Raw genomic sequence first — 130792 nt, 5'->3', positions numbered from 1 at the left:
AATTGAAAAAAATATTTTTGTCTAATTAAATATGTTATATAAATTTAAATGTCTCAATAGCTATTAAACACCAATCGATTATGTTTAATAAATCGTACCTAACCTAAGCAATCGTTTATGTTTAATAAATCTATGCATTTAAATTCCACCATAGCTATTGAATATATATCTCAGGTAGCCAATGGTTTATGTTTAATAAATTTATGTTTTCATTGGTATCACAGCTTTTTGGGAGTGGTAATAAGCAGCTGTTTAAATAATAAAAGACAAGATGAGTTAGTGCAATTATCAAAACATGGTAATGCCAGCATCAGTACTCAAAATAAATTAAATAAAATAAAATAAACTCTACAGAAAAAAAGGCACTGATGAAAACCCACAAAAGGAAAATGAAAAATTCAAGGATCAAAATTATTTTCTTGCATATTCTTAATTATTCAACCTATATGTGTGGATTGGAGGATTTGTTTGAGAAGTAATAAGCCCCTCGATATCATTTTATCTGCTAAAGATTCTAAACGTAAAAACATGAACTAGATGATAATCCTCCTCAACAAATTCCTAAGATGTGATCTGATTTTTTTTCATCGGGTTAGGCATTTTTTTGAATGATTTTCGACGGGGAAGTGATATTTACGCCCCTTTTCATCACCAGGGACACCTGGTGCCAGTATACCAATGACTAAAGGGGGGCTAATGTACTTGATGTCAGAAGAATCTAGTGGCCTTGATTGCCACGTACACTGGCGCTGGGTGTCCCTGGTGATGAAAAGGGGCGTAAATATCACTTCCCTTTTTGACCGGATTTGGGTGAAACTCAAAGCATGACGTTACGTTTTCAAAATAAAAAAGAAAAGTGCAAAATTCCCAATCTAAAAGCGAGAAACAACAAAGCATTATATTGAAATGTACTTATGAATGGAATTTTAGACGAATTTTCAAAAATTACAGTACCTTCAGAGTGGATCTAACAACCCCCCCCCCCCCCCCCCCCCCCCACATGGAAAATCTTGAACAAAACTAGATTATTAATCAGCATTGTAGGGTGGGGGGTAGAGAGGTTCTAGTTGTACCCATGGTTCTCTAGCTATTTTTTTTTACATTAATAAGAACATTACTAACAATAATGAATAATTCCACTGAATTCTGTAGAGGCTTGTGATGGTGGAATTTTCCAAATAAAATATAGAAAAGGAAAAAGTTCTCTGATAGAGAAGAAAGTTGCATTATAATAAAAGAAAAGGGCTGCCAGGTTTATCATTAGAAAGCTGCATTATAATAAAAGAAGAGAGCTGCCAGGCTTATCATTTGAAAGCACCAACTACCACTCTCATGACATGTAGCGGCCATGGTTTTAAATTTCAGAATTCAGTCAAACACCAAAACCGAAATTGCCAATACCGGAAATGGGGATTTCGGCTGAAAATTTGAGAAATTCAACCCAATTTTTTTTTTAACAGAAAAGAGTTCCTAAGCTCGAGCTCAAAAACACATGTGGGCCCACATTTGTGGGGTGATCCAAAGCATTCATTTGAAAGGCTCTATCATAGATAAGGTGTCCACAAAAAATCAGCTCATTTGGTTCATCCTAACCCCTCCAAAAGTGGAGGGAAAAACTGTTCATTTTTGTACACACCCCATCTATGGAAGGCCCTTCCAAATGAATGCTTTTGATCAACCCAAAACTTTGGGCCCACATGAGTTTTTGACTCTCGAGCTATTTGAGCTTGAGCTCAGGAACTCTTTTCTCTTTTTTTTAATTATAAAGCATTTTCCCTGAAATTTCAACTGAAATTAGGTATTTAATAAAATATCATTTTTTAAGGGAAGTGATATATCAGCCCTTTGGATTACTTGGGACACCCAACAGCAGTGTATCAATGACTGCTTGTGGGTGTACCTGCATAGGGTCTTATGTACCTCACATTAAAAGGATTTGATGGGGGCCTGATTGCCACGCACACTGCTTGTGGGTGTACCTAGTAATCAAAAGGGGCAGATATATCACTTCCCTTTTTTACTTCTGTACCCAATTTCGGCCGAAATTTTGGTTCTGGTGCGGGCCTAAACGCATAATTTAAAAGCATGGTGGCTGCTTTATATTTCAAACCACCAACTTCCACCTCATCACACGTAGCTCTTCACTAACCCCTGTATTTAAACCCCTCCATCCTTCCCAAACAAACACTACTCTCTCTCTCTCTCTGCTTTTTCCAGTTATTTCTTCTATGTCTGAAGATTCATTAAAAAACCCAACTCATTTCAATCATGTTGGGTGCATCTGGTTGTTGCTTGTGTTGGTGAGGAGGTAGGCTTAAGCTAATCCCTCATGCCTTCAAGCAAGTCTCGTTTCCTTATTCTTAGGACTGTGGTAAACAAGATACAGGATAAAATATGCAGTTCAGCTGATATAGCGGAGGAGAAAAAATAGGCGATCTGAAGCTAGGGTTTCGACTTCATCTTCCCGTGGATCAAGCTAGGGTTTCAACTTCCCTTCTGCTTAATCTTCCCCTGGATCAAGGCCGATTTGCTGTCGGATTCACCCTGCCAGACCCCACCGGGTGGGCTTAGTCCGGATTGCCCCGGAAGATAGAAGCCTTCGTTTGATTTTTGAATCAAGATACCAATGGTCAAACTCAGGTTATTGGATAGGAAAATGAGCATACAGAGACCATTCGTGAAGGTGCAGTGAACACTCCTCTTGCCCCCATCATATTTGCAGAGACCATTCGTGAAGGGCACGGTTCTAGGCAGTTTAAAGTTGCAGAAATACTCTTGCAATTACGCCTCCTTGATGTTTGATGAAATGCCTCAAAGAGACTTGCCAACTATTGTTTGCAGGGACATTCCAGCAGTGATGCCCACCAGGTGTTTGAAGAAACGTCTATGCGAACCATATTGCGAAGGGGCATAGCGTAAACCCATATAATCTCTTCCATTTTCGGTCTTTATATAGCCCATTCATCATCACCAATCTCAGCCGATTGCACCACGGATTGCCGACAGTCATTCAGGAATCACTCAATACAAGTTACTCTCGGAGAGATACTATAAGTAGGAGCCGTGAGGGCTATACCCGCCTTCTAGTGCCACCGCACCATTAGTATTTCAACACCTGGACACCTTGTGTGTAAAACAGACATAGTTCGTATGCTGGGCGATAGTCACAGCATACAAGTAACTATGCACCCGGCCAGGTGGACCTCACGACATTAAATCTGGTCGCCATCTACAGAAGGATTCTCGTACAAGGATAATTTTGCAGGGAGAGGGATCTTCTTCTCATCTGTATCCTCTACCTCTTCTTCTTCAGCTCCTTCAGATTCGGTGTCTTCCTCCATCTCAGTCTCCGCGTGGGTTTCCGATCCAGAATCCGGTGGATTCTCACGGCTCGGTGGTCGGCACATTTTGCAGAGTGGAGGAGGATTCCGTGACAATTATGACCTCCGTCGGGGTGAGAGGTGTTGGGGGAGATCGCCCTAGATGGGCCAGTGGGGCGAATTTGATCCCTCTTGGGGTCCGGCGGATCAACCCCGAAGCAGGCCTTTTGGGCGATTCTGTAGGAGGTTGGAAGAAGTTTGGCTCTGAGCCGGCAGTTGGGCAGAGAAATTGGCCTCACCGATCTGAAGAGGAGGAGTGGCTACCCGTCCGAAGCAAGAAGGGAAGACGAATGGAGAGTGCCTTCCACAAAAGAAAGAATAGAGAACTGGGAGATTGGAAATGTTGCAGATGTGCTTTCAGGAATTTTCGAAGGAGGGTTAGATGTTGGAAGTGTCATAAAGTCTGGTCCAGTTCGGACTTCAATTTCCCAGGGCACCAAGAACAGTCAGCGAATCCGATGGCGAGGAGGCGGCTTGTTCCTAAACCAACAGCGCCTCAAGCAGAGAATGTTAGAATGGAGCCGTTGCTTCCTGCAACTTCGGAAGGTGTAGTTTTCAACCTTGAAGTAGTCCCCCTTAAGTCTATTAGTAATGCAGACTTAGGCTTATGGGGGAAGATGAAGGAAGGGTGGGATGGTGATCTGGATGCGCTGGAAGACTGGCTCTCTCGCAATAGCAGGACTGAGGCTGTGGTGTATAAAATTGCTCCTTTAGAAATCCAAATTTCCATCCCAGCGGGCGCTAATCGATCTCACTTAATCAGAGATTGGTGCTCTCCATCCCATTCTCCTCTGGAAGATCTACAGAAGTGGGATACAAAATTTCCTAAGGCGGGGAAGCCTTCCTGGTGGAAAATAGAAGGAGTTCCGCCTGAAGCATGGTGCGCCGATAATTTTCAGCGTATAGGGAGGAAAATAGGCCAGGTGGTGGAGGTAGATTTGTCGTGTTATGCGGGTTTCGGATATGAAGTGGGTAGGATGCTGATCATGTCTGAAGGACGCCCCGGAAGTGAACTATCTCTCCAAAGCTCTATCGATGGCACAATTCGTTGGATTCTAGCCTCCCGGGAAAGAGTTGACGACGACCCGAACTCTGCAAAAATCTCCTCTCCTTCTCCGGCTGGGCAGATGGTTTCCGAAGAAGAGTTGGGTCTTCCTTTAAATACTCCTACTGAAGGGGTAAGTGAAGCTGAAGTAGTTCACCATCCCATAACTGCAATCCATGATGTCTTCAATGCCATCAATGAAGCCTCAGCATTGCTGTCGGTGCCGGAGATAAATGCTGGGGTCGTCGGGTTGGTGGAGTCGGAGATTCCTTCACATTCAGCCTATTGTGCGCAGAAAGCGGCACCGGTTAGCAGCATCTCACCTGGCAAAAATGTTGAATTTCAAAAAGGGGGTCCCCCACATGCATACAGGTGGTCCAGTGTAGCTGGTCCTATTCAAGACTCATCAGCAACAGCTACTCCTTACTCTAAGGTCAACAGCTTTGAAGATATTATCTCAGCCTTATCCCCTCCGCACCACAGCGACTCTTCTCGAGTAGATGTAATCTACGTGCCCGATTCGGGTCCAATGGAATTTTCTGAAAGAGAAGTTGCTTCAGAGGACCTTTGGGCTTCTCCACTGGTGTGCCCTGGGAACCAGGAGGAGAGCCTCCTCCACGACTCAAGCACAATGGGCGCTACTCGCACGTATTCTGAGACTGAGGAGGAGCTCGGTGACAACCGGGTGTGGGGGTATAGTCTGCAACGTCACAAGAGTAGGTGTATCCTTATCTCTCGTGATGACCGTTTCTTCATTCAGTGCCAGGTGGGGCAAAGGAAGGTGATCATTGATTATAGTGGTTTGGGAGGTATGAAGCATTTATTCTCTGGTGAAGTTAGGGAGTGGTCTTTTCGCTCGCTCGTCAGGGTATCGCTTGGAAGTTTCTCCCATCTTTGTCCACTGAGATGGTGTAGCAAGGCGGATTTTCAGCCCCTGCCTTGTGACTCAGAACTCTCTTATGTCCCTCCACGGAATGACTCGGGCTTGGTTTCTTCCCAACAGGTGCTTGAATTGATGGTGGATCATACCATGCACATTAGTTCTCATCTGGGTCTAATATTTCCGGGTCCCGTTGAGGAATATAGGTCTAGCATAAAGGCGGCAGAACTACGGGAGGTCGCTGGTGTGTCATCTCCAGTCTCCATATCCGAAGTAAACCTGAAACGCACGGAGCGCGAATTGGTGAGACTTCAATCGGATATCAATTATGATTCTGGATCGCATAGCAAAGGTCCCACATCCCAGAAAAAAGGAAGAAAGTATGGTATCAGGGCGGGGAGGAATTCATTGGAATACAGTTGTTAATGAAGATTTTATCCTGGAATATAAACGGCTTGGGCTCTCGGGAGAAAAGAATTCAAATCAAAGCATTAGTTAAACATCGGCGCCCTGAGGTTGTTTGTCTTCAGGAAACAAAGATGGAGCAAATCCGTAACATAGATATGAGAAGCATGGGGTTCAATACTGACTGGAATTTTGCTTTCTTAGCATCCAAAGGAGCTTCAGGGGGCATCTTGGTGGCTTGGGATTCAGTCTTGTGGGACAGCACGGATGTTTGGCGTGGAGTTTTCTCTCTCTCCGTTGCTTTCCGAAAATGCAATGATAATTCAGTCTGGTTCTTCTCAGGCGTCTATGGTCCTTTGTCATCCTTTGAGAAGTGTCTTTTTTGGGAAGAATTAAATCAGACGCGACGCCTATGTTCCGCTCCTTGGTGTATCGGGGGGGGATTTCAATGAAGTTCTAGGATCAAGAGATCGACTTGGGGGTCAGCGAGTCACTGCGGGCATGAGATCTTTCGCCGATTTCATCGCAATCAACGAGCTCGCAAATTTACCTTTGGGTGGCTCCTCTTTCACCTGGGCCAGAGGTTCGAACCGGAGTCGGCTTGACCGATTTCTTCTCTCGGGTGACTGGTTGGCAATTCTTTCTGAAGTCTATCAGCAGGCTTTACCCCATTCAGTTTCCGACCATTGCCCTCTCCTTTTGTCTCCTAAAATGGAGTTCTGGGGCACGCCCCCCTTCAGATTTGAATTAGCTTGGCTGGAAAATCCCCAAATGGAGGCTCTCTTAGTCCGATGGTGGTCTGAAAGCGTCTTTGAAGGTCCAGGGGACGTAGTTATAGGCAAAAAATTACGCTTCATTAAGGGGAAATTAAAAGAGTGGGATAAGGAGCAGAAAGAAGTGGACCAAGGCAGGAAGAGGATTCTTGAGGACAGATTGATGGAGATAAATACATTGGCAGAGAGTGGTTTGGCCTCGGCGGAGGATTATGAGCAACAAGGAAGATTAATTCAAGAGCATAAAGAGTTGTTGATGCTTAAAGAAATCTCTTGGCGCCAAAGATCTCGAGTCAAGTGGTTGTTGGAGGGAGATAAAAACACAGCTTGCTTCCATGCCATGGCTAGTGCTCGCAGAAGAAGGAACAGAATTGAATCCTTAGAAGTGGAGGGGGAGATTGTATCTGACAAGGAGCGAATTATTGAAGAAATTATTGAATTCTACAGATCTTTATACTCAGCTGATGGGATGTTACGCCCAATTCCTCAAGACATTTGTTTTGCTAGCTTAAGCCTGGAAGCCTCAGCCGGATTGGAAATCCCTTTCTCTGAGGTGGAAATCCGATCAGCACTATTTTCTCTGGCAAAAGATAAAGCCCCTGGACCCGATGGTTTTTGTTTGGCTTTCTTTCAAACTTGATGGGAAACAGTAAAATCGGACATTCTTCGATTCTTCATAGAATTTTTTGAGGGAGCCATCCTTGACAAAGGGACAGGTGCAACTTTTCTCGTCCTCATTCCAAAAATTGAAGGAGCAACAAAAAGCTCGGATTTTCGCCCGATTAGCTTGGTGGGCAGCCTTTACAAAGTCCTCGCAAAGGTTCTGGCGGATCGTATCAAAGTGGTTCTTCCTTCAATTATATCGGTCTGTCAAAGTGCCTTTATAAGCAACCGGCAAATCCTTGATTGTTCTTTAACAGCCAATGAAGCCATTGACTATTATTGGAGGAAGGGGGAAGGTGGCATTCTATGCAAGCTTGACATGGAGAAGGCATATGACCGAGTGGATTGGGCAGCATTAGATTTTCTCATGGGTCGTATGGGCTTTGGGGGTAGGTGGAGAGGGTGGATCCGGAACTGCTTATCGTCCGCCTGGTTTTCTGTCCTCATCAACGGATCAGCAAAAGGATTCTTCAAATCTTCTAGAGGATTGCGGCAGGGCGATCCTCTCTCTCCTTTTCTTTTCCTGATTGTGGCCGAATCACTGTGCAGACTGCTGAAAAAAGGAAGTGAGTTGGGGCTATATCAAGGGTTCCTTATTGGCAAGAGTAAGGTGGAAGTATCGCTTCTTCAGTTTGCGGATGACACTCTTCTGTTCTGTTCTCCGGTCATTTCCCAGATTCTTAACCTTAAAGCTATGCTTCGTTGTTATGAGATGGTTTCGGGTCAAAGATCTAATTTCGCAAAATCTCGGTTGTTCGCGATCAACGTTTCTGAGAGCGATGCATCCTTTTTCGCCGGAATTATGGGGTGTGGTTTAGATGTCTTTCCAGCAACCTATCTGGGTCTTCCTCTTGGTGTGGGTCGACCGAAACACAACCTATGGGCTCCTATTATTCAAAGGATTGAGCGACGTTTGGCCACCTGGAAGCGCCGGTTGGTTTCCAAAGGAGGTAGATTGGTGCTTATAAAGGCCGTTCTATCCAATATGCCGATATATTTTCTATCTCTTTTTCAATGTCCCGCCTCGGTTGCTAAACGCATCGAACAAATTCAGAGACGCTTCCTGTGGGGCGGATCAGGGTCTTCCAAGGGGGTCTCCCTGATTAAATGGAGTATGGTCTGCTTGCCTACTAAAAATGGAGGTTTGGGTATCAGGAGGGTTCAGAGTTTTAACCAGGCCCTTATGGGCAAGTGGCTGTGGAGATTTGGCGAAGAACAATCCTCTTTGTGGGTCCGGGTCATTGGAAGTAAGTATGGTTCAGATCATGGGCATTGGGACTCGGTTGATAATTTTAAACTCAAAGGTCTCACGGCTTGGAGGGACATCTTGAAGTTGAAGTCGTTATTTGCTCCTGGCGTCCGATTCAGAGTATATAGGGGGGATCGGATTCGGTTCTGGCAGGATCCTTGGTGTTCGGACAATCCTCTTCAAGTGATGTTTCCTGACTTATTCATCGTTTCATCTCAGAAAGAGGCCTGGGTATCGGAATGTTTTGTAAGGGAACATGGGAAGGTGGCTTGGTATCCTAAGTTTCGCAGAGACTTCTTTGTTAGGGAGTTAAACTCTTACAGCGCCCTCCTCTCCTTATTGGATTCTTGCTTCATCAAGTCTTCGGGCGTAGATCGTCGGATTTGGATTTGGAATCCTTCGGGGATATTTTCAGTCAAATCTTTTTATAACCATCTGATCCCTTCTTCAGTGGAGCATGTGTCCTCCTCGGTTTGGAGACAATCTTGCCCTCCGAGAGTTGCTTTCTTTGGGTGGTCGGTTAGCTGGGGCCGCATTCAAACTATGGATTTTTTGAGGAAACGAGGAATGTGGTTGGTAGATCACTGTCCTCTATGTTTATCCGCTGGGGAATCCATTGACCACCTTTTCATACACTGTAAGGTTGCTCGCCATATTTGGGGTCTTATTTTTTCTCGTTTTGGAATCAGTTGGGTCCCCTCCAACTCTATGGCTGAATTCATTCAGAGTTGGGCCTGGACTCCTTGGAAAACGAAAGGCAGAACGCTGTGGAAGATGTGTCTCCTGGCCTCATGGTGGTTCTTGTGGAAAGAGATGAATGCTCGTATCTTTGAAGGGAAGGCTAGATCTCCCTATTGGATTTATATTCAGTTGATAGCTGCGGTCATATCCTGGGCTCGAAGCCTTCCTCTGTTTCGTTTTGTTTCAGCTTTCGACCTCTGGGAAAGATGGTCAATCATATGCTTGGAATCGGCTACCAAAGTGAAAATCCTCCCCTCCTGGATTCCTCCTCCTCCGGGGTCCCTGAAACTTAACTTTGACGGATCGTCTATCGGCAATCCAGGAATGGCAGGAGTAGGGGGGTTATGTAGAAACCACAAAGGGGAAGTCCTCTGGGCCTACTCGGGGCCTATCGGAGTGGCAGACTCAAACGAGGCAGAGGTCCGAGCCGTTCATAGCGGGCTTCTCTCGATGCCTCGTCTAGAGTGCGACAAAATTATCGTCGAAGGGGATTCCTTAAATGTTATTCGCTGGCTTTCGGGTAACGCTTCTCCCCCTTGGCGATTTTTGCCTCTCTTAGAGGAAATAGAGGACAGAGCTAAGGGCTCCTCAATAGTTTTTCGCCATGTCAGGAAATCAGTCAATGCGGAAGCAGACACCCTTGCCAAGAAAGGAGTCTTTTGGGCCGCGTTTGAGTGCTTTGACTATCTACCTCGTTGAATTATTGTACTGCTATCTTTGTATTATCTTTGTTCCTTCAGGACCACCTCGGTTCTGTTTTTACATATATATATATATATATATATATATATATATATATATATATATATATATATATATATATATATATATATATATTCTGTTGCTCTTTTCAAAAAAAAATGTTGGGTGCATCTGATCACGAAGCCCTTCCTCGGCCTGCTTAAAAGAACACGGGGTGCCTTTTATAATTTTAGAGAATAATGGGGATTATTGCATTGCTTCTCTATTATGGCAAAACCGATGGAATGAAAGTCCACCGCTTTTTTCTAAGATTATAAAAGGCAACCCCCTGTTCTTCATGGCTTCTCACCTCTATACACCATCGCCATCATTTGGTACTCTAGAGGATTCACGGTCCGATAAGCTTCCAGGTATAGGATGAAGTGCTGAAAAATAAAAATACGTGAGATTTTGAAATGAATGCAAAAATTTTATTTTATAAACAGGATCCCATTTTAGAAGTGTTTTCTTGTTGCCTTTATTTTCCTACTACAGGACCACTCCAACCCAACACTTGTTGCAAGATTCGCATACCCCAAGCTTTTCTTGTAACCAAACACCATTTCTCTTTGTTTTTATCATTTGTTCACACGTCTTCTTACTCACCCGATCGATCTCACCACTTGCACCAAAGTCTGTCGGCATATACTTCTTGGCACACGTTGGCATGAATTCATGCTCAGTGTTACCGGGGTCGTTTCCCTCTATTGACCCGCAATTTGGATCGCACAACCCGAAACATGGTTCCTTTGTGATCTGGGTAGCAACTCCAAACATGGTTCATTTGCGATCTGGATCACTAAAAATAACGATCCGTAAGAATGAAAGAGAGATGCGCGCCAACATACGCTGAGAGAGACATCAACAATGGCTTTTCAATCTAACTATTCAGTTCACAATTTACACGCAGATATCATGCTTCATCTATTGTCTTATGCTCTTGAAATTTTGCTATTTCCCTTGTTGTTCAAGCTCAGCGAACTTTTTGGTTGATTATAATTTCGTATTCGTTCCTTAATTCACTTCATTTGACAATTTAACTAGTTTCCAATCCCATTATGCCTGTTATTTTGGTTTTTTTAGAATTGATTTTAAGTCCAAATCTCACACACATACACACCAACTAAGCCTACCCTCATCGTACCAGGTACCTTGCTACCATCGTAGTCTATACGCGTTCTCATATCGTGTACCAGAACGAACCGCGTTCCATGTAACATTTGTCATGCTCGATGAATTTAATGCCTCTCACACAATGGTACTTATCCCTTTATCTACCACATCCACATATGAATATAATTGGGCGCAAGTGGTTTTTCATACAAAACAATTATGATGGTTCCATCCAATAGATAAAGGCTTTTCGGTTGCTAACCATCGATTTTTGGGGCATAACTTTGATGAAACTTTTAGCCCCATAGTTCAGTCCCCTACAATTCGAATAATACAATTGTGGCCTCTTCGCCAACTTGACATGGGTAATGCCTTCTTACATGGAACCTTTGATACATATGTATACAAAACAACCTGCTGGTTTCATTGACCTCGCCAAGCCCAACTTTGTATTCAGTCCATAAATATCTTTACAGACTAAAGCAGGCCTATGGGCTTGGTATAGTTGCTTCAAAGATGTGTTTCTTGAGCTTATAAGTTAGGTTAACAGTGCCTACAACATATAATCTCTCTTCTATTTGCACTCCCCAACTGGATTAGATCTTTTTATTGGTATATGACGTTAACATAATTATTATGGGTGGTTTCCGTGGGTAACCCTCAAACTCATTATATCACTCTCCTTTCCATTTGATCTAAAGGATCTTGTTTCTCTTAATTCCTTTTTTCGAAATGGAAGTTATCTCACTCACCAAAAATTCGCTCTTGATCTCTTAGATTGCATTTCTATGACTGGTGCGAAATCAGTTGGAACTCCAGCCGCTAGTGGGTCCAAATTATCCAAACCTAATGGGTCCAACATATAATCAGATGTAATCCAAACATTGTATTGGAAGGTTTTCCAAAGGGTTTTTTTTCCTCATACTCGGTAAGCAGAAGAGAGGGTTGCTCTGGGTTGCATAGAAGGCTTAAGACAAAGGTTTTATCGGACCGGTGTGATGTAACATTGAACTATTTTGGTTCTAAATAATGGATTGTGCATTGCCTTGTCCATGAAGTAGCCCATTATGGTTAACCACGTAATTCTTGTTTTCTTGTGGCTGTTTGTATTCCTTCCCTTTGGTCGTTATGTTTTGTTGGTATATAGATCTTGTTTGTGTAAGATTTTGAAAAGTGAGCCTTTGTAGCTGCTCTCTCATGCAACACCGGGTCCTGGAAATTCTTCCTACGATGGTTCCTAGTGTTGTACTCATCTCATGTCCGCCTTGTTCTTAGGATTTGCATTTTCTATCCCACCCTTTCAAAAAAAAGACCAAATCCTTGGGTCAGAGGCCGATAAATGAAAGAAGAGTTTGATACAGGAGAAAGGAGGGGTGTACATATCAAAACAACATCGACACAGAAAGGAAGACCAGATGAAATAAGCTTTTTCAGATAATAAAATGATTGCATCGGCGGTCACATAACAACGCTCATTTTAGCGAAACCCTGTAAAAGATGGTAATTTAAACAATGCTACTGATATTCGCACTACATATTTTGATAATGGCACGAACTCACCTTGTCTTTTTATTTAATTAGCTCTCAAATGCTTTGGGAATGGGAAATCATAGTTAAATAAAAAAAGACAACGTCAGTTCACACCATTATAAAAAAAAATGCCGTGCAAATATCAGTTGTCTTCAAAGAAACCCAAATTCCCTTCATTTCCTTTCAGTCTTCAGCAACAGAAATACAAAAAGAAAACCTATCACTCTCATTGTTCTTCTCCTCCACACGTGTGGGAGATGACATAGGCGTGTAAAGTGGAGGAGAAGAACAAGGACTCACAAACGAAATCTCCTTCTCAATATCATTAAAACTCTCATTTTGAGATTTCTCCTCTTCAGATTCCAAATCTTCTATCCCCTCTTCGATCGTGAACAAAACCCTAGATGGCCCACCCAAACCCTCCCATTTCATCCGATCTCCCACCACACACTGGCCGGAGTCCGGGAATATGACCGGAGCTCCGGTGGGATCGACTTGGGACTGGGTCTTCCAGCAGAAGAAGTAGAGTGGCTCCTTAGATGGGTTATTGTACGGTTCGCCGGAAATTTCCTCGGTTTCGGTGTTTTCTCGCAGGAATTTTCTCCGGAGAAGGTAGCAGAGTCCGGCGATGAGAGCGACGGTGAAGATGGAGAAAACAAAAGTGAGTCCGATTACGAGTTTGCTGAAACCGGTCATGGCTTTCAAAATTCAAAATTCTCTTCTCAAAACATACAGAGAAAGAAGAAACAGAGAGAGAGAGAGAGAGAGAGAGAGAGAGAGAGAGAGAGAGAGAGAGAGATAACAAGAAGAGTAATTCCTCTTTTTTTGTTGTATTAGTATGGTTGTTGTATTAGTCTTCCACAGTTCAGGTTACAAGAGTGCGAATTTATAAGCTCCGTTTAAGTAAGTAAACTGAACTGATTTTTGGGAAAAATACCCTTAGACCCGCTGTGGCTTATGACACATTCAACTTAACTCCAAAAGTTAAAAAAGTTACAAGTAGATCCTGTGGTATCAAAACGCCACAAGTACACCCCCTCTGTCAAAGATAATCTGACGGAAAGACTAAAACTAACCATGGTTAATATTTTGATGACAGAAATACCCTCATTTGCAGAGGGATTACGGTTACGCCATTTCTCACCGCCTTCGACGCCACCACAGCCGTCGCGTCTCAGGCAACCGCCGTCACCTGCACTACATACACTCGAACCTCACCCCATGGCTACATCAAACCAACATTTCAAGAAAAAAAACTTTGATAAAAAAAATAAAAATAAAGCCCTAAAACATTAGGGTTTTTATTCAAATCATTATAATGATGTGAATGAAGACAAATAAAACTCCTAAATGGAAGGTTTATGTTGATAAATCAGCAAGGATTTGAATAAACCCCAATTTTTAGTTGTCAAGTATGAAAACCCTAATTTTCAGTTAGGAAAGACGAGGGCATTTTGGTATTTTCTCCCACGCCGTCCCCTCCGTCCAATTAAAAAAATCCAATGAAACCACATGAGGTCTACTTGTCACTTTTAAAACTTTTGGGGTTAAGTTGAATGTGTAGAAACCTATGTTCATTTTTCCCTTGATTTTTTTTTCCAACGGTAGTTTTGGTAATAAGTAGAGCACATGAAAGGTACGATTGCACCAACACCGATAGCTTCAATAAATGCATACCACATTGTGTACTTACGATAAGGGCCCACTGAAGAGACTATTTGAAAAGTGAATGTTATGAGGTGGGCCAAAAGAGTAGGCCTCCTCACTAGGGGTGGCAATGGTTCAGTTTCGGTTCGGTTCGACCCCCAAACCGAACCGAACCGAAATTTGAATCGGTTTAGTTTTACCAAACAAAAACCGAACCAAAACTGAATTTTCGGTTCGGTTCCGCCAATTTTGCCACCCCTTACTCATATTAATTGGAAATATTCGGTTTCGGTTCGGTTTGATCCCCAAACCGAACCAAACCGAAATTTGAATCGGTTTGGTTTAGGCTCGGTTCCGGTTCGGTTCGGCCAATTTTGCCACCCCTACTCCTCACACGTCCAAGGCAAATGCTTGCAACAAATAAGATGCCTTGATCCATTTCATCATGTCTTGGCACATACGAGGCAACCGTAAAACAGTAGAGGAAAGAGACACAATAAAACTTTTACAGGAAGGATATAAAAATCTAAGGAGACAAAGTTAGCAATGGGATACCGAGTCCAAGACCTTTTATCTTTCCCAACAGCAATAGGAACACTTACAGAAATATGGTCAACTGCCGGATCATCAGACACAGATGTAGATTGATTGACAGAGTGAGTAAAATCTTTACTTTTCCTCTTGTATAAACTTGTAGTGGCTGCTTATGAACAATACTATGTTTTGAGTAGTCATCTGAAGTAGCAATAGTCTCAGATATAGGAACTATGGTAGGTAACAGAGGTGGTGAAAAAATAGAATCAAGTTAGAAAGTTAGAAAGTTGAGTTTTGGTTGGAGTTAAAGTCTAAGTTCAATTTAGGAATAGAAATCTTATATATGGATGTATGTATGACTTGGGAGGGGAATTTTTAATTTTGAATGTTGAAATATAATTTTCTTTTAAAAAAAAAGAAAAAGAAAGTAGTTTGAGTTTATTTTGCTGCTCGAACAGGTATCCTTCTGCACTTATGCTTCTTTCTTCATTTTTTCTACGCTATTTTTCTGAAAATATAAAGCTATGAGCTCTGGGCACAGCAGATTGTAACCAATTACAATTTGTAGGGAGTAGTGCTGTGATTTTTTGTTAAGTGTTGTTATAATTGCCTTGGATGGTGAATTACTCTCTCAGCAATGAGTTTTATCCTATAAAATTCAATGTATGGACACAAGTTCTCCTAAACACTTGTTCTGACAAGAATCAAAGTCATACTTATCTCAAGGAAAGTACCATACACTTGAAGAGGCATTTCTAAAATTACACTGAAAAAACCTCACAAATCATGTACGTGCAGTGGAAGTACCATGTAAAAAGCTTGTTAAGCATTGACTAACAGCTTGAACTGAAACCTGTGACATAAAAAGTTCTTTTTTCCCCGATAATTGCTGGTCCTTGTTTTTCTTGCTGGTCTTTGTCGATAACAAGAAAATTATATACAGAGGTAGAACGAAGAGCAAACTAAAGGAGACAGAATCTCGTACACATTCTTCTTGGATATTACACATTAAACGCACATTATGGAAATTAAAGAAACCTTATACAGAGATGATTACTATTAACAATCTTGAACAGGGCTATCACCCAACCAAAAGACATCACCCTTGGGGATCCCACAAACTGCTCAAACATTTGCTTCCACATCACCCTATGAATTGCATATATGATATATGTCTAAGCTATTCCCTTCGTAAATATATATACAAGGAAAGCTCAAAAAAATATGTTGGATCAATCAGTGATGTGGTTAATTCTTGCATTTTAATAGTCGGTTCCTATTATACCGTTTCAGATTTCAAAATTCCACAATTTATTAAATAGAGGAGCTGAATTTAGAAGTTTGTACATATTCAAAAGAATGTACTGATGAATGATCATCTCTCAGGTCTTCAGTGAATCCAAAATTGTGGAATACACCATACAAGAAAATGCATTCGCACCAGGGAAAGGAGAGGTCAGAATGCTCTTTTCAAGTCTCTGAGAAATTATTTCACTATCTATATATGATTGTTGTGGCTGTACAAATACAAGTCTGTTGACATCCATTTTAGTCCAGATACTAATTGACAACAAGCAACATTACAAGTTTTTGGGAAAAGACATGGATATCACATCACTTATCCGACTACGCATTGGGGAAGGAAAGGTGATTCGCCATGAAGATTGGTATATATTACTGTTCTTGTATGCAATATAGTTCAATTTCATCACCTTCAAAAACTTATATGTGATAAATTAGTTTGGTATATATTACTATTCTGGTTTGCATTATAGTTCAACATCACCTTCAAAAACTTACACGTGATAAATTAGTTTGTTGACATGAAGACACTAATATCCAACAGTTAGTTTTTTGCTTCACAGACTTTAAGTTGGGCCTCCCTTTATTTGCTTCTCTTTTACTCTCCTCTAAGGTTTGGTAATGTTTGGCCACGGTGTTTTCAATTGTAATTCATCTTGGTGATTCTTCAGATCTGATATAGTATTACTTTTAAGCCCCTTAATTTAATAATCAGAAGGTGGACCATTACTTAGGCCCTGTTTGTTAAGATTATGGCCACCAATTGTGAGTGCAAAACCAATTATTGGACTCAAATTTAAACTTTATTTTGAGTCAATAATCGGTTTGGCATTCACATCGGTTGTCATAATCTTAAACGAATAGGGCCTGTTCGTTTGAGATTATGACAACCGATGGTGAACCCCCAAACGGAATATTGGGCTCAAAATTAATGTAATTTGAGTCAAATAATCAGTTTGGGGGCTCACCATCGGTTGTCATAATCTCAAATGAACAAAGCCTTAAAAGACATTAGTGTGGGTCGTGGATGGTCCTGGATTAGAGAGCTTGAGAAGATGTAGAGAGATATCAGTCTATCTGCTATGCTTCATGTAAAGGCTAAATACATGGACTGACTAACACTTATGCTACGTTTGGCTCGGAGAGTAGTGGAATAGGAAGTCAAAGGGAGGAGACAAGCATTTTGATTTTCCTAGAATTACCTCGGAAAATTGTGTAATAGTGTTTGGTTGCACGGCAAATACTCGGAGAGTAGGAGAAAAAGTAGGGGGTGTCATTACCAATATAGGGAGAGAGGAGAGAGAGAGAGATAGAGAGAGAACGTCATTCCCTAGAAAATTCAACCATAATTCTTTGCTTTTGGAAGAAGGGGACAAGAAAGAGAGAAGCAATTATTACTTGAGGGAAATCCAAGGGAATCAATGGGAGTCCAATGCATTTTGGCAACTTAAAGTGGAATGGCATGCCAATTCCAAACCAAATTCCGACGGCTGCCGAGCTTTTGTGCAACCAAACGAAGCATTAAGTTTAGAAACTTGAAAGTGAACTTGGTTTCAATGAGGGATTGACTCCAAGTTGACTCGAAATATGGTACTGTACTCTACCAATATGTGTGGGGAAGGGGAAGTATTTTAGTCATTTTTTTCTATTTCATTTAAAGTTGATTTTTAGAAAAGGAGGCTCATTGTATCTTGCAATTTTAAAAGGGGAAAAGAGCTTCAAGTCATGGGGAGAGTTGGAGGTCTTATTTTCGTAGGTGTTTTAGGGAAACCTCTAGAAGTTTAGGGTTTTGTTTGAAAGTTCTCTCTCTTGGATTAAGTTAGGAACTTTCTAGAGTTTCTTTTTAGTCCTATATGTGTAGGCGTCCTTGGTATTATGAAGTAAAAGAAGCTTTGCTTTGAAACTTTGTGGAGGATTTCACTTCAATGAGTTTTTGGTGTGATGCTCTAATTCAAAGTAAGATGTGATGCCATTGGATCCAAGGTATGATGCCCTGGAACATCTATCTTTATATTTTTCTTCTATCTTGAGGTAATATCTACATCTTTCTCTACTTATTGTCAGGAACTGGAAATCTCATATGAAATTGTATTTCTAAAAGTCATCAGTTCCTGTGATATATTGATTTAGACTCAAAACATGATAAGTAATCAAGTGATCTAATCAGATCATGGATCCCATGGCTGAATTGATTAATTAATTTAATTTTAACCATCACATATTCTGAACTTTGATTTAGTTGATTTTGAAATTTAAAGTTCCTGTGGATGTTAGTATTTTACAGTTATCATTACCATCTGATTTATATCATAGGGTGATCTCAACATCCAACGGTCAGATTCGATTTATTTCAACTTTATTTGATAAGATCAACTCTAATAAAAGATTTCTAGAAATGTAGAATGGTTTGATTTGAGCTGTTTTTTTAAAAAGTAGCATAAACTCAAATTTGACCATATTTTGAACATAAACCCTAATTTGACCATATCAATTTTTGGCTGTTCTCTATTAGTTCTACATCATTTTATTGGTATCAGAGCAACAAGAACTAGTATTGGATACCATTCCAAAAAAAAAAAACTAGTATTGGATATATTATTCATCAAGAACTGAACTTCCTTACCTATCGGTTCTGCGTCCCTTGATCAAGTTTATCTGACTTTGTGGGTTCTTCCAAGTACTGGATTTATTATTTCACTACTAGACCAAACAGAAGGCTATTTCATGTGACATCAGACTATCTGGGTTCCATTTTCTTTTTGGAATCTGACGGTATACTGAAACTCTGTCCCAATATCATGATCATTTGTTTGAATGACTTACTGGAAGTGCCAAAGTGGGTGCGAGTAAAGTGTTGTTTGTTATTTACTTTCAAGGTATTGATATTTGTAGTACAAGCATGGACCCCTCCTATATTATCCCATATGCATTGATCTGCAAATACCTTGGCTGATGTGCTGGCCAAGGAGGGCGTTGATCGGGACACGGTCCTCATCATGGAGCACGATCATCTGTAGTCTGCCGGCCTTATTTCTTGTTTTTCTGGTGTATTTTGGGTTGTTTTGGGTCACGGATGTCTTGGGGACGACTTGACCCCCTTGTACTGATTTTTTATTTCTATGAATATATTCTGTTACCTCCTCAAAAAAAAAAAAAAAAACATGGACCCCTCCTCCCCAAGGGATACTTAAATTGAATATTGATGGATCGAGTATGGGGAACCTGGGTCCCTCAGGCATTGTAGGGCTCCTTAGAAACGAAGAAGGGATCATGGTTTGGGCATTCAGTGGCCCAATTGGGGTGGCAGACTCAAACGAGGCTGAAGGTCGAGCCATTTATCATGGTATCAGATTGCTTCAAAATCAAGATTTGGACAGGGTACAGATAGAAGGGGACTCTCTAAATGTTATTAGGTGGGTTCGAGTTTCCCATACGGCTCCATGGAGATTCGTGGGTTTATTTTGACGAAATTAAGGATAGAATTGGATCCTCTTCGATATTCTTTATTCACATAAGGCAGTCTAACTAATGGAGAGGCTGACAAACTTGCTAGAGAGGGTGCTCATAGGGGGTAGGTGAAGTTCTTTGACTAACTCCCGCTCTAGCTATTTTTCACTTGCTTTTTGTTTCTTTTCTGGGCTAACATGGCATCTCTTTCCTTGTATCTGATGGGACTTTCTCGGTCTCTCTCTTTTCTAATAAATTTTCCATACAATTTGAAAAAAAAGGTAATGACATTTGTACATGGATAAGAACAGACTCCATCATTTGGTTAGAACTAAGCAAACCATATCTTAGTTTCTTGGAAGTAGCTTTCATTTCTTGTATGCATTCAATATACATACCATTATGAGATGAGATACTTACCTTCAATTTTGTCTGTTATATTTCCCACTCCCCATCTGCATTCTATAACAAAAATGAATCTTTCATTCAGAGAGGAGATTGTATGAGGTGTGTGTGTGTGTGTTTGATAATACTCACAGTTAAAACGTGAAGATAGATGTGGTACCCTGTACTTCCCCTCAAATAGTACGGAAAAGGACTTTGGTTTTTTTTTAGTTAGTTACAAAGATGGGATTTCTTTCACTTCGTTGTCCAAGAGCATTTCAACTTAATTTGGCAGATAGTAATGCAGATTCTTTCTAAAATATGTGCATGCAGGTGGGATAGGAAGCCTCTGTGGAATAGAGAGACAGTCAATTTTCCCTTGATAGGCCGATTGGCGGAAATTTCGCGAAGGGGTTCGATGTTTGCAACTCATGCCATGATGAGGTTTGGAAAGGATCCGACCCCATAATCATTTTCCTAATCAAATGCAAACCATGCTTATAAATTACTTTTTAGACCTTTCAATTAAGTTCATTTCATAGATAGCTTCATCAGAAAATTGTGTATGATATGACGAAAGAACGGCTGATGAAGCTGAAATGCATTGGCATATGTATGTAATGAATGTGAACAGAGGGAGAAAGGGAGGGGGAGGAGAGGGGTTGATAATGCTCACAGTTAAAACGTGAAGATAGATGTGGTACCCTGTACTTCCCCTCCAATAGTACGGAAAAGGACTTTGGTTTTTTTTTAGTTAGTTACAAAGATGGGATTTCTTTCACTTCGTTGTCCAAGAGCATTTCAACTTAATTTGGCAGATAGTAATGCAGATTCTTTCTAAAATATGTGCATGGAGGTGGGATAGGAAGCCTCTGTGGAATAGAGAGACAGTCAATTTTCCCTTGATAGGCCGATTGGCGGAAATTTCGCGAAGGGGTTCGATGTTTGCAACTCATGCCATGATGAGGTTTGGAAAGGATCCGACCCCATAATCATTTTCCTAATCAAATGCAAACCATGCTTATAAATTACTTTTTAAACCTTTCAATTAACTTCATTTCATAGATAGCTTCATCAGAAAATTGTGTATGATATGACGAAAGAACGGCTGATGAAGCTGAAATGCATTGGCATATGTATGTAATGAATGTGAACAGTGGGACCTGCTCATTCTAGACCGCCGGATTAGAACCCTCCGGCCGATCTTTTCCGTTCTTTTTAATTGTATATGTCTTTTATATTTTTCTAATAATCCTTTATTTTTACTTATATATTCATTTCGTTGACATTTTTCTAATTGGTATGCTGGCATTCAACACAAGAGCTCAATGGTCTGAGTGCTTCCAGTTGAGCTAGGGGCTAAGGCCCATTGCAGTTCCCTTTTTGTTTCTAAACCTTGCACTGCTTGTGCTTGGGTTTCTAAGGCACCAGGGCACATTGACACAACACACATGTGGAAATTAGAGTCGTTGATATACTTATTCTTCGGCAAATAGATGATCCGAACGCTTAATTAGAGTTGTTGATCTACTGTCTCCACAACAAATAGATGATCCTAACACTTGATTCAGTGGTACCTTCATTTTTGGTCTGCGATGTCAATGTTTTGAAGAACCAGATTTTATATGCTGTGCAAGGATCCAATGGGGTGCCCTAGTGGCTGCTTTTGGGGATTTTGTTTGGGATTGTGAGAGCCAATGTGAGTTCAAACTTGATTATTAGACTCGATTAAACATGAATTTGAGTCCAATTACTAGTTTTGGACTTGTGATTGGACCTTAGTGAAAATAAAACTGAGGCCATGTTTGTTTTGGATTTTGAGAACCGATTGCAAGTCCAAAACTGATTATTGGACTCAAATTCAATGATCAGTTTTGGACTCAAAATAACAAAATAAACATGGCCTTAGTGTTGACTGAAATTTTTTATACCTCAAATATAATTGGAAAACATGGATAATTGAAAAAATATTTTTGTCTAATTAAATATGTTATATAAATTTAAATGTCTCAATAGCTATTAAACACCAATCGATTATGTTTAATAAATCGTACCTAACCTAAGCAATCGTTTATGTTTAATAAATCTATGCATTTAAATTCCACCGTAGCTATTGAATATATATCTCAGGTAGCCAATGGTTTATGTTTAATAAATTTATGTTTTCATTGGTATCTAGCTATTTTTTTTACATTAATAAGAACATTACTAACAATAATGAATAATTCCACTGAATTCTGTAGAGGCTTGTGATGGTGGAATTTTCCAAATAAAATATAGAAAAGGAAAAAGTTCTCTGATAGAGAAGAAAGTTGCATTATAATAAAAGAAAAGGGCTGCCAGGTTTATCATTAGAAAGCTGCATTATAATAAAAGAAGAGAGCTGCCAGGCTTATCATTTGAAAGCACCAACTACCACTCTCATGACATGTAGCGGCCATGGTTTTAAATTTCAGAATTCGGTCAAACACCAAAACCGAAATTGCCAATACCGGAAATGGGGATTTCGGCTGAAAATTTGAGAAATTCAACCCAATTTTTTTTTTAACAGAAAAGAGTTCCTAAGCTCGAGCTCAAAAACACATGTGGGCCCACATTTGTGGAGTGATCCAAAGCATTCATTTGAAAGGCTCTATCATAGATAAGGTGTCCACAAAAAATCAGCTCATTTGGTTCATCCTAACCCCTCCAAAAGTGGAGGGAAAAACCGTTCATTTTTTTACACACCCCATCTATGGAAGGCCCTTCCAAATGAATGCTTTTGATCAACCCAAAACTTTGGGCCCACATGAGTTTTTGACTCTCGAGCTATTTGAGCTCGAGCTCATGAACTCTTTTCTCTTTTTTTTAATTATAAAGCATTTTCCCTGAAATTTCAACTGAAATTAGGTATTTAATAAAATATCATTTTTTAAGGGAAGTGATATATCAGCCGTTTGGATTACTTGGGACACCCAACAGCAGTGTATCAATGACTGCTTGTGGGTGTACCTGCATAGGGTCTTATGTACCTCACATTAAAAGGATTTGATGGGGGCCTGATTGCCACGTACACTGCTTGTGGGTGTACCTAGTAATCAAAAGGGGCAGATATATCACTTCCCTTTTTTACTTGTGTACCCAATTTCGGCCGAAATTTTGGTTTTGGTGCGGGCCTAAACGCATAATTTAAAAGCATGGTGGCTGCTTTATATTTCAAACCACCAACTTCCACCTCATCACACGTAGCTCTCATCACTAACCCCTGTATTTAAACCCCTCCATCCTTCCCAAACAAACACTACTCTCTCTCTCTCTCTACTTTTCCAGTTATTTCTTCTATGTCTGAAGATTCATTAAAAAACCCAACTCATTTCAATCATGTTGGGTGCATCTGGTTGTTGCTTGTGTTGGTGAGGAGGTAGGCTTAAGCTAATCCCTCATGCCTTCAAGCAAGTCTCGTTTCCTTATTCTTAGGACTGGTAAACAAGATACAGGATAAAATATGCAGTTCAGCTGATATAGCGGAGGAGAAAAAATAGGCGATCTGAAGCTAGGGTTTCGACTTCATCTTCCCGTGGATCAAGCTAGGGTTTCAACTTCCCTTCTGCTTAATCTTCCCCTGGATCAAGGCCGATTTGCTGTCGGATTCACCCTGCCAGACCCCACCGGGTGGGCTTAGTCCGGATTGCCCCGGAAGATAGAAGCCTTCGTTTGATTTTTGAATCAAGATACCAATGGTCAAACTCAGGTTATCGGATAGGAAAATGAGCATACAGAGACCATTCGTGAAGGTGCAGTGAACACTCCTCTTGCCCCCATCATATTTGCAGAGACCATTCGTGAAGGGCACGGTTCTAGGCAGTTTAAAGTTGCAGAAATACTCTTGCAATTACGCCTCCTTGATGTTTGATGAAATGCCTCAAAGAGACTTGCCAACTATTGTTTGCAGGGACATTCCAGCAGTGATGCCCACCAGGTGTTTGAAGAAACGTCTATGCGAACCATATTGCGAAGGGGCATAGCGTAAACCCATATAATCTCTTCCATTTTCGGTCTTTATATAGCCCATTCATCATCACCAATCTCAGCCGATTGCACCACGGATTGCCGACAGTCATTCAGGAATCACTCAATACAAGTTACTCTCGGAGAGATACTATAAGTAGGAGCCGTGAGGGCTATACCCGCCTTCTAGTGCCACCGCACCATTAGTATCTCAACACCTGGACACCTTGTGTGTAAAACGGACATAGTTCGTATGCTGGGCGATAGTCACAGCATACAAGTAACTATGCACCCGGCCAGGTGGACCTCACGACATTAAATTTGGTCGCCATCTACAGAAGGATTCTCGTACAAGGATAATTTTGCAGGGAGAGGGATCTTCTTCTCATCTGTATCCTCTACCTCTTCTTCTTCAGCTCCTTCAGATTCGGTGTCTTCCTCCATCTCGGTCTCCGCGTGGGTTTCCGATCCAGAATCCGGTGGATTCTCACGGCTCGGTGGTCGGCACATTTTGCAGAGTGGAGGAGGATTCCGTGACAATTATGACCTCCGTCGGGGTGAGAGGTGTTGGGGGAGATCGCCATAGATGGGCCAGTGGGGCGAATTTGATCCCTCTTGGGGTCCGGCGGATCAACCCCGAAGAAGGCCTTTTGGGCGATTCTGTAGGAGGTTGGAAGAAGTTTGGCTCTGAGCCGGCAGTTGGGCAGAGAAATTGGCCTCACCGATCTGAAGAGGAGGAGTGGCTACCCGTCCGAAGCAAGAAGGGAAGACGAATGGAGAGTACCTTCCACAAAAGAAAGAATAGAGAACTGGGAGATTGGAAATGTTGCAGATGTGCTTTCAGGAATTTTTGAAGGAGGGTTAGATGTTGGAAGTGTCATAAAGTCTGGTCCAGTTCGGACTTCAATTTCCCAGGGCACCAAGAACAGTCAGCGGATCCGATGGCGAGGAGGCGGCTTGTTCCTAAACCAACAGCGCCTCAAGCAGAGAATGTTAGAATGGAGCCGTTGCTTCCTGCAACTTCGGAAGGTGTAGCTTTCAACCTTGAAGTAGTCCCCCTTAAGTCTATTAGTAATGCAGACTTAGGCTTATGGGGGAAGATGAAGGAAGGGTGGGATGGTGATCTGGATGAGCTGGAAGACTGGCTCTCTCGCAATAGCAGGACTGAAGCTGTGGTGTATAAAATTGCTCCTTTAGAAATCCAAATTTCCATCCCAGCGGGCGCTAATCGATCTCACTTAATCAGAGATTGGTGCTCTCCATCCCATTCTCCTCTGGAAGATCTACAGAAGTGGGATACAAAATTTCCTAAGGCGGGGAAGCCTTCCTGGTGGAAAATAGAAGGAGTTCCGCCTGAAGCATGGTGCACCGATAATTTTCAGCGTATAGGGAGGAAAATAGGCCAGGTGGTGGAGGTAGATTTGTCGTGTTATGCGGGTTTCGGATATGAAGTGGGTAGGATGCTGATCATGTCTGAAGGACGCCCCGGAAGTGAACTATCTCTCCAAAGCTCTATCGATGGCACAATTCGTTGGATTCTAGCCTCCCGGGAAAGAGTTGACGACGACCCGAACTCTGCAAAAATCTCCTCTCCTTCTCCGGCTGGGCAGATGGTTTCCGAAGAAGAGTTGGGTCTTCCTTTAAATACTCCTACTGAAGGGGTAAGTGAAGCTGAAGTAGTTCACCATTCCATAACTGCAATCCATGATGTCTTCAATGCCATCAATGAAGCCTCAGCATTGCTGTCGGTGCCGGAGATAAATGCTGGGGTCGTCGGGTTGGTGGAGTCGGAGATTCCTTCACATTCAGCCTATTGTGCGCAGAAAGCGGCACCGGTTAGCAGCATCTCACCTGGCAAAAATGTTGAATTTCAAAAAGGGGGTCCCCCACATGCATACAGGTGGTCCAGTGTAGCTGGTCCTATTCAAGACTCATCAGCAACAGCTACTCCTTACTCTAAGGTCAACAGCTTTGAAGATATTATCTCAGCCTTATCCCCTCCGCACCACAGCGACTCTTCTCGAGTAGATGTAATCTACGTGCCCGATTCGGGTCCAATGGAATTTTCTGAAAGAGAAGTTGCTTCAGAGGACCTTTGGGCTTCTCCACTGGTGTGCCCTGGGAACCAGGAGGAGAGCCTCCTCCACGACTCAAGCACAATGGGCGCTACTCGCACGTATTCTGAGACTGAGGAGGAGCTCGGTGACAACCGGGTGTGGGGGTATAGTCTGCAACGTCACAAGAGTAGGTGTATCCTTATCTCTCGTGATGACCGTTTCTTCATTCAGTGCCAGGTGGGGCAAAGGAAGGTGATCATTGATTATAGTGGTTTGGGAGGTATGAAGCATTTATTCTCTGGTGAAGTTAGGGAGTGGTCTTTTCGCTCGCTCGTCAGGGTATCGCTTGGAAGTTTCTCCCATCTTTGTCCACTGAGATGGTGTAGCAAGGCGGATTTTCAGCTCCTGCCTTGTGACTCAGAACTCTCTTATGTCCCTCCACGGAATGACTCGGGCTTGGTTTCTTCCCAACAGGTGCTTGAATTGATGGTGGATCATACCATTCACATTAGTTCTCATCTGGGTCTAATATTTCCGGGTCCCGTTGAGGAATATAGGTCTAGCATAAAGGCGGCAGAACTACGGGAGGTCGCTGGAGTGTCATCTCCAGTCTCCATATCCGAAGTAAACCTGAAACGCACGGAGCGCAAATTGGTGAGACTTCAATCGGATATCAATTATGATTCTGGATCGCATAGCAAAGGTGAAGAAAGTATGGTATCAGGGCGGGCAGGAATTCATCGGAATACAGTTGTTAATGAAGATTTTATCCTGGAATATAAACGGCTTGGGCTCTCGGGAGAAAAGAATTCAAATCAAAGCATTAGTTAAACATCGGCGCCCTGAGGTTGTTTGTCTTCAGGAAACAAAGATGGAGCAAATCCGTAACATAGATATGAGAAGCATGGGGTTCAATACTGACTGGAATTTTGCTTTCTTAGCATCCAAAGGAGCTTCAGGGGGCATCTTGGTGGCTTGGGATTCAGTCTTGTGGGACAGCACGGATGTTTGGCGTGGATTTTTCTCTCTCTCCGTTGCTTTCCGAAAATGCAATGATAATTCAGTCTGGTTCTTCTCAGGCGTCTATGGTCCTTTGTCATCCTTTGAGAAGTGTCTTTTTTGGGAAGAATTAAATCAGACGCGACGCCTATGTTCCGCTCCTTGGTGTATCGGGGGGGATTTCAATGAAGTTCTAGGATCAAGAGATCGACTTGGGGGTCAGCGAGTCACTGCGGGCATGAGATCTTTCGCTGATTTCATCGCAATCAACGAGCTCGCAGATTTACCTTTGGGTGGCTCCTCTTTCACCTGGGCCAGAGGTTCGAACCGGAGTCGGCTTGACCGATTTCTTCTCTCGGGTGACTGGTTGGCAATTCTTTCTGAAGTCTATCAGCAGGCTTTACCCCATTCAGTTTCCGACCATTGCCCTCTCCTTTTGTCTCCTAAAATGGAGTTCTGGGGCCCGCCCCCCTTCAGATTTGAATTAGCTTGGCTGGAAAATCCCCAAATGGAGGCTCTCTTAGTGCGATGGTGGTCTGAAAGCGTCTTTGAAGGTCCAGGGGACGTAGTTATAGGCAAAAAATTACGCTTCATTAAGGGGAAATTAAAAGAGTGGGATAAGGAGCAGAAAGAAGTGGACCAAGGCAGGAAGAGGATTCTTGAGGACAGATTGATGGAGATAAATACATTGGCAGAGAGTGGTTTGGCCTCGGCGGAGGATTATGAGCAACAAGGAAGATTAATTCAAGAGCATAAAGAGTTGTTGATGCTGAAAGAAATCTCTTGGCGCCAAAGATCTCGAGTCAAGTGGTTGTTGGAGGGAGATAAAAACACAGCCTGCTTCCATGCCATGGCTAGTGCTCGCAGAAGAAGGAACAGAATTGAATCCTTAGAAGTGGAGGGGCAGATTGTATCTGACAAGGAGCGAATTATTGAAGAAATTATTGAATTCTACAGATCTTTATACTCAGCTGATGGGATGTTACGCCCAATTCCTCAAGACATTTGTTTTGCTAGCTTAAGCCTGGAAGCCTCAGCCGGATTGGAAATCCCTTTCGCTGAGGTGGAAATCCGATCAGCACTATTTTCTCTGGCAAAAGATAAAGCCCCTGTACCCGATGGTTTTTGTTTGGCTTTCTTTCAAACTTGCTGGAAAACAGTAAAATCGGACATTCTTCGATTCTTCATAGAATTTTTTGAGGGAGCCATCCTTGACAAAGGGACAGGTGCAACTTTTCTCGTCCTCATTCCAAAAATTGAAGGAGCAACAAAAAGCTCGGATTTTCGCCCGATTAGCTTGGTGGGCAGCCTTTACAAAGTCCTCGCAAAGGTTCTGGCGGATCGTATCAAAGTGGTTCTTCCTTCAATTATATCGGTCTGTCAAAGTGCCTTTATAAGCAACCAGCAAATCCTTGATTATTCTTTAACAGCCAATGAAGCCATTGACTATTATCGGAGGAAGGGGGAAGGTGGCATTCTATGCAAGCTTGACATGGAGAAGGCATATGACCGAGTGGATTGGGCAGCATTAGATTTTCTCATGGGTCGTATGGGCTTTGGGGGTAGGTGGAGAGGGTGGATCCGGAACTGCTTATCGTCCGCCTGGTTTTCTGTCCTCATCAACGGATCAGCAAAAGGATTCTTCAAATCTTCTAGAGGATTGCGGCAGGGCGATCCTCTCTCTCCTTTTCTTTTCCTGATTGTGGCCGAATCACTGTGCAGACTGCTAAAAAAAGGAGGTGAGTTGGGGCTATATCAAGGGTTCCTTATTGGCGAGAGTAAGGTGGAAGTATCGCTTCTTCAGTTTGCGGATGACACTCTTCTGTTCTGTTCTCCGGTCATTTCCCAGATTCTTAACCTTAAAGCTATGCTTCGTTGTTATGAGAAGGTTTCGGGTCAAAGATCTAATTTCGCAAAATCTCGGTTGTTCGCGATCAACGTTTTTGAGAGCGATGCATCCTTTTTCGCCGGAATTATGGGGTGTGGTTTAGATGTCTTTCCAGCAACCTATCTGGGTCTTCCTCTTGGTGTGGGTCGACCGAAACACAACCTATGGGCTCCTATTATTCAAAGGATTGAGCGACGTTTGGCCACCTGGAAGCGCCGGTTGGTTTCCAAAGGAGGTAGATTGGTGCTTATAAAGGCCGTTCTATCCAATATGCCGATATATTTTCTATCTCTTTTTCAATGTCCCGCCTCGGTTGCTAAACGCATCGAACAAATTCAGAGACGCTTCCTGTGGGGCGGATCAGGGTCTTCCAAGGGGGTCTCCCTGATTAAATGGAGTATGGTCTGCTTGCCTACTAAAAATGGAGGTTTGGGTATCAGGAGGGTTCAGAGTTTTAACCAGGCCCTTAGGGGCAAGTGGCTGTGGAGATTTGGCGAAGAACAATCCTCTTTGTGGGTCCGGGTCATTGGAAGTAAGTATGGTTCAGATCATGGGCATTGGGACTCGGTTGATAATTTTAAACTCAAAGGTCTCACGGCTTGGAGGGACATCTTGAAGTTGAAGTCGCTATTTGCTCCTGGCGTCCGATTCAGAGTATATAGGGGGGATCGGATTCGGTTCTGGCAGGATCCTTGGTGTTCGGACGATCCTCTTCAAGTGATGTTTCCTGACTTATTCATCGTTTCATCTCAGAAAGAGGCCTGGGTATCAGAATGTTTTGTAAGGGAACATGGGAAGGTGGCTTGGTCTCCTAAGTTTCGCAGAGACTTCTTTGTTAGGGAGTTAAACTCTTACAGCGCCCTCCTCTCCTTATTGGATTCTTGCTTCATCAAGTCTTCGGGCGTAGATCGTCGGATTTGGATTTGGAATCCTTCGGGGATATTTTCAGTCAAATCTTTTTATAACCATCTGATCCCTTCTTCAGTGGAGCACGTGTCCTCCTCGGTTTGGAGACAATCTTGCCCTCCGAGAGTTGCTTTCTTTGGGTGGTCGGTTAGCTGGGGCCGCATTCAAACTATGGATTTTTTGAGGAAACGAGGAATGTGGTTGGTAGATCACTGTCCTCTATGTTTATCCGCTGGGGAATCCATTGACCACCTTTTCATACACTGTAAGGTTGCTCGCCATATTTGGGGTCTTATTTTTTCTCGTTTTGGAATCAGTTGGGTCCCCTCCAACTCTATGGCTGAATTCATTCAGAGTTGGGCCTGGACTCCTTGGAAAACGAAAGGCAGAACGCTGTGGAAGATGTGTCTCCTGGCCTCATGGTGGTTTTTGTGGAAAGAGAGGAATGCTCGTATCTTTGAAGGGAAGGCTAGATCTCCCTATTGGATTTATATTCAGTTGATAGCTGCGGTCATATCCTGGGCTCGAAGCCTTCCTCTGTTTCGTTTTGTTTCAGCTTTCGACCTCTGGGAATGATGGTCAATCATATGCTTGGAATCGGCTACCAAAGTGAAAATCCTCCCCTCCTGGATTCCTCCTCCTCCGGGGTCCCTGAAACTTAACTTTGACGGATCGTCTATCGGCAATCCAGGAATGGCAGGAGTAGGGGGGTTATGTAGAAACCACAAAGGGGAAGTCCTCTGGGCCTACTCGGGGCCTATCGGAGTGGCAGACTCAAACGAGGCAGAGGTCCGAGCCGTTCATAGCGGGCTTCTCTCGATGCCTCGTCTAGAGTGCGACAAAATTATCGTCGAAGGGGATTCCTTAAATGTTATTCGCTGGCTTTCGGGTAACGCTTCTCCCCCTTGGCGATTTTTGCCTCTCTTAGAGGAAATAGAGGACAGAGCTAAGGGCTCCTCAATAGTTTTTCGCCATGTCAGGAGATCAGCCAATGCGGAAGCAGACACCCTTGCCAAGAAAGGAGTCTTTCGGGCCGCGTTTGAGTGCTTTGACTATCTATCTCCTTGAATTATTGTACTGCTATCTTTGTATTATCTTTGTTCCTTCAGGACCACCTCGGTTCTGTTTTTACTTATATATATATATATATATATATATATATATATATATATATATATATATTCTGTTGCTCTTTTCAAAAAAAAATGTTGGGTGCATCTGATCACGAAGCCCTTCCTTGGCCTGCTTAAAAGAACACGGGGTGCCTTTTATAATTTTAGAGAATAATGGGGATTATTGCATTGCTTCTCTATTATGGCAAAACCGATGGAATGAAAGTCCACCGCTTTTTTCTAAGATTATAAAAGGCAACCCCCTGTTCTTCATGGCTTCTCACCTCTATACACCATCGCCATCATTTGGTACTCTAGAGGATTCACGGTCCGATAAGCTTCCAGGTATAGGATGAAGTGCTGAAAAATAAAAATACGTGAGATTTTGAAATGAATGCAAAAATTTTATTTTATAAACAGGATCCCATTTTAGAAGTGTTTTCTTGTTGCCTTTATTTTCCTACTACAGGACCACTCCAACCCAACACTTGTTGCAAGATTCGCATACCCCAAGCTTTTCTTGTAACCAAACACCATTTCTCTTTGTTTTTATCATTTGTTCACACGTCTTCTTACTCACCGGATCGATCTCACCACTTGCACCAAAGTCTGTCGGCATATACTTCTTGGCACACGTTGGCATGAAATCATGCTCAGTGTTACCGGGGTCGTTTCCCTCTATTGACCCGCAATTTGGATCGCACAACCCGAAACATGGTTCCTTTGTGATCTGGGTAGCAACTCCAAACACGGTTCATTTGCGATCTGGATCACTAAAAATAACGATCCGTAAGAATGAAAGAGAGATGCGCGCCAACATACGCTGAGAGAGACATCAACAATGGCTTTTCAATCTAACTATTCAGTTCACAATTTACACGCAGATATCATGCTTCATCTATTGTCTTATGCTCTTGAAATTTTGCTATTTCCCTTGTTGTTCAAGCTCACCGAACTTTTTGGTTGATTATAATTTCGTATTCGTCCCTTAATTCACTTCATTTGACAATTTTTACTAGTTTCCAATCCCATTATGCCTGTTATTTTGGTTTTCTTAGAATTGATTTTAAGTCCAAATCTCACACACATACACACCAACTAAGCCTACCCTCATCGTACCAGGTACCTTGCTACCATCGTAGTCTATACGCGTTCTCATATCGTGTACCAGAACGAACCGCGTTCCATGTAACATTTGTCATGCTCGATGAATTTAATGCCTCTCACACAATGGTACTTATCCCTTTATCTACCACATCCACATATGAATATAATTGGGCGCAAGTGGTTTTTCATACAAAACAATTATGATGGTTCCATCCTATAGATAAAGGCTTTTCGGTTGCTAACCATCGATTTTTGGGGCATAACTTTGATGAAACTTTTAGCCCCATAGTTCAGTCCCCTACAATTCGAATAATACAATTGTGGCCTCTTCGCCAACTTGACATGGGTAATGCCTTCTTACATGGAACCTTTGATACATATGTATACAAAACAACCTGCTGGTTTCATTGACCTCGCCAAGCCCAACTTTGTATTCAGTCCATAAATATCTTTACAGACTAAAGCAGGCCTATGGGCTTGGTATAGTTGCTTCAAAGATGTGTTTCTTGAGCTTATAAGTTAGGTTAACAGTGCCTACAACATATAATCTCTCTTCTATTTGCACTCCCCAACTGGATTAGATCTTTTTATTGGTATATGACGTTAACATAATTATTATGGGTGGTTTCCGTGGGTAACCCTCAAACTCATTATATCACTCTCCTTTCCATTTGATCTAAAGGATCTTGTTTCTCTTAATTCCTTTTTTCGAAATGGAAGTTATCTCACTCACCGAAAATTCGCTCTTGATCTCTTAGATTGCATTTCTATGACTGGTGCGAAATCAGTTGGAACTCCAGCCGCTAGTGGGTCCAAATTATCCAAACCTAATGGGTCCAACATATAATCAGATGTAATCCAAACATTGTATTGGAAGGTTTTCCAAAGGGTTTTTTTTCCTCATACTCGGTAAGCAGAAGAGAGGGTTGCTCTGGGTTGCATAGAAGGCTTAAGACAAAGGTTTTATCGGACCGGTGTGATGTAACATTGAACTATTTTGGTTCTAAATAATGGATTGTGCATTGCCTTGTCCATGAAGTAGCCCATTATGGTTAACCACGTAATTCTTGTTTTCTTGTGGCTGTTTGTATTGCTTCCCTTTGGTCGTTATGTTTTGTTGGTATATAGATCTTGTTTGTGTAAGATTTTGAAAAGTGAGCCTATGTAGCTGCTCTCTCATGCAACACCGGGTCCTGGAAATTCTTCCTACGATGGTTCCTAGTGTTGTACTCATCTCATGTCCGCCTTGTTCTTAGGATTTGCATTTTCTATCCCACCCTTTCAAAAAAAAGACCAAATCCTTGGGTCAGAGGCCGATAAATGAAAGAAGAGTTTGATACAGGAGAAAGGAGGGGTGTACATATCAAAACAACATCGACACAGAAAGGAAGACCAGATGAAATAAGCTTTTTCAGATAATAAAATGATTGCATCGGCGGTCACATAACAACGCGCATTTTAGCGAAACCCTGTAAAAGATGGTAATTTAAACAATGCTACTGATATTCGCACTACATATTTTGATAATGGCACGAACTCACCTTGTCTTTTTATTTAATTAGCTCTCAAATGCTTTGGGAATGGGAAATCATAGTTAAATAAAAAAAGACCATTATAAAAAAAAATGCCGTGCAAATATCAGTTGTCTTCAAAGAAACCCATATTCCCTTCATTTCCTTTCAGTCTTCAGCAACAGAAATACAAAAAGAAAACCTATCACTCTCATTGTTCTTCTCCTCCACACGTGTGGGAGATGACATAGGCATGTAAAGTGGAGGAGAAGAACAAGGACTCACAAACGAAATCTCCTTCTCAATATCATTAAAACTCTCATTTTGAGATTTCTCCTCTTCAGATTCCAAATCTTCTATCCCCTCTTCGATCGTGAACAAAACCCTAGATGGCCCACCCAAACCCTCCCATTTCATCCGATCTCCCAACACACACTGGCCGGAGTCCGGGAATATGACCGGAGCTCCGGTGGGATCGACTTGGGACTGGGTCTTCCAGCAGAAGAAGTAGAGTGGCTCCTTAGATGGGTTATTGTACGGTTCGCCGGAAATTTCCTCGGTTCCGGTGTTTTCTCGCCGGAATTTTCTCCGGAGAAGGTAGCAGAGTCCGGCGATGAGAGCGACGGTGAAGATGGAGAAAACAAAAGTGAGTCCGATTACGAGTTTGTTGAAACCGGTCATGGCTTTCAAAATTCAAAATTCTCTTCTCAAAACATACAGAGAAAGAAGAAACAGAGAGAGAGATAACAAGAAGAGTAATTCCTCTTTTTTTGTTGTATTAGTATGGTTGTTGTATTAGTCTTCCACAGTTCAGGTTACAAGAGTGCGAATTTATAAGCTCCGTTTAAGTAAGTAAACTGAACTGATTTTTGGGAAAAATACCCTTAGACCCGCTGTGCCTTCTGACACATTCAACTTAACTCCAAAAGTTAAAAAAGTTACAAGTAGATCCTGTGATATCAAAACGCCACAAGTACACCCCCTCTGTCAAAGATTACCTGACGGAAAGATTAAAACCAACCATGGTTAATATTTTGATGACAGAAATACCCTCATTTGCAGAGGGATTACGGTTACGCCATTTCTCACCGCCTTCGACGCCACCACAGCCGTCGCGTCTCAGGCAACCGCCGTCACCTCCACTACATACACTCGAACCTCACCCCATGGCTACATCAAACCAACATTTCAAGAAAAAAAACTTTGATAAAAAAAATAAAAATAAAGCCCTAAAACATTAGGGTTTTTATTCAAATTATTATAATGATGTGAATGAAGAAAAATAAAACTCCTAAATGGAAGGTTTATGTTGATAAATCAGCAAGGATTTGAATCAAACCCCAATTTTTAGTTGTCAACTATGAAAACCCTAATTTTCAGTTAGGGAAGACGAGGGCATTTTGGTATTTTCCCCCACGCCGTCCCCTCCGTCCAATTAAAAAAATCCAATGAAACCACATGAGGTCTACTTGTCACTTTTAAAACTTTTGGGGTTAAGTTGAATGTGTAGAAACCTATGTTCATTTTTCCCTTGATTTTTTTTCCAACGGTAGTTTTGGTAATAAGTAGAGCACATGAAAGATACGATTGCACCAACACCGATAGCTTCAATAAATGCATACCACATTGTGTACTTATGATAAGGGCCCACTGAAGAGACTGTTTGAAAAGTGAATGTTATGCGGTGGGCCAAAAGAGCAGGCCTCCTCACTAGGGGTGGCAATGGTTCGGTTTCGGTTCGGTTTGACCCCCAAACCGAACCGAACCGAAATTTGAATCGGTTTAGTTTTACCGAACCAAAACTGAATTTTCGGTTCGGTTTCGGTTCGGTTCCGCCAATTTTGCCACCCCTTACTCATAATAATTGGAAATATTCGGTTTCGGTTCGGTTTGATCCCCAAACCGAACCAAACCGAAATTTGAATCGGTTTGGTTTAGGCTCGGTTCCGGTTCGGTTCGGCCAATTTTGCCACCCCTACTCCTCACACATCCAAGGCAAATGCTTGCAACAAATAAGATGCCTTGATCCATTTCATCATGTCTTGGCACATACGAGGCAACCGTAAAACAGTAGAGGAAAGAGACGCAATAAAACTTTTACAGGAAGGATATAGAAATCAAAGGAGACAAAGTTAGCAATGGGATACTGAGTCCAAGACCTTTTATCTTTCCGAACAGCAATAGGAACACTTACAGAAATATGGTCAACTGCCGGATCATCAGACACAGATGTAGATTGATTGACAGAGTGAGTAAAATCTTTACTTTTCCTCTTGTATAAACTTGTAGTGGCTGCTTATGAACAATACTATGTTTTGAGTAGTCATCTGAAGTAGCAATAGTCTCAGATATAGGAACCATGGTAGGTAACAGAGGTGGTGAAAAAATAGAATCAAGTTAGAAAGTTAGAAAGTTGAGTTTTGGTTGGAGTTAAAGTCTAAGTTCAATTTAGGAATAGAAATCTTATATATGGATGTATGTATGACTTGGGAGGGGAATTTTTAATTTTGAATGTTGAAATATAGTTTTCTTTTAAAAAAAAAGAAAAAGAAAGTAGCATACACTTGAAGAGGCAGTTCTAAAATTACACTGAAAAAACCTCACAAATCATGTACGTGCAGTGCAAGTACCATGTAAAAAGCCTGTTAAGCATTGACTAACAGCTTGAACTGAAACCTGTGACATTAAAAGTTCTTTTTTCCCCGATAATTGCTGGTCCTTGTTTTTCTTGCTGGTCTTTGTCGATAACAAGAAAATTATATACAAAGATAGAACGAAGAGCAAACTAAAGGAGACAGAATCTTGTACACATTCTTCTTGGATATTACACATTAAACGCACATTATGGCAATTAAAGAAACCTTATACAGAGATGATTACTATTAACAATCTTGAACAGGGCTATCACCCAACCAAAAGACATCACCCTTGGGGATCCCACAAACTGCTCAAACATTTGCTTCCACATCACCCTATTAATTGCATATATGATATATGTCTAAGCTATTCCCTTCGTAAATATATATACAAGGAAAGCTCAAAAAAATATGTTGGATCAATCAGTGACGTGGTTAATTCTTGCATTTTAATAGTCGGTTCCTATTATACCGTTTCAGATTTCAAAATTCCACAATTTATTAAATAGAGGAGCTGAATTTAGAAGTTTGTACATATTCAAAAGAATGTACTGATGAATGATCATCTCTCAGGTCTTTAGTGAATCCAAAATTGTGGAATACAGCATACAAGAAAATGCATTCGCACCAGGGAAAGGAGAGGTCAGAATGCTCTTTTCAAGTCTCTGAGAAATTATTTCACTATCTATATATGATTGTTGTGGCTGTACAAATACAAGTCTGTTGACATGCATTTTAGTCCAGATACTAATTGACAACAAGCAACATTACAAGTTTTTGGGAAAAGACATGGATATCACATCACTTATCCGGCTACGCATTGAGGAAGGAAAGGTCATTCGCCATGAAGATTGGTATATATTACTGTTCTTGTATGCAATATAGTTCAATTTCATCACCTTCAAAAACTTATATGTGATAAATTAGTTTGGTATATATTACTATTCTTGTTTGCATTATACTTCAACATCACCTTCAAAAACTTACACGTGATAAATTAGTTTGTTGACAATATCCAACAGTTAGTTTTTTGCTTCACAGACTTTAAGTTGGGCCTCCCTTTATTTGCTTCTCTTTTACTCTCCTCTAAGGTTTGGTAATGTTTGGCCACGGTGTTTTCAATTTTAATTCATCTTGGTGATTCTTCATATCTGATATAGTATTACTTTTAAGCCACTTAATTTAATAATCAGAAGGTGGACCATTACTTAGGCCCTGTTTGTTAAGATTATGGCCACCAATTGTGACTGCCAAACCAATTATTGGACTCAAATTTAAACTTTATTTTGAGTCAATAATCGGTTTTGGCATTCACATCGGTTGTCATAATCTTAAACGAACAGAGCCTGTTTGAGATTATGAGAACCGATGGTGAACCCCCAAACGGAATATTGGGCTCAAAATTAATGTAATTTGAGTCAAATAATCGGTTTGGGGGCTCACCATCGGTTGTCATAATCTCAAATGAACAAAGCCTTAAAAGACATTAGTGTGGGTTGGGGATGGTCCTGGATTAGAGAGCTTGAGAAGATGTAGAGAGATATCAGTCTATCTGCTATGCTTCATGTAAAGGCTAAATACATGGACTGACTAGCACTTATGCTACGTTTGGCTCGGAGAGTAGTGGAATAGGAAGTCAAAGGGAGGAGACAAGCATTTTGATTTTCCTAGAATTACCTCGGAAAATTGTGTAATAGTGTTCGGTTGCACGGCAAATACTCGGAGAGTAGGAGAAAAAGTAGGGGGTGTCATTACCAATATAGGGAGAAAGGAGAGAGAGAGATAGAGAGAGAGCGTCATTCCCTAGAAAATTCAACCATAATTCTTTGCTTTTGGAAGAAGGGGACAAGAAAGAGAGAAGCAATTATTACATGGGAGAAATCCAAGGGAATCAATGGGAGTCCAATGCATTTTGGCAACCAAAAGTGGAATGGCATGCCAAATCCAAACCAAATTCCGACGGCTGCCGAGCTTTTGTGCAACCAAACGAAGCATCAAGTTTAGAAACTTGAAAGTGAACTTGGTTTCAATGAGGGATTGACTCCAAGTTGACTCGAAATATGGTACTGTACTCTACCAATATGTGTGGGGAAGGGGAAGTATTTTAGTCATTTTTTTCTATTTCATTTAAAGTTGATTTTTAGAGAAGGAGGCTCATTATATCTTGCAATTTTAAAAGGGGAAAAGAGCTTCAAGTCATGGGGGAGAGTTGGAGGTCTTATTTTCGTAGGTGTTTTAGGGAAACCTCTAGAAGTTTAGGGTTTTGTTTGAAAGTTCTCTCTCTTGGATTAAGTTAGGAACTTTCTAGAGTTTCTTTTTAGTCCTATATGTGTAGGCCTCAGGGTCATCCTTGGTATTACGAATTAAAAGAAGCTTTCCTTTGAAACTTTGTGGAGGATTTCTCTTCAATGAGTTTTTGGTGTGATGCTCTAATTCAATGTAAGATGTCATGCCATTGGATCCAAGGTATGATGCCCTGGAACATCTATCTTTATATTTTTCTTCTATCTTGAGGTAATATCTACATCTTTCTCTACTTATTGTCTGGAACTGGAAATCTCATATGAAATTGTATTTCTAAAAGTCATCAGTTCCTGTGATATATTGATTTAGACTCAAAACATGATAAGTAATCAAGTGATCTAATCAGATCATGGATCCCATGGCTGAATTGATTAATTAATTTAATTTTAACCATCACATATTCTGAACTTTGATTTAGTTGATTTTGAAATTTAAAGTTCCTGTGGATGTTAGTGTTTTACAGTTATCATTACCATCAGATTTATATAATAGGGTGATCTCAACATCCAATGGTCAGATTCGATTTATTTCAACTTTATTTGATAAGATCAACTCTAATAAAAGATTTCTAGAAATGTAGAATGGTTTGATATGAGCTGTTTTTTTTTAAAGTAGCACAAACCCCAATTTGACCATATTTTGAACATAAACCCTAATTTGACCATATCAATTTTTGGCTGTTCTCTATTAGTTCTACATAATTTTATTGGTATCAGAGCAACAAGAACTAGTATTGGATACCATTCCAAAAAAAAAAAAAAACTAGTATTGGATATATTATTCATCAAGAACTGGACTTCCTTACCTATCGGTTCTGCGTCCCTTGATCAAGTTTATCTGACTTTGCGGGTTCTTCCAAGTACTGGATTTATTATTTCACTACTAGACCAAACAGAAGGCTATTTCATGTGACTTCAGACTATCTGGGTTCCATTTTCTTTTTGGAATCTGACGGTATACTGAAACTCTGTCCCAATATCATGATCGTTTGTTTGAATGACTTACTGGAAGTGCCAAAGTGGGTGCGAGTAAAGTGTTTTTTGTTATTTACCTTCAAGGTATTGATATTTGTAGTACAAGCATGGACCCCTCCTATATTATCCCATATGCATTGATCCCAAATACCTTGGCTGATGTGCTGGCCAAGGAGGGCGTTGATCGGGACACGGTCCTCATCATGGAGCACGATCATCTGTAGTCTGCGGGCCTTATTTCTTGTTTTTCGGGTGTATTTTGGGTTGTTTTGGGTCACGGATGTCTTGGGGACGACTTGACCCCCTTGTACTGATTTTTGATTTCTATGAATATATTCTGTTACCTCCTCAAAAAAAAAAAAAAAAAAACATGGACCCCTCCTCCCCAAGGGATACTTAAATTGAATATTGATGGATCGAGTATGGGGAACCTGGGTCCCTCAGGCATTGTAGGGCTCCTTAGAAACGAAGAAGGGATCATGGTTTGGGCATTCAGTGGCCCAATTGGGGTGGCAGACTCAAACGAGGCTGAAGGTCGAGCCATTTATCATGGTATCAGATTGCTTCAAAATCAAGATTTGGACAGGGTACAGATAGAAGGGGACTCTCTAAATGTTATTAGGTGGGTTCGAGTTTCCCATACGGCTCCATGGAGATTCGCGGATTTATTTTGACTAAATTAAGGATAGAATTGGATCCTCTTTGATATTCTTTATTCACATAAGGCAGTCTAACTAATGGAGAGGCTGACAAACTTGCTAGAGAGGGTGCTCATAGGGGGTAGGTGGAGTTCTTTGACTAACTCCCGCCCTAGCTATTTTTCACTTGCTTTTTGTTTCTTTTCTGGGCTAACATGGCATCTCTTTCCTTGTATCTGATGGGACTTTCTCGGTCTCTCTCTTTTCTAATAAATTTTCCATACAATTTGAAAAAAAAAGGTAATGACATTTGTACATGGATAAGAACAGACTCCATCATTTGGTTAGAACCAGTGTTTTAAAACTCGCTGACTCGGCTCGGAACTCGGCCGAGTCGATGCGGATCTGTGGCGGCCGCATTTGGGAGCCCCTGACTCGGCGAGTTTTGGCCGAGTACTCTATGCCATCTGAAACACCAAGCTAACTTTCTGGCCATTTTCGCATAAAAAACCTCCTGAAACCCTATCTCACGAAGAAGAAGATGGAGAAATGATATTTTCACCCTTCTTTTCTATAGGGACAGCCCCAATAAAAGTATAAAATAATTATAGATACACTAGGGGATAATACTTATCTTACCCCTTTTAAATTTCTTGTGCAGAGTGATGTACAGTGAAAGGACAAGCAATGTAATACACGGTGGGTTTATCTTGTCATCACAGCCTAGCTTGAATGACAGGCATAAACTCATAACTACTATGGCAGCCTACTTTGACTTGTTTTGCAGAATCGTTTTGTCTTTTAGTATTTAAATAAGTATAAAATGTTACTATAGTTCCCATAAAGCTCTTACAAGTCAATTAAAAATAGAGGACAAGCCGAATTTGTGCAATTACTAAACATTGGTTGGGCTGATATCGTTCGCCTAAATCCAATGCCCAATTTGAAAGTGCATGAATTTTCTACAAAAGTTAAGAAAGAAAAATTATTTTTAAATCTTTTTATATTTTTAACACTTTAAAAAACATATAACTTGGCCGCGTCAACCGCGTTATTGGCTGCGTCAACCGCGTCCGCGCCGAGTCAACAAGGTTTCTCTTCGGCCGCGTTCCGCGTCAAATCCGCGTTTTTAAACACTGGTTAGAACTAAGCAAACCATATCTTAGTTTCTTGGAAGTAGCTTTCATTTCTTGTATGCATTCAATATACATACCATTATGAGATGAGATACTTAGCTTCAATTTTGTCTGTTATATTTCCCACTCCCCATCTGCATTCTATAACAAAAATGAATCTTTCATTCAGAGAGGAGATTGTGTGAGGTGTGTGTGTGTGTGGGTGGGGGGGGGGGGGGAGGAGGGGGGTTGATAATGCTCACAGTTAAAACGTGAAGATAGATGTGGTACCCTGTACTTCCCCTCCAATAGTACGGAAAAGGACTTTGGTTTTTTTTTAGTTAGTTACAAAGATGGGATTTCTTTCACTTCGTTGTCCAAGAGCATTTCAACTTAATTTGGCAAATAGTAATGCAGATTCTTTCTAAAATATGTGCATGCAGGTGGGATAGGAAGCCTCTGTGGAATACAGAGACAGTCAATTTTCCCTTGATAGGCCGATTGGCGGAAATTTCGCGAAGGGGTTCGATGTTTGCAACTCATGCCATGATGAGGTTTGGAAAGGATCCGACCCCATAATCATTTTCCTAATCAAATGCAAACCATGCTTATAAATTACTTTTTAAACCTTTCAATTAAGTTCATTTCATAGATAGCTTCATCAGAAAATTGTGTATGATATGACGAAAGAACGGCTGATGAAGCTGAAATGCATTGGCATATGTATGTAATGAATGTGAACAGTGGGACCTGCTCATTCTAGACCGCCGGATTAGAACCCTCCGGCCGATCTTTTCCGTTCTTTTTAATTATATATGTCTTTTATATTTTTCTAATAATCCTTTATTTTTACTTATATATATATTCATTTCATTGACATTTTTCTAATTGGTATGCTGGCATTCAACACAAGAGCTCAATGGTCTGAGTGCTTCCAGTTGAGCTAGGGGCTAAGGCCCATTGCAGTTCCCTTTTTGTTTTGAAAAATGCTAAACCTTGCACTGCTTGTGCTTGGGTTTCTAAGGCACCAGGGCACATTGACACAACACACATGTAGAAATTAGAGTCGTTGATCTACTTTTTTTTTTTTTTTTAACCCGGAAATTGAACAGCCCCGGGGCGGACCGCTAAGAATATATAAAAGAGCCAGCCAATACAGGGGAGGCAGAGCCAATTAGCCTGGATGATTACAAGAAGATTATGCTAGCAACCAAAAAAAAAAACAAAAAACAAAAAAACTTACAGGGAGCAACAATCCTAGAGTATTCTTCTGCGTACCTTGATGGAAGTTCTGATGTTAGGGAGGCCGGCAGCATCACATCTAGCAGTCCCTCTGGAATGGCGAGGCAAATTTGCCCATGAGGAGTAGAAGGTGTTGTTCTTGGAGGAGCATCCGAAATTGGCGAGGGAGTCGGCTACAGAATTGCCTTCACGATATTGGTGGAGGCAGCAAGGGGAGAGGAGAGCAAGAAGATGATACGAACGCTTAATTAGAGTCGTTGATCTACTGTCTCCACAACAAATAGATGATCCTAACACTTGATTCAGTGGTACCTTCATGTTTGGTCTGGGATGTCAATGTTTTGAAGAACCAGATTTTATATGCTGTGCAAGGATCCAATGGGGTGCCCTAGTGGCTGGTTTTGGGGATTTTGTTTGGGATTGTGAGAGCCAATGTGAGTTCAAACTTGATTATTAGACTCGATTAAACATGAATTTGAGTCCAATTACTAGTTTTGGACTTGCGATTGGGCCTTAGTGAATATAAAACTGAGACCCTGTTTGTTTTGGATTTTGAGAACCGATTGCAAGTCCAAAACTGATTATTGGACTCAAATTCAATGATCAGTTTTGGACTCACAATTCGTTCTCAAAATAACAAAATAAACATGGCCTTAGTGTTGACTGAAATTTTTTATACCTCAAATATAATTGGAAAACATGGATAATTGAAAAGATATTTTTGTCTAATTAAATATGTTATATAAATTTAAATGTCTCAATAGCTATTAAACACCAATCGATTATGTTTAATAAATCGTACCTAACCTAAGCAATCGTTTATGTTTAATAAATCTATGCATTTAAATTCCACCATAGCTATTGAATATATATCTCAGGTAGCCAATGGTTTATGTTTAATAAATTTATGTTTTCATTGGTATCACAGCTTTTTGGGAGTGGTAATAAGCAGCTGTTTAAATAATAAAAGACAAGATGAGTTAGTGCAATTATCAAAACATGGTAATGCCAGCATCAGTACCCAAAATAAATTGTTTTTTTATTAGAGTTTTTCTTTAGCTGAGTCACTCCTTCTCCCTTACCCCTCTCTCACTACTTGATAAACTAAAATTCCATGAAAAAACTTTACACTAAAGGCATGCTAATTTTTTATTTCATGTATTAAGTCACCCAATATGTGCTTCGTTCAAAGGATCAAACTCTGAAGAGATTAAATTCATTGAGGTTCTGTTTGAATGCATGTATAATAGAAGTAGAAGCAAAGGAATGTAATTCCCATTTCTTCTGATTAACAATTTAGCCTTCCCTAAGTTTGGTGCATTGGGAAAGCCTTAAAAAAGAATATTGTGGCGTAGAAGGCAGGCTGAAAAAGTTTCAATTAGGAATTTGGAGAGAGGGACCGGAATGTGGGGCCCAACATTTGGCACCTTATGGGTGGAGCCAGAATGTTGACCTCCTGTGTAGGGCCCACACACAAAAGCCGATGCGCAACTTGTGTCACCCACTTCATGTGGGCACGGAGCTACATGTAGCATAAGGGGGGCAGCTGCCCCTGTTAGGTTGAGCCAAACTCCTTAATAGGCCACACTCAATTGGGCCCAGCCCTCTTTAAAATTTGAAGCATGCTCCCCTTATGTATAAATCCTAGCTCCGCCACTATGTACAATATGAAATAAAATAAAATAAACTCTACAGAAAAAAAGGCACTGATGAAAACCCACAAAAGGAAAATGAAAAATTGAAGGATCATAATTATTTTCTTGCATATTCTTAATTATTCAACCTATATGTGTGGATTGGAGGATTTGTTTGAGAAGTAATAAGCCCCTCGATATCATTTTATCTGCTAAAGATTCTAAACGTAAAAACATGAACTAGATGATAATCCTCCTCAACAAATTCCTAAGATGTGATCTGATTTTTTTTCATCGGGTTTGGCATTTTTTTGAATGATTTTCGACGGGGAAGTGATATTTACGCCCCTTGTCATCACCAGGGACACCTGGTGCCAGTATACCAATGACTAAAGGGGGGCTAATGTACTTGATGTCAGAAGAATCTAGTGGCCTTGATTGCCACGTACACTGGCGCTGGGTGTCCCTGGTGATGAAAAGGGGCGTAAATATCAGAAGCATGACATTACGTTTTCAAAATAAAAAAGAAAAGTGCAAAATTCCCAATCTAAAAGCGAGAAACAACAAAGCATTATATTGAAATGTACTTATGAATGGAATTTTAGACGAATTTTCAAAAATTACAGTACCTTCAGAGTGGATCTAAACCCCCCCCCCCCCCCCCCCCACATGGAAAATCTTGAACAAAACTAGATTATTAATCAACATTGTAGGGTGGGGGGTAGAGAGGTTCTAGTTGTACCCATGATTCTCTAGCTATTTCTTTTTACATTAATAAGAACATTACTAACAATAATGAATAATTGCACTGAATTCTGTAGAGGCTTGTGATGGTGGAATTTTCCAAATAAAATATAGAAAAAGGAAAAAGTTCTATGATAGAGAAGAAAGTTGTATTATAATAAAAGAAAAGGGCTGCCAGGCTTATCATTAGAAAGCTGCATTATAATAAAAGAAGAGGGCTGCCAGGCTTATCATTTGAAAGCACCAACTATCACTCTCATGACATGTAGCGGCCATGGTTTTAAATTTCAGAATTCAGTCAAACACCAAAACCGAAATTGCCAATACCGGAAATGGGAATTTCGGCTGAAAATTTGAGAAATTCAACCCAAATTTTTTTTTTTTTAAGAGAAAAGAGTTCCTAAGCTCGAGCTCAAAAACACATGTGGGCCCACATTTGTGGGGTGATCCAAAGCATTCATTTGAAAGGCTCTATCAGAGATAAGGTGTCCACAAAAAATCAGCTCCTTTCGTTCATCCTAACCCCTCTAAAAGTGGAGGGAAAAACTGTTCATTTTTCCCTCCGCTTTTGGAGGGGTCAGGATGATCTATGGATTTGACCGGGTTTGGGTGAAACTCAAAGCATGATGTTACGTTTTCAAAAGAAAAAGAAAAGTGAAAAATTCCCAATCTAAAAGCGAGAAACAACAAAGCATTATATTGAAATGTACTTATGAATGGAATTTTAGACGAATTTTCAAAAATTACAGTACCTTCAGAGTGGATCTAAAACTCTCCCTTCCCCCCCCCACATGGAAAATCTTGAACAAAACTAGATTATTAATCAGCATTGTAGGGTGGGGGGTAGAGAGGTTCTAGTTGTACCCATGATTCTCTAGCTATTTCATTTTACATTAATAAGAACATTACTAACAATAATGAATAATTCCACTGAATTCTGTAGAGGCTTGTGATGGTGGAATTTTCCAAATAAAATATAGAAAAAGGAAAAAGTTCTATGATAGAGAAGAAAGTTGCATTCTAATAAAAGAAAAGGGCTGCCAGGCTTATCATTAGAAAGCTGCATTATAATAAAAGAAGAGGGCTGCCAGGCTTATCATTTGAAAGCACCAACTACCACTCTCATGACATGTAGCGGCCATGGTTTTAAATTTCAGAATTCAGTCAAACACCAAAACCGAAAATTGCCAATACCGGAAATGGGGATTTCGGCTGAAAATTTGAGAAATTCAACCCAATTTTTTTTTTTTTTTTTTTTTTTAAGAGAAAAGAGTTCCTAAGCTCGAGCTCAAAAACACATGTGGGCCCACATTTGTGGGGTGATCCAAAGCATTCATTTGAAAGGCTCTATCAGAGATAAGGTGTCCACAAAAAATCAGCTCCTTTGGTTCATCCTAACCCCTCCAAAAGTGGAGGGAAAAACTGTTCATTTTTCCCTCCGCTTTTGGAGGGGTCAGGATGATCTATGGATTTGATTTTTTGTACACACCCCATCTATGGAAGGCCCTTCCAAATGAATGCTTTTGATCAACCCAAAACTTTGGGCCCACATGAGTTTTTGACTCTCAAGCTATTTGAGCTCGAGCTCAGGAACTCTTTTCTCTTTTTTTTAATTATAAAGCATTTTCCCTGAAATTTCAACTGAAATTAGGTATTTAATAAAATATCATTTTTTAAGGGAAGTGATATATCAGCCCTTTGGATTACTTGGGACACCCAACATCAGTGTATCAATGACTGCTTGTGGGTGTACCTGCATAGGGTCTTATGTACCTCACATTAAAAGGATTTGATGGGGGCCTGATTGCCGCGTACACTGCTTGTGGGTGTACCTAGTAATCAAAAGGGGCAGATATATCACTTCCCTTTTTTACTTGTGTACCCAATTTCGGCCGAAATTTTGGTTTTGGTGCGGGCCTAAACGCATAATTTAAAAGCATGGTGGCTGCTTTATATTTCAAACCACCAACTTCCACCTCATCACACGTAGCTCTCATCACTAACCCCTGTATTTAAACCCCTCCATCCTTCCCAAACAAACACTACTCTCTCTCTCTCTCTCTCTCTACTTTTTCCAGTTATTTCTTCTATGTCTGAAGATTCATTAAAAAACCCAACTCATTTCAATCATGTTGGGTGCATCTGATCACGAAGCCCTTCCTCGGCCTGCTTAAAAGAACACGGGGTGCCTTTTATAATTTTAGAGAATAATGGGGATTATTGCATTGCTTCTCTATTATGGCAAAACCGATGGAATGAAAGTCCACCGCTTTTTTCTAAGATTATAAAAGGCAACCCCCTGTTCTTCATGGCTTCTCACCTCTATACACCATCGCCATCATTTGGTACCCTAGAGGATTCACGGTCCGATAAGCTTCCAGGTATAGGATGAAGTGCTGAAAAATAAAAATACGTGAGATTTTGAAATGAAATGCAAAAATTTTATTTTATAAACGGGATCCCATTTTAGAAGTGTTTTCTTGTTGCCTTTATTTTCCTACTACAGGACCACTCCAACCCAACACTTGTTGCAAGATTCGCATACCCCAAGCTTTTCTTGTAACCAAACACCATTTCTCTTTGTTTTTATCATTTGTTCACACGTCTTCTTACTCACCCGATCTCACCACTTGCACCAAAGTCTGTCGGCATATACTTCTTGGCACACGTTGGCATGAATTCACGCTCAGTGTTACCGGGGTCGTTTCCCTCTATTGACCTGCAATTTGGATCGCACAACCCGAAACATGGTTCCTTTGTGATCTGGGTAGCAACTCCAAACATGGTTCATTTGTGATCTGGATCACTAAAAATAACGATCCGTAAGAATGAAAGAGAGATGCGTGCCAACATACGCTGAGAGAGACATCAACAATGACTTTTCAATCTAACTATTCAGTTCACAATTTACACGCAGATATCATGCTTCATCTATTGTCTTATGCTCTTGAAACTTTGCCATTTCCCTTGTTGTTCAAGCTCACCAAACTTTTTGGTTGATTATAATTTCATATTCGTTCCTTAGTTCACTTCATTTGACAATTTTTACTAGCTTCCAATCCCATTATGCCTGTTATTTTGGTTTTTTTAGAATTGATTTTAAGTCCAAATCTCACACACATACACACCAACTAAGCCTACTCTCATCGTACCAAGTACCTTGCTACCATTGTAGTCTATACCCGTTCTCATATCGTGTACTAGAACGAACCACGTTCCATGTAACATTTGTCATGCTCGATGAATTTAATGCTTCTCAGACAATGGTACTTATCCCTTTATCTACCACATCCACATATGAATATAATTGGGTGCAAGTGGTTTTTCATACAAAACAATTATGATGGTTCCATCCAATAGATAAAGGCTTTTCGGTTGCTAACCATCGATTTTTGGGGCATAACTTTGATGAAACTTTTAGCCCCATAGTTAAGTCCCCTACAATTCGAATAATACAATTGTGGCCTCTTCGCCAACTTGACATGGGTAATGCCTTCTTACATGGAACCTTTGATACATATGTATACAAAACAACCTGCTGGTTTCATTGACCTCGCCAAGCCCAGCTTTGTATTCAGTTCATAAATATCTTTACAGACTAAAGCAGGCCTATGGGCTTGGTATAGTTGCTTCAAAGATGTGTTTCTTGAGCTTATAAGTTAGGTTAACAGTGCCAACAACATATAATCTCTCTTCTATTTGCACTCCCCAACTGGATTAGTTCTTTTTATTGGTATATGACGTTAACATAATTATTATGGGTGGTTTCCGTGCGTAACCCTCAAACTCATTATATCGCTCTCCTTTCCATTTGATCTCAAGGATCTTGTTTCTCTTAATTCCTTTTTTCGAAATGGAAGTTATCTCACTCACCGAAAATTCGCTCTTGATCTCTTAGATTGCATTTCTATGACTGGTGCGAAATCAGTTGGAACTCCAGCCGCTAGTGGGTCCAAATTATCCAGACCTAACGGGTCCAACATATAATCAGATGTAATCCAACCATTGTATTGGAAGGTTTTCCAAAGGGTTTTTTTTCCTCATACTCGGTAAGCAGAAGAGAGGGTTGCTCTGGGTTGCATAGAAGGCTTAAGACAAAGGTTTTATCGGACCGGTGTGATGTAACATTGAACTATTTTGGTTCTAAATAATGGATTGTGCATTGCCTTGTCCATGAAGTAGCCCATTATGGTTAACCACGTAATTCTTGTTTTCATGTGGCTGTTTGTATTGCTTCCCTTTGGTCGTTATGTTTTGTTGGTATATAGATCTTGTTTGTGTAAGATTTTAGATTTTTTCGTGTGTTCGCCGGTGATAGATTGGCGGCTACATTGTGAAACAAGTAAGCTTGAATCCCCACGAAATGTGAAAACCAATGTGGAAATGATCAAATCGTTGGTCCACGTTCGTCGTTCGGCTAGTACTGAAGCATATCATTTTGCTAGGGATGGGGTGAATTGAACTTCTTCCTCCTTAATTTGATCTTTTCTTTTCTGGATTTGCTAGGGACCATCGCAAAAGCCATTTCACGGACCGGTTGTTGCATGAGAGAACAGCCACCTCAGAATAATTAAATAAATAAGACAAAATCTGTTGAAAAGTGAGCCTATGTAGCTGCTCTCTCATGCAACACCCTCTCATGCAACACCGGGTCCTGGAAATTCATCCTACGATGGTTCCTAGTGTTGTACTCATCTCCTGTCCGCCTTGTTCTTGGCATTTGCATTTTCTATTTCACCCTTAAAAAAAAAAAAAAAAAAAAAAAAGACCAAATCGTTGGGTCAAAGGCCAATAAATGAAAGAAGAGTTTGATACAGGAGAAATGAGGGGTGTACATATCAAAACAACGTCGACACAAAAAGGAACACCAGATGAAATAAGCTTTTTCAGATAATAAAATGATTGCATCGGCGGTCACGTAACAACGCGCATTTTAGCGAAACCCTGTAAAAGAAATATAATTTAAAGCAGTGCTACTGATATTCGCACTACATTTTTTGATAATGGCACGAACTCACGTTGTCTTTTTTATTTAATTAGCTACCAAATGTTTTTGGGAATGGGAAATCATAGTTAAATAAAAAAAGACAACGTCAGATCACCCCATTATAAAAAAAAATGCAGTGCAAATATCAGCTGTCTTCAAAGAAACCCATATTCCCTTCATTTCCTTTCAGTCTTCAGCAACAGAAATACAAAAAGAAAACCTATCACTCTCATTGTTCTTCTCCTCCACACGTGTGGGAGATGACATAGGCTTGTAAAGTGGAGGAGAAGAACAAGGACTCACAAACGGAATCTCTTTCTCAAAATCATTAAAACTCTCATTTTGAGATTTCTCCTCTTCAGATTCCAAATCTTCTATCTCCTCTTCGATCGTGAACAAAACCCTAGATGGCCCACCCAAACCCTCCCATTTCATCCGATCTTGCAACACACACTGGCCGGAGTCCGGGAATATGACCGGAGCTCCGGTGGGATCGACTTGGGACTGGGTCTTCCAGCAGAAGAAGTAGAGTAGCTCCTTAGATGGGTTATTGTACGGTTCGCCGGAAATTTCCTCGGTTCCGGTGTTTTCTCGCCGGAATTTTCTCCGGAGAAGGTAGCAGAGTCCGGCGATGAGAGCGACAGTGAAGATGGAGAAAACAAAAGTGAGTCCGATTACGAGTTTGCTGAAACCGTTCATGGCTTTCAAAATTCAAAATTCTCTTCTCAAAACATACAGAGAAAGAAGAAAGAGAGAGAGAGAGAGAGAGAGAGAGAGAGAGAGAGATAACAAGAAGAGTAATTCCTCTTTTTTTGTTGTATTAGTATGGTTGTTGGATAATAATGATGACGTGGAGAAGATCTCTAATAAATAATTTAAATAGGATAATGATAAATTCGCATCCCCTTTACGATAATTTGCACCACTGTTAACCTGATATTACGTCAAAAAGCGTTAAAGTCTTCCACAGTTCAGGTTACAAGAGTGCGAATCATCCGACAGGGGGGGTGCGAATTTATCAGCTCCGTTTAAGTAAGTAAACTGAACTGATTTTTGGGAAAAATACCCTTAGACCCGCTGTGGCTTCTGACACATTCAACTTAACTCCAAGAGTTAAAAAAGTTACAAGTAGACCCCTGTGGTGTCAAATCGCAACAAGTACACCCCATCTGTCAACTGCCCATCAGATAACCTGACGGAAAGACTAAAACTAACCATGGTTAATATTTTGAGGACAGAAATACCCTCATCTGCAGAGGGATTACGGTTACGCCATTTGTCACCGCCTTCGACGCCACCACAGCCGTCGCGTCTCAGGCAACCGCCGTCACGTCCACTACATACACTCGAACCCCATCCCATGGCTATATCAAACCAACATTTTAAGAAAAAAAATTTTGATAAAAATGAAAAAATAATGCCCTAAAACATTAGGGTTTTTATTCAAATCATTATAATGATGTGAATGAAGACAAATAAAACTCCTAAATGGAAGGTTTATGTTGATAAATCAGCAAGGATTTGAATCAAACCCAATTTTTATTTGTCAAGTATGAAAATCCTAATTTTCAGTTGGAGAAGATGAGGGCATTTTGGTATTTTCCCATACGCCGTCCCCTCCGTCCAATTAAAAAAATCCAATGAAACCACATGAGGTCTACTTGTCACTTTTAAAACTTTTGGGGTTAAGTTGAATGTGAAACCCAAGGGAATATGTTCATTTTTCCCTTGATTTTTTTTTCCAACGGTAGTTTTGGTAATAAGTAGAGCACATGAAAGGTACGATTGCACCAACACCGATAGCTTCAATAAATGCATACCACATTGTCGACAAGGGCCCACTGAAGAGACTATTTCAAAAGTGAATGTTATGAGGTGGGCCAAAAGAGTAGGCCTCCTCACACGTCCAAGGCAAAGGCTTGCAACAAATGGGTAGTCTTGGTTATGTTTATGAGGAATGCTTATTTGGGGGAGGTGGGGCCACGAGGCACTGGGTCCAGCTTTGAAAGATCTGAACTGTCCATTTTATATATAGATCTTGCTTTAGAATTCCTTTGCCTAGAAAAATCAAATATATTTTTCGTTGAACATGATTAGTCAAAAACTACAAGGTAAGATATAGCCTACTTAAAAGGAAAACTAAATAGTTACACCTGTAATTCTAGATATGACAAATGTGAACACTATTTTAAATAGAGTACTACTATGGAGAGCGAGAGTGAAACTGAGAGTAGAACCTAACAAATCCCCACGTCACATGGTATGGTATGGGATAGGTAGTTTTGCCATTTTCATGGAGAAAAAAGCCAAAAATCAAGGGAAAGATTGCTAATGTGTTAAGAGGCTATTTGTTCGATTCCACTCTTGGTACCCGAATTGGTTACCATATCATTATTCTTTTAAATATTGAAATACCTTAAAGGTTTTATTATTATAGTTATAATTATCTAACTAATCAAGTTATACTAGAAAAATATATCTATGTTAATTGATGTTAGGATCTGTTGATGGTAAAATTGGATCACGCGGAAGCCACGTGACGCCCCCACACAGGTGAAACGAGCCCACACGACCAGCTACTATGCTGAGTGCCGCAAAGAACTGGGTGGCCGGTCAAAGGCTCCTCGGAGTTGAAGGCCATCGCCTGATAGACTGCCTCGTAAGGTTTTCCATCTTCCAAGCTTGCCTTTATGACCACCATTTTGAAGATCGTTCTCTCCACCCTAGGGGACAACGCATCGTCTTGTCACTCTCCAGCGCTGTCATTACCAGTGGCTAAACAAAAATTCAGCCTCCACCGTATAGGATCGTGTATCTGCCAGCTGCCAAACTATCACTACCTGAAGCTACACTAAGTGCACGTCTTGTCACATTATTCCCCATATCTGTACATGCATGAGTTGCGTCTTCAATGATTATCACAGTGTCACGTTGCACTCAAGAACATGGAACTCCGTCTATAAAAAAGAACCCTCTACTCCACATCCAGGGCTTTTGGTTCTTGGCCCCTGGACCTCTTCGGAGCACAACATACACACCAATACCACCCCCAGGTTTGTGTATCGACCTGACCCTCCTAGCGGTCGTCTCTCTCTCTCTCTCTCTCTCTCTCTCTCTCTCTCTCTCTCTCTCACACACACACACACACACACATTAGTGTTCAACTCTCATTCTGGTTCTAACTTGAGTGTTGAAGGGTTCCCTCAGAGTTCCAACTCCAGGCGGTCCTTAACCTTTTATTAGTGAGTGGAAGTTGTAGGTCGAGGCAATCTTTCTCTCTTCCTTCCGTTAGAACCAGGCATAACATATAAGTTCTTTTTCTTTCATGTTTGAATCTTTATACAGGTTGGATTCAATTACTTGTGGTACTTTATTAGTATAATCTGAAATCTTCACACATAAAATGTTTTCGATCAAATAATCGTAAGACGTGACTCCCTTAATGTAATAAAATGGCTAAGAGGAAGGCTTGCTAATCTATGGAGGTTTGCATAGTGGGTTGATGAGATTTTGGATCGAGTGACAGGATCTCCATCTCATTTCACCATTTGAGAAATTGACAAACAGTGATGTGGAAATCCTTGCCAGGGAGGGAGTGACTAGGGTGTCCTTGGAAGCTTTTTGAATTTCTCCCCTTGATGGTTGATGATTGGGATTATTTTTTGTCTTTATTTTTTTTTAATTTGCTGTACATTCTTGATCATCCGCTGGCCAGGGCATCCCGATTTTATTTATTAATTCAATTATCTATCATTCAGAAAAAAAGAAAAAAAATCCGAAATGCTCATGCAATTTTTTACCACACCATATCTACCTACACATGACCACACTGTATAAACCTGGCAAACGGGTATGCCGGGTTTGACCTGACTCGTACTCAAATGGGCCGGGTCCTAAATGACCCGTAAAATTTATGGGTCACTAATCATGGACCCGGACCCCATCCGTAAGGGCCGGGTTGACCCGCGAGTCTCCCTTTTTATTTTATTTTAAAGATTTTTTTGTTGTATTTTCTGGGTCTCGCGCTGGTGCATCTACTACCGTTAACTAGGGCCACATTAAGGATCCCTTTAACAGCTAGATTTCTAATAGAGAAGGATACAAACTGCCGTGATATCGATGAGATTTTTGGATAGCCTCGTGATTCAGTGAGCATCTGACGTGACCGTCGAGGGGATGGAATTAGAATCTGAGGCCAAAAATCACAGGGAACCTTAGCCAGAAAAGGGTTAAGAAGTTGAAGACATCTTGTAACGGTCAATCATGTCCCGTATGAAGAGCCAAGATGTGACACGTGGAAACAAAAAATAAAAATAAAGGTAATGTGATATCATTTCTGATGCCTCGGTGACAAGGCCCGAGAAATTACTAAAAACTACTTTATTTTAAAACGTGTAAAACCTCCTATTTACGGGTACCGGCGGATCCACCTGGACCGGCACAGTTTTTACGGGTCGGGTGGATCTGCAGGTCATTTTAAAACGGGTCAGAAATGAGTGACCCGGACCCGAAAAACATAAGTTTAAAGACCCACAGGTCCCGGTCACTTCATGGCAGGTCTAACACTGTAAGTAAAACACAAGTTTAAAGACCTTCCAGCCTTTTCTCGTCTAAAAATTAGTTTAAATTTAGGTTTCATTTCATGCCCCTTGAATCTAAATCCAACGGTTTGGAATTTTCAGTATCAAACTATGCTTTTCCACCGCCATTGAACAGATGACCAAGAGTAAAAGTCATCAAACAACATTAAATGCGTCTCACCAGTCATCAAACACAATAAATGCGTCTCACCAGATAGCCTCTAAATATATCTCAAATGGCAAAGAAATGTTCACAAGTTTTGTAGGAATTCGTGAAGAAGATATTGTGGCGCGGCGTTTTATCTTTCCATCATTCATCTCAAAGACATTTATAGAATGAATGTGTGATCCTTGCCTCAATTCTCCTTTTGAGTGTGAATAGTCTGATACTTGCCACTGGAACTTGTGTCAAAAGAGATATGGGGGTTCCATCTTTTTATCGATGGTTGGTAAATAAGTATCCAAAGATTGTTCAAAATGCAGTGATAGAAAAAGGAGAATCGGTTGATTTAACTCAACCTAATCCAAATGGGATGGAGTTTGATAATCTTTACTTGGATATGAATGGGATTATTCATCCATGTTTTCATCCAGAAGATGATGTTCGTTCTACTCTCTCTCATCTTTCCTATCCTTATTCTCTTACGTGACATGTATAAATTTGGATATGGTATTACACCTTATATGAAAAGGTGACTATTATTACTATTATTAATATTTTTTCTCATTACATGCAGCTTTTCCCACCCAAAACTTTCGATGAGGTGTACAAGAGTATTTTTGAGTACATAGATCAGATTTTACGTATTGTGAGGCCAAGAAAGCTTTTATACATGGCAATTGGTGAGTGCTTTTTTTTTTTTTTTCAATGGTAGGTGAGTGCTTTTACATGGACTATTGTGGAAGATGAACTTCAAAGTGGGCTAGATAGTTTGGTCCTGTTTGGATTGAAGGGATTTTTTGAAAAAGTTTGGAAGAGAAAAACTTCTCCAAAATTTTATGCTTTTACATTGTTTGATTACATAACATATATAAATAGTGACTTGAATGACTACGTTTGAAGTTTTATGGGAAATTTGTTAGGAAAATGCAAAGATTTCATGATATTGTGAAGTAAGGGTAGAGTTGCAGAATTTGTAAAAGAGGGGTTGTCAGGTTTTTAAAAGATGAAAATACCCCTCTTTAGTTTTACTTTTAACCCATGAGTTTTTACTTTTAACCCTTATTTTTACGTTTTAACCTTCTCTCTGTTTCTCTCTTCCCAAACGACTCGCCGGAGAAACTCGCCGTCGACCTCGTCTCCGACGTCGCTCCTGACGGCCGTTGTACTCGCCGGAAGCAGGAGACCCATAAACTTTCACCGTTTGTCACTTTTCCCATTCTCTCTTCCGAAACGACGGTTTATCTCGCCGGAGAAACTCGCCGTCGACCTCGTACGTCTCTCCCGAAGCCCGTTCTACTCGCCGGAAGCACGACATAGTCGGCGGAAACCACCCCCTCTCGCCGGAATTCAGTTTCCTCTCCTACACGAAGGTAATTTTCAAATATTTCTTCTAGGGTTTAGTTTATTTTGGGTTTTTTTTTAGGGGTTGGATCTCACGCACTTTCAACAATGTTTGTTGCTCTACATTGCTCTCTGAAGCTCTTTTAAGTGCCTCTTGACAAGTGTGTGAAACGGATATGCATTAGTATGTAATTTTTAAGGCTTTGAAATGGTTTCGAAGGGGTTTCATTTGGAGGGTTTTGGAATTTTGAGGGTTTCAATGGGCTGGAACTATTAATTGTTAGGAACAAAATATTTTGATATAGGGTTTGTAGGTTTTCAATGGTTGGGCATTGATTTTTGGTTTGAAAGGGTTTGATTTAGGGCTTTAAATGGTTTCAATGATCTCATTTAGGGTTTCAATGGGTTTGAACGGTTTAGGGTTTGTTGTAGGGTTTTTCAATGCTTTAAGTTAGGGTTTCAATGGTTTCAGTGGTTTGAATGGGTTAATTTAGGGTTTAGTTTCAATGGTTTCAATGGTTTGAAAGGGTTTCATTTAGGGTTTGAAACAGCATTTTGGGATTGAAAGGGTTTCATGTAGGGTTTCATTATTTTCATTTTGGGTTTCAAAGTATTTCAATGGTTTAGGGTAAATTTTAGGGTTGATTTAGGATTTCAATAGTTGTCAATGGTTTGAGTTAGGGTTTTAGTTGGGGTTTCAATTCTTTCATTTAGGGTTTCAATGCTTGCAATGGTTTAAGGGGTTTCAGTTAGGATTTCAATGGGTTTCAATGGTTTCAAAAGGTTTCATTTAGGTTTTCAATGGTTTTGGCATATTTCATGTTGGATTTCACTCTAGTTCATAGGGTTTCATTTAAGGTTTGAAAAGGTTTCAATGGTTTATGGTTGCATTTATGGTTTCATTTATGCTCTGTATGGTTGCCGGGTTTTTTTTGTTCCTGGGAGTTATGTGGGAGAAAAAAAATACCCTGGGAGATAGGTCGGAAAAAAAAGTCGTAGAAGTATCCTGGTAAAATAAAAATCCCATGTTTGGTTGACCGGATTATGGTGGGAAAAAAAAAACCTTTCTTTGGTTGGTTGAAATGTTGGGTAGAAAAAAAATCTTCTGAAGCTTATTTTTGGTTCCTGAGTTTATTTATGTTCGTGGGGTCATCTTGGGATGGGATGAAAAGGCAATCATTACAAAAGTGGGATTAAAAAATTCACCCCACAAGTAATCATTACAAGAGTGGGATTAAAATAAAGCTAGTGCTAAAAGGCAACCAAACATGGGATGGGACCAAAATTTAACTAACTCTCCCACATAACTCCCAGGAACCAAAAAAACCCGGCAACGAAACAGAGCATTAGTGTTTCATATAGGGTTTTAATGGATTTAATGGTTTGAAGGATTCATTTATGCTGTGTATGGTTGGCAGGTTTTTTTTGTTCCTGGGAGTTATGTGGGAGAAATAAATACCCTGGGAAAGAGGTGGGAAAAAAAAAGTCGTAGAAGTATCCTGGTAAAATAAAAATCCCATGTTTGGTTATGTGGGAGAAAAAAATAGCCTGGGAGATATGGTGGGAAAAAAAAAACCTTTGTTTGGTTGGTTGAACTGTTGGGTAGAAAAAAAAATCTTCTGAAGCTTATTATTGGTTCCTGAGTTTATTTTAGTTCCTGGGGTTATGTTGGGATGGGATGAAAAGGCAATCATTACAAAAGTGGGATTAAAAAATTCACCCCACAAGTAATCATTACAAGAGTGGGATTAAAATAAACCTAGTGCTAAAAGGCAACCAAACATGGGATGGGACCAAAATTTAACTAACTCTCCCACATAACTCCCACGAACAAAAAAAACCCGGCAACCAAACAGAGCATTAGGGTTTCAATGGTTGCATTGTGGTTTGAAAAGGTTTTATTTAGGGCTTATGAAATTGGAACCAGTATTCCATGGAAGTTGGATCCATGGAACCAAATATTAGAAAGTTGGAAGCAGTATTCGATGGATCCTCTATCTAGTAATATTGGCCTGGATCCGCTAATCAGTAATCTGTTCCAACAGTCTAATATGTGGTTCCAACTGTCGAAATTGTTGTTCGAAAGGGTTTCATTTGACTTGGTATTTCAGCATTTTTCATTTTCGGTGTGAAAGGGTTTCATTCAATGCGTTTCATTCACTTGGGGTTTCAATGGTTTTGAGTGGTTTCAATGGTATGCATGGATCTTCTCTGCGGTAAAGAGTGGTTTTGTTTGAAGTTTGTAAATGTTTTTAAATTCAAGTATCTATATAGTGTTCCAGTACGGAACCACATTTTCTTCGTCGGAACCATTACGGAACCACATTTTTTACCCCAAAACCATTACTGAACCACCTTCTTCACCCCGGAACCCAGAAGGATGCCCATTTTATAAGCCGAAACCACTACGGAACCACATTTTCTACGTTGGAACCATTACAGAAACACATTTTTCACCACAAAACCATTAAGGAACCACATTTTTCACCCCGCAACCACTAGGGAACCACATTGTATAAGCCAAAACCACTACGGAACCACATTTTCTATGGCGGAACCATTACGGAACCACATTTTATACCTCGAAACCATTAGAGAACCACATTTTTCAACACGGAACCACTAGGGAACCGCATTTTATAACCCGAAACCACTACGGAACCACATTTTCTACGGCGGAACCATTACGGAACCACATTTTACACCCCGAAACCATTAGGGAACCACATTTTCTACGGCGGAACCATTACGGAACCACATTTTACACCCCGAAACCAATAGGGAACCACATTTTTCACAACGGAACCAGTAAGGAACCACATTTTATAACCCGAAACCACTACGGAATCACATTTTCTACGTCGGAACCATTACAGAACCATTTTTTCTACGTCGGAACCATTACGGAACCACATTTTTCACCCCGAAACCATTACTAAACCACCTTCTTCACCCCGGAACCCAGAAGGATGCCTATTTTATAAGCCGAAACCACTATAAAATGTGCTTCCATAATGGTTCCGCGGTAGAAAATGTGGTTCCGTAGTGGTTTCGGCTTATAAAATGTGGTTCCCTAGTGGTTCCGGGCTAGAAAATATATTTCCCTAGTGGTTCCGATGTATAAAACATGGTTCCCTAGTGGTTCTGGGATATCAAATGTGGTTCCCTGGTGGTGTCGAGGTATGAAATGTGGTTCCTAATGGTTCCGGGGTTGAAAATGTGGTTCCCTAGTGGTTCCGGGGTGGAAATTGTGGTTCCGTAGTGGTTCTGAACTATAAAATGTGGTTCCGTAGTGCTTTTGGCTTATAAAATGTGGTTCCCTAGTGGTTCCGGGATAAAAAATGTGGTTCCGTAGCGGTTCGGAGGTATAAAATGTGGTTCCCTAATGGTTCCGGTGTTGAAAATGTGGTTCCCTAGTGGTTCCGAGGTATAAAATGTGGTTCCGCAGTGGTTCAGGGGTATAAAATGTGGTTCCGTAGTGGTTCCGGGGTATAAAATGTGGTTCCCTAGTGGTTCTGAGGTATAAAATGTGGTTCCGTAGTGGTTTGGACTTATAAAATGTAGTTCCCTAGTGGTTCCGGGATAAAAAAATGTGGTTCCGTAGCGGTTCCGAGGTATAAATTGTGGTTCCCTAATGGTTCCAGTGTTGAAAATGTGGTTCCCCAGTGGTTCCGAGGTATAAAATGTGGTTCCGCAGTGGTTCCGGGGTATAAAATGTGGTTCCGTAGTGGTTCCGGGGTATAAAATGTGGTTCCCTAGTGGTTTCGACTTATAAAATGTGGTTCCGTAGTGGTTCCGATGTCAAAATTGTGGTTCCCTAATGGTTCGGAGTATAAAATGTGGTTCCGTAGATTACCATACAATGTCCCAGAACCATCACCACAACCATAGAAAGTGACATGTGCACTACAACCATAGAAAGTGACATGTTCACTACACCATCCACTTTCACAGCCATGAACAGACCTAAACATGCTGAGAAGGGCTGCTAGCCAAGAAAATCCATGACAGGAGTCTGAAACTGAAAGTCTAGTTGCACAAAGGGGAAACCCGCCTTCTATGACGATCTCGGTCTCCTCTTCTGATAGTTTCATTAACAAAATTTTGCTTCATCTTCAAAAAAAAAAAAAAAAAAAGAAAAGAAGAAGGGAAAACCCAAAAAACTTCTACTCAACTGTCACCAACTTCATATAAAATCATTAAAGAACAGAAGATATAATGAAATATCTGAAGATTTTCTAAAGAAAACAGTCTGAAATATAAATGAGATAACCAACAAAACCACAAACAATAAAATCCATGACAGGCGTCTAAAACTGAAAGTCTAGTTGCACAGAGGGGAAACCCGCCTTGTATGACCATCTCGGTCTCCTCTTCTGATAGTTTCATTAACAAATATAAACCATAGTAACATATCACTTCATAACAAATATCAACCATATAACGATCAAAGTCATCCATGGTACCGGGCCAGAAGAAAATCTCGTCGCCTGTGGTGGGAAGAGAGTTGACTTCACAAAACTTCTCCATGGTCATGCGAAAGGTTTTATTATTGACTGTGGACTGGAAGAACTTATAATCTTCGTCGACTCTATAATTGGCATAGAATTGTTTCACAAGAGTCGGGTATGAATCGCAGTGTACTCCGAGAAAATTGACCCATCCAAAGGCCACAAAAAGGGATCGAACATCATATGCGGCAAGATCTTCAAAGACGATTTTCCTACCTCTCAATATGCCCTTCCTTTCTATACGACGGACAGAGGATGCCGCCTTCACGGAGCCGACCTCGACATCCTCCTCTCCTTCGCCCGTATATTCGGCTTCCTCGGAGGGAGGTGAGGGAGGGGAGGGCTCACGGACAGCCTTCCCTTTCCGTTTGCGGCTGAAAGAGCCTTCGGGCACAGTGGCAGTCTTCTTCGCGTTCTTCGTGTTCTTCGTGCGCGGCATGATCTCTATATTGGGGTTTTGGCTTAGGTTTTTAGGGGGTTGCAAATACGAAAAAGGGAACCACTTCCACTTCTTCTCTGCAGAAACCAGGACAAGATACTTGAACGAAAAGAAACTTCAAATACACTATTATTCCATTCACAAAAGTACGATGCAGTATAACACACTTCAAACCACATTTAATTACTATTACACACATGGAACACTATATAGATACTTGAATTTAAAAACATTTACAAACTTCAAACAAAACCACTCTTTACAGACTCCGAACCACTTCAAACCACTGTCACAGGATCCTCGGAACCACTAAAACAACATTTCGAATCACATATTACGAAATTGGAATTAGTATTTACCGCAGAGAGGATCCATTCATACCATTGAAACCACTCAAAACCATTGAAACCCCAAGTGAAAGCCTTCAACGCATTGAATGAAACCCTTTCACACCAAAAATGAAAAATGCTGAAATACCAAGTCAAATGAAACCTTTTCGAACAACAATTTCGACAGTTGGAACCACATATTAGACTGTTGGAACAGATTACTGATTAGCGGATCCAGGGAACCTTAAATTACACAGTTGGAACCAATATTACTAGATAGAGGATCCATCAAATACTGCTTCCAACTTTCTAATATTTGGTTCCATGGATCCAACTTCCATGGAATACTGGTTCCAATTTCATAAGCCCTAAATAAAACCCTTTCAAACCCCAATGCAACCATTGAAACCCTAATGCTCTGTTTGGTTGCCGGGTTTTTTTTGTTCCTGGGAGTTATGTGGGAGAGAGTTAGTTAAATTTTGGTCCCATCCCATGTTTGGTTGCCTTTTAGCACTAGGTTTATTTTAATCCCACTCTTGTAATGATTACTTGTGGGGTGAATTTTTTAATCCCACTTTTGTAATGATTGCCTTTTCATCCCATCCCAAGATAACCCCAGGAACAAAAATAAACTTAGGAACCAAAAATAAGCTTCAGAAGAATTTTTTTTCTACCCAACAGTTCAACCAACCAAACAAAGGTTTTTTTTTTCCCCACCATATCTCCCAAGCTATTTATTTCTCCCACATAACTCCCAGGAACAAAAAAAACCTGCCAACCATACAGAGCATAAATGAATCCTTCAAACCATTAAATCCATTAAAACCCTATATGAAACACTAATGCTCTATTTCGTTGCCCGATTTTTTTTGTGGGAGTTATGTGGGAGAGAGTTAGTTAAATTTTGGTCCCATCCCATGTTTGGTTGCCTTTTAGCACTAGGTTTATTTAATCCCACTCTTGTAATGATTACTTGTGGGGTGAATTTTTTAATCCCACTTTTGTAATGATTGCCTTTTCATCCCATCCCAAGATAACCCCAGGAACAAAAATAAACTCAGGAACCAAAAATAAGCTTCAGAAGATTTTTTTTCTACCCAACATTTCAACCAACCAAACAAAGGTTTTTTTTTTCCCACCATAATCCGGTCAACCAAACATGGGATTTTTATTTTACCAGGATACTTCTAGGACTTTTTTTTCCCACCTATCTCCCAGGGTATTTTTTTCTCCCACATAACTCCCAGGAACAAAAAAAAACCCGGCAACCATACAGAGCATAAATGAAACCATAAATGCAACCATAAACCATTGAAACCTTTTCAAACCTTAAATGAAACCCTATGAACTAGAGTGAAATCCAACATGAAATATGCCGAAACCATTGAAAACCTAAATGAAACCTTTTGAAATCATTGAAACCCTAACTGAAACCCCTTAAACCATTGCAAGCATTGAAACCCTAAATGAAAGAATTGAAACCCCAACTAAAACCCTAACTCAAACCATTGACAACTATTGAAATCCTAAATCAACCCTAAATTTTACCATAAAAAACCATTGAAATACTTTGAAACCCAAAATGAAAATAATGAAACCCTACATGAAACCCTTTCAATCCCAAAATGCTGTTTCAAACCCTAAATGAAACCCTTTCAAACCATTGAAACCAAACCCTAAATTAACCCATTCAAACCACTGAAACCATTGAAACCCTAAATTAAAGCATTGAAAAACCCTACATCAAACCCTAAGCCATTCAAACCCATTGAAACCCTAAATGAGATCATTGAAACCATTTAAAGCCCTAAATCAAACCCTTTCAAACCAAAAATCAATGCCCAACCATTGAAAACCTACAAACCCTATATCAAAATATTTTGTTCCTAACAATTAATAGTTCCAGCCCATTGAAACCCTCAAAATTTCAAAACCCTCCAAATGAAACCCCTTCGAAACCATTTCAAAGCCTTAAAAATTACATACTAATGCATATCCGTTTCACACACTAGTCAAGAGGCACTTAAAAGAGCTTCAGAGAGCAATGTAGAGCAACATACATTGTTAGAAGTGTGTGAGATCCAACTCCTAAAAAAAACCCAAAATAAACTAAACCCTAGAAGAAATATTTGAAAATTACCTTCGTGTAGGGGAGGAAACTGAATTCCGGCGAGAGGGGGTGGTTTCCGCCGACTATGTCGTGCTTCCGGCGAGTAGAACGGGCTTCGGGAGAGACGTACGAGGTCGACGGCGAGATAAACCGTCGTTTCGGAAGAGAGAATGGGAAAAGTGACAAACAGTGAAAGTTTATGGGTCTCCTGCTTCCGGCGAGTACAACGGCCGTCGGGAGCGACATCGGATACGAGGTCGACGGCGAGTTTCTCCGGCGAGTTGTTTGGGAAGAGAGAAACAGAGAGAAGGTTAAAACGTAAAAATAAGGGTTAAAAGTAAAAACTCATGGGTTAAAAGTAAAACTAAAGAGGGGTATTTTCGTCTTTTAAAAACCTGACAACCCCTCTTTTACAAATTCTGCAACTCTACCCTTACTTCACAATATCATGCAATCTTTGCATTTTCCTAACAAATTTTCCTGTTTTTTATAGGGACCTTTAATTTATAAAGATATCTCTAAAATTTATCTTTGCCCTCTAAATTGTGGGAACAAAAAACTTTCCTCAAGAGATGTTTTTCCTTCAATCCAAACAGAGCCAATAGAATGAAGAAGGTTACTTAATCTATGGTTTAAGGTTTTAGTAAAGTTAGTAGGCTCATATAGTTTTGTTGTCTATGGTCCCCAAGATATCCTGACCTGCATTGATACGATGCAGGTCCCACCAATCTCCCCTTCTTAAGCCATTTTAGATTTTCGGGATTGATTTTGAGTCCAAAACTTATAATTGGACACAAAACCAATTCTCAAAAGCCAAACAAACAGGGCATCAGTATGCACTCCCAACCATTTAGATGATTCGATTGTGCCCGTTTAATTTTAAGTCTAATAATCATTTAATTTTGGACTCAAAACAAATTCTGAAAATTCAAAACAAGCAGGGCCTTAGTATGAAATCCTAACCATTTAGGCCCTGTTTGTTTTGGATTTTGAGAACCAATTGTGTAAATGAAGGAAATTTAAGTCCAATAATCAGTTTTGGACCCACATTCGGTTAACAAAATTCAAATCAAACAGGACATTAGTTGTTTAGATTGTGATTGTTGATGGTGGAAAATTATGAATTTGGCCTCAAGGCAACATGGGGTGTTTACAATAGCATTAGATGGTTCCAACCATATGTCAATGTGGGCCGTCCTCCTTGTGGGCCCACCTTTGCATTGCTTAATTAGGCTGATTTCTAATCTTCTCACTTTTAATATAGTTATCTTTTGCTCAAAAAAAAATTTTGTGCTAATTGGATTATTCAAACATCTGACCAAGAGTCTGCAATAAAAAATGAAGATGAAATTGAACATCAATAGCCAAAAATACATTTTGTAGGTTATCAAGGATAACCCAATCAGTAACATTTTCTTCCATGTCCATGGTGGGGGCAACCAAGTTAAACCGTTTGAATGAATCAAATGTAGTGCCAAATAAGAAATGCATGCATTCTTGTAATGGGTATCTGTACCTCAGAACTTGCTGTATATAGTTTCTACACATCTATGTATGTGTAGCTTCTGTTGTTAATTATGTTGTAACAATTTCGTTCGCTATGTATGGAAGAATAGAAACTGCATTTCAATTTTATTATATATGGAGGAATCACTTGCATTTCCATTTGAATATGTTTGTTCTTTTTAATGGTTTTCTGGCTTAAATGTGCATGCAGATGGAGTTGCTCCCAGAGCAAAAATGAACCAACAGCGGTCTCGGCGCTTCCAAACAGCACTAAATTCTAAAATTGCAGTCTGTTTTCATTCAGTTCCATACAATACTTGTAATCTTGTAGATTGTTACTTATGTGCATGTTCATTTACATTGCTGTTTAGGAAGAGGAGGAGGAAAAGTTCAGAAGGGAATTTGAGCTGCAAGGGAAAATACTTCTCCCAAAACAGGAATCTGAAGTTTCTGATTCTAATATGATTACACCGGGAACGGTGTTTATGGATAAACTGTCGAAGGCCCTTAAGTACTATATTCACCTGAGACTAAATGGTGATCCGGGTTGGAGCAATATTAAGGTTCAATGCAAAACTGACTTCAAGAATTTTTTTTCTAGATATAAGGGACTGTCACTCAGTTACTTGATTTTCACTCATTTCGTGTTAAGAGCATTTTTAAACAAATTCCTCTGATATTCAATTATAACAAAGATAATAATTACTCCTTAGATATCAAAATAGTTACTCTTTTTGTTTTCTTTGAATTATTTGAAGGTTATACTTTCTGATGCAAATGTTCCTGGGGAAGGAGAGCATAAAATAATGTCATTCATACGCCTCCAAAGGAATCTTCCTGGTTATGATCCAAATACACGCCATTGCTTACATGGTTTGGTATGAAAAAAATTTCCTTTTGCTATGAAGGTTTTAATTTGGAAATCTGAATTTTTTATGGGGTTTTTTCCTGCTTTATTTGCTGATTATGCAAGCCTGTAAACTTATTAACTGTCAGGATGCCGACTTAATAATGCTGGCTCTTGCTACACATGAAGTACATTTCTCCATACTGAGAGAGGTTAGTAGATTCTCTCTTTCTTAAGCGATTAATTGTGGTTGAAACGAGTGTGTGACCCAATGTAATAAATTCTCCATGGCTCTTCTTTTAGAGATTATTGTGCTCTCAAAGCAACAAGCTCAAAATATTACAATCAGTTCGTCGTCAATCGTCTTTAATTTCTGTTTGTGTACTCCTCGCCTGTCAACTTGGAGACTACAAGAGAAATCCCACAGTTTTTGACTTGTTTCCCATTCTGCATGGGTTTCTCCTTGTGCTAGTTACGCTGTGTAACTAGGATTGCTATATAGCATAGTATATAGTTGCAGGAGTGAAAGTGTAGAGTTAGTATATGGGTCTCTTAGTTAGACTAGAACTATGAGTTGGGCTTGGAGAAATTCTATATTTACTGGTGAGAGAGCGAGCGAGAGATTCGTTTTCTCATATGTTAAGTAATTGGGAAGGGGTCTTTTCTTTTTGTTTTGTGTACGGTCTTGGCTGAGAACAGCATTAATGATAATTTTGTGTTCGGTCTTTTCTGGTATCATCTAGGATGTATTAACCCGAGAACAGCATCCCAACTTCATTTTGTCCCCCGTAACGAGGCTTTGTAAAGAAGGAAGTGCATTACCAAGCTCAAGGAGATGTTGCAGAGGTGGTTCATTGGCTAATGTGCCGTATCAGGTCTCTTCTTTTTTCTCTTAACCATCCTTACTGCAGTTCATATTTGTTCCTTTGGTGTCGATTGTTTGGATTAATCTCAATCTTTTGTTTAAAATGGGTGACTGAACTCTGTTTACTGGATTATTTGTTACATTTGCACAGTTCTTGAATGTTTGGATCTTAAGAGAATATTTGGAGCTGGACATGAAAATTCCCGACACTTCTTTTCTGATCGACTTTGAGCGGATTGTAGATGATTTCATCTTCATTTGTTTCTTCACTGGAAACGATTTTTTGCCCCTTCTGCCATCACTAGAAATAATGAGGTTTGTTTCCTAGCTTGTAAGTTGTGTCTTTGGTTTCAAACTTTCAATGTATTTTGTTCACAAATTTGTGGCATCATCATTCGTGTCTTCTTGGATATATCAGTTTTTATAGCTTGCAAAGGTACATTTACATAACTATTTCCTTTCCTTTTCCTAGTATCTTGAATTTTTGAAGGTAATTGACCCCTTCTGTTCCGTGTTTTACAGGGAGCAATAGATTTACTAATGGCAGTTTATAAAGCAGAGTTTAAGAGAATGGGAGGCTACTTGGTTGACTCGCAACGAGTAATAAGAAATCTTTTCCCTATCTCTTTACCTGTAGCCAAAATGCTACATAGCTGTTCTGTTAATTCGAAGAAAGAAACTAATAAAGTTTTCTTTTACACGGTTAGATTAAAGATAAGAAGGCAGCCTATATGAAGTTAAGTAGAGTAGAGCATTTCATCCTTGCAGTGGGTTCATATGAAGATCGCATTTTCAGAAAAAGATCTAAATTGCGAGAGGTTTGTTTATCTTTTCTGAACGTATTACTAAACACTGCTATCTGTATTTTGTACGAAATGAAAATCATCTTTTAGGGTAAACTATGGAAATCCCCTTTGCTTATCTCATATTTTGTGTGGGAACACAAACCATGGAAAAAACTAAGGTTGCCAATGCGAGAAGCGAAGTGGGAAGATGCAGGAAGCGAAGAGAAAGCAACATGGAGTGAAAAATATAGAAAAAATGTGAACAATTAGTGACAGTTTCTAATAATTTTAGTAATATGTTTTCAGGGATTTTCTAGGGACCATCGTAGAAGGCATTTCACGGACCGGCTGTTGCATGAGAGAGCAGCCACTTAGGGTCAGATTCGAACAAGGGACTTGGTGGCTGCTTTGATACCAAATGTTAGGTATCTAACCAATGCACCAAAAGCTCCATAGATGATGGAACATGTTAGGCTACCAGAGATGGCATGTCAGAGTTAGATCATCGAACTGTCGGACCATCAGGAAGGAGAGAGAAGAGATTAGAGCCCATAGCTAAGAGTTGAGCATTCACAGAGGAACAGGATAGAGAGAAATGGGGAAATTTTTTCTTAAATTTAAACTGAAGGGCTTTTTTCTTATCGTTATTATATTTATTTTATGTACATGATTAGTAACTGAATGATGATTTTAGGTTATCTTCATATTCCCTCCAGTCTCTTTTATGCTGATACTTTAATCTACATGACTATTGTACTTGATGATTTTAGGTCATCTTCATATCCCGCACAATCCCTTTTATGATGATAATTGAAAATATTATGCAGATGGTGGACTATTGATACTGAAATTTATAAAGTGGCTCATGTAGTAACTGATTCTGCCAGTCGTGTTTTGAAATTGATATCCTGAATAAATAGCTCTCACAAAGCTTCTGCTAAAATCTTTCACTTTAATGTTTTGTTTTTGAGTTCTGCAGATTAAGCTAAAAAAGATGTTGCGTGAGAGTTTAGAAGCCATGGGTGGAGATTATTTAGGAAATGCGGTGAGATCCTGATATCATTCACCTGACATGCATTCCATTGAATTGGATCATGAGCTTTCCCTTTGCATCATTAAACTATTATTGGGATGTAATTCTGCTCAGATGGAAAATTTAATGCACCAAGACTGCGTGTTGGAGCCTAATGTTGAACAGGGAAGTCATGGGATGTCCTATGAGAAAATTTCAACTTTCAGAACTTCAAAAACCATGCCTATTTCTCAGAAAGATGAAATTGGTGTTGATAATGATGTACGTCTGTCCACTTAAGCTTGTAACGAGGTTGTGATCTTACAGGTCACAACTATTTAGTTCTGATGATCATAGTTGTATTTCGAGCATGAGCCAATATTTCTGCCAATTCTCTTCTCTGATTCTTTAGGTCTTTCAAAACACAAAGGAGCTGATGCAGAAATGGAAGGAAATTAATCGTGATAACTCAGACCTGTTCAAGCATGGAAGTTTGGAGCGAGACATGGTTTGTTATGTATTTCAGTATTCTTTTACATTTTTGAGTCTGGATTAAGATATTTCAAGCATTTGTTTTCATCAACAAATAAGACGACTTTAGTGATTTTATGCAAAAACAGTTCTAGTGATATTTTAAATTGTTTTGTTGGACACAAAAAATTTCAGGTCAAACTTGGACTTCCGGGGTGGAAGGAAAGATTCTGTAAAGAAAAATTTTCTGCAGAAAGCTCAACTGAAATTCAAGCAGCAAGGAAAAAAATTGTATGATATTTTTCATCATTCCGTTAATCCCAAATGAATTAGCATAATTTATCATTTTTGATCAGCTTGGATTACTCATCCAATTGGTTAACCATCATTATTCCTTTGGAATTCATATTTATCTTGAGCTGTTCGTATTGAGTGGGGAATGAGTGCCATGTCAGTCTTTTTTTTTTACCATGCTGCACGTACAACTATTTCAGTATGTGGTTACTTCAGTTAGTATAATATGATTTACTTTTTTAACCCCACCACATTAACTTTTGAAATTTAAGATGCTGTGATCTCCCTTGTTGAGAGTCATGTATGAGCCCATTTCTTCTTTCGACACAGAAGATGAATCTCCTATCATGGCCTGCCCAATATTTAATCCTGCCTTGCTCGGATACGAAGAAGTTATCTATCTTAACGCCATGCTGTGAGTCATGTATGAGCCCATTTCTTCTTTCTACATAGAAGATGAATCTCCTATCATGGCCTTCCCAATATTGTATCCTGCCTTGCTCGGATACCAAGCAGTTATCTATCTTAACGCCATGCTGTTACATACATTCTCTTTCCATGATCACTCATAATCTCCATGGCATATTTGTTCCTTCATCCACACACTCAGACAAAAGCCCCCTTGTTTTAATATGAGGATTGCAGATCATTTGAACAAATTATTTTAGTTCTGTAATTCGGAGTGAACTTAATTACAGAATTTTAAATCTAAATTCACAGAAACCCATACAAAGATTTCTTGAAGCGGAAATAGCCATATGCATACTCTCGCGAACCGTACGGTTAATTGCCAGACTAACCGGCTCTGTGGAACATTTTTGCTCAAACATGTGTTACAGGTTAAATATGCAGTTCACTTTGATCGATCATCACATTAGCTTCTTGAACGCTTGCTACAATTGCTGTATGATTCAATTTAGAAATCAAAAGCTTTATATCATAAAATCTTTTATTTTCAGCATAGACCGATCTATGATTGGATGGGATTGGTGCTTAAACCCTTCCAAAATCAAACATTGGTATTTAGGCCATTTTCCTAGGTTACTACTCATTTTGATTTTCTGGTTTACATGATCTAGACCATAGTTGCCAGGGTGCGAAGTGAGTGCGAGAAACGATGCGGGAAGCAAGGGGTTTAGAAAAGAGAAAATATGGGAAGCAAAAAGCTTTAAACAAAGTACATAGAAAATTGGTGCGAATCGTCAATGAATGTCAACACGAAGCATGCCATTAGCCTCATTAGAAGCAATGAAGTACATAGAAAGAGTAGGATTGTAGCAGGTTAGGGGGAAGGGTTAATAAGATAATGATTGAAGTAGAAAAGAAGACTTCACGACTAATTAGAATTACAAGTTTTAGGAATTTACAGTTTCTCATATTTTTATTCATGTATATTTAATATTAAGTTTTTGAAAAACAATCCACACAATTTTCTTTTGAAACTTAATCTGAGTTTTCAAGTTTTAAATGCACGCTTTCTTTAAATACGCTTCTTAAGCACACTATCAAACAGAGAAAATAATCTTTTAGGAAGAAGAAATCACCTAAATAGAACAAGTACTATTAATTAAGAGGAAATGCATAGGAAGCGAGGAAGGACACTTCCCCTAAATTTGGAAAGCGGGAAGAACTTAGCTTCTGAAGTGAGTTTCCGAGGAAGCGACTAGGAAGTTTCCGGCAACTATGATTTAGACAATTACTATTTTGTACCGTATAAGAGAGGGCAAAACTCCATTCCTATACACCGAAGGAGTGCGGAAGAAGTATCTGCATAAAATTCTATAGAATTTTGGATGCCTATCGTGGGTTGGATTTATGTCCACTATTTCTGAAAGCTAGTGTAGAAGATCAAATCAATTAAACGTGGATTGGTTGCTCATCCTAATTGTTTTTGTTCATTGTGCCTTGTTTATCGGTTTTTTTGTCCTATATATGGTTCTTTCGAGAAAACATTCTCTACATCAGTAGTCTATCTATGTGCACATTAGAAATCAATTGTCTTTTTTTAAACAATAAATCTTTTTTGAGTTGGCATCTACTTATGTCGAAGCCACTCCATTTTCTTGCCACATGCCAACTGTTATATGCCTTGTTTCTTGCTACATGCCCACTATTATATGCCATCTTTCTTTCTACATGCCGGCTTTCATATGCCATGTTTGAAGGAGACAAGTATAAAAAGTAATGCTTTCCTTGATGTACATAAAGTGCAACCGCTCCCCATTAGCTTTCCATGTTATAAATTCCTCTACCACAATTATTATGACGTATTCGACCATGTGGAATATGTGATGCTAACGAGGCTGAGGTTAAAGCCTTACTTTTTGGCCTGTGGTGGGCATGTGAACATGACCAACGTCCCCTCATAGTGGAAGGCGATTCCTCAAATGTAGTGGCTTGGGCTTTTGAATCTGAAATGCGACCTTGGAGATTGCAGGAGACTGTTGCGGAAATACTGGATTTGATGCAGGTACTTAATCCTAATCTCGAACACCGCAGGCGCTCGTCAAATGAGCTGGCCGATACTCTAGCTAAGGCGGGAGCCAACAGGGATGATTTTAAAGTAGTATCATATCTGTAGTTAGCATAGATCCATGGGAAAGGGTACTGTACTCCTAGATTCTGGAAGGACAAAAATGCCCTCTCGTCTTTTGTAAAACCTCAGATATGTCCGACATTCAACTAATACTTGTATCAGCAGGCTGGGATTACTGGTCTCGAATGCTATTTCAATATTAATGAAAATTGTCATCTTTCTTTAAAAAAAAATGAAGTGCAACTGCTCTAATCCACTGTGTAGTTTGTTGGAACACATACAAATTCTATGTTTCTCTGAACTATTAGATAAGATTTTCTTTCTTCTTTTTTTTTTTTTTTGGGGGGGATAATTAGCTAGACAGACAACTATAGGTTGCATTGGTTGATGTGTCTTCTTGTTACATTAGGTTCAAAACTACACTGAAGGCCTATGTTGGGTTTTACATTATTACTTTGGCGGCGTGTGCTCGTGGACTTGGTAAGTCGATTTTCTGATCAAAGTTAACATTGTTCTAGATGCAATTTTCAGTACAATGTTTAGTAGAATCGGTCAACTAATTCTTTTCTGAGTAGATGTTCTTTTTCTTCGAGTGTCTTGTGAGAATTTATCATTACCAAGGCTTGAAATCACTAGTTCTTGAAATTATAGGAATTGGATATTGTTTTCAGGTACTATAATTCTTATTATGGTCCTTTTGCTTCTGACCTCAAGGGCCTTACTCAATCACGAATTAGTTTTGAAATGGGTAAACCATTTAAGCCTTTTGATCAACTTATGGGTGTTCTTCCACCCCGAAGGTAAGTTTTTCGTGTGTCGCATTGCTACCATTCTGATTTCCTTTGAATATGACATAAACATGCTCTGTTTTAGTGCGCATGCACTTCCTAAAGCTTACAGGGATCTCATGACCTGCAAGGAACCAAATATTGAACAGTTCTACCCTACGGGTAAGAATCATTTTATAGGGCACATCACAATTCCTTAACCATGTCATAAGTTTCACTTGTTTCACTTATAATTTGTGATCAGATTTTGAAGTGGATACAGACGACAAACGTTATTTATGGCAGGTTAAAATTCTGCACATGCATTCATTATATTATACAGTTAAAATCTAGGCATACTTGTCTGATTTGAGGGAAACCTGCCAACATAATACTACTTGATGAAATGATTTTGTCAGAGGGTGTCACAAAACTGCCATTTGTGGAGGAAGGGCTTCTTACTTCAGTGACTAGGAATTTACAAAAAGAACTTACGGTGCGGCCTTCTTATTAGATATTCAACATTTGATAAATCTGAGACATGGATGGTCCTGTGTATTGACATTTTGTTATACCTTTGGACTCCTTACAGGATGATGAAATCAGCAGGAATTCTGAAACGTTTGACAAGATTTTTGTGAGGGCTAGTCATGATTTTGGAATAAAAGTTTCTGACTTCACCCTTATATCTGGAAAGAAACGAGTGGAGACCAAAGATTGCATTGGCAGCCAAACAAGGTATTTCTAGTTCCTTCTGTCTGTTGGTTTATTTTATTTCATTTTTTTTACTTTTGTGGTGTTTATATTCTATATCTGCATTTTGTTTCAAGTTATAGGCAAGTCATTCTGGTCCTTGAATGTTTTTTCTACAGTGGCTTGAATGGTTTTCTATGCATTTTTTATGAGGCCTCCCAGCCAAAAATATCCAGTTCACCATTGATTGGTATGGAGGACATCACAGAGGACGATGTCATGTAAGTTTCCTCATGGTGTTGGAAAAAATCTTTGTAAAATATTTATGCTAAATCTTTCTCCTCGTGATGTAGATCTGCATTGTATGAGGGTCCAGAAAGCCATGATCATATTCCTCGTCCACCAGAAAATGTGAAAATTCCTCCCAGGGTATTTTCTACCTTTTTTGCTCCTGCATTTGTTCAATGTGTCTATTAGTTTAACAGTAGGTGCGAATTTGGGGTTTCAATTTCCTTTACAGCATCTCTAAGGTGAAAAGAAACTTATACCCTATAACCCAAAAGTTTGATTTAGCAGAAATAGTATTTTTTTAATGAAAAGGAGAACAGTAATAATTTATAATTGTAAAAGAGTAGATGTATTAAGGGGGAGCACATGTTGAATCCAGCAAGGTGAGGGTAAACTACATTTATGTCATGAAGGATTAATTGTGGGAAATGGAATCCAGTAATAATTTATAATTGTAACAGAGTAGATGTATTAAGGGGGAGCACATGTTGAATCCACCAAGGTGAGGGTAAACTACATTTATGTCATGAAGGATTAATTGTGGGAAATGGAATCCACTGTGAATGATCTTATGTAGGCCCATCAAATTCCGAAATAACAAGAGAATCACAGCCAATCTTGGGTACTGCAACAACAATCTTGGTGTACACTGACAGAGAAAATGACAATAGAGAATCAAAGCATCCTTGGGTGCTGCAACAACAATCTTGGTGTACCCTGAGAGGAAAAAGCATAATGAATTTATTTGCCATTTTTGTTTGGAAAATATGTATGTGGTTCATCATTTATTTGGCTGGCATCTCCCCTTGCAACCAATGAACCCACAAAAGGGCCCATATTAGTCTCTTGATATGGAACATGAGACTGGATAATTTCACCAACCAATTTCACGGATGACCTGTGGATGCTATGTTCTAATATTTATTAACTTGTTGCATATGGAAGTTTGGTTTCTTACCCATTTTGAATGGCATTCGACCATCTTTTTTCACCCATTTTAGGGGGAAGTATGTTCCACGACAACATTTCAGTGATACTATTAGTCAAGTGGCTTTTGTCAAACAGTTATCAGTTCAGTATAATTGACTACTATTAGAGTTGGGTCCTGTTGATGCGTCAGTTATGTCACTGAATGATTCTTCTACTTGCAAATACACAGATCGGTGTAGTAAATTACAAATCGCAAACTCCATTATCAACCCTTCTTTGTAATTGCTTCTATCCATGTAGAATGATTGAAATATCAGATATCTCTATGTGATCGCAAGCTTATTTATTTACCTTACCTCTGAGGTTGTGCTGGAGTTAGATTCATGTTACTGAGTTGATAAGAGTTGTGAAGGCAATCATGGGCTGTCATTTTGTATGAAAACAAGTTCAAATACAGAATATCATCATGCTGATTCTATTTTTTCTGGGCCTAATTCGACTACTTTAATTACTTTTGTAAAATTCAAGGATTTTTACTTGTTGTACCTGTGAATTGCTTGCAGACAATAGAAGAAGCAGATATACAGACAACACAGCTTTGGCACGAGTATGAGGGTTGGCAACCAAGGCAGAGTTCCAGGTACACATACTTGTTTACTTCTTTTTCATTGCTATCTTTTCCGAAGAATCATACAATCTTAGTGATGGGGTGTGAAAACACCAGCCTCTCACAGGCTGCCACCTGTCCCAGAGTAGGTGAGATCCAGCCTCTCACAGGCTGCCACCTGTCCCAGAGTAGGTGAGATCCAGCCTCTCACAGGCTGCCACCTGTCCCAGAGTAGGTGAGATCCAGCCTCTCACAGGCCGCCACCTGTCCAGGACACCTCACCCGTTTTTCCCTATAAATAGGGAAACAGGGCTCAGACAAACGGGTAATGCTAAAAACCCTCTTCTCCCTAAAAACTGACATTTCCCTTCACTCTTGCTCATACTGACTTGAGTGTCGAAGGACCTGTCCGGACTAAAATCCGGTCTGGTCTTCTGACCTCGTTTGCCTTGTGCAGGACTAAGCACTCACCACAGGACTCATACTCAACCTCCCTCGTCACTCGCTCTCAGTTCTTACGCCACTGCTGTACCTGTTACCGATTTTAGGTCTAACAGATTGGCGCCATCCGTGGGACCAAGAACTAAAAGCTGTTCTTACATATCTCACTTACAAAAATGGCAGGGCGCAAGAGTGCGCGGTTAGCTTCTGCGCAGAACGACCAAGCCGCGCTACCTCGCAGGACCCGGAGCGGTCGAATCGCCTCGATGGTAGTGGCAGCATCTGCCGACCAAAGCCTTTCTCGCTCGGAGCATCACAATCCCGTGCCCACCTCGGAGCAAGTCCAAGCCCTCTTCCAGCAGATGACGGCCCTTGTTGGTCAGTACCAACAACTACTTCAAGCACCCCCTCCACCTCCTCCAGAGGCCCCGCGATCTGCCCAAGGAGTCCACAGGGGAGAGTCATCACGTCATGGGGAGGGCAGAACTCATCACTCCGCTAGACAAGTTTATCGCCCCATAGTGAGGCACGCCCAGACAGAACCTCATCACCGCGAAAGATCGCGGTCTCGCTCCACGCAGAGGCGCCGGCCTCACGAAGATCGTTTGCCACCGGCAAAATCTCGGCCTCGTCGTAGGAGTCCGGAAAGTCAGTCCGGTTCTGCGGCAAGCCCATTTGTGGGAAGAATCAGGTCCCCAGACCGCAGAACGGATCCGCTGCTACAGAGAATGGAGGAGATGAACCACCGAATAGAGGAATTGGCGAAGGATCAGAGCCGGCCCGCCTCCAGAGCGTTCTCAAGCAGAACGCCGTTCACTAGTGATGTCCTGAGTGCTCCAGCACCCAGAGGATTTAAAATGCCTGCCGTCCCTCAGTACAACGGCACTACCGATCCCGTGGATCATTTGGAGACATTTAGAACAATGATGCTCCTCCACGGCGCCTCCGACGGCTTCATCTGCAGAGCCTTCCCAACGACGCTCACTGGCGCGGCAAGAGACTGGTACTCCAGGATCAAACCAAACTCCATCAACAATTTCGATGATTTTGGAGAGGATCTGGTCCGCCATTTCATGAGTAGCCGTAGGCCGAAGAAAACGACTGCATCCCTGATGGCCTTGCGACAGGATGATAATGAACCCCTGAAGGTGTTCGTCCGCCGCTTCAACAGGGAGGCACTACAGGTGCCCAATTTAGATCCCTCAGCGGCTATGAACGCACTCCTCACCGGTGCAAGATCTGATGATTTTCGTCGAGCGGTGGCTCGGCAAAATCCGCACTCACTGGCGGATCTCATGGCCGGGGCAGAAGAGTACATAACAGTGGAAGAAACACTGGCAGCTCTTAATTCAAACCGGAGGATAACCTCTGAAGAGAAGAATCTGCCTAAACAGCGTAGGGAGGATAAACCTCCCAGGAAAGAGAAGTCTCCACCCCCTCAGAGAAGAGAAGAGAACTTCACACCTCTCAATACCTCTAGAAAGCACATACTGGCGGCGATCAGTGAGGAGGAGTTTGTGAAGTGGCCGCCTAGAATGATCTCCAAGGGAAACAGAAGAGATCCTTCAAAGTACTGTCGGTTTCACAAGGACCACGGCCATGACACAGAGGATTGCTGGCAGCTCAAGGGAGAAATTGAGCAGCTGATCAGCCGGGGTTATTTGAAAAAATACATCCAGAATGACGGCCGCACCCAAGAGCGCAAAGGAAAGAGTCCCCAGGGCCGTAGCCCTCGAAGATCACAGCAGCCCCCTCCTCAGGATAAGACTTCTCAGGTCACCGACGCGCAGCCTGAGGCACCCCGATCTCAACCAAGGGGGGTTATCAATACAATCATGGGCGGACCAGCCGCTGGGGGCACCTCCTCTGCTGCTCGAAAAGCATATGCACGGCAAGTTAACGCCGTTCACACAACCAGCAAAAAGTCAAGAACGGAGAATGAGATCTCCTTCTCGGACGCAGATCTGGACAGCCTTATTTTGCCCCACGACGATGCATTGGTGTTAACCATGCTCGTTGCTAACTGGGAGGTAAAGAAAATTCTTGTGGACAACGGGAGCTCAGCGGATATTCTATACTACCATGCCTTCGAGAAAATGATGATAGGCGACGACCGTCTAAGGCCGGCGAACTCAGATTTGTTCGGCTTCTCCGGAGAGGTCGTAAAAGTGGTAGGACAGATCGAGCTGCCTGTTCTTGTCGGAGATTCACCATGTCAAGCGTTCGCCATGGTTAACTTCCTGGTAGTGAAGGCCACCTCGGTCTATAATGCTATCTTGGGACGGCCTGGCCAGAATCTGATCCGAGCAGTCGCCTCAGCCTACCACCAAAAAATGAAATTCATAACCCCTAATGGCGTGGGGGAAGTTCGCGGAGATCAGCCTCAATCAAGGGAGTGCTATGCAATGGCACTGAAAGGAAAAAACGCAGTGGAATCACTGCCAATCGAACTGCTTGATGTAAGGGACGAACTCAGGGGTACTCAACCAGCTGAGGACCTACTCTCCATCCCACTGTGCCCGGAGGACGGTGAGAAAGTCGCTCTGATCGGTTCCTCCCTTAGTAGTAGCATTCAACATCAACTCACCGAGTTTCTCCAGGGCAATGCAGATGTCTTTGCATGGGTTCCTGCCGATATGCCCGGCATCGATCCAGAGATCAGCACTCATAGGCTTGGTGTCGATTCAACCTGCAGACCGGTGAAACAGAAAAGGAGACACTTTGCTTTTGAAAGGCGACAGGCAATAAAAGAAGAAGTGGAGAGGCTTCTGAAGGCTGACTTCATTCGTGAGATTCGATATCCGGACTGGCTAGCAAACGTAGTCCTAGTCAAGAAGACTAATGGAAAGTGGAGAACCTGCGTCGACTTTACTGATCTGAATAAGGCTTGTCCCAAGGACAGTTATCCGCTCCCGAAGATCAATCAGCTCATCGACGCCACAGCGGGTCATGAACTGTTGAGCTTCATGGACGCCTTCTCCGGATATAACCAGATCAGGATGTACGAATCGGATATACCAAAGACCTCATTCGTCACAGATCAAGGGACTTATTGCTACCGAGTCATGCCCTTCGGCCTCAAAAACGCTGGAGCTACTTACCAAAGGCTGGTGAACAGACTGTTTCAGAACCAGATCGGCCGAAACATGGAAGTTTATGTGGACGATATGCTGGTCAAAAGTCGAAGTGCACAAGACCACGTGTCTGATCTCAGAGAAACATTTCAGGTCCTAAAGAAGCACAACATGAAACTCAACCCCACCAAGTGCACTTTTGGTGTCAGTTCGGGGAAGTTCTTAGGATTCATGGTGAGCCAGCGAGGGATAGAAGCAAACCCAGAAAAGATCAGAGCCGTGATGGAGCTTATCGCCCCAAAAACCATCAGAGAAGTTCAGCGGCTCACGGGAATGATAGCGGCGTTGGGTCGCTTCATCTCCAAATCGGCGGAGAGATGCCTGCCTTTTTTCAGTGCGGTTAAGGGCCTCAAAACTGCGCCCTGGACCGAAGAATGCCAGATTGCCTTTGACGAGCTGAAAAGGTATCTGTCCTCCCCGCCATTATTAACAAAGCCGGAGCCAGGTGAGGAGTTATTTCTGTATCTCTCCGTTAGCTCCACGGCACTGGCAGCTGTCCTCGTCCGCGAAGAGCACCGCCAGCAAAAACCAATCTATTATGTCAGCAAGGTTCTTCACGACGCAGAAATAAGGTACCAGCGGGTCGAGAAATTGGCTTACGCGCTGGTAATGGCTGCAAGAAAATTAAGACCGTACTTTCAAGCTCATACTGTAAAGGTCTTGACTGACCAGCCGCTTGGCAAGTACTCCATCGACCAGATATCTCCGGACGACTTGTGAAATGGGCCGTAGAGCTGAGCGAGTTCGACATCCAGTACGCTCCAAGGCCAGCCATCAAGGCCCAAGTACTGGCAGATTTCGTAGCAGAGTGCACCATCCCCCAGCAAGTCGCCGACCCTGAAACGGTACTACTCCCAGTTGCAGAGAAAGCGGTTCCTGACGAATGCATAGCAGAAACTCAGACAGAAATCTTGCAACCGCCGGCAGAGCAGGACTCCATGACCAGCACACCAACTTGGGAAGTATATGTCGACGGTTCTTCAAATAAAAACGGCTGTGGAGCAGGCCTCATCCTCACTGGGCCTGAGGGGTTCACTGCGGATTATGCTCTGAGATTCGGATTCCGTGCGTCCAACAATGAGGCAGAATATGAAGCCCTCCTTGCCGGAATGAACCTAGCAATTCAGACCGGCGCCCGAAAATTAAAAGCATACTGCGACTCACAGCTGGTAGCAAATCAGATCCAAGGGGTCTACGAAGCACGAGATGAGCGTATGGTTAAGTATCTTGCCAAGGTTCATCAACTCTCCAGCCGGTTTGCCAGTTTCGAGGTCATCAGAGTACCACGAACAGAAAATGCCAAAGCAGATGTACTGTCGAAGCTGGCTGCTTCTGGATACACCACTCTTGGAAGCATACGTATGGAATTCCTACAAAGATCTAGCATCGAAAGAGAAGCCGCAGATATAATGCAGGTGGAGAACGAGCCGTGCTGGATGGATGAGATCATTCATTACTTACGGGACGTGAAACTTCCCGAAGATAAGAAGGAAGCCCGTAAGGTGATACAGAGAGCCGCCCGATTCTCCCTCAGCAGTGACATTTTGTATAAAAGGTCCTACACTCTCCCGTACCTGAAGTGTCTGGGACCAAGTAACGCCGCGTACGCATTGCAAGAGACTCATGAAGGAATCTGTGGAGAACATCTGGGGGGCAAAGCCCTGGCGATCAAGGTACTCCTCAGAGGATTGTATTGGCCCACCATACGACAAGACGCGCTGAATCTGGTTAAAAAGTGCGAGAGGTGCCAGAAATTCTCCCCCACCATCCACCAGCCTGCTGTGGCGATGGCCCCAATTATCAGTCCACTCCCTTTTGCAGTATGGGGGATGGACATTCTGGGTCCTTTTCCACCGGCTTCCGGAAAGCGCATATTCGTAGTAGTGGCAATCGACTACTTCACCAAGTGGGTGGAGGCAGAACCTCTAGCCCAGATCACTGAGCAGAATATACAGAATTTCTTCTGGAAGGCAGTGGTCTGCAGATTTGGGATTCCCCGTGCCTTAATCACAGATAACGGCAAACAGTTCGACTGCCGGAACTTTCGGAAGTTCTGCTCTGACCTAAAGATTGAACAGAGATTCACTTCGGTTGCTCACCCCCAGACCAATGGGCAAACGGAAGTAACTAATAGGATCTTGCTTCAAGGGATAAAGAAGAGGCTGGATGAAAAAGCTGGCCGATGGGCAGATGAGCTCTACCATGTTCTGTGGGCTTACCGCACCACTCCTCGCACGACGACTGGTGAATCACCATTCAACCTCTCTTTTGGAACCGAAGCCGTGATACCTGTTGATATAGGCACCCCATCTCCCAGAGTCATCAGTTTCCATGAGCAACTGAACAGCGACGGACTCCGCGCCAATCTCGACTTACTAGAAGAAATCCGGGAGGAATCTCGAATCCGGGTCGCCGCTTATAAGCAGAAGGTGTCGAATTATCACGACTCCAAAATTCGCCCCAGAGAATTCAGGACAGGGGATCTGGTCCTGAGAAAGGCAGCCGTCTCCCAACCGACGAAAGTAGGGAAACTTTCCCCAACTTGGGAGGGACCCTATCGAGTGAAGGAAGTTATCCGGCCAGGAAGCTACAAGCTAGAGACACTGGAGGAGCACCTATTACCCCACGCATGGAACTCCAAAAACCTCAGGAAATATTATCAGTAGTCGAATTATCCGGCGTGAAAAGGTGATCTTGTAAATTTGTATATTTGTTGTTATGAATAAATAATCTTCTTGCAAATTCAGTGTCACTTTTATATCTGAAAACCCAGTTCACAAAACTTGGGTACTCACTGGAAACCCAGTTCACAAAACTTGGGTACTCACTGGAAACCCAGTTCACAAAACTTGGGTACTCACTGGAAACCCAGTTCACAAAACTTGGGTACGCACTGGAAACCCAGTTCTTAAACTTGGGTACGCACTGGAAACCCAGTTCACAAAACTTGGGTACGCACTGGAAACCCAGTTCTTAAACTTGGGTACGCACTGGAAACCCAGTTCTTAAACTTGGGTACTCACTGGAAACCCAGTTCACAAAACTTGGGTACTCACTGGAAACCCAGTTCACAAAACTTGGGTACTTGTTAAAAGACCAGTTCGTCACGATTCGACCATCAACAGCCTCATTCACAGGTTATCAAAATTAAAAAGACAAAGTCAAGCAAATCACTCAGTTGAGAAGTATCAGAGACAGACAAATGTGATTTCATTGATCAGAATATGTGGGGCCTCGAGGGCCATTACAAAATTCACTTTAAAAATGCTGGTAAGAGCTGTAGGGTCTCAAGGACCATTACAAAAAGAGGTCAAAACAAAAACAAAAAAAAAATTCTAAGCATCTGGAAGAGAGGTGATGTCAGCAGGAGCATCAGCAGGAGCATCAGCAGGAGTATCTGGCTCCTCATCAGTAATCTTCGGCCTGGCAGGGAGAGTCATGTTCTGCATCAATAGGTTTGGATTGCAGGCCTGGAGCTCCTGGAGGCAGTCGTAGTATCCAAGACTATAAGCCTCGCTCGACAGGCTGAAAAGTTCAGCCTCCTTTGCCTCTGTGGCCTCTTTCACTGCCTTCTCCTGCCTTTCAGTAGCTCTTCCTCTTTGAGCCTCCATGGCTTCAGCAGCCTTGGCCAGTTTCCTCTTCTCTGCGGCCAGATCCTCTTTCAACAACCTCCTCTCCTCCTCTATTCGCCCGATGCTCGTTTGAAGCTCCTGCACCTCAGCGGCCAACTTTCCGTTCACCTCTTCAGATGCAGTAATGGCTTGGGAGAAATTCTTACTCTTCTCCTTGAGGTCATTATAGTAGAGCAAGATCTGAAGAAAGAAACAGAAAGAAACAGGCATCAGTATGGTGAAAGAAAGAAATGGGCAGAAAGTTAGCAAATCGAAGCACCACTTCCTTACCTGGTAAGCTGAGGATAACACAGCCTCCTCTCCTGTAGCTGGCGGCTCGTAAAGGACCTGTTGCTTGTCCTTCCGCAGCAAACACTTGCTCATGAGCTCTGCTGCTACTGGGCTCTCGCCTAGGGCAGTGTCATCCTTCAAAACGGCCCAATTGGGTCGAAAGACATGCTCACTAAGTCCCGTAGGAGGACGAGCCCCAGAACCGGCTCCGGTAGAAGCACCACCGGATTTAGAAGAGCCACCGCCCTGAGCAAAGGGGCCTATTAGCTTCACCGTAGTCTTGGGCCTCTGGGATGGGGGTGGAGTGCCCTGTGACGGGGCCGGACTCCCCAGTACAGTCGCCTTTCTCTTCTGGCGCTCCTGTTGTGCCTGTGCAGCACCCTCCTGTGCCCGTGGCTGGGCTCCTTGCCTGATTTTCTCGACGGTTGATTGTTTCTTCATCTCTGCAAGACAAATGAGCAGCCAACGGTCAAAAGCAAGTATATAAAAAATAAACAGATTGCATAGACAAGTCTAGCTACATACGTTCTGGAGTCGCGGCACTCACGCCCAGCCCGACCAGAATCGCCTCTTCAGAAAACTCCTTACAACGGATGAGGCCCGATTGCTCGATCTCCTTCCGCATCAAGGCGAATGTTATCCTGTCCTCACCTTCGAGGAGCGGCTTTCGACTCAGTTTTGAGGTATCTGGAGTGTCCCACACTAGAGGGACGGACCAGGGCTCACTGGCCTCCTGATCCACAACATAGAAGAATCTATTCTTCCACGAGTGAATCGACGAAGGAATGCCAGTGATTATCTTCCGTTCAGGGCGCTGGCTAATGTAGATCCAGCCCCCTTCTTTATGCTTCTTCAGGTGTGCACAAGCACGGAACAGTGACAAAGTCACGCTCCTCTCTAACCGACCGTGGACGAGGTATAAAAACCCAACTAATAATCTCCATGAGTTCGGAGCTACCTGGGCCGGGGCTAGTCCGTAGTATTGTAGCACCGCTGAGAAAAAGGGGTGCAACGGAAATCGGAGTCCTGCCCTCAGTGACTCCTCATAAATACAGAGATCCTGGCTCTCGTTGCTGGCTCCGTCTCCCTCTATAGCTGCCCTCAGTTCAAATCTCGGGGGCACACAGTATTTATCCCTGATATCTCCCAGCATAGACCTGGTGAGGTAGTTCTCCTCGACTAGAGCTCGCAAGTTGTATTTTAGATCGGCATCCATCCGCGCTCTAGCGATCACCTCCACCGCCCGGCCAGGAAGGAATGTTGTGGACGCTTCAGCAACGTCGCTCTCAACACTCCCTCCTGCTCGCGGGAGACTGCCAGTCAAGGGTGGAGTGGCATTCAGATCTAAGATCACTTCATCCCTATCCCCTCCGTCGTCACTATCTACAAGGTCTATCCTATCAGACGCCCTAGCCACTACAGGCTCCTGAGGCATCCTAAACTCCGAACTACTGCTAGTGGAGGACCCCGTACCGGACTCGGAATTGGAAGTACTACCAGACATAGTAAAAGGAAGGGCTGAGAGGAATACCGGTGAGTGGAGCTCGTAAAGATCTTGGAACGCGACTGCGAGCTACGGGCTGCGAACTGCGATCTGCGATCTGCGGACTGCGAGCTGCGAACTGAGAAGTGGAAACTCCCAGAGCAAGAAGAGGAAAAAGATGAAAAGTAAAAAGTAAAAAGTGAAGGGAGGTAAACCTCCTTATATAGTTTTTAAGAGGCGGTTTGGCAATAAATGCGATGCACGCATCTCGAGGTCATCCGGATTGCGCCACGTGTCCCCTATTTATGACGGACACATTCTCCCACCATCAATACGATCAAGCACGCGCGTAAACATTCACGTCCCAAGAATGGATCTCCGCACTCCGCACTCCGCACTCCGCACTCCGCATTCAGTCTGGAAAAAACCGTACTGGATATAACGCGTTCTCACACAACGACAAAAATCAGTCCGGTCCGCACCGAACTGGCCGCAAGACGACAAAATTCAGTCCGGAAAAAACCGTACTGGATATAACGCGTTCTCACAAAACGACAAAAATCAGTCCGGTCCGCACCGAACTGGCCGCTAGACGACAAAATTCAGTCCGGAAAAAACCGTACTGGATATAACGCGTTCTCACAAAACGACAAAATTCAGTCCGGAAAAAACCGTACTGGATATAACGCGTTCTCACAAAACGACAAAAATCAGTCCGGTCCGCACCGAACTGGCCGCTAGACGACAAAATTCAGTCCGGAAAAAACCGTACTGGATATAACGCGTTCTCACAAAACGACAAAAAGCAGCCCGGTCCGAACCGGACTCCACTTCCAGCCGAACTCCGGACTGCGAACTCCGGACTCGGAACTCCGAACTCCGGACTGGATATAACGCGTTCTATGAAGCGCCAGGAACCAGCCCGGTTGAAGCCGTACTCCGGACTGCGAACTCCGGACTCGGAACTCGGAACTCCGAACTGGATATAACGCGTTCTATGAAGCGCCAGGAACCAGTCCGGTTGAAGCCGAACTCCGGACTGGATATAACGCGTTCTATGAAGCATCAGAACCCAGTCCGGTTGAAGCCGTACTCCGGACTCCCAACTCCGGACTCCGAACTGCGAACTCCGGACTGAATATAATGTATTCTGCAAAGCGCCAGGAGCCAGTCCGGTTGAAGCCGGACTCCGAACTGCGAACTCCGGACTGGATATGATGTATTCTGTAAAGCGCCAGGAGCCAGTCCGGTTGAAGCCGTACTCCGGACTGCGGACTGCGGACTCCGAACTGCGAACTCCGGACTGGATATAATGTATTCTGTAATGCGCCAGGAGCCAGTCCGGTTGAAGCCGTACTCCAAACTGCGAACTCCGGACCCCGGATTGTGGACTCTGTACTCCACACTAAATTCTCCGATTCACCTCTGAACAACATCTGCCCATCCAGAAAAACGATCGTCACACTTTCCCAAGTCCCTCAATGACTTGGAAAACTGGGGGGCAACTGATGGGGTGTGAAAACACCAGCCTCTCACAGGTGGCACCCAGAGTAGGTGAGATCCAGCCTCTCACAGGCTGCCACCTGTCCCAGAGTAGGTGAGATCCAGCCTCTCACAGGCTGCCACCTGTCCCAGAGTAGGTGAGATCCAGCCTCTCACAGGCCGCCACCTGTCCAGGACACCTCACCCGTTTTTCCCTATAAATAGGGAAACAGGGCTCAGACAAACGGGTAATGCTAAAAACCCTCTTCTCCCTAAAAACTGACATTTCCCTTCACTCTTGCTCATACTGACTTGAGTGTCGAAGGACCTGTCCGGACTAAAATCCGGTCTGGTCTTCTGACCTCGTTTGCCTTGTGCAGGACTAAGCACTCACCACAGGACTCATACTCAACCTCCCTCGTCACTCGCTCTCAGTTCTTACGCCACTGCTGTACCTGTTACCGATTTTAGGTCTAACACTTAGCATTTAAGTGACATTAACACATGAAAGAACAGCAGATTTCAAATTCAACAAAGATATATGAACGAAATAGCAAATGGAACGACTGATTTGTCCACGGGTAATGAGATACGGAAAGTGGCAGGTTCTGGTTGGTGGGGTAGAGGAAACGGTTCGAATGGCATATCAAATTGCGGTCAGAATATCGAGACTCGTAGGGTATTAAATTGCAGCCAGAATATTGGCACTCATAGGGGATCAAATTGCGGCCAGAATATTGAGACTCGTAGGGGATTTCCGGCCAGAAACGGCAATTATAATCGATGGGGAAATGGTTCAATCGCTAACAGGAGCGATAACTGGCGCCAGAATTCTGTGCCACAACAAACATACGGTCGAGGCCATGGCAGAGGCAATTTCGAGACATCTTATTGTGGCCAAAGATGGATTGCCAAAACTGACGGAACTTCCTCTTCCCCAGAAAGCTTGAGGTAGTTATTACCGTTTATTTTTTTGGAAAAGATATTTTTACCCCCTTTTCTTCCATGGGCCACCCCCCCCTCTTAGTGTAAAAATTTGGGTGCGGATTCATCACTTCCTTTTTTGAGCCTTTTGTACTAGTACTTTTGTTTTGGCAGAATTTGAAAGAACTTGACACTTTTAAACGTGTACTGGATTAGAATAGCTGATTAGAATACTATTTTATGAGTAAGTGATGCAGGAGCATCTCTCGAAGATGACATAGCGGAGATAATGGCCGAGGGAGGTGACTTAATCACCCCAAGAGAATCCCACCATCAGTGACTGGTTTGTGTTGGACGTGTAAGGTTAAAGTTGTAATTTCCATTTGCATTTTGAATTTTGGTTGTAAAGAGGCATATGTCAGCGTACCCTCTATTAGTAGTTTCTGTTTTTGCTAAATTTTCACTTGAATTGGAAAAAGAGATCTGAATTGGGAGAAAAACACTGGTGAGTTCTTTTCACTTCATTAGTAGTTTCAGCAAGATCCTTCTTGATGTAATTCTGTCCTCTGAGACGGGTTGAAAGCTTCAAAATCAAGCTCTCTTGTTTGAATAGTTGAAAATATCAAGAAATTAAAAACAGGGGTGTGGCGGTCGACCGAGCCTAGGAGGATGACCGCGGAAGGCTATCTAGGCAAAAAATAAAAAGGAACAGGTTTGTCGCGGCGGGCGACTGAGCTTCTGCGAACGACCGTAGATGGTCGAAATGTGAAAAATAAAAAAAATGGACAATAATATTGCGGCGGACGACCGTCATAATCCAGTCGACCGCGACGATCGAAAACTGCTTTTAAAAGGGCTTCCGCCGTTTCATTTTTTCACTTCCGCCATTTGTTCTTGTCCTAGGTTCTTTGCTCCCCTTCGCTTCTAAAGCAATTTTAAGAGTCAAAGCTTCAAGATTGAAGGGTTTTAGTAAGGTTTGATCCATTCCCCTTCCTCCATTTCTCATTTTCTTTCCTTCTTCTTCGTTTCTCTCCATTAAATCTCTCCATTGTTCATCTTCTTCATCTCTCTCGTCATACAACATACAATGACTATAATGCCCCTAAATAATACAAGTAATGTGTAAACTAACCTAATACATTATTCAACACTCCCTCTCAAGCTGGAGTGTATATACTATGAAGCTCCAACTTGCTATAAAGAACTACGTCAACAACTAAAAAAGTACAAGAAGCTCGTGCACATCTAGCTCTGTATAACACTCATCTTCAAGCTGGTGTGGTACATACATAATGAAAAGCATAAACGAAAAACAAAGGCCACCATGAACAACATCGAGATCAATGTCCATCAATAGAGCAACTCCTCTGAAGTAGCACAGCATCGAGATTAATAACCAACCGGCGATAGGGAAACCATCGTCTGGTGACAACGTCGACGGCATGAATATCGTCGCCTGAGGATAAGAAGAGGAAGATAACTAACCAATAATGCGGACATCATCACCTGGAGACAAGGTCGACGGCGTGAATAGAGCCGACCAACGATGAGAAAACCATCGCCCAGAAAAGAGAAGTCGACACGAAAAGACAGTCGCCTGTAAGAGAGCCGACCAACAATGAATATGGAAGCATCGCCTGGAAAAAGAGGGAGAAGATAAGGCATAAAGCTGAGAAGACATAGACTGATTAGGAGCACAACATGAATATGATGGAGAGATGGAGAGATGGAGAGTCTCCACTAGAGAACTCCTCATGAATATGATGTATATATAGGCCCAAACTATGGCAACAACGTACAATGACTACAATACCTCTAACTATCACAAGTAATGTCTAAACTAACCTAATACATTATTCAACACTCCCTCTCAAGCTGGAGTATATATACTATGAAGCTCCAACTTGCTACAGAGAACTACATCAAGAACTAAAAAAGTACAAAAAGCTCATACACATCCAGCTTAGTATACACTCATCCTCAAGCCGGTGTGGTATATACATAATGAAAAGCATAAACAAAAGACAAAGGCCACCATGAACAACATCGAGATCTACGGCAATAAAAAATAGCAGCTCCTCCCGAGGTTTCCCCCTGAATGAGAACCTGACAATAAGTCTGGAACCATGAAGGATCGAATTGAGGCACCTCGGCAGGGGAATAACAACGATCCATCGAGCAAAAATGGGGGCACACGAAAGGTGTGCACAACGAACATCGACGAAGCAGCACAACGCTGGTAACGTGTCGAATGGCATATCAAACTGTGGCCAGAATATTGAGACTCGTAGGGGATTAAATTGCGGCCTGAATATTGGGACTCTTAGGGGATCAAATTGCAGCCAGAATATAGAGACTCATAGGGGATCAAATTGCAGCCAAAATATAGAGACTCATAGGGGATTTGTGGCAAGAAATGGCAGTTATAATAGATGGGGAAATGGTTCAGCTCGCCCAATATCCATTCAATCTTGCCAAAATGTGTTTACCCCATACATTGCCCATGATTAACTCTGCCCGACAGCGTCTTTTCTTCACCACCGGCGCCAAGCACATGGTTCGGTGTCTACAAACGGGGAAGGCCTGAACTCAATTCTATTCCATTAAATGAACATGGAATCCCTCTGATTATTAGAACCACTTTCTATACTCAAATTGCTATTTGTTTAACCCACCATCTCCTTGCATTGCTTTAATCGAAACAATTACAGCCTCATAATTTATTTGAGTCACTGTTTATGCACATTTGAGCACAACCCACTTGCATCTTTCAGCAACTATCTAGTATTGGGTCGCTTAATAAAGTCTTACTTCTATATATTTGCTTGTTTTCACTTTATTTATTGGCTTTTCCATTGGATGGTAGATCAATATTTTCACAAATAGAAAACAATAATGGCCATTAGATCATCAAATAGGAGATATCCCACTTATAATTTTGTCCTCTAATGCATATCCAAGGAAATACATACGCTCTTAGAATGTAACACCTATTATCATGATAATATTGTACAAGTACTTTGCTTTGTTTAGTTCCTAAACTAGATTTCTTAGCCCGGTTTGGATCATCGCAACAAATTTACTTCTTTTAGGGCATGCTTGCCTACCATGGAATAAAATTTTACCCAATGCTGTGGGAGAATGGGAGAGGGATAGATAAGAGAGGGACTACGTGAGGAGAAGGTAAGAAGAGCTAGAAAGCAAGCAAACACACAAAACCCAACCCAAAATATGATTGTGCTAACCAGTCAAACCAACGGAACCAATCACATTCATGGAGAAGATGTGTGGCCCAAAAAATCGCTGTTAAGAAAGTTAGGATCAAACCATATATGAGAATGAAATAATTGTAACCTTGAAAAGTTTTAAGTAAAAAAGGCATTATGAAGCCTTGAAATAATCATTTTCCAAGGATAAAGATTTCATTGTTCCAACGCATACTCATAGGCTATGTTTGGCAGCCATTAATTTGTTCCCATGGAATATTAGTTTATCTAGTGGTGAGAGACGTGTAGGTAGCGAGGGATCAAGGTGGACCCAACTCAACTTGGACCATTCGATCACCCGAACAGATTTGAGCAGCATCAGGATCAAATCCGAGAGTGGACATGTATATTCACTTAAGACAGAAACCAGATAAACTGGTACAATCAAATCCACTATGACAGAATTTGCTTCTTTAGAGAAAAATGTGGACGTCGATTAGAGTACACTTTTATAGATATTCCACTTAGGAATTAACCGGTTTCCAATATTACAATCCAACGTCAGCCTACTATTGCAAGAGTCGGCAATGGTGTTCATAAAATCCCTGCATGCCCATCGAAAGAAAATGACTACTTGAATAATGAAGTGAGTTTGTGAATGGGGCTAAAGCCCATTGATTGAGTTTTACAATTGAATAGGTGAAAACTTAGTCATAAGCACATCGAGGGGGATAAGTACGAAGCTCATGTACCGAACTATCTGTAATGGAAACTCAGCCTAACTGACTGGTGATCCTAAGAGGTAGGTTCAATGGGAACAACAAGTTACTTGACTGGTTTGTTTGGAACTATGATGATAGTGAATTAAGTTCACTGAGCCTATCTCTATGGTGTGGGTGGGTACAACATATAAGATGTTGAGGATGAGTTATTAAAATCTTAATGTTATCTATATCTGAATTTTCAATTGGGTGCGTAGTTACATGACACTCTTGATATATACACTGATGTGTGGAAGTGTGGCCGCTTCCTCTGAGAATTGGGTTGATTCTTTAGAGTGCTCATAAACATATAGCCGAGAAGTGGTAAACCATAAGAGCACACTTATGTTTGATTTTATTATGTGTATGGTATGTTGTCCTAGTTTATTACTCACAATTCTTTATTCAAGATGTCAGTTCACCAAGTACTTGATAGACTCAATATATTTGCACTAAGTATATGTTAAAGTCTAAAAAGACATCCATGCAGATTCATGACTTATTCTATCGCCTTGATCAATATAATTTTGACTTTGTGGGAGATTGTTGATTTTTCTTTGATTTTTTGAAGGAAAAATAACTAGAAATCAAAAAATCATTTATTTATCTTATGCAAAAGGTCGTGTATATTCATTTCATTTCCTTATCATTCTTAAATTTGGTTTACCGCGGTTCATCATTTTCGTTGTAAAAAATGTATTTAATGTTATTTTTGTAAAATTGTTTTGACGCTATGGAGGGAATTTCTTGCGTCATTTAATACAGTTTATAGTGTCGTTACTGTTTTGAAAATGTTTAATACTTAAATTTTTTTTTCAGAAGTGTCTCTTCATTTTCTATAAATATACAGTAACGAGCACGAATCGAAGAGAGTTTATATTCGGATATTCTTTTGGTTTCTCTCCCTTCACATAACACCACTTTCTATTTCTTCTCTCACTGATTAAGGGAACATGAGTCGTGTTTATAAGGCGATAAGACTGTTTTAATGCGCTTCTCTAGAGCAGAGTTGTTATATCCTAGAGGCATATGCCGGAGTACCCATTTGTACTATTGATTTGTCAAATTTGGACAATGAATTTCGATCTATGCCTGGACTTATCATATAAGTTCTTTTTCTTTCAAGTTAGAATCTTTCTACATGTCAGATTTAATTACTTGTGGCAATTTATTCATTTCTATTAATTTAGTAGTATAATCAGAAATCCTCACACAAAATATTTTCGATCAGGCTTGCTTATCTGTGGAGGTTTGCATAGTGGGTTGATGAGATTTTGGATCGAGTGACGGGATCCTCCATCTCATTTCACCATGTGAGAAGATCGGCAAACAGTGACGTGGATCGGCTTGCCCGGGAGGGAGTGACTAGGGTGTCCTTGGAAGCTTTTTGAATTTCTCCCCCGTATCATGGACGGAGCCAAGGCGGGCCAGTTGCCCCCTAAAATTTTGGATTTCCCCAAGTCGATAGGTAATACTAGCTATTTTGCTTAAACTTGCCCCTTGAAATTAGTGTTGCCCCCTTAAGATTAGGGATTCTTTCGAAATTGATAGATTTGGTTAGCAATTTATTCGAGAGTTTTTCCTCCATATGCTTAGCTCTTTTTTCATGTAAAGTTCATATATGCCGCATGGCATGGGACGTTAGTTTTACCATTTTCACCTTAAGAAAGCCAAAAATCAAGGGAATGATTGGAAATGTGTTGCTAGGCTATTTGGTAAACTCCCCAACTCGGTTTCCATATCATTATTCAAACGAATCAAACCTATAGAGTGCTGCTATGGAGACAGAGAGTGGAACCTAACAAATCCCTCATACGCCACATACGCATATGCCATGTGGCATATGGGGATTTGTTAGGTTACACTCTCAGATCCACTCTTTGTCCCCATAACAGCACTCTATAAGTTTTTTTTTAATAAATCCTCTCTCTCTCTCTCTCTCTCTCTCTCTCTCAGCCAAGGGAGGTCACCTAAATTAATCTCTCCCCATAGCAGCACTCTTATAAGTTTTTCTTTAATAAATCTTTCTCTCCCCCCTCTCGCACTCTCTCTCAAACTCTGGGCCTGCTTCATTGGATGATCCAAACTGTTCATTTGTTGGGCCGCAATATAAATAGGTTGCACCACGAAAGTAATCTCCATAGTATCATCCTAACCCTCGAATCTATGATGAGATTGCCCATTAGATTGGAGTGTGAAGATCTATGGAATGATTTACGGAGTGCAGAACATGAGGTATAAATAATGAGCCCACTACATCGAAATATGAGGTGTAAATTGTGGGCTCCACCTTATGCATTGGTTAATTAGGGGGAGATGGTGGCCCCACCTATCAAACATGAAGTGCAAACTGGTGGGCCCAACATGCTATAACAACAATTTTGCCCCCACCCAGCTGATTCCTGGCTCTGTCCCTGCCCCTGATGGCCTGTCATCCCCGATTTTCTTATTTATGAATTCAATTCTTTAATGCCCACACTAAGTGTAAAGCACAAGTGTTAAGACATTTTCAGCCTTTTCTCGTCTAAAAATTAGTTTAAATGTAGGTTTCATTTCATGTCCCTGGAATCTAAATCCAACGGTTTGGAATTTTCAGTATCAAACAATGCTTTCTACCGCTACTGAAGAGATGACAAGGAGTAGAAATTATGAAACACAATAAATGCGTCTCAATACTTAACCTCTATACATATCTCAAATGGCAAAGAAATGATCATAGTTTTGTAGGAATTCGTGAAGAATAATATAATAGATATTGTGGCGGCGTTTTATCGTGAAACGAAACGTCGAGGACAAAAAGAGTCATCGTTTAACACAACTCTCTTGATCTTTCTATAGAGAGAGAGAGAGAGAGAGGCTCCATATGTAGAAAACAGGATCAAAGCAACAAGCTTTAATAATCCTTGATTTAACACAAAGAATAAATAAAGCAACAAGCAATACCCACAAAGGACAAAAGAGATGCGTGGAGGGAGAGAGAGAGAGAGAGAGAGATTTATGAAGAATATAAACGCTTTTCCTTTCTCTTTTTTTTTTTATAAAGTGAATAGTTTATTGGAGAATCTCTCTCTCTCTCTCCTCTCCATCTCCTTTTGGTGATTTGTGTTTCTTTGTGGGTTATTGCTTTTGCTGTGATTTTGTGTTCTTCAGGTGTATCAAAGGTTTAGTGTCTTTGATCCTGGATTTTCTACACCATCTTTCATCTCAAAGACATTTCTAGAATGAATGTTTGATACTTGCCTCAATTCTCCTTTTGAATGTGAATAGTCTGATACATGCAACTGCAACTTGTGTCAAAAGAGATATGGGGGTTCCATCTTTTTATCGATGGTTGGTAAATAAGTATCCAAAGATTGTTCAAAATGCAGTGATAGAAAAAGGAGAATCGGTTGATTTAACTCAACCTAATCCAAATGGGATGGAGTTTGATAATCTTTACTTGGATATGAATGGGATTATTCATCCATGTTTTCATCCAGAAGATGATGTTCGTTCTACTCTCTCTCATCTTTCCTATGCTTATTCTTTTACGTGACATGTATAAATTTGGATATGGTATTACACCTTATATGAAAAGGTGACTATTATTACTATTATTAATATTTTTTTCATTACATGCAGCTTTTCCCACCCAAAACTTTCGATGAGGTGTTCAAGAGTATTTTTGAGTACATAGATCAGATTTTCCGTATTGTGAGGCCTAGAAAGCTTTTATACATGGCGATTGGTGAGTGTTTTTTTTTTTTTTTCAATGGTAGGTGAGTGCTTTTACATGGACTATTGTGGAAGATGAACTTCAAAGTGGGCTACATAGTTTGGTCCTGTTTGGATTGAAGGGATTTTTTGAAAAAGTTTGGAAAAGAAAAACTTCTCCAAAATTTTATGCTTTTACATTGTTTGATTACATTACATATATAAATAGTGACTTGAATGACTACGTTTGAAGTTTTATATATAGGGACCTTTACTTTATAAAGATATCTCTAAAATTTATCTTTGCCCTCTAAATTGTGGGAACAAAAAACTTTCCTCAAGAGATGTTTTTCCTTCAATCCAAACAGAGCCAATAGAATGAAGAAGGTTACTTAATCTATGGTTTAAGGTTTTAATAAAGTTAGTAGGCTCATATAATTTTGTTGTCTATGATCCCCAAGATATCCTGACCTGCATTGATACGATGCAGGTCCCACCAATCTCCTCTTCTTAAGCCAATTTTGGATTTTCGGGATTGATTTTGATTCCAAAACTTATAATTGGACACAAAATCAATTCTCAAAAGCCAAACAAACAGGGCATGAGTATGCACTCCCAACCATTTAGATGATTCGATTGTGCTCGTTTAATTTTAAGTCTAATAATCATTTAATTTTGGACTCAAAACAAATTCTGAAAATCCAAAACTAGCAGGGCCTTAGTATGAAATCCTAACCATTTAGGCCCTTTTTGTTTTGGATTTTGAGAACCAATTGTGTAAATGAAGGAAATTTGAGTCCAATAATCAGTTTTGGACCCACATTCGGATAACAAAATTCAAATCAAACAGGACATTAGTTGTTTAGATTGTGATTGTTAATGGTGGAAAATTATGAATTTGGCCTCAAGGCAACATGGGGTGTTTACAATAGCATTAGATGGTTCCAACCATATGTCAATGTGGGCCGTCCTCCTTGTGGGCTCACCTTTGCATTGCTTAATTAGGCTGATTTCTAATCTTCTCACTTTTAATATAGTTATCTTTTGCTCAAATTTTTTTTTTAATGCTAATTGGATTATCCAAACATCTGACCAAGAGTCTGCAATAAAAAATGAAGATGAAATTGAACATCAATAGCCAAAAATACATTTTGTAGGTTATCAAGGATAACCCAATCAGTAACATTTTCTTCCATGTCCATGGTGGGGGCAACCAAGTTAAACCGTTTGAATGAATCAAATGTAGTGCCAAATAAGAAATGCATGGATTCTTGTAATGTGTATCTGTACCTCAGAACTTGCTGTATATAGTTTCTACACATCTTATGTATATGTAGCTTCTGTTGTTAATTGTGTTGTAACAATTTCGTTCGCTATGTATGGAAGAATAGAAACTGCATTTCAATTTTATTATATATGGAGGAATCACTTGCATTTCCATTTGATTATGTTTGTTCTTTTTAATGGTTTTCTGGCTTAAATGTGCATGCAGATGGAGTTGCTCCCAGAGCAAAAATGAACCAACAGCGGTCTCGGCGATTCCAAGCAGCACTAAATTCTAAAATTGCAGTCTGTTTTCATTCAGTTCCATACAATACTTGTAATCTTGTAGATTGTTACTTATGTGCATGTCCTCAACATTGCATTCATTTACATTGCTGTTTAGGAAGAGGAGGAGGAAAAGTTAAGAAGGGAATTTGAGCTGGAAGGGAAAATACTTCTCCCAAAACAGGAATCTGAAGTTTCTGATTCTAATGTGATTACACCGGGAACGGTGTTTATGGATAAACTGTCGAAGGCCCTTAAGTACTATATTCACCTGAGACTAAATGGTGATCCGGGTTGGAGCAATATTAAGGTTCAATGCAAAACTGACTTCAGGAAATTTTTTTCTAGATATAAGGGACTGTCACTTCAGTTACTTGATTTTCACTCATTTCGTGTTAAGAGCATTTTTAAACAAATTCCTCTGACATTCAATTATAACAAAGACAATAATTACTCCTTAGATATCAAAATAGTTACTCTTTTTGTTTGCTTTGAATTATTTGAAGGTTATAATTTCTGATGCAAATGTTCCTGGGGAAGGAGAGCATAAAATAATGTCATTCATACGCCTCCAAAGGAATCTTCCTGGTTATGATCCAAATACACGCCATTGCTTACATGGTTTGGTATGAAAAAAATTTCCTTTTGCTATGAAGGGTTTTAATTTGGAAATCTGAATTTTATATGGGGTTTTTTCCTGCTTTATTTGCTGATTATGCAAGCCTGTAAACTTATTAACTGTCAGGATGCCGACTTAATAATGCTGGCTCTTGCTACACATGAAGTACATTTCTCCATACTGAGAGAGGTTAGTAGAGTCTCTCTTTCTTAAGCGATTCATTGTGGTTGAAACGAGTGTGTGACCCAATGTAATAAATTCTCCATGGCTCTTCTTTTAGAGATTATTGTGCTCTCAAAGCAACAAGCTCAAAATATTACAATCAGTTCGTCGTCAATCGTCTTTAATTTCTGTTTGTGTACTCCTCACCTGTCAACTTGGAGACTACAAGAGAAATCCCACAGTTTTCGTCTTGTTTCCCATTCTGCATGGGTTTGTCCTTGTCCTAGTTACGCTGTGTAACTAGGATTGCTATATAGCATAGTATATAGTTGCAGGAGTGAAAGTGGAGAGGTAGTATTTGGGTCTCCTAGTTAGACTAGAACTATGAGTTGGGCTTGGAGAAATTCTATATTTACTGGTGAGAGAGCGAGCAAGAGATTCGTTTTCTCATATGGTAAGTAATTGGGAAGGGGTCTTTTCTTTTTGTTTTGTGTACGGTCTTGGCTGAGAACAGCATTAATGATAATTTTGTGTTCGGTCTTTTCTGGTATCATCTAGGATGTATTAACCCGAGAACAGCATCCCAACTTCATTTTGTCCCCCGTAACGAGGCTTTGTAAAGAAGGAAGTGCATTACCAAGCTCAGGGAGATGTTTCAGAGGTGGTTCATTGGCTAATGTGCCGTATCAGGTCTCTTCTGTTTTCTCTTAACCATCCTTACTGCAGTTCATATTTGTTCCTTTGGTGTCGATTGTTTGGATTAATCTCAATCTTTTGGTTTAAAATGGGTGACTGAACTCTGTTTACCGGATTATTTGTTACATTTGCACAGTTCTTGAATGTTTGGATCTTAAGAGAATATTTGGAGCTGGACATGAAAATTCCCGACCCTTCTTTTCTGATCGACTTTGAGCGGATTGTAGATGATTTCATCTTCATTTGTTTCTTCACTGGAAACGATTTTTTGCCCCGTCTACCGTCCCTGGAAATTAATGAGGTTTGTTTCCTAGCTTGCAAGTTGTGTCTTTGGTTTCAAACTTTCAATGTATTTTGTTCACAAATTTGTGGCATCATCATTCATGTCTTCTTGGATATATCAGTTTTTATAGCTTGCAAAGGTACATTTACATAACTATTTCCTTTCCTTTTCCTAGTATCTTGAATTTTTGAAGGTAATTGACCCCTTCTGTTCCGTGTTTTACAGGGAGCAATAGATTTACTAATGACAGTTTATAAAGCAGAGTTTAAGAGAATGGGAGGCTACTTGGTTGACTCGCAACGAGTAATAAGAAATCTTTTCCCTATCTCTTTACCTGTAGCCAAAATGCTACATAGCTGTTCTGTTAATTCGAAGAAAGAAACTAATAAAGTTTTCTTTTACATGGTTAGATTAAAGATAAGAAGGCAGCCTATATGAAGTTAAGTAGAGTAGCGCTTTTCATCCTTGCAGTGGGTTCATATGAAGATCGCATTTTCACAAAAAGATCTAAATTGCGAGAGGTTTGTTTATCTTTCCTGAACATATTACTAAACACTGCTATCTGTATTTTGTATGAAATGGAAATCATCTTTTAGGGTAAACTATGGAAATCCCCTTTGTTTATCTCATATTTTGTGTGGGAACACAAACCATGGAAAAAACTAAGGTTGCCAATGCGAGAAGCGAAGTGGGAAGATGCAGGAAGCTTTAGCGGTTAAGAAAGCGTCAATGGTGGTGATGAGGAAGCGTAAAGGGAAGTGAAGAGAAAGCAACATGAAGTGAAAAATATAGAAAAAGTGTGAACAATTAGTGACAATTTCTAATAATTTTAGTAATATGTTTTCAGGGATTTTCTAGGGACCATCGTAGAAGGCATTTCATGGACTGGCTGTTGCATGAGAGAGCAGCCACTTAGGGTCAGATTCCACAGGTCACCCCTTCCGTGACTCGAATACGGGACTTGGTGGCTGCTTTGATACAAAATGTTAGGTATCTAACCAATGCACCAAAAGCTCCATAGATGATGGAACATGTTAGGCTAGGCCCTTTAAACTTGTCCCATACCAGGCTGGGTCCCACTTAGTACCATGCCTACTACCTAGGCAGGCTCCTAGGATTGTAACATTCTTCTTCATTCTCCCTCTTCTTCCTATTTTTCCTTCACCTTGATTCACAAAGGAAAGGCTTACCAGAGATGGCATCTCAGAGTTAGATCATTGAACTGCCGGACCATCAGGAAGGAGAGAGAAGAGATGAGAGCGCATAGCTAAGAGTTGAGCATTCACAGAGGAACAGGATAGAGAGAAGTGGGAAAATTTGGGAAATTTTTTCTTAAGTTTAAACTGGAGGGCTTTTTTCTTATCGTTATTATATTTATTTTATGTACATGATTAGTAACTGAATGATGATTTTAGGTTATCTTCATATTCCACACAGTCTCTTTTATGCTGATATTTTAATCTACATGACTATTGTACTTGATGATTTTAGGTCATCTTCATATCCCGCACAATCCTTTTTATGATGATAATTTATAAATATAATCATGAAAATATTATGCAGATGGTGGAACTATTGATACTGAAATTTATAAGTAGCTCATGTAGTTACTGAATCTGCCAGTCGTTTTAAAAAATATTGATATCCTGAATAAATAGATTGCACAAAGCTTCTGCTAAAATTTTTCACTTTAATGTTTTGTTTTTGAGTTCTGCAGATTAAGCTAAAGAAGATGTTGCATGAGAGTTTAGTAGCCGTGGGTGGAGATGATTTAGGAAATGCGGTGAGATCCTGATATCATTCACCTGACATGTATTCCAATGAAATGGATCATGACTTTTCCCTCTTGCATCATTAAACTATTATTGGGATGTAATTCTGCTCAGATGGAAAATTCAATGCACCAAGACTGCGTGTTGGAGCCTAATTTTAGACAGGGAAGTCATGGGATGTCCTATGAGAAAATTTCAACTTCCAGAACTTCAAAAACCATTCCCATTTCTCAGAATGATGAAATTGGTGTTGATAATGATGTACGTCTGTCCACTTGACTTAAGCTTGTATCGTGGTTGTGATCTTACAGGTCACTACTATTTAGTTCTGATGATCATAGTTTTATTTCGAGCATGAGCCAATATTTCTGCCAATTCTCTTCTCTGATTCTTTAGGCCTTTCAAAACACAAAGGAGCTGATGCAGAAGCTGAAGGAAATTATTCGTGATAAATCAGACCTGTTCAAGCATGGAAGTTTGGAGAGAGACATGGTTTGTTCTGTATTTCAGTATTCTTTTACATTTTTGAGTCTGGATTAAGATATTTCAAGCATTTGTTTTCATCAACAAATAAGACGACTTTAGTGATTTTATGCAAAAACAGTTCTAGTGATTTTTTAAATTGTTTTGTTGGACACAAAAAATTTCAGGTCAAACTTGGACTTCCGGGGTGGAAGGAAAGATTCTATAAAGAAAAATTTTCTGCAGAAAGCTCAACTGAAATTCAAGCAGCAAGGAAAAAAATTGTATGATTTTTTTCGTAATTCCGTTAATCCCAAATGCATTAGCATAATTTATCACCAACAAGGTTAAGGATATTAAATATGTGCACGTGAATTATCTTTTACTATACCATTTTGTTTTTGGTACGTAAATAATTATTTTTGATCAGCTTGGATTACTCGTCCAATTTGGTTAACCATCATTATTCCTTTGGAATTCATATTTATCTTGAACTGTTCGTATTGAGTGAGGAATGAGTGCCATGTCAGTCTTTTTTTTTTACCATGCTGCACGTACAACTATTTCAGTATGTGGTTACTTCAGTTAGTATAATATGATTTACTTTTTTAACCCCACCACATTAACTTTTGAAATTTAAGATGCTGTGATCTCCCTTGTTGAGAGTCATGTATGAGCCCATTTCTTCTTTCGACACAGAAGATGAATCTCCTATCATGGCCTGCCCAATATTAAATCCTGCCTTGCTCGGATACTAAGCAGTTATCTATCTTAACGCCATGCTGTGAGTCATGTATGAGCCCATTTCTTCTTTCTACATAGAAGATGAATCTCCTATCATGGCCTTCCCAATATTGTATCCTGCCTTGCTCGGATACCAAGCAGTTATCTATCTTAACGCCATGCTGTTACATACATTCTCCTTCCATGATCACTCATAATCTCCATGGCATATTCGTTCCTTCATCCACACACTCAGACAAAAGCCCCCTTGTTTTAATATGAGGATTGCAGATCGGAGTGAACTTAATTACAGAATTTTAAATCTAAATTCACTGAAACCCATACAAAGATTTCTTGAAGCGGAAATAGCCATATGCATACTCTCACGAACCGTACGGTTAACTGCCAGACTAACCGGCTCTGTGGAACATTTTTGCTCAAACATGTGTTACAGGTTAAATAAGTTCACTTTGATCGATCATCACATTAGCTTCTTGAACGCTTGCTACAATTGCTGTAGGATTCAATTTAGAAATCAAAAGCTTTATATCATAAAATCTTTTATTTTCAGCACAGACCGATCTATGATTGGATGGGATTGGTGCTTAAACCCTTCCAAAATCAAACATTGGTATTTAGGACATTTTCCTAGGTTACTACTCATTTTGCTTTTCAGGTTTACATGATCTAGACCATAGTTGCCAGGGTGGGAAGTGAGTGCGAGAAACGATGCGGGAAGCAAGGGGTTTAGAAAAGAGAAAATATGGGAAGCAAAAAGCCTTAAACAAAGTACATAGAAAATTGGTGGGAATCGTCAATGAATGTCAACACCGAGCATGCCATTTGCGTCATTAGAAGCAATGAAGTCCATAGAAAGAGTAGGATTGTAGCAGGTTAGGGGGAAGGGTTAATATAGATAATGATTGAAGCAGAAAAGAAGACTTCACGACTAATTAGAATTACAAGTTTTAGGAATTTACAGTTTCACATATTTTATTCATGTATATTTAATATTAAATTTTTGAAAAACGATCCACACAATTTTCTTTTGAAACTTAATCTGAGTTTTCAAGTTTTAAATGCACGCTTTCTTTAAATACACTCCTTAAGCACACTATCAAACAGAGAAAATAATCTTTTAGGAAGAAGAAATCACCTAAATAGAACAAGTACTCTTAATTAAGAGGAAATGCATAGGAAACGAGGAAGGACACTTCCCTAAATTTGGAAAGCGGGAAGAACTTAGGTTCTGAAGTGAGTTTCCGAGGAAGCGACTAGGAAGTTTCCGGCAACTATGATTTAGACAATTACTATTTTGTACCGTATAAGAGAGGGCAAAACTCCATTCCTATACACCGAAGGAGTGCGGAAGAAGTATCTGCTTACCGTATAAGAGAGGGCAAAAACTCCATTCCCTATACACCGAAGGAGTGCGGAAGAAGTATCTGCACAAAATTCAATAGAATTTTGGATGGATGCCTATCATGGGTTGGATTTATGTCCACTATTTCTGAAAGCTAGTGTAGAAGATCAAATCAATTAAACGTGGATTGGTTGCTCATCCTAATTGTTTTTGTTCATTGTGCCTTGTTTATGGGTTTTTTTGTCCTATATATGGTTCTTTCGAGAAAACATTCTCTACATCAGTAGTCTATCTATGTGCACATTAGAAATCAATTGTCTTTTTTTAAACAACAAATCTTTTTTGAGTTGGCATCTACTTATGTCGAAGCCACTCCACCATTTTCTTACCACATGCCAACTGTTATATGCTTTTTTTCTTGCTACATGCCTACTATTATATGCCATCTTTCTTTCTACATGCCAACTTATATATGCCATGTTTGAAGGAGACAAGTATAAAAAGTAATGCTTTCCTTGATGTACATAAAGTGCAACCGCTCCCCATGATGTAATTCTTTCCATGTTAGAAATTCCTCTACCACAATTATTATGACGTATTCGACCATGTGGAATATGTGATGCTAATGAGGCTGAGGTTAAAGCCTTACTTTTTGGCCTGTGGTGGGCATGTGAACATGACCAACGTCCCCTCATAGTGGAAGGCGATTCCTCAAATGTAGTGGCTTGGGCTTCTGAATCTGAAATGGGACCTTGGAGATTGCAGGAGACTGTTGCCTAAATACTGGATTTGATGCGGGTACTTAATCCGAATCTCGAACACCGCAGGCGCTCGTCAAATGAGCTGGCCGATACTCTAGCTAGGGCGGGAGGCAACAGGGATGATTTTATAGTAGTTTCATATCTGTAGTTAGCATAGATCCATGGGAAAGGGTAATGTACTCCTAGATTCTTGAAGGACAAAAATGCCCTCTCGTCTTTTGTAAAACCTCAGATATGTCCGACACTCAACTAATACTTGTATCAGCAGGCTGGGACTACTGGTCTCGAATGCTATTTCAATATTAATGAAAATTGTCATCTTTCTAAAAAAAAAAATGAAGTGCAACTGCTCTAATCCACTGTGTAGTTTGTTGGAACACATACAAATTCTATGTTTCTCTGAACTATTAGATAAGATTTTCTTTCTTCTTTTTTTTTTTTGGGATAATTAGCTAGACAGACAACTGTAGGTTGCATTGGTTGATGTGTCTTCTTGTTACATTAGGTTCATAACTACACTGAAGGCCTATGTTGGGTTTTACATTATTACTTTGGCGGCGTGTGCTCGTGGACTTGGTAAGTCGATTTTCTGATCAAGGTTAACATTGTTCTAGATGCAATTTTCAGTACGATGTTTAGTAGAATCGGTCAACTAATTCTTTTCTGAGTAGATGTTCTTTTTCTTCAAGTGTCTTGTGAGAATTTATCATTACCAAGGCTTGAAATTACTAGTTCTTGAAATTATAGGAATTGGATATTGTTTTCAGGTACTATAATTCTTATTATGGTCCTTTTGCTTCTGACCTCAAGGGCCTTACTCAATCGCGAATTAGTTTTGAAATGCGTAAACCATTTAAGCCTTTTGATCAACTTATGGGTGTTCTTCCTCCCCGAAGGTAAGTTTTTCGTGTGTCGCATTGCTTCCATTCTGATTTCCTTTGAATATGACATAAACATGGTCTGTTTTAGTGCGCATGCACTTCCTAAAGCTTACAGGGATCTCATGACCTGCAAGGAACCAAATATTGAACAGTTCTACCCTACGGGTAAGAATCATTTTATAGGGCACATCACAATTCATTAACCATGTCATAAGTTTCACTTGTTTCACTTATAATTTGTGATCAGATTTTGAAGTGGATACAGACGGCAAACGTTATTTATGGCAGGTTAAAATTCTTCACATGCATTCATTATATTATACAGTTAAAATCTAGGCATACTTGTCTGATTTGAGGGAAAGCTGCCAACATAATACTACTTGATGAAATGATTTTGTCAAAGGGTGTCACAAAACTGCCATTTGTGGAGGAAGAGCTTCTTACTTCAGTGACTAGGAATTTACAAAAAGAACTTACGGTGCGGCCTTCTTATTAGATATTCAACATTTGATAAATCTGAGACATGGATGGTCCTGTGTATTGACATTTTGTTGTACCTTTGGACTCCTTACAGGATGATGAAATCAGCAGGAATTCTGAAACGTTTGACAAGATTTTTGTGAGGGCTAGTCATGATTTTGGAATAAAAGTTTCTGAACTTATATCTGGAAAGAAACGAGTGGAGATCAAAGATTGCATTGGCAGCCAAACAAGGTATTTCTAGTTCCTTCTGTCTGTTGGTTTATTTTATTTCATTTTTTTTACTTTTGTGGTGTTTATATTCTATATCTGCATTTTGTTTCAAGTTATAGGCAAGTCATTCTGGTCCTTGAATGTTTTTTCTACAGTGGCTTGAATGGTTTTCTATGCCTTTTTGATGAGGCGTCCCAGCCAAAAATATCCAGTTCACCATTGATTGGTATGGAGGACATCACAGAGGACGATGTCATGTAAGTTTCCTCATGGTGTTGGAAAAAATCTTTGTAAAATATTTATGCTAAATCTTTCTCCTCGTGATGTAGATCTGCATTGTATGAGGGTCCAGAAAGCCATGATCATATTCCTCGTCCACCAGAAAATGTGAAAATTCCTCCCAGGGTATTTTCTACCTTTTTTGCTCCTGCATTTGTTCAATGTGTCTATTAGTTTAACAGTAGGTGCGAATTTGGGGTTTCAATTTCCTTTACAGCATCTCTAAGGTGAAAAGAAACTTATACCCTATAACCCAAAAGTTTGATTTAGCAGAAATAGTATTTTTTTAATGAAAAGGAGAACAGTAATAATTTATAATTGTAACAGAGTAGATGTATTAAGGGGGAGCACATGTTGAATCCAGCAAGGTGAGGGTAAACTACATTTATGTCATGAAGGATTAATTGTGGGAAATGGAATCCAGTAATAATTTATAATTGTAACAGAGTAGATGTATTAAGGGGGAGCACATGTTGAATCCACCAAGGTGAGGGTAAACTACATTTATGTCATGAAGGATTAATTGTGGGAAATGGAATCCACTGTGAATGATCTTATGTAGGCCCATCAAATTCCGAAATAACAAGAGAATCACAGCCAATCTTGGGTACTGCAACAACAATCTTGGTGTACACTGACAGAGAAAATGACAATAGAGAATCAAAGCATCCTTGGGTGCTGCAACAACAATCTTGGTGTACCCTGAGAGGAAAAAGCATAATGAATTTATTTGCCATTTTTGTTTGGAAAATATGTATGTGGTTCATCATTTATTTGGCTGGCATCTCCCCTTGCAACCAATGAACCCACAAAAGGGCCCATATTAGTCTCTTGATATGGAACATGAGACTGGATAATTTCACCAACCAATTTCACGGATGACCTGTGGATGCTATGTTCTAATATTTATTAACTTGTTGCATATGGAAGTTTGGTTTCTTACCCATTTTGAATGGCATTCGACCATCTTTTTTCACCCATTTTAGGGGGAAGTATGTTCCACGACAACATTTCAGTGATACTATTAGTCAAGTGGCTTTTGTCAAACAGTTATCAGTTCAGTATAATTGACTACTATTAGAGTTGGGTCCTGTTGATGCGTCAGTTATGTCACTGAATGATTCTTCTACTTGCAAATACACAGATCGGTGTAGTAAATTACAAATCGCAAACTCCATTATCAACCCTTCTTTGTAATTGCTTCTATCCATGTAGAATGATTGAAATATCAGATATCTCTATGTGATCGCAAGCTTATTTATTTACCTTACCTCTGAGGTTGTGCTGGAGTTAGATTCATGTTACTGAGTTGATAAGAGTTGTGAAGGCAATCATGGGCTGTCATTTTGTATGAAAACAAGTTCAAATACAGAATATCATCATGCTGATTCTATTTTTTCTGGGCCTAATTCGACTACTTTAATTACTTTTGTAAAATTCAAGGATTTTTACTTGTTGTACCTGTGAATTGCTTGCAGACAATAGAAGAAGCAGATATACAGACAACACAGCTTTGGCACGAGTATGAGGGTTGGCAACCAAGGCAGAGTTCCAGGTACACATACTTGTTTACTTCTTTTTCATTGCTATCTTTTCCGAAGAATCATACAATCTTAGTGATGGGGTGTGAAAACACCAGCCTCTCACAGGCTGCCACCTGTCCCAGAGTAGGTGAGATCCAGCCTCTCACAGGCTGCCACCTGTCCCAGAGTAGGTGAGATCCAGCCTCTCACAGGCTGCCACCTGTCCCAGAGTAGGTGAGATCCAGCCTCTCACAGGCCGCCACCTGTCCAGGACACCTCACCCGTTTTTCCCTATAAATAGGGAAACAGGGCTCAGACAAACGGGTAATGCTAAAAACCCTCTTCTCCCTAAAAACTGACATTTCCCTTCACTCTTGCTCATACTGACTTGAGTGTCGAAGGACCTGTCCGGACTAAAATCCGGTCTGGTCTTCTGACCTCGTTTGCCTTGTGCAGGACTAAGCACTCACCACAGGACTCATACTCAACCTCCCTCGTCACTCGCTCTCAGTTCTTACGCCACTGCTGTACCTGTTACCGATTTTAGGTCTAACAGATTGGCGCCATCCGTGGGACCAAGAACTAAAAGCTGTTCTTACATATCTCACTTACAAAAATGGCAGGGCGCAAGAGTGCGCGGTTAGCTTCTGCGCAGAACGACCAAGCCGCGCTACCTCGCAGGACCCGGAGCGGTCGAATCGCCTCGATGGTAGTGGCAGCATCTGCCGACCAAAGCCTTTCTCGCTCGGAGCATCACAATCCCGTGCCCACCTCGGAGCAAGTCCAAGCCCTCTTCCAGCAGATGACGGCCCTTGTTGGTCAGTACCAACAACTACTTCAAGCACCCCCTCCACCTCCTCCAGAGGCCCCGCGATCTGCCCAAGGAGTCCACAGGGGAGAGTCATCACGTCATGGGGAGGGCAGAACTCATCACTCCGCTAGACAAGTTTATCGCCCCATAGTGAGGCACGCCCAGACAGAACCTCATCACCGCGAAAGATCGCGGTCTCGCTCCACGCAGAGGCGCCGGCCTCACGAAGATCGTTTGCCACCGGCAAAATCTCGGCCTCGTCGTAGGAGTCCGGAAAGTCAGTCCGGTTCTGCGGCAAGCCCATTTGTGGGAAGAATCAGGTCCCCAGACCGCAGAACGGATCCGCTGCTACAGAGAATGGAGGAGATGAACCACCGAATAGAGGAATTGGCGAAGGATCAGAGCCGGCCCGCCTCCAGAGCGTTCTCAAGCAGAACGCCGTTCACTAGTGATGTCCTGAGTGCTCCAGCACCCAGAGGATTTAAAATGCCTGCCGTCCCTCAGTACAACGGCACTACCGATCCCGTGGATCATTTGGAGACATTTAGAACAATGATGCTCCTCCACGGCGCCTCCGACGGCTTCATCTGCAGAGCCTTCCCAACGACGCTCACTGGCGCGGCAAGAGACTGGTACTCCAGGATCAAACCAAACTCCATCAACAATTTCGATGATTTTGGAGAGGATCTGGTCCGCCATTTCATGAGTAGCCGTAGGCCGAAGAAAACGACTGCATCCCTGATGGCCTTGCGACAGGATGATAATGAACCCCTGAAGGTGTTCGTCCGCCGCTTCAACAGGGAGGCACTACAGGTGCCCAATTTAGATCCCTCAGCGGCTATGAACGCACTCCTCACCGGTGCAAGATCTGATGATTTTCGTCGAGCGGTGGCTCGGCAAAATCCGCACTCACTGGCGGATCTCATGGCCGGGGCAGAAGAGTACATAACAGTGGAAGAAACACTGGCAGCTCTTAATTCAAACCGGAGGATAACCTCTGAAGAGAAGAATCTGCCTAAACAGCGTAGGGAGGATAAACCTCCCAGGAAAGAGAAGTCTCCACCCCCTCAGAGAAGAGAAGAGAACTTCACACCTCTCAATACCTCTAGAAAGCACATACTGGCGGCGATCAGTGAGGAGGAGTTTGTGAAGTGGCCGCCTAGAATGATCTCCAAGGGAAACAGAAGAGATCCTTCAAAGTACTGTCGGTTTCACAAGGACCACGGCCATGACACAGAGGATTGCTGGCAGCTCAAGGGAGAAATTGAGCAGCTGATCAGCCGGGGTTATTTGAAAAAATACATCCAGAATGACGGCCGCACCCAAGAGCGCAAAGGAAAGAGTCCCCAGGGCCGTAGCCCTCGAAGATCACAGCAGCCCCCTCCTCAGGATAAGACTTCTCAGGTCACCGACGCGCAGCCTGAGGCACCCCGATCTCAACCAAGGGGGGTTATCAATACAATCATGGGCGGACCAGCCGCTGGGGGCACCTCCTCTGCTGCTCGAAAAGCATATGCACGGCAAGTTAACGCCGTTCACACAACCAGCAAAAAGTCAAGAACGGAGAATGAGATCTCCTTCTCGGACGCAGATCTGGACAGCCTTATTTTGCCCCACGACGATGCATTGGTGTTAACCATGCTCGTTGCTAACTGGGAGGTAAAGAAAATTCTTGTGGACAACGGGAGCTCAGCGGATATTCTATACTACCATGCCTTCGAGAAAATGATGATAGGCGACGACCGTCTAAGGCCGGCGAACTCAGATTTGTTCGGCTTCTCCGGAGAGGTCGTAAAAGTGGTAGGACAGATCGAGCTCCCTGTTCTTGTCGGAGATTCACCATGTCAAGCGTTCGCCATGGTTAACTTCCTGGTAGTGAAGGCCACCTCGGTCTATAATGCTATCTTGGGACGGCCTGGCCAGAATCTGATCCGAGCAGTCGCCTCAGCCTACCACCAAAAAATGAAATTCATAACCCCTAATGGCGTGGGGGAAGTTCGCGGAGATCAGCCTCAATCAAGGGAGTGCTATGCAATGGCACTGAAAGGAAAAAACGCAGTGGAATCACTGCCAATCGAACTGCTTGATGTAAGGGACGAACTCAGGGGTACTCAACCAGCTGAGGACCTACTCTCCATCCCACTGTGCCCGGAGGACGGTGAGAAAGTCGCTCTGATCGGTTCCTCCCTTAGTAGTAGCATTCAACATCAACTCACCGAGTTTCTCCAGGGCAATGCAGATGTCTTTGCATGGGTTCCTGCCGATATGCCCGGCATCGATCCAGAGATCAGCACTCATAGGCTTGGTGTCGATTCAACCTGCAGACCGGTGAAACAGAAAAGGAGACACTTTGCTTTTGAAAGGCGACAGGCAATAAAAGAAGAAGTGGAGAGGCTTCTGAAGGCTGACTTCATTCGTGAGATTCGATATCCGGACTGGCTAGCAAACGTAGTCCTAGTCAAGAAGACTAATGGAAAGTGGAGAACCTGCGTCGACTTTACTGATCTGAATAAGGCTTGTCCCAAGGACAGTTATCCGCTCCCGAAGATCAATCAGCTCATCGACGCCACAGCGGGTCATGAACTGTTGAGCTTCATGGACGCCTTCTCCGGATATAACCAGATCAGGATGTACGAATCGGATATACCAAAGACCTCATTCGTCACAGATCAAGGGACTTATTGCTACCGAGTCATGCCCTTCGGCCTCAAAAACGCTGGAGCTACTTACCAAAGGCTGGTGAACAGACTGTTTCAGAACCAGATCGGCCGAAACATGGAAGTTTATGTGGACGATATGCTGGTCAAAAGTCGAAGTGCACAAGACCACGTGTCTGATCTCAGAGAAACATTTCAGGTCCTAAAGAAGCACAACATGAAACTCAACCCCACCAAGTGCACTTTTGGTGTCAGTTCGGGGAAGTTCTTAGGATTCATGGTGAGCCAGCGAGGGATAGAAGCAAACCCAGAAAAGATCAGAGCCGTGATGGAGCTTATCGCCCCAAAAACCATCAGAGAAGTTCAGCGGCTCACGGGAATGATAGCGGCGTTGGGTCGCTTCATCTCCAAATCGGCGGAGAGATGCCTGCCTTTTTTCAGTGCGGTTAAGGGCCTCAAAACTGCGCCCTGGACCGAAGAATGCCAGATTGCCTTTGACGAGCTGAAAAGGTATCTGTCCTCCCCGCCATTATTAACAAAGCCGGAGCCAGGTGAGGAGTTATTTCTATATCTCTCCGTTAGCTCCACGGCACTGGCAGCTGTCCTCGTCCGCGAAGAGCACCGCCAGCAAAAACCAATCTATTATGTCAGCAAGGTTCTTCACGACGCAGAAACAAGGTACCAGCGGGTCGAGAAATTGGCTTACGCGCTGGTAATGGCTGCAAGAAAATTAAGACCGTACTTTCAAGCTCATACTGTAAAGGTCTTGACTGACCAGCCGCTTCGGCAAGTACTCCATCGACCAGATATCTCCGGACGACTTGTGAAATGGGCCGTAGAGCTGAGCGAGTTCGACATCCAGTACGCTCCAAGGCCAGCCATCAAGGCCCAAGTACTGGCAGATTTCGTAGCAGAGTGCACCATCCCCCAGCAAGTCGCCGACCCTGAAACGGTACTACTCCCAGTTGCAGAGAAAGCGGTTCCTGACGAATGCATAGCAGAAACTCAGACAGAAATCTTGCAACCGCCGGCAGAGCAGGACTCCATGACCAGCACACCAACTTGGGAAGTATATGTCGACGGTTCTTCAAATAAAAACGGCTGTGGAGCAGGCCTCATCCTCACTGGGCCTGAGGGGTTCACTGCGGATTATGCTCTGAGATTCGGATTCCGTGCGTCCAACAATGAGGCAGAATATGAAGCCCTCCTTGCCGGAATGAACCTAGCAATTCAGACCGGCGCCCGAAAATTAAAAGCATACTGCGACTCACAGCTGGTAGCAAATCAGATCCAAGGGGTCTACGAAGCACGAGATGAGCGTATGGTTAAGTATCTTGCCAAGGTTCATCAACTCTCCAGCCGGTTTGCCAGTTTCGAGGTCATCAGAGTACCACGAACAGAAAATGCCAAAGCAGATGTACTGTCGAAGCTGGCTGCTTCTGGATACACCACTCTTGGAAGCATACGTATGGAATTCCTACAAAGATCTAGCATCGAAAGAGAAGCCGCAGATATAATGCAGGTGGAGAACGAGCCGTGCTGGATGGATGAGATCATTCATTACTTACGGGACGTGAAACTTCCCGAAGATAAGAAGGAAGCCCGTAAGGTGATACAGAGAGCCGCCCGATTCTCCCTCAGCAGTGACATTTTCTATAAAAGGTCCTACACTCTCCCGTACCTGAAGTGTCTGGGACCAAGTAACGCCGCGTACGCATTGCAAGAGACTCATGAAGGAATCTGTGGAGAACATCTGGGGGGCAAAGCCCTGGCGATCAAGGTACTCCTCAGAGGATTGTATTGGCCCACCATACGACAAGACGCGCTGAATCTGGTTAAAAAGTGCGAGAGGTGCCAGAAATTCTCCCCCACCATCCACCAGCCTGCTGTGGCGATGGCCCCAATTATCAGTCCACTCCCTTTTGCAGTATGGGGGATGGACATTCTGGGTCCTTTTCCACCGGCTTCCGGAAAGCGCATATTCGTAGTAGTGGCAATCGACTACTTCACCAAGTGGGTGGAGGCAGAACCTCTAGCCCAGATCACTGAGCAGAATATACAGAATTTCTTCTGGAAGGCAGTGGTCTGCAGATTTGGGATTCCCCGTGCCTTAATCACAGATAACGGCAAACAGTTCGACTGCCGGAACTTTCGGAAGTTCTGCTCTGACCTAAAGATTGAACAGAGATTCACTTCGGTTGCTCACCCCCAGACCAATGGGCAAACGGAAGTAACTAATAGGATCTTGCTTCAAGGGATAAAGAAGAGGCTGGATGAAAAAGCTGGCCGATGGGCAGATGAGCTCTACCATGTTCTGTGGGCTTACCGCACCACTCCTCGCACGACGACTGGTGAATCACCATTCAACCTCTCTTTTGGAACCGAAGCCGTGATACCTGTTGATATAGGCACCCCATCTCCCAGAGTCATCAGTTTCCATGAGCAACTGAACAGCGACGGACTCCGCGCCAATCTCGACTTACTAGAAGAAATCCGGGAGGAATCTCGAATCCGGGTCGCCGCTTATAAGCAGAAGGTGTCGAATTATCACGACTCCAAAATTCGCCCCAGAGAATTCAGGACAGGGGATCTGGTCCTGAGAAAGGCAGCCGTCTCCCAACCGACGAAAGTAGGGAAACTTTCCCCAACTTGGGAGGGACCCTATCGAGTGAAGGAAGTTATCCGGCCAGGAAGCTACAAGCTAGAGACACTGGAGGAGCACCTATTACCCCACGCATGGAACTCCAAAAACCTCAGGAAATATTATCAGTAGTCGAATTATCCGGCGTGAAAAGGTGATCTTGTAAATTTGTATATTTGTTGTTATGAATAAATAATCTTCTTGCAAATTCAGTGTCACTTTTATATCTGAAAACCCAGTTCACAAAACTTGGGTACTCACTGGAAACCCAGTTCACAAAACTTGGGTACTCACTGGAAACCCAGTTCACAAAACTTGGGTACTCACTGGAAACCCAGTTCACAAAACTTGGGTACGCACTGGAAACCCAGTTCTTAAACTTGGGTACGCACTGGAAACCCAGTTCACAAAACTTGGGTACGCACTGGAAACCCAGTTCTTAAACTTGGGTACGCACTGGAAACCCAGTTCTTAAACTTGGGTACTCACTGGAAACCCAGTTCACAAAACTTGGGTACTCACTGGAAACCCAGTTCACAAAACTTGGGTACTTGTTAAAAGACCAGTTCGTCACGATTCGACCATCAACAGCCTCATTCACAGGTTATCAAAATTAAAAAGACAAAGTCAAGCAAATCACTCAGTTGAGAAGTATCAGAGACAGACAAATGTGATTTCATTGATCAGAATATGTGGGGCCTCGAGGGCCATTACAAAATTCACTTTAAAAATGCTGGTAAGAGCTGTAGGGTCTCAAGGACCATTACAAAAAGAGGTCAAAACAAAAACAAAAAAAAAATTCTAAGCATCTGGAAGAGAGGTGATGTCAGCAGGAGCATCAGCAGGAGCATCAGCAGGAGTATCTGGCTCCTCATCAGTAATCTTCGGCCTGGCAGGGAGAGTCATGTTCTGCATCAATAGGTTTGGATTGCAGGCCTGGAGCTCCTGGAGGCAGTCGTAGTATCCAAGACTATAAGCCTCGCTCGACAGGCTGAAAAGTTCAGCCTCCTTTGCCTCTGTGGCCTCTTTCACTGCCTTCTCCTGCCTTTCAGTAGCTCTTCCTCTTTGAGCCTCCATGGCTTCAGCAGCCTTGGCCAGTTTCCTCTTCTCTGCGGCCAGATCCTCTTTCAACAACCTCCTCTCCTCCTCTATTCGCCCGATGCTCGTTTGAAGCTCCTGCACCTCAGCGGCCAACTTTCCGTTCACCTCTTCAGATGCAGTAATGGCTTGGGAGAAATTCTTACTCTTCTCCTTGAGGTCATTATAGTAGAGCAAGATCTGAAGAAAGAAACAGAAAGAAACAGGCATCAGTATGGTGAAAGAAAGAAATGGGCAGAAAGTTAGCAAATCGAAGCACCACTTCCTTACCTGGTAAGCTGAGGATAACACAGCCTCCTCTCCTGTAGCTGGCGGCTCGTAAAGGACCTGTTGCTTGTCCTTCCGCAGCAAACACTTGCTCATGAGCTCTGCTGCTACTGGGCTCTCGCCTAGGGCAGTGTCATCCTTCAAAACGGCCCAATTGGGTCAAAAGACATGCTCACTAAGTCCCGTAGGAGGACGAGCCCCAGAACCGGCTCCGGTAGAAGCACCACCGGATTTAGAAGAGCCACCGCCCTGAGCAAAGGGGCCTATTAGCTTCACCGTAGTCTTGGGCCTCTGGGATGGGGGTGGAGTGCCCTGTGACGGGGCCGGACTCCCCAGTACAGTCGCCTTTCTCTTCTGGCGCTCCTGTTGTGCCTGTGCAGCACCCTCCTGTGCCCGTGGCTGGGCTCCTTGCCTGATTTTCTCGACGGTTGATTGTTTCTTCATCTCTGCAAGACAAATGAGCAGCCAACGGTCAAAAGCAAGTATATAAAAAATAAACAGATTGCATAGACAAGTCTAGCTACATACGTTCTGGAGTCGCGGCACTCACGCCCAGCCCGACCAGAATCGCCTCTTCAGAAAACTCCTTACAACGGATGAGGCCCGATTGCTCGATCTCCTTCCGCATCAAGGCGAATGTTATCCTGTCCTCACCTTCGAGGAGCGGCTTTCGACTCAGTTTTGAGGTATCTGGAGTGTCCCACACTAGAGGGACGGACCAGGGCTCACTGGCCTCCTGATCCACAACATAGAAGAATCTATTCTTCCACGAGTGAATCGACGAAGGAATGCCAGTGATTATCTTCCGTTCAGGGCGCTGGCTAATGTAGATCCAGCCCCCTTCTTTATGCTTCTTCAGGTGTGCACAAGCACGGAACAGTGACAAAGTCACGCTCCTCTCTAACCGACCGTGGACGAGGTATAAAAACCCAACTAATAATCTCCATGAGTTCGGAGCTACCTGGGCCGGGGCTAGTCCGTAGTATTGTAGCACCGCTGAGAAAAAGGGGTGCAACGGAAATCGGAGTCCTGCCCTCAGTGACTCCTCATAAATACAGAGATCCTGGCTCTCGTTGCTGGCTCCGTCTCCCTCTATAGCTGCCCTCAGTTCAAATCTCGGGGGCACACAGTATTTATCCCTGATATCTCCCAGCATAGACCTGGTGAGGTAGTTCTCCTCGACTAGAGCTCGCAAGTTGTATTTTAGATCGGCATCCATCCGCGCTCTAGCGATCACCTCCACCGCCCGGCCAGGAAGGAATGTTGTGGACGCTTCAGCAACGTCGCTCTCAACACTCCCTCCTGCTCGCGGGAGACTGCCAGTCAAGGGTGGAGTGGCATTCAGATCTAAGATCACTTCATCCCTATCCCCTCCGTCGTCACTATCTACAAGGTCTATCCTATCAGACGCCCTAGCCACTACAGGCTCCTGAGGCATCCTAAACTCCGAACTACTGCTAGTGGAGGACCCCGTACCGGACTCGGAATTGGAAGTACTACCAGACATAGTAAAAGGAAGGGCTGAGAGGAATACCGGTGAGTGGAGCTCGTAAAGATCTTGGAACGCGACTGCGAGCTACGGGCTGCGAACTGCGATCTGCGATCTGCGGACTGCGAGCTGCGAACTGAGAAGTGGAAACTCCCAGAGCAAGAAGAGGAAAAAGATGAAAAGTAAAAAGTAAAAAGTGAAGGGAGGTAAACCTCCTTATATAGTTTTTAAGAGGCGGTTTGGCAATAAATGCGATGCACGCATCTCGAGGTCATCCGGATTGCGCCACGTGTCCCCTATTTATGACGGACACATTCTCCCACCATCAATACGATCAAGCACGCGCGTAAACATTCACGTCCCAAGAATGGATCTCCGCACTCCGCACTCCGCACTCCGCACTCCGCATTCAGTCTGGAAAAAACCGTACTGGATATAACGCGTTCTCACACAACGACAAAAATCAGTCCGGTCCGCACCGAACTGGCCGCAAGACGACAAAATTCAGTCCGGAAAAAACCGTACTGGATATAACGCGTTCTCACAAAACGACAAAAATCAGTCCGGTCCGCACCGAACTGGCCGCTAGACGACAAAATTCAGTCCGGAAAAAACCGTACTGGATATAACGCGTTCTCACAAAACGACAAAATTCAGTCCGGAAAAAACCGTACTGGATATAACGCGTTCTCACAAAACGACAAAAATCAGTCCGGTCCGCACCGAACTGGCCGCTAGACGACAAAATTCAGTCCGGAAAAAACCGTACTGGATATAACGCGTTCTCACAAAACGACAAAAAGCAGCCCGGTCCGAACCGGACTCCACTTCCAGCCGAACTCCGGACTGCGAACTCCGGACTCGGAACTCCGAACTCCGGACTGGATATAACGCGTTCTATGAAGCGCCAGGAACCAGCCCGGTTGAAGCCGTACTCCGGACTGCGAACTCCGGACTCGGAACTCGGAACTCCGAACTGGATATAACGCGTTCTATGAAGCGCCAGGAACCAGTCCGGTTGAAGCCGAACTCCGGACTGGATATAACGCGTTCTATGAAGCATCAGAACCCAGTCCGGTTGAAGCCGTACTCCGGACTCCCAACTCCGGACTCCGAACTGCGAACTCCGGACTGAATATAATGTATTCTGCAAAGCGCCAGGAGCCAGTCCGGTTGAAGCCGGACTCCGAACTGCGAACTCCGGACTGGATATGATGTATTCTGTAAAGCGCCAGGAGCCAGTCCGGTTGAAGCCGTACTCCGGACTGCGGACTGCGGACTCCGAACTGCGAACTCCGGACTGGATATAATGTATTCTGTAATGCGCCAGGAGCCAGTCCGGTTGAAGCCGTACTCCAAACTGCGAACTCCGGACCCCGGATTGTGGACTCTGTACTCCACACTAAATTCTCCGATTCACCTCTGAACAACATCTGCCCATCCAGAAAAACGATCGTCACACTTTCCCAAGTCCCTCAATGACTTGGAAAACTGGGGGGCAACTGATGGGGTGTGAAAACACCAGCCTCTCACAGGCTGCCACCTGTCCCAGAGTAGGTGAGATCCAGCCTCTCACAGGCTGCCACCTGTCCCAGAGTAGGTGAGATCCAGCCTCTCACAGGCTGCCACCTGTCCCAGAGTAGGTGAGATCCAGCCTCTCACAGGCCGCCACCTGTCCAGGACACCTCACCCGTTTTTCCCTATAAATAGGGAAACAGGGCTCAGACAAACGGGTAATGCTAAAAACCCTCTTCTCCCTAAAAACTGACATTTCCCTTCACTCTTGCTCATACTGACTTGAGTGTCGAAGGACCTGTCCGGACTAAAATCCGGTCTGGTCTTCTGACCTCGTTTGCCTTGTGCAGGACTAAGCACTCACCACAGGACTCATACTCAACCTCCCTCGTCACTCGCTCTCAGTTCTTACGCCACTGCTGTACCTGTTACCGATTTTAGGTCTAACACTTAGCATTTAAGTGACATTAACACATGAAAGAACAGCAGATTTCAAATTCAACAAAGATATATGAACGAAATAGCAAATGGAACGACTGATTTGTCCACGGGTAATGAGATACGGAAAGTGGCAGGTTCTGGTTGGTGGGGTAGAGGAAACGGTTCGAATGGCATATCAAATTGCGGTCAGAATATCGAGACTCGTAGGGTATTAAATTGCAGCCAGAATATTGGCACTCATAGGGGATCAAATTGCGGCCAGAATATTGAGACTCGTAGGGGATTTCCGGCCAGAAACGGCAATTATAATCGATGGGGAAATGGTTCAATCGCTAACAGGAGCGATAACTGGCGCCAGAATTCTGTGCCACAACAAACATACTGTCGAGGCCATGGCAGAGGCAATTTCGAGACATCTTATTGTGGCCAAAGATGGATTGCCAAAACTGACGGAACTTCCTCTTCCCCAGAAAGCTTGAGGTAGTTATTACCGTTTATTTTTTTGGAAAAGATATTTTTACCCCCTTTTCTTCCATGGGCCACCCCCCCTCTTAGTGTAAAAATTTGGGTGCGGATTCATCACTTCCTTTTTTGAGCCTTTTGTACTAGTACTTTTGTTTTGGCAGAATTTGAAAGAACTTGACACTTTTAAACGTGTACTGGATTAGAATAGCTGATTAGAATACTATTTTATGAGTAAGTGATGCAGGAGCATCTCTCGAAGATGACATAGCGGAGATAATGGCCGAGGGAGGTGACTTAATCACCCCAAGAGAATCCCACCATCAGTGACTGGTTTGTGTTGGACGTGTAAGGTTAAAGTTGTAATTTCCATTTGCATTTTGAATTTTGGTTGTAAAGAGGCATATGTCAGCGTACCCTCTATTAGTAGTTTCTGTTTTTGCTAAATTTTCACTTGAATTGGAAAAAGAGATCTGAATTGGGAGAAAAACACTGGTGAGTTCTTTTCACTTCATTAGTAGTTTCAGCAAGATCCTTCTTGATGTAATTCTGTCCTCTGAGACGGGTTGAAAGCTTCAAAATCAAGCTCTCTTGTTTGAATAGTTGAAAATATCAAGAAATTAAAAACAGGGGTGTGGCGGTCGACCGAGCCTAGGAGAATGACCGCGGAAGGCTATCTAGGCAAAAAATAAAAAGGAACAGGTTTGTCGCGGCGGGCGACTGAGCTTCTGCGAACGACCGTAGATGGTCGAAATGTGAAAAATAAAAAAAATGGACAGTAATATTGCGGCGGACGACCGTCATAATCCAGTCGACCGCGACGATCGAAAACTGCTTTTAAAAGGGCTTCCGCCGTTTCATTTTTTCACTTCCGCCATTTGTTCTTGTCCTAGGTTCTTTGCTCCCCTTCGCTTCTAAAGCAATTTTAAGAGTCAAAGCTTCAAGATTGAAGGGTTTTAGTAAGGTTTGATCCATTCCCCTTCCTCCATTTCTCATTTTCTTTCCTTCTTCTTCGTTTCTCTCCATTAAATCTCTCCATTGTTCATCTTCTTCATCTCTCTCGTCATACAACATACAATGACTATAATGCCCCTAAATAATACAAGTAATGTGTAAACTAACCTAATACATTATTCAACACTCCCTCTCAAGCTGGAGTGTATATACTATGAAGCTCCAACTTGCTATAAAGAACTACGTCAACAACTAAAAAAGTACAAGAAGCTCGTGCACATCTAGCTCTGTATAACACTCATCTTCAAGCTGGTGTGGTACATACATAATGAAAAGCATAAACGAAAAACAAAGGCCACCATGAACAACATCGAGATCAATGTCCATCAATAGAGCAACTCCTCTGAAGTAGCACAGCATCGAGATTAATAACCAACCGGCGATAGGGAAACCATCGTCTGGTGACAACGTCGACGGCATGAATATCGTCGCCTGAGGATAAGAAGAGGAAGATAACTAACCAATAATGCGGACATCATCACCTGGAGACAAGGTCGACGGCGTGAATAGAGCCGACCAACGATGAGAAAACCATCGCCCAGAAAAGAGAAGTCGACACGAAAAGACAGTCGCCTGTAAGAGAGCCGACCAACAATGAATATGGAAGCATCGCCTGGAAAAAGAGGGAGAAGATAAGGCATAAAGCTGAGAAGACATAGACTGATTAGGAGCACAACATGAATATGATGGAGAGATGGAGAGATGGAGAGTCTCCACTAGAGAACTCCTCATGAATATGATGTATATATAGGCCCAAACTATGGCAACAACGTACAATGACTACAATACCTCTAACTATCACAAGTAATGTCTAAACTAACCTAATACATTATTCAACACTCCCTCTCAAGCTGGAGTATATATACTATGAAGCTCCAACTTGCTACAGAGAACTACATCAAGAACTAAAAAAGTACAAAAAGCTCATACACATCCAGCTTAGTATACACTCATCCTCAAGCCGGTGTGGTATATACATAATGAAAAGCATAAACAAAAGACAAAGGCCACCATGAACAACATCGAGATCTACGGCAATAAAAAATAGCAGCTCCTCCCGAGGTTTCCCCCTGAATGAGAACCTGACAATAAGTCTGGAACCATGAAGGATCGAATTGAGGCACCTCGGCAGGGGAATAACAACGATCCATCGAGCAAAAATGGGGGCACACGAAAGGTGTGCACAACGAACATCGACGAAGCAGCACAACGCTGGTAACGTGTCGAATGGCATATCAAACTGTGGCCAGAATATTGAGACTCGTAGGGGATTAAATTGCGGCCTGAATATTGGGACTCTTAGGGGATCAAATTGCAGCCAGAATATAGAGACTCATAGGGGATCAAATTGCAGCCAGAATATAGAGACTCATAGGGGATTTGTGGCAAGAAATGGCAGTTATAATAGATGGGGAAATGGTTCAGCTCGCCCAATATCCATTCAATCTTGCCAAAATGTGTTTACCCCATACATTGCCCATGATTAACTCTGCCCGACAGCGTCTTTTCTTCACCACCGGCGCCAAGCACATGGTTCGGTGTCTACAAACGGGGAAGGCCTGAACTCAATTCTATTCCATTAAATGAACATGGAATCCCTCTGATTATTAGAACCACTTTCTATACTCAAATTGCTATTTGTTTAACCCACCATCTCCTTGCATTGCTTTAATCGAAACAATTACAGCCTCATAATTTATTTGAGTCACTGTTTATGCACATTTGAGCACAACCCACTTGCATCTTTCAGCAACTATCTAGTATTGGGTCGCTTAATAAAGTCTTACTTCTATATATTTGCTTGTTTTCACTTTATTTATTGGCTTTTCCATTGGATGGTAGATCAATATTTTCACAAATAGAAAACAATAATGGCCATTAGATCATCAAATAGGAGATATCCCACTTATAATTTTGTCCTCTAATGCATATCCAAGGAAATACATACGCTCTTAGAATGTAACACCTATTATCATGATAATATTGTACAAGTACTTTGCTTTGTTTAGTTCCTAAACTAGATTTCTTAGCCCGGTTTGGATCATCGCAACAAATTTACTTCTTTTAGGGCATGCTTGCCTACCATGGAATAAAATTTTACCCAATGCTGTGGGAGAATGGGAGAGGGATAGATAAGAGAGGGACTACGTGAGGAGAAGGTAAGAAGAGCTAGAAAGCAAGCAAACACACAAAACCCAACCCAAAATATGATTGTGCTAACCAGTCAAACCAACGGAACCAATCACATTCATGGAGAAGATGTGTGGCCCAAAAAATCGCTGTTAAGAAAGTTAGGATCAAACCATATATGAGAATGAAATAATTGTAACCTTGAAAAGTTTTAAGTAAAAAAGGCATTATGAAGCCTTGAAATAATCATTTTCCAAGGATAAAGATTTCATTGTTCCAACGCATACTCATAGGCTATGTTTGGCAGCCATTAATTTGTTCCCATGGAATATTAGTTTATCTAGTGGTGAGAGACGTGTAGGTAGCGAGGGATCAAGGTGGACCCAACTCAACTTGGACCATTCGATCACCCGAACAGATTTGAGCAGCATCAGGATCAAATCCGAGAGTGGACATGTATATTCACTTAAGACAGAAACCAGATAAACTGGTACAATCAAATCCACTATGACAGAATTTGCTTCTTTAGAGAAAAATGTGGACGTCGATTAGAGTACACTTTTATAGATATTCCACTTAGGAATTAACCGGTTTCCAATATTACAATCCAACGTCAGCCTACTATTGCAAGAGTCGGCAATGGTGTTCATAAAATCCCTGCATGCCCATCGAAAGAAAATGACTACTTGAATAATGAAGTGAGTTTGTGAATGGGGCTAAAGCCCATTGATTGAGTTTTACAATTGAATAGGTGAAAACTTAGTCATAAGCACATCGAGGGGGATAAGTACGAAGCTCATGTACCGAACTATCTGTAATGGAAACTCAGCCTAACTGACTGGTGATCCTAAGAGGTAGGTTCAATGGGAACAACAAGTTACTTGACTGGTTTGTTTGGAACTATGATGATAGTGAATTAAGTTCACTGAGCCTATCTCTATGGTGTGGGTGGGTACAACATATAAGATGTTGAGGATGAGTTATTAAAATCTTAATGTTATCTATATCTGAATTTTCAATTGGGTGCGTAGTTACATGACACTCTTGATATATACACTGATGTGTGGAAGTGTGGCCGCTTCCTCTGAGAATTGGGTTGATTCTTTAGAGTGCTCATAAACATATAGCCGAGAAGTGGTAAACCATAAGAGCACACTTATGTTTGATTTTATTATGTGTATGGTATGTTGTCCTAGTTTATTACTCACAATTCTTTATTCAAGATGTCAGTTCACCAAGTACTTGATAGACTCAATATATTTGCACTAAGTATATGTTAAAGTCTAAAAAGACATCCATGCAGATTCATGACTTATTCTATCGCCTTGATCAATATAATTTTGACTTTGTGGGAGATTGTTGATTTTTCTTTGATTTTTTGAAGGAAAAATAACTAGAAATCAAAAAATCATTTATTTATCTTATGCAAAAGGTCGTGTATATTCATTTCATTTCCTTATCATTCTTAAATTTGGTTTACCGCGGTTCATCATTTTCGTTGTAAAAAATGTATTTAATGTTATTTTTGTAAAATTGTTTTGACGCTATGGAGGGAATTTCTTGCGTCATTTAATACAGTTTATAGTGTCGTTACTGTTTTGAAAATGTTTAATACTTAAATTTTTTTTTCAGAAGTGTCTCTTCATTTTCTATAAATATACAGTAACGAGCACGAATCGAAGAGAGTTTATATTCGGATATTCTTTTGGTTTCTCTCCCTTCACATAACACCACTTTCTATTTCTTCTCTCACTGATTAAGGGAACATGAGTCGTGTTTATAAGGCGATAAGACTGTTTTAATGCGCTTCTCTAGAGCAGAGTTGTTATATCCTAGAGGCATATGCCGGAGTACCCATTTGTACTATTGATTTGTCAAATTTGGACAATGAATTTCGATCTATGCCTGGACTTATCATATAAGTTCTTTTTCTTTCAAGTTAGAATCTTTCTACATGTCAGATTTAATTACTTGTGGCAATTTATTCATTTCTATTAATTTAGTAGTATAATCAGAAATCCTCACACAAAATATTTTCGATCAGGCTTGCTTATCTGTGGAGGTTTGCATAGTGGGTTGATGAGATTTTGGATCGAGTGACGGGATCCTCCATCTCATTTCACCATGTGAGAAGATCGGCAAACAGTGACGTGGATCGGCTTGCCCGGGAGGGAGTGACTAGGGTGTCCTTGGAAGCTTTTTGAATTTCTCCCCCGTATCATGGACGGAGCCAAGGCGGGCCAGTTGCCCCCTAAAATTTTGGATTTCCCCAAGTCGATAGGTAATACTAGCTATTTTGCTTAAACTTGCCCCTTGAAATTAGTGTTGCCCCCTTAAGATTAGGGATTCTTTCGAAATTGATAGATTTGGTTAGCAATTTATTCGAGAGTTTTTCCTCCATATGCTTAGCTCTTTTTTCATGTAAAGTTCATATATGCCGCATGGCATGGGACGTTAGTTTTACCATTTTCACCTTAAGAAAGCCAAAAATCAAGGGAATGATTGGAAATGTGTTGCTAGGCTATTTGGTAAACTCCCCAACTCGGTTTCCATATCATTATTCAAACGAATCAAACCTATAGAGTGCTGCTATGGAGACAGAGAGTGGAACCTAACAAATCCCTCATACGCCACATACGCATATGCCATGTGGCATATGGGGATTTGTTAGGTTACACTCTCAGATCCACTCTTTGTCCCCATAACAGCACTCTATAAGTTTTTTTTTAATAAATCCTCTCTCTCTCTCTCTCTCTCTCTCTCTCTCAGCCAAGGGAGGTCACCTAAATTAATCTCTCCCCATAGCAGCACTCTTATAAGTTTTTCTTTAATAAATCTTTCTCTCCCCCCTCTCGCACTCTCTCTCAAACTCTGGGCCTGCTTCATTGGATGATCCAAACTGTTCATTTGTTGGGCCGCAATATAAATAGGTTGCACCACGAAAGTAATCTCCATAGTATCATCCTAACCCTCGAATCTATGATGAGATTGCCCATTAGATTGGAGTGTGAAGATCTATGGAATGATTTACGGAGTGCGGAACATGAGGTATAAATAATGAGCCCACTACATCGAAATATGAGGTGTAAATTGTGGGCTCCACCTTATGCATTGGTTAATTAGGGGGAGATGGTGGCCCCACCTATCAAACATGAAGTGCAAACTGGTGGGCCCAACATGCTATAACAACAATTTTGCCCCCACCCAGCTGATTCCTGGCTCTGTCCCTGCCCCTGATGGCCTGTCATCCCCGATTTTCTTATTTATTAATTCAATTCTTTACGGTTCAGATAAAAAAAAACCGAAAAACGGAAATGCCCACACTAAGTGTAAAGCACAAGTGTTAAGACATTTACAGCCTTTTCTCGTCTAAAAATTAGTTTAAATGTAGGTTTCATTTCATGTCCCTGGAATCTAAATCCAACGGTTTGGAATTTTCAGTATCAAACAATGCTTTCTACCGCCACTGAAGAGATGACAAAGAGTAGAAATTATGAAGCACAATAAATGCGTCTCAATACTTAACCTCTATACATATCTTAAATGGCAAAGAAATAATCATAGTTTTGTAGGAATTCGTGAAGAATAATATAATAGATATTGTGGCGGCGTTTTATCGTGAAACGAAACGTCGAGGACAAAAAGAGTCATCGTTTAACACAACTCTCTTGATCTTTCTAGAGAGAGAGAGAGAGAGAGAGAGAGAGGCTCCATATGTAGAAAACAGGATCAAAGCAACAAGCTTTAATAATCCTTGATTTAACACAAAGAATAAATAAAGCAACAAGCAATACCCACAAAGGACAAAAGAGATGCGTGGAGGGAGAGAGAGAGAGAGATTTATGAAGAATATAAACGCTTTTCCTTTCTCCTTTTTTTTTTTTATAAAGTGAATAGTTTATTGGAGAATCTCTCTCTCTCTCTCTCTCTCTCCTCTCCATCTCCTTTTGGTGATTTGTGTTTCTTTGTGGGTTATTGCTTTTGCTGTGATTTTGTGTTCTTCAGGTGTATCAAAGGTTTAGTGTCTTTGATCCTGGATTTTCTACACCATCTTTCATCTCAAAGACATTTCTAGAATGAATGTTTGATACTTGCCTCAATTCTCCTTTTGAATGTGAATAGTCTGATACATGCAACTGCAACTTGTGTCAAAAGAGATATGGGGGTTCCATCTTTTTATCGATGGTTGGTAAATAAGTATCCAAAGATTGTTCAAAATGCAGTGATAGAAAAAGGAGAATCGGTTGATTTAACTCAACCTAATCCAAATGGGATGGAGTTTGATAATCTTTACTTGGATATGAATGGGATTATTCATCCATGTTTTCATCCAGAAGATGATGTTTGTTCTACTCTCTCTCATCTTTCCTATTCTTATTCTTTTACGTGACATGTATAAATTTGGATATGGTATTACACCTTATATGAAAAGGTGACTATTATTACTATTATTAATATTTTTTTCATTACATGCAGCTTTTCCCACCCAAAACTTTCGATGAGGTGTTCAAGAGTATTTTTGAGTACATAGATAAGATTTTCCGTATTGTGAGGCCTAGAAAGCTTTTATACATGGCGATTGGTGAGTGTTTTTTTTCTTTTTTTCAATGGTAGGTGAGTGCTTTTACATGGACTATTGTGGAAGATGAACTTCAAAGTGGGCTAGATAGTTTGGTCCTGTTTGGATTGAAGGGATTTTTTGAAAAAGTTTGGAAAAGAAAAACTTCTCCAAAATTTTATGCTTTTACATTGTTTGATTACATTACATATATAAATAGTGACTTGAATGACTACGTTTGAAGTTTTATTTATAGGGACCTTTACTTTATAAAGATATCTCTAAAATTTATCTTTGCCCTCTAAATTGTGGGAACAAAAAACTTTCCTCAAGAGATGTTTTTCCTTCAATCCAAACAGAGCCAATAGAATGAAGAAGGTTACTTAATCTATGGTTTAAGGTTTTAATAAAGTTAGTAGGCTCATATAATTTTGTTGTCTATGATCCCCAAGATATCCTGACCTGCATTGATACGATGCAGGTCCCACCAATCTCCTCTTCTTAAGCCATTTTTGGATTTTCGGGATTGATTTTGATTCCAAAACTTATAATTGGACACAAAATCAATTCTCAAAAGCCAAACAAACAGGGCATGAGTATGCACTCCCAACCATTTAGATGATTCGATTGTGCTCGTTTAATTTTAAGTCTAATAATCATTTAATTTTGGACTCAAAACAAATTCTGAAAATCCAAAACTAGCAGGGCCTTAGTATGAAATCCTAACCATTTAGGCCCTTTTTGTTTTGGATTTTGAGAACCAATTGTGTAAATGAAGGAAATTTGAGTCCAATAATCAGTTTTGGACCCACATTCGGATAACAAAATTCAAATCAAACAGGACATAGTTGTTTAGATTGTGATTGTTAATGGTGGAAAATTATGAATTTGGCCTCAAGGCAACATGGGGTGTTTACAATAGCATTAGATGGTTCCAACCATATGTCAATGTGGGCCGTCCTCCTTGTGGGCCCACCTTTGCATTGCTTAATTAGGCTGATTTCTAATCTTCTCACTTTTAATATAGTTATCTTTTGCTCAAATTTTTTTTTTTATGCTAATTGGATTATCCAAACATCTGACCAAGAGTCTGCAATAAAAAATGAAGATGAAATTGAACATCAATAGCCAAAAATACATTTTGTAGGTTATCAAGGATAACCCAATCAGTAACATTTTCTTCCATGTCCATGGTGGGGGCAACCAAGTTAAACCGTTTGAATGAATCAAATGTAGTGCCAAATAAGAAATGCATGGATTCTTGTAATGTGTATCTGTACCTCAGAACTTGCTGTATATAGTTTCTACACATCTTATGTATATGTAGCTTCTGTTGTTAATTATGTTGTAACAATTTCGTTCGCTATGTATGGAAGAATAGAAACTGCATTTCAATTTTATTATATATGGAGGAATCACTTGCATTTCCATTTGATTATGTTTGTTCTTTTTAATGGTTTTCTGGCTTAAATGTGCATGCAGATGGAGTTGCTCCCAGAGCAAAAATGAACCAACAGCGGTCTCGGCGCTTCCAAGCAGCACTAAATTCTAAAATTGCAGTCTGTTTTCATTCAGTTCCATACAATACTTGTAATCTTGTAGATTGTTACTTATGTGCATGTCCTCAACATTGCATTCATTTACATTGCTGTTTAGGAAGAGGAGGAGGAAAAGTTAAGAAGGGAATTTGAGCTGGAAGGGAAAATACTTCTCCCAAAACAGGAATCTGAAGTTTCTGATTCTAATGTGATTACACCGGGAACGGTGTTTATGGATTAACTGTCGAAGGCCCTTAAGTACTATATTCACCTGAGACTAAATGGTGATCCGGGTTGGAGCAATATTAAGGTTCAATGCAAAACTGACTTCAAGAATTTTTTTTCTAGATATAAGGGACTGTCACTCAGTTACTTGATTTTCACTCATTTCGTGTTAAGAGCATTTTTAAACAAATTCCTCTGACATTCAATTATAACAAAGATAATAATTACTCCTTAGATATCAAAATAGTTACTCTATTTGTTTGCTTTGAATTATTTGAAGGTTATACTTTCTGATGCAAATGTTCCTGGGGAAGGAGAGCATAAAATAATGTCATTCATACGCCTCCAAAGGAATCTTCCTGGTTATGATCCAAATACACGCCATTGCTTACATGGTTTGGTATGAAAAAAATTTCCTTTTGCTATGAAGGGTTTTAATTTGGAAATCTGAATTTTTTATGGGGTTTTTTCCTGCTTTATTTGCTGATTATGCAAGCCTGTAAACTTATTAACTGTCAGGATGCCGACTTAATAATGCTGGCTCTTGCTACACATGAAGTACATTTCTCCATACTGAGAGAGGTTAGTAGAGTCTCTCTTTCTTAAGCGATTCATTGTGGTTGAAACGAGTGTGTGACCCAATGTAATAAATTCTCCATGGCTCTTCTTTTAGAGATTATTGTGCTCTCAAATCAACAAGCTCAAAATATTACAATCAGTTCGTCGTCAATCGTCTTTAATTTCTGTTTGTGTACTCCTCACCTGTCAACTTGGAGACTACAAGAGAAATCCCACAGTTTTTGTCTTGTTTCCCATTCTGCATGGGTTTGTCCTTGTCCTAGTTACGCTGTGTAACTAGGATTGCTATATAGCATAGTATATAGTTGCAGGAGTGAAAGTGGAGAGGTAGTATTTGGGTCTCCTAGTTAGACTAGAACTATAAGTTGGGCTTGGATAAATTCTATATTTACTGGTGAGAGAGCGAGAGAGAGATTCGTTTTCTCATATGGTAAGTAATTGGGAAGGGGTCTTTTCTTTTTGTTTTGTGTACGGTCTTGGTTGAGGACAGCATTAATGATAATTTTGTGTACCGTCTTTTCTGGTATCATCTAGGATGTATTAACCCGAGAACAGCATCCCAGCTTCATTTTGTCCCCCGTAACGAGCCTTTGTAAAGAAGGAAGTGCATTACCAAGCTCAAGGAAATGTTTCAGAGGTGGTTCATTGGCTAATGTGCCGTATCAGGTCTCTTCTTTTTTCTATTAGCCATCCTTACTACAGTTCATATTTTTTCCTTTGGTGTCGATTGTTTGGATTAATCTCAATCTTTTGGTTTAAAATGGGTGACTGAACTCTGTTTACTGGATTATTTGTTACATTTGCACAGTTCTTGAATGTTTGGATCTTAAGAGAATATTTGGAGCTGGACATGAAAATTCCCGACCCTTCTTTTCTGATCGACTTTGAGCGGATTGTAGATGATTTCATCTTCATTTGTTTCTTCACTGGAAACGATTTTTTGCCCTGTCTACCGTCCCTGGAAATTAATGAGGTTTGTTTCCTAGCTTGCAAGTTGTGTCTTTGGTTTCAAACTTTCAATGTATTTTGTTCACAAATTTGTGGCATCATCATTCATGTCTTCTTGGATATATCAGTTTTTATAGCTTGCAAAGGTACATTTACATAACTATTTCCTTTCCTTTTCCTAGTATCTTGAATTTTTTAAGGTAATTGACCCCTTCTGTTCCGTGTTTTACAGGGAGCAATAGATTTACTAATGACAGTTTATAAAGCAGAGTTTAAGAGAATGGGAGGCTACTTGGTTGACTCGCAACGAGTAATAAGAAATCTTTTCCCTATCTCTTTACCTGTAGCCAAAATGCTACATAGCTGTTCTGTTAATTCGAAGAAAGAAACTAATAAAGTTTTCTTTTACATGGTCAGATTAAAGATAAGAAGGCAGCCTATATGAAGTTAAGTAGAGTAGCGCTTTTCATCCTTGCAGTGGGTTCATATGAAGATCGCATTTTCACAAAAAGATCTAAATTGCGAGAGGTTTGTTTATCTTTTCTGAACATATTACTAAACACTGCTATCTGTATTTTGTATGAAATGGAAATCATCTTTTAGGGTAAACTATGGAAATCCCCTTTGTTTATCTCATATTTTGTGTGGGAACACAAACCATGGAAAAAACTATGGTTGCCAATGCGAGAAGCGAAGTGGGAAGATGCAGGAAGCTTTAGCGGTTAAGAAAGCGTCAATGGTGGTGATGAGGAAGCGTAAAGGGAAGCGAAGAGAAAGCAACATGAAGTGAAAAATATAGAAAAAGTGTGAACAATTAGTGACAATTTCTAATAATTTTAGTAATATGTTTTCAGGGATTTTCTAGGGACCATCGTAGAAGGCATTTCATGGACCGGCTGTTGCATGAGAGAGCAGCCACTTAGGGTCAGATTCCACAGGTCACCCCTTCCGTGACTCGAATACGGGACTTGGTGGCTGCTTTGATACAAAATGTTAGGTATCTAACCAATGCACCAAAAGCTCCATAGATGATGGAACATGTTAGGCTAGGCCCTTTAAACTTGTCCCATACCAGGCTGGGTCCCACTTAGTACCATGCCTACTACCTAGGCAGGCTCCCAACGAAGGATCGTAACATTCTTCTTCATTCTCCCTCTTCTTCCTAATTTTCCTTCACCTTGATTCACAAAGGAAAGGCTTACCAGAGATGGCATCTCAGAGTTAGATCATTGAACTGCCGGACCATCAGGAAGGAGAGAGAAGAGATGAGAGCGCATAGCTAAGAGTTGAGCATTCACAGAGGAACAGGATAGAGAGAAGTGGGGAAATTTGGGAAATTTTTTCTTAAGTTTAAACTGGAGGGCTTTGTTCTTATCGTTATTATATTTATTTTATGTACATGATTAGTAACTGAATGATGATTTTAGGTTATCTTCATATTCCACACAGTCTCTTTTATGCTGATATTTTAATCTACATGACTATTGTACTTGATGATTTTAGGTCATCTTCATATCCCGCACAATCCTTTTTATGATGATAATTTATAAATATAATCATGAAAATATTATGCAGATGGTGGAACTATTGATACTGAAATTTATAAGTAGCTCATGTAGTTACTGAAATTTATAAGTAGCTCATGTAGTTACTGAATCTGCCAGTCGTTTTAAAAAATATTGATATCCTGAATAAATAGATTGCACAAAGCTTCTGCTAAAATTTTTCACTTTAATGTTTTGTTTTTGAGTTCTGCAGATTAAGCTAAAGAAGATGTTGCATGAGAGTTTAGTAGCCGTGGGTGGAGATGATTTAGGAAATGCGGTGAGATCCTGATATCATTCACCTGACATGTATTCCAATGAAACGGATCATGACTTTTCCCTCTTGCATCATTAAACTATTATTGGGATGTAATTCTGCTCAGATGGAAAATTCAATGCACCAAGACTGCGTGTTGGAGCCTAATTTTAGACAGGGAAGTCATGGGATGTCCTATGAGAAAATTTCAACTTTCAGAACTTCAAAAACCATTCCCATTTCTCAGAATGATGAAATTGGTGTTGATAATGATGTACGTCCGTCCACTTGACTTAAGCTTGTATCGTGGTTGTGATCTTACAGGTCACTACTATTTAGTTCTGATGATCATAGTTTTATTTCGAGCATGAGCCAATATTTCTGCCAATTCTCTTCTCTGATTCTTTAGGCCTTTCAAAACACAAAGGAGCTGATGCAGAAGCTGAAGGAAATTATTCGTGATAAATCAGACCTGTTCAAGCATGGAAGTTTGGAGAGAGACATGGTTTGTTCTGTATTTCAGTATTCTTTTACATTTTTGAGTCTGGATTAAGATATTTCAAGCATTTGTTTTCATCAACAAATAAGACTACTTTAGTGATTTTATGCAAAAACAGTTCTAGTGATTTTTTAAATTGTTTTGTTGGACACAAAAAATTTCAGGTCAAACTTGGACTTCCGGGGTGGAAGGAAAGATTCTATAAAGAAAAATTTTCTGCAGAAAGCTCAACTGAAATTCAAGCAGCAAGGAAAAAAATTGTATGATTTTTTTCATCATTCCGTTAATCCCAAATGCATTAGCATAATTTATCACCAACAAGGTTAAGGATATTAAATATGCGCACGTGAATTATCTTTTACTATACCATTTTGTTTTTGGTACGTAAATAATTATTTTTGATCAGCTTGGATTACTCGTCCAATTGGTTAACCATCATTATTCCTTTGGAATTCATATTTATCTTGAACTGTTCGTATTGAGTGAGGAATGAGTGCCATGTCAGTCTTTTTTTTTTTACCATGCTGCACGTACAACTATTTCAGTATGTGGTTACTTCAGTTAGTATAATATGATTTAC

General features: G+C 41.2%; 6 protein-coding genes and 1 pseudogene across 9 annotated transcripts in view; 5 read left to right on the top strand and 2 right to left on the bottom strand.

Moving 5' to 3' along the window:
• Positions 1–6211: 6211 nt before the first annotated feature.
• Positions 6212–7123, top strand: LOC143863411 (uncharacterized). Its single transcript, XM_077374076.1, has one exon. It carries the CDS (start codon positions 6212–6214, stop codon positions 7121–7123), a length of 912 nt encoding a protein of 303 aa, XP_077230191.1.
• A 5580-nt stretch (positions 7124–12703) lies between these two features.
• LOC143863410 (uncharacterized) lies at positions 12704–13216 on the bottom strand. The gene has a single exon (XM_077374074.1). It carries the CDS (start codon positions 13214–13216, stop codon positions 12704–12706), a length of 513 nt encoding a protein of 170 aa, XP_077230189.1.
• Positions 13217–33562: 20346 nt separating this feature from the next.
• LOC143863703 (uncharacterized) lies at positions 33563–41907 on the top strand. Of its 3 annotated transcripts, XM_077374458.1 has the most exons (4): positions 33647–34047; positions 36611–36679; positions 36782–36891; positions 41512–41907. In XM_077374458.1, the coding sequence occupies exons 1-4, from the start codon at positions 34015–34017 to the stop codon at positions 41645–41647; spliced, it is 348 nt and encodes a 115-aa protein (XP_077230573.1). In that variant the 5' UTR covers positions 33647–34014; the 3' UTR covers positions 41648–41907. The 3 variants fall into 3 exon arrangements, 1 of the variants encoding a protein (XP_077230573.1); XR_013240950.1 differs by lacking the exon at positions 41512–41907 and having other exon boundaries at positions 33563–34047; positions 36777–37109; XR_013240949.1 differs by lacking the exons at positions 33647–34047; positions 41512–41907 and having other exon boundaries at positions 35971–36679; positions 36777–37109.
• A 7954-nt stretch (positions 41908–49861) lies between these two features.
• Positions 49862–50374, bottom strand: LOC143863409 (uncharacterized). The gene has a single exon (XM_077374073.1). It carries the CDS (start codon positions 50372–50374, stop codon positions 49862–49864), a length of 513 nt encoding a protein of 170 aa, XP_077230188.1.
• Positions 50375–54642: 4268 nt separating this feature from the next.
• On the top strand, positions 54643–86202 carry LOC143863408 (5'-3' exoribonuclease 3-like). Its single transcript, XM_077374072.1, has 24 exons — positions 54643–54857; positions 54993–55098; positions 64866–64942; positions 65026–65217; positions 65413–65532; positions 65651–65713; positions 66245–66376; positions 66518–66671; positions 66878–66966; positions 67074–67184; positions 68131–68196; positions 68299–68445; positions 68576–68671; positions 68830–68925; positions 71874–71944; positions 72136–72264; positions 72338–72414; positions 72497–72537; positions 72653–72727; positions 72824–72969; positions 73104–73205; positions 73278–73353; positions 74706–74936; positions 85703–86202. Exons 1-24 carry the CDS (start codon positions 54675–54677, stop codon positions 86144–86146), a joined length of 3024 nt encoding a protein of 1007 aa, XP_077230187.1. The 5' UTR covers positions 54643–54674; the 3' UTR covers positions 86147–86202.
• Positions 86203–93174: 6972 nt separating this feature from the next.
• LOC143863496 (5'-3' exoribonuclease 3-like) lies at positions 93175–105833 on the top strand. The gene is made up of 24 exons (XM_077374172.1): positions 93175–93569; positions 93704–93809; positions 95268–95344; positions 95442–95633; positions 95830–95949; positions 96069–96131; positions 96663–96794; positions 96937–97101; positions 97309–97386; positions 97494–97604; positions 98801–98866; positions 98970–99116; positions 99252–99347; positions 99506–99601; positions 102670–102740; positions 102932–103060; positions 103134–103210; positions 103293–103333; positions 103449–103523; positions 103620–103759; positions 103894–103995; positions 104068–104143; positions 105496–105731; positions 105775–105833. Exons 1-24 carry the CDS (start codon positions 93387–93389, stop codon positions 105776–105778), a joined length of 2583 nt encoding a protein of 860 aa, XP_077230287.1. The 5' UTR covers positions 93175–93386; the 3' UTR covers positions 105779–105833.
• Positions 105834–123998: 18165 nt separating this feature from the next.
• The window catches only part of LOC143863744 (5'-3' exoribonuclease 3-like), a 13574-nt pseudogene continuing 6780 nt past the window's right edge, over positions 123999–130792 (top strand). The window contains exons 1-14 of the transcript XR_013240957.1: positions 123999–124407; positions 124542–124647; positions 126106–126182; positions 126280–126471; positions 126667–126786; positions 126906–126968; positions 127500–127631; positions 127774–127938; positions 128146–128223; positions 128331–128441; positions 129672–129737; positions 129841–129987; positions 130123–130218; positions 130377–130472. The product of XR_013240957.1 is annotated as a 5'-3' exoribonuclease 3-like (transcript). The remainder of the gene's footprint in view (positions 124408–124541; positions 124648–126105; positions 126183–126279; positions 126472–126666; positions 126787–126905; positions 126969–127499; positions 127632–127773; positions 127939–128145; positions 128224–128330; positions 128442–129671; positions 129738–129840; positions 129988–130122; positions 130219–130376; positions 130473–130792) is intronic.

Source organism: Tasmannia lanceolata, unplaced genomic scaffold, assembly GCF_043159265.1.
Source record: "Tasmannia lanceolata isolate RefF3 unplaced genomic scaffold, GAP_Taslan_0.1 ptg000044l, whole genome shotgun sequence".
NCBI lineage: Eukaryota > Viridiplantae > Streptophyta > Magnoliopsida > Canellales > Winteraceae > Tasmannia > Tasmannia lanceolata.
This window is presented reverse-complemented; position numbering and strand designations above follow the sequence as displayed.

Coding starts and splice junctions, on each gene's coding strand:
- LOC143863411 (XM_077374076.1), top strand. CDS start 6,212: ATGAGATCTTTCGCCGATTTCATCGCAATCAACGAGCTCGCAAATTTA.
- LOC143863408 (XM_077374072.1), top strand. CDS start 54,675: ATGGGGGTTCCATCTTTTTATCGATGGTTGGTAAATAAGTATCCAAAG. Junction 65,714..66,244: donor ATTTCTCCATACTGAGAGAG/GTTAGTAGATTC, acceptor GGTATCATCTAG/GATGTATTAACCCGAGAACA. Junction 68,926..71,873: donor AAGCAGCAAGGAAAAAAATT/GTATGATATTTT, acceptor TTGTTACATTAG/GTTCAAAACTACACTGAAGG.
- LOC143863410 (XM_077374074.1), bottom strand. CDS start 13,216: ATGACCGGTTTCAGCAAACTCGTAATCGGACTCACTTTTGTTTTCTCC.
- LOC143863496 (XM_077374172.1), top strand. CDS start 93,387: ATGGGGGTTCCATCTTTTTATCGATGGTTGGTAAATAAGTATCCAAAG. Junction 93,570..93,703: donor GTTTTCATCCAGAAGATGAT/GTTCGTTCTACT, acceptor CATTACATGCAG/CTTTTCCCACCCAAAACTTT. Junction 99,602..102,669: donor AAGCAGCAAGGAAAAAAATT/GTATGATTTTTT, acceptor TTGTTACATTAG/GTTCATAACTACACTGAAGG.
- LOC143863703 (XM_077374458.1), top strand. CDS start 34,015: ATGAGAGCGACGGTGAAGATGGAGAAAACAAAA. Junction 34,048..36,610: donor TGAAGATGGAGAAAACAAAA/GTGAGTCCGATT, acceptor ATCATCTCTCAG/GTCTTTAGTGAATCCAAAAT. Junction 36,680..36,781: donor TCGCACCAGGGAAAGGAGAG/GTCAGAATGCTC, acceptor ATTTTAGTCCAG/ATACTAATTGACAACAAGCA.
- LOC143863409 (XM_077374073.1), bottom strand. CDS start 50,374: ATGAACGGTTTCAGCAAACTCGTAATCGGACTCACTTTTGTTTTCTCC.